Source organism: Patella vulgata, chromosome 1 (genome assembly GCF_932274485.2).
Source record: "Patella vulgata chromosome 1, xgPatVulg1.2, whole genome shotgun sequence".
NCBI classification, from domain to species: domain Eukaryota; kingdom Metazoa; phylum Mollusca; class Gastropoda; family Patellidae; genus Patella; species Patella vulgata.
In genome coordinates this window covers 5,433,024-5,552,500 of record NC_065879.2, presented here as the reverse complement: position 1 = coordinate 5,552,500, position 119,477 = coordinate 5,433,024, and the positions used below count along the sequence as shown (strand labels likewise).

At 37.4% G+C, this 119,477-nt stretch overlaps 6 protein-coding genes across 10 annotated transcripts in view; 3 read left to right on the top strand and 3 right to left on the bottom strand.

The window, feature by feature from the left end:
- LOC126815022 (uncharacterized) overlaps positions 1-1,010 on the bottom strand; it is a 35,481-nt gene extending 34,471 nt beyond the window's left edge. Inside the window, exon 1 of the mRNA XM_050540544.2 lies at positions 730-1,010. The gene's annotated coding sequence lies outside the window, so the exon portion shown is untranslated. The remainder of the gene's footprint in view (positions 1-729) is intronic.
- A 23,960-nt stretch (positions 1,011-24,970) lies between these two features.
- LOC126808458 (uncharacterized) lies at positions 24,971-32,647 on the top strand. The gene is made up of 3 exons (XM_050533170.2): positions 24,971-26,515; positions 27,176-30,147; positions 30,829-32,647. Exons 1-2 carry the CDS (start codon positions 25,145-25,147, stop codon positions 30,143-30,145), a joined length of 4,341 nt encoding a protein of 1,446 aa, XP_050389127.1. The 5' UTR covers positions 24,971-25,144; the 3' UTR covers positions 30,146-30,147; positions 30,829-32,647.
- A 2,031-nt stretch (positions 32,648-34,678) lies between these two features.
- LOC126815045 (conserved oligomeric Golgi complex subunit 3) lies at positions 34,679-57,245 on the bottom strand. 2 transcript variants are annotated; one of them, XM_050540576.2, is made up of 22 exons: positions 57,081-57,245; positions 56,194-56,328; positions 55,557-55,618; positions 54,623-54,788; positions 54,135-54,209; positions 53,197-53,289; positions 52,366-52,494; positions 51,405-51,523; positions 50,908-51,034; positions 49,340-49,431; positions 48,476-48,615; positions 47,103-47,263; positions 46,401-46,557; positions 45,717-45,832; positions 44,348-44,437; positions 43,509-43,629; positions 42,263-42,307; positions 38,133-38,215; positions 37,532-37,666; positions 36,501-36,707; positions 36,128-36,226; positions 34,679-35,644 (listed from the first exon to the last, which is right to left on the bottom strand). In XM_050540576.2, the coding sequence occupies exons 1-22, from the start codon at positions 57,243-57,245 to the stop codon at positions 35,615-35,617; spliced, it is 2,547 nt and encodes an 848-aa protein (XP_050396533.1). In that variant the 3' UTR covers positions 34,679-35,614. The 2 variants fall into 2 exon arrangements, with proteins under 2 accessions (XP_050396533.1, XP_050396542.1); XM_050540585.2 differs by lacking the exon at positions 42,263-42,307.
- A 218-nt stretch (positions 57,246-57,463) lies between these two features.
- LOC126815501 (presenilins-associated rhomboid-like protein, mitochondrial) lies at positions 57,464-68,862 on the top strand. 3 transcript variants are annotated; one of them, XM_056098291.1, is made up of 9 exons: positions 57,464-57,549; positions 59,857-60,103; positions 62,011-62,151; positions 63,411-63,549; positions 63,989-64,138; positions 64,275-64,345; positions 64,969-65,079; positions 66,165-66,262; positions 67,558-68,862. In XM_056098291.1, exons 1-9 carry the CDS (start codon positions 57,476-57,478, stop codon positions 67,643-67,645), a joined length of 1,119 nt encoding a protein of 372 aa, XP_055954266.1. In that variant the 5' UTR covers positions 57,464-57,475; the 3' UTR covers positions 67,646-68,862. The 3 variants fall into 3 exon arrangements, with proteins under 3 accessions (XP_055954266.1, XP_055954267.1, XP_055954268.1); XM_056098292.1 differs by having other exon boundaries at positions 59,857-60,116; XM_056098293.1 differs by lacking the exon at positions 59,857-60,103.
- Positions 68,863-72,334: 3,472 nt separating this feature from the next.
- LOC126815095 (sodium-dependent multivitamin transporter) lies at positions 72,335-94,775 on the bottom strand. The gene is made up of 17 exons (XM_050540636.2): positions 94,684-94,775; positions 93,731-94,098; positions 91,947-92,015; positions 91,305-91,356; positions 90,758-90,825; positions 89,396-89,476; positions 89,049-89,122; positions 85,924-86,061; positions 84,802-84,937; positions 83,912-84,000; positions 82,594-82,712; positions 81,718-81,788; positions 79,671-79,757; positions 78,238-78,470; positions 76,348-76,448; positions 73,924-74,048; positions 72,335-72,570 (listed from the first exon to the last, which is right to left on the bottom strand). Exons 2-17 carry the CDS (start codon positions 94,070-94,072, stop codon positions 72,454-72,456), a joined length of 1,902 nt encoding a protein of 633 aa, XP_050396593.1. The 5' UTR covers positions 94,073-94,098; positions 94,684-94,775; the 3' UTR covers positions 72,335-72,453.
- A 7,204-nt stretch (positions 94,776-101,979) lies between these two features.
- LOC126815486 (GATA zinc finger domain-containing protein 14) lies at positions 101,980-117,233 on the top strand. Of its 2 annotated transcripts, XM_050541161.1 has the most exons (8): positions 101,986-102,062; positions 104,284-104,342; positions 106,730-106,972; positions 108,003-108,322; positions 109,722-109,790; positions 110,976-111,015; positions 112,135-112,203; positions 114,172-117,233. In XM_050541161.1, exons 1-8 carry the CDS (start codon positions 102,026-102,028, stop codon positions 114,253-114,255), a joined length of 921 nt encoding a protein of 306 aa, XP_050397118.1. In that variant the 5' UTR covers positions 101,986-102,025; the 3' UTR covers positions 114,256-117,233. The 2 variants fall into 2 exon arrangements, 1 of the variants encoding a protein (XP_050397118.1); XR_007677937.1 differs by lacking the exon at positions 112,135-112,203 and having other exon boundaries at positions 101,980-102,062.
- The last annotated feature ends 2,244 nt before the right edge of the window (positions 117,234-119,477 follow it).

Here is a 119,477-nt window from a genome sequence, read left to right as displayed (position 1 = left end):
ATGAAATGAAATGGGGTTTAACGTCCTACTGTTCTGCTCCTAACTGGGCTACTGAGGACGGGCATACGCCATACAGTGTGCTATGAGGGAAATTTTGCCCGGACAGCGGCACTACGGCCTACTCTTATATCGAATTCCAACTGTCAAGGAATCTTTTACGTGCACGCCAATGTGTACACGGGACCTCGGTTTTTCGTACGATCCGAACGACTAGACAGCTGTCCTTGTCAGGTCCTCTATCCTCTAACCGAGGCCCCGTGTACACATTGGCGTGAACGTAAAAGATCCCTTGACAGTTGGAATTCGATATAAGAGTAGGCCGTAGTGCCGCTGTCCGGTCAAAGTTTCCCTCATAGCACACTGTATGGCGTATGCCCATCTTCAGTAGCCCAGTTCGGAGCAGAACAGTAGGACGTTAAAGCCCATTTCATTTCTTAGTCTCGATTGTCATTGCTACCGTTGTTATGATAGTAAACAAAGTCTCCATTATCCATTTTTAAAATTAAATCATTAACAGTCAATTGTGTTTAAATCCGTTGAAAAGCTCGAGCACCCGAGGTCATCGAGGGTTGATTTGGGTCTTAGCATGTTAATATGTGTCTAATTAATAACTTATATAACATATAAGGCCTAAAGAAAGACCTGCAATAGGCAGATTTACCTCTTGCATTAATACATCTTGAACATTATTGATGAATATGAGAATGAAATAAAATGTAAATAACAAACCTTTATATGTTGATATATTATGCAATGAGTATCCACCAATTTTTCCCGGTCACTGATTAATATTATAATAATTCAATGTTTGTTTAATCTGCACTGCAGTCACTCTAACCTAGTGTTACATACTACAAACACGGCAGGATTATTTTACGTATCCTGAACATATAAGTATATGTGTATTATAAAACTCATTATCAAAACTACCTTTATGAAAATGTCCATGTAACCTCCAAAATGGCTACGCGCTTTGGCGGATTATTGGTGGAATGCAAGCCATACAAATAACATAGCCTGAAATTTGAACCATACCTTAGAGTAATTTATCCTGACCTTGAGATGTCCTTAATGCTTTTAATGTGGGGGGTTTGTTTATTTGTAACGTTGCTAAGGGAAATAAAATAGCATAACGAAAAGCGGCCCCTAAACCTTAAGTTAAATGAAACGGAATGGATATGCAAGTTGCAAGGTAGGATCATTTACCCTATGTTTCTTTATGGCTATCATATAGAGATGGTCTGACTAATGGTCAGATTGGACAGTCGTGGGACACGTTGAAGACCAGGAGACACTTGTTCTATGTTGGTTAATCAAGCGTTAAACAATGACGCATGCTAAATATCATTGTTGTATTACTGTCTTATGCTGATCTCTTCTGTAGCTATATAAACACAAATTGTTATGGTATAAAATTAAATAATTTAATTAAATCAACCTGTCCATAATATCATATTTATTGCATTGGAGGTAAAATCTGTAATAAAAGAGAGAGAGAGAGAAATGGTGTTTAACGCCCACTCGACACAAACTAGGCCATTTCGGGACTAACATATAGTTCAATTTTATTTCAATATTTCGCTTGCGCGTAGGGGTCTTTAACAGTGGGAGGAAACCGGAGGATCCAGAGAAAACCCACGAGATTGGAAGGCGATGCTACTCCTTGTCAAGTACAACCGGGGATTCGAAACCACGCCAATCGACTCATTGACAGACCTTATGATACAGCGCGCACGTGCTAACCATTCGCCCCCCCCCCCCTTCGTCACGTTATTCGGGATTCTGCGTTATAACGAATAACGTGCTGGCTCACCTGTGGTTTTGTCGAATCGCTAATGGTGAGTGCGAGAGAGGACTGCACCGTGCACACCAACAGATATTTAAACAGGCTTCGGTAATATAAAGAGAGGGAGAGAGATTGAGAGGGGGGGAAGAAAGAGAAAGAAGGGGGGGGGGGTGTTAACGTCCAGTCGACACAAACTAGGACAATTCGGGACTAAGATATGTTTCAATTTTATTTCCATAATTCGCTTGCGCGTAGGGCTCTTTAGCAGTGGGAGGAAACCGGAGGACCGGGAGAAAACCCACGAGGTTGGACAGGCGAACCTACTCCTTGTCACGTACAACCGGGGAATCATAACCCCGCCAGTTGACTCAATGCCAGACCGTATGATACAGCGCGCACATGCTAATCATTCAGCCATCCACCCCCACCCCATCTGTAATAAACAACAACATGGCAGGAATATTAATAGCTACAGGTCGTTATTGACTTTTTATCTTGGCAAACAGATCACAGTCAGGACCGTAACTAGCTCAGAGCAACGAGAAGGGGGTGGGGTGGAGGGGGGGGGGGTGTTCTCATGGGGGCTGTAAATTTGACGGGCAATGTATGTCTATTTTTTTATGGTCGAAAATTAAATGTTTTCTCGGAGGGGACCGAAACTTTTTGCCCCTGTACAAAGTTACGGGCCTGATCACAGGGGCAATACCTAATAATTCAAAAAATAAATTATCACTTACTATTATTCTAGATTAGTTTACAGTAGTATAGATTATGCATTGATGGGGCAGACTATGACTACAAAGCATTCTGAAAACAGAGCAGAACAGTATTACATTAAAAACTCCAGAATAAAACTTCTAAATCTTAGATTTGTCGTGGAAAAGGCTTCGTTTACCCCACTTGGTTTCATACGTCCCCATGTATTATGCCGTCACGCCTGTGTGTGTGTGTGTGTCCGTGGGTCTTCTACAGGGCGCAATGCTTAATGGATTGTCTTGAAATTTTATATACTTATTCCTTATACCCTAAGGATGATCAATATTGTTTTTGGTGCATGCGCGACCCCCCTGGGACATAGCGCCGCCCATTTTTTGTATTTGTTTGTTTGTCATATTATACAGGACGCATTTCTTAACGGATCATCTTGAAACTTTGGATACTTATTCCTCATACCCTATGGATCACCCCTATTGTTTTTGGCGCCTGCCCAACCCCCAGGGACAGAGCCACGCCCATTTTCTCTTTGTGTTTCTGTGTATCGCCTACATGCCGCAATTCTTAATGAATCGTCTTGAAAACTGTTCATACTTATTCCTTATACCCTAAGGATGACCTCTATTATTTTTGGTGCATGCCCGACCCCCTGGGACAGAGCCACGCCCAAGTTTTTTGTGTGTCTTTGTGTCGCCTACAGGCCGCAATTGTTTACAGATCCTTTTGAAACTTTGCTTACCTATTCCTTATACCGTAAGGATGATCCTAATGTTTTTGGCGAATGCCCGATCCCCAGCGTCTGAGCCACGCCCATTTTTGCTTTGTGTGTTTGTGTGTTGCCTACAGCCCACAATTTTTAATGGATCGTCTTTGAACTTGATATAATTATTCCTTATAGCCTAAGGACAGCAACTATTGATTTTGGTGCATGTCCGGACTCTTAGGAGCAGAGCCACGCCCAATTTTTGTGTTTATCGTATACTGGCCTTAATTCTGAATGGATCATCTTCAAACTTGGCATATGTATTTCTTATAAACTAGGTGTGGCAACTATTGATTTTGGTACATGTCCAGAAGGCCACAATTCTGAAATTATTATCTTGGAAATTAATATACTTATTCCGTATACCCCAAGCGCGACTACTATTGATATTGGTACATGGTCCTCCCCCTTGGGTGTTTCCACATCCACTGTTCGTTTAATATTTTGTCTGTAAATAATCTACAAGTTGCAATTATTAACAGATTGGGATCCAATTCATCATAATTCATCATAGGGTTGTGCCTATTTATATTGGTCTATGTCCAAACCCCAGGGGCAGAGTCACGACCAATTTTTGCGTTGTTTGTGAATCAGAATGGATAATCTTAGAACTTGGCATATTTATTTCATTATACCGTAAGAATAGCAACTATGTATTTTGGTGCAGGTCCCGGCCACCAGGGGCAGTGTCACACCAACGTTTTGTTAAATTTAGCCTGTAAATTTGGCAAAAAAAAAACAAAGCCAATGTCAGGCCTTCTTTATTTTAAAAGGTACTACGTGTGTCAGAGCAGGAATGTGGACGTATATTGCAGCGATAGCGATGCTCTCGTTAAAAGTTAAATTTGTTAAAAATAAAATCGTGGCTAGGTAACAACTTATGTTATCATACGAAAATTTTATCATACGAAAATTTTATCATACGCAAAGAGAGAGAGAGAGAGAGAGAGAGAGGTTTAACGTCCACTCGACACAAACCAGGTCATTTCGGGACTAACATAAGGTTCAATTGAATTTCAATAATTCGCTTGCGCGTAGTGGTCTTTGGCAGTGGGAGGCAACCGGAGGACCCGACGAAAACCCAAGAGGTTCGACAGGCGACCTTACTCCTTGTCACGTACGACCGGGGAATCGTAACCACGCCAGTTGACTCACTGACAAACCTTATGATAAAACGCAAACGCTAGCCATTCGGCCATCCACCCACCCTCTTCTCTTTTAAGGTTCCAAAGCATAGAGTCATACACCCTTTAATAGAAACATATATTTCCTTTCTCAATTTAACAATAATGTTTCTTTCAGGAACAAGAAGACGCTATAGTAATGTGACAAAGTACATCACAAAATGGAGCGGTAAGTTATTTTCTATTAAGCCTTTTAAAGTATTATATATAGCTAACATATGGGATAGTAAAATGATATATGAATTGCAAATTGGTATTTGTTATTTTCTACACTCATTAGACTCAAGGTATAACACAGATCCATTTCTGCTGTCTAAGTTGGTAAGACGCTAACTCGCTAGCCTGGAGGTCGGGTGTTCGACCCCTTCATTGGCCGAGAAAGTTCACCCAGATTTTCCGGCGTGGTTCCCCCTTATCAGTGATGCAGGAAAGAGGGCCTGTCAAGGACAGCTGTCTAGTCGTTCGGATGGGAAGAAAAACCGAGGTCCCGTGTACACGTTGACGTGCACATAAAAGATCCATTGACAGTTGGAATTCGATATAAGAGTAGGCCGTAATGCCGCTGTCCGGGCAAAATTTCCCCCATAGTACACTGTATGACGTAAGCCCGTCTTCATTAGAACAGTTCGGAGCAGAACAGTAGGACGTTAAACCCCATTTCATTTCATTTCCTTGGATTTTTGGGACACAGACAAAATATGTCACAGTGTATAAATTGCACTTTTTAACCGACCCGCCAAGCTGTAAGTCGCCGACTCGCCAAGCTGTAAGCCGCCGACCCGCCAAGCTGTTAGCCGGTAAGACATTTTTGTGTAATCGTATATCGGCGTCGGCCGTGTGCATGGGCTCGATCATATTTTTCGGAGAAAAACTATCGCGTGGTTTAATAATATCACCATAAGGATCGACATAGAGTTGTTGCATTTGGCTCGAACCTGCGTAAAGGTGACAGAGAAAATAATACTACGGTATCGATGATTTGTTTTGGTTTGTACCATTAAGGAGGTGGTAGGCCTAGGGGGGTTCCCCCTGAATTACCGTTTCGAACACTTTGTGACTGTATTTATGTCTGTTGCTGACAAAGGTTATCGTTTGACGTGTTTGCACAATGTTTAAGATATATTTTTTGAGTTATATAGCCCACATAACATGTTGATGTTAAGTATTTACTTCTATGTTCATTTATAATCAACTTTATTTAAAGGAGGGGATCACGTGGCTAAGTGGGTAAGACGCTGGCTCGCTAGCTTGGAGGTCGGGTGTTCAATCCCTGCATTGGCCGAGTAAGTTCATTCAGATTTTCAGGCGTGGTTTCCCCTTGTCAGTGATGCAGGATGGAGGGCCTGACAAGGACAGCTGTCTAGTCGTTCGGATGGGACGAAAAACCGAGGTCCCGTGTACACATTGGCGTGCACGTAAAAGATCCCTTGGCAGTTGGAATTCGGTATAAGAGTAGGCCGTAGCGCCGCTGCCCGGGCAAAATTTCCCTCATAGCACACTGTATGGCGTATGCCCGTCTTCATTAGCCCAGTTAGGAGCAGAACAGTAGGACGTTAAACCACATTTCATTTCATTTCATTTTATCTAAAGGAGCTATATCGCTAATATTTGGGACCTACAAATTGACACAAATGTGTCGCAACGTATATAATAATGTAATATGAATGTAAATAAACTGATTTACATTCAATCGTTTCCGTTTTTACTCTAATTTCAAAGCAGTTATGTTCGGCGAAATACGCCAGAAGTCTCAATCGAATGGAAATCTCTAGTGTCTGGTTATTCCAGTCTACACCGATAGTATTTATTGCGCATGCTCTCCAGATAAGAATATGGGGTTACCGTTTGACATGACTTATGGAATATGTCTAACCTCGTTCTTCCGAGTCGCTTATTACAAATTGCGCTGAAACCCACTATGCCCAGGGGTGTTTTACGTACACGTCAATGTGTATATAACCAGTTTGGTTACGGATACAGATGAAGTTGATTTCACTGTTTGTAGGGTGCCCCGAGCAGCGAAAGGTTTCCCTACAGAAAGTTGAACTCGACACGGCGAATATGCAGGCTTCAGTGGCTTGTCTCGAAGTGATTTTTGGCTAATCACGCAGTGCGATAACACTCAGCACAAGAGTCTATGATTCTATAAATAGCCATCGCACATGAAATTCTCTACACATCTATCAACTATTACAGCCGTAAAAAATCTATTGTTGACGATTCTGAATAGCAGTAATATTTAGCTCTTTGGTTATTACAGCAGCTTTAGAAATTACTTTCCTTTTATTTTTTAAATTGCTTTATCATTAACTATACCGTTAGGAGCGGCATCTTTTGGTTTATTACAAATAATATCTCTAAATCACTCGGATTAGGCAAGAACATGATACTAGCAGTAGTTTCATTTTACTTTTACACGGTTCTTAAAACAATTATTGAGTTGCCTAACGTGAGTGTTTCTAAATTCAATCTCTTGTTCCAGCTTTCTGTTATGTTTCGTAAACAAAAGTCCTGATTATCCCGGCCTGGCAACCAGACGTAAAATGGTCGTAGACCGGTTAAGCGAGACTAATTTCAAAACAAGGGCATGTAACCTATTTTTTACTCAAAAGTGCCCGCATGTTATGGCCGACTCTCGTAACCATTTTTCAGTCTATTATTTATGGATGGTTAAATGGTCATTGCTTATTAAGTACAACATGACCGTTTATTTAGTGACTATAAATGTTTGAAACTGATTTAAGGCTTGGTATATATATAAATATTGTGGTGTTATTGTCGAGATATTTGGATGTACTGATCCCTTGTACAGGGTTTTTTTTGTTTTTTTTTTAACAACTGGTTTATTGACTATAATTCGTAATATAATACAGTAATGTATATTAAGTTACAAGTACATAAAAAGAAAGCGATTATAGGCACATTCAACATTACAATCAGATCATGGTGTTTGTAAACTTTACAATCTCAACAGTACGAGGGGGATTAGTGACTCAAAAAGAATTTCCACTTTTCTAATTTGCCCTTATCCACTTGTGAGTCTATCTTTGCGTTTGAATGTAGAAAAGCAATGTAGGTTGATTAGATGCATTTTTTGTCTTATAAATATAATAATTTGTTAATATTGGGTTAATATTATTGCATGGTTCACAAAGGAAAGCTTAGACTGGTTTCTGAAATTGCCGATGTCTTCGTGCACATTATAGTATCCAGAATGAATGATAGGAGACGTCAGGTTACAATAGATAGCGTTTTTATACGCCAACATTTCACAATTTTTTTATCAGATTTCAATGAAACTTGAATCAATGAAACTTGAAATATAGGTTTATCACCCTAAGATATCAGTTCCTTTCGATATTGGCATGTATTGGACTGTAACCTCATGGATTATGGCTCCTGATTGTACGAAAAATCACGTTTTAAGCTTGTGAACACTGTAGAGGTCACAATTCTTTTTTATCCGATTTGGTTTAAACTTGAAATTCATGTTTATAACCCACAGATCTCGGTTCCTTTCGATATTCGCGCATATCGGACCATAACTTCCTGAATTATGGCCCCTGATTTTACGAAAAATCGCGTTTTTAGCTTGTGGACCCCAAAGAGGTCACAATTTTTATCCGGTTCACATAACCGTGTGAATATATCACCGTTACACCCTAAGAATGGTTGAGTTCGAATTTCGTAAAAGTCTGACCAAAACTGACGGACAAAATGGCCGTCCCTCGTTCGCAAATAGTGTCAAAATATTGAGTATCAGGGTTGTGGACCCTCCGGGGGTCACAATTTTCATCTGATTTTGATCAAACTTGAAATGCTTGTTTATAACCCACAGATCTCAGTTCCTTTCAATATTCGCGCATATCGGAACATAACTTCCTGAATTATGGCCCCTGATTGTACGAAAATTCGCATTTTTAGCTTGTGGACCCCATAGAGGTCACAATTTTTATCCGTTTTACAAAACCGTTTGAATGTATCACCGTTACACCCTAAGGATGGTTGAGTTCGAATTTCGTAAAAATAGGACCGACACTGACGGACAAAATGGCCGCCCCTTGTGTATCAGGGTTGTGGATCCTCTGGAGGTTACAATTTTTTATCTGATTTTGATGAAATTTGAAATGCATGTTTATAACCCAAATATCTTAGTTCCTTTCTATTTTCGTGCATATCGAATCGTAACTTCCTGAATTATGGCCCCTGATTGTACGAAAAATCACGTTTCTAGATTGTGGTCCCTCTAGAGGTCACAATTATTATCCGATTTAAAAAACGTTCGAATATATCACCGTTACACCGTAATTTTGTCTGAGGTTGAGTTTCATGAAATTCGGACCAAAATTGCCAGACAAAATGGCCGCCCCTCGTACCCAAATAGTGTAAACATCTGGTATATCAAAGTTGTGGACCTTCTAGAGGCCACAATTTTGATCCGATTTTGATGAAACTTGAAATGCAAGTTTATAACTCAAAGATCTTAGTTCCTTTCAATATGGCCTCTGGTTGTACGAAAAATCACATAAGGTTGTGAAGACCTTAACTATTTTAAAAAGTTTAAAGTTGGTGTAGATTATTTTGTGAATATATTTGAATTGAAATATTCTGCTATTAAAGATTGTTTTACCAAGTTCCTCTTCCCATTTAGTAATGGCACTTGGAATAATTGTATCGAAGTGAATTCATGTTTTGTAAATGTTTTTTGGTGTTACGTTTTGTGTTTTTATGCCATAATATGACATTATATTTGTCACAATATTATCATTTAGTAAGTACAGTTTTCTTTGCACGTAGGGTATAGGAACCTGAAACTTATTTGATGAACTTTTAGACTGCTCCGACTTTCCCCTCCTTCTCTTTGTTACTTTCAAACGTGGCATATCGACGGACCGTGGAATACTGAACAGCAGAAAAGAGTTTTTTCGGATTTGTTTGGTTATTTTTGGTTATTTTTCGATTTGTTCGGTATATAAAAATAGTACAGTCAGTCGAAACAGTGGTTTTTATTTTCGGGTTTGAGGGATTTTATGTTCGGTTCTGGCGTGGACCGATCATTTTGAAAATTAAAATTAAACTGTTTTGCATCGCTGGGCTAGTCGTTTTTACATATACATACCCCAAATTCTAATCTATACCATCCGATACATTGATGACAAAACACCTATCAGTGATAACGGAACTGTCAATGTACAAATGAAATTTATCGCACTGAATTAATATTAAATAAAGAAAATTCCAATTGCTTCTTTGTATTCATTTTTTTTTCCTGTTTTATATAAATAAGGTCTTGAATTTTTTAGCACGCCTATAATGTTTTGACCCTTATTTTTGATTACTACATAAGCCGTTTAATTTTTACTTGGCTTTCTAAGAAACTAAATTTCACGTAAGTGGTTACTCATAAAGGTATTATCTTTCAATGTGCCTACATTTATATTTCATGTAGCACATAGCCGATCATGACTCACGCTAGTATTTGTATTATATAACGTTTGTTAGTTCGTTTTTCATTATGAGTGCAGCCGGAGCAGAACAGTAGGAAGTTAAACCCCATTTCATTTCATTTCGATTGAAGTCTGTGTCACTACACGTTCGGGACTGTACAGCGCTGTGGATGCTTACGGCTAGCCCCCAGATCCATTCACTTGATCTTATATGAAATGAATTGAAATGGGTTTTAACGTCCTACTGTTCTGCTCCTAACCTAGGCTAATGAAGACGGGCATACGTCATACAGTGTGCTATGAGGGGAATTTTGCCCGGGCAGCGGCGCTACGGCCTACTCTTATATCGAATTCCAACTGACAAGGGATCTTTTACGTGCACGCCAATGTGTACACGAGACCTCGATTTTTTGTCCCATCCGAACGACTAGACAGCTGTCCTTGTCAGGCCCTCCGTCCTGCATCACTGACAAGGGGAAACCACGTTGGAAAATCTGGATGAACTTTCTCGGCCAATGCAGGGATCGAACACCCGACCTCCAGGCTAACGAGCCAGCGTCTTACCCACTGATATACGTTTGTTGTGATGTCTGTTTATTATGTCGTGTCCGTAGGTTTGCCTTGTGTAATTGTTTGTGTGTGGTACAGTCCCCTTGCACTTACTATCAACATAAATATGCCATTTACTGCCAATCTCACGACACTTTCTTTTTTTAAATTTTTTTTTAAATAATGTTATTTTCAAATGGAACATATTTCAGTATAATCATGAAATAAGCTGATTCTATTTATAAACTGATTTCTAATAATGATTAATATGTACAATATATTTACATCAATTTGATGTCACGTCACTATAAATTTGGTCTTCAACTCAACAGCAGAACAGTAGGACGTTAAACCCCATTTCATTTCATTTCATTTCTCCCTTGCTTGGGATGGGGGAGTATACATATTTAGGAGGTTACTGCAAAGGTATCCAGGACAAAATAGAGAGAGAGAGAGAGAGAGAGAGAGAGAGAGAGAGAGAGATGGACTTAACGTCCACTCGACACAAACTAGGTCATTTCGGGACTAACATATGGTTTAATTTTATTTCAATAATTAGCTTGCGCGTAGGGGTCTTTAGCAGTGGGAGGAAACCGAAGGACCCGGAGAAAACGCACGAGGTTGGACAGGCTATCCTACTCATTTTCACGCACAACCGGGGATTCGAAACCACGCCAGTTGACTCAATGACAGGCCTCATGATACAGCGCGCACGTGCTAAGCATTCGGCCACCCAACCCCCCAACACAAAAATGATACAGGTGGCTATACTCCTTTCTATGAAAACCGACAGTTTTACAACTGTATTATTACAGGTCCCAGGATGTTGATGAAAACGGATTATATACTTACCGATCAAGACCGACAACTCCAAGAAGTTCCACACCAGACATTGCAGTAAGGATTCGCGCGGTAAGCGAGACCTCACCGTGCATTAAAGATGGCAAGTTTCATTTTAATTCCCAGTGCAAGGTCTTCACAGTGCGAAGAATTATCGAGAGCTACTTCCATGAATGTTTCGAGAATGGATTTGTTTTCTTGAGTAATAAAAACGAAGTTCTGAAATCACAAGAGAAGGATCTGAAACTTGTTGACATTTTACCCAAATTACCAAGATTTGCCGTGACTAGACACTTAAATAAGCATTTTTATTTTGAAGATGCTACCTATAAAGAGGTTAGTATGTATATAGAGAATGTCCTACAAGTCTTTTTTGATATAAAAAAAAGACGAGTAGAAGATTTTATTTATCACCCAATCCCTTCTTACATGCACAAATAAATAAATATAATTATTTTCTATTCTTTGGTAACATTATGGAATTATTAGTGAGCAGAAATTCGCCCATGTCACCCGACACTTCAGTCAGTTATATAGAGGGGTAACTCGTATTTTCCTTTTGCGTTCGTCACTTCCAATTGTTGAAGCATTGATTACGGATCTATCGAAGCAATAATCTGTGTGATAAAAAAATATTTGGAACGTGTTTAACCAGTTCTATATGTGATAATGACTGGCACCAATACTCTCCTTTAAAAGAAAAACACTAGTTAAATTGAGTACGTGATTTAAAACGAGGTTATGCTTTTTCTTATAATTAGAATCTAAAAGCAAATTCAGAAATAATCATTAGAATGAGTTAATGTTTTCAGAAATAATCATTAGAATGAGTTAATGTTTTCAGAAATAATCATTAGAATGAGTTAATGTTTTCAGAAATAATCATTAGAATGAATTAATGTTTTATGATTTCAACTAAATAACCTCGGCAACTAATGGTTAGAAGTAACAATCTATTCTAGCTATAGCGAGGTTACTACGCTGGCTATCATTGGTCTAAAGACGATCTAGTTAATGTTATATATTTCCTTCAGCCCCAGAGGGCCTGACACGCACAACTGTCTAGTCGTTCGGATGGGACGAAAACCCGAGATCCCGTGTAGTCATTGGCGTGCACGCAAAGTATCCCTTGACAGTTGAAATTCGATATAAGAGTAGGCCGTAGTGCAGCTGTCCAGGCAAAATTTCCCTCATAGCACACTGTATGGTGTATGCCCGTCTTCATTAGCCCAGGCGGCGCAGAATAGTAGGACGTTAAACGCCATTTCATTTCATTTTCAAATCTTCAGCTCAACACCAGCAATGATGGTGGACGTAAAATGACGGTATGTGTGTGTTTGCTGTTTCTGTATGCTGATAGTGGCCTAAGTCACTGGAATCGCAATGATTTGTGGAAGCGTCTAGGAGCTCATTCTCTTAAAACCTTCACCTTTGTTCCGTCCAGTATATTATCAGCGAAACCTTCGGTAACAGGTAAATGCAATTAAACATTGATAAGTCCAAACTTAAACAAGAGTCATAAATGTTTAGGTTCGTGGTAGTCCACCAGCACTTAGGACAGTGGAGTAGGGTGTCTGGTACTGGAATATATGGGCTGATATTCCAAGCACGGTTCCTTGTGTGTCTGAGCAAGAAGTAAATGCAATTAAACATTGATAAGTCCAAACTTAAACAAGAGTCATATATGTTTAGGTTCGTGGTAGTCCACCAGCACTTAGGACAATGGGGTAGGGTGTTTGGTATTCGTATTGGAATATATGGGCGACAGGTACTTCCGTGGTATTCCAAGCACGGTTCCCCGAGGGTCTGAACAAGAAGATATGTTGTTCGCATGAGACGGCACAATATGAAAGTCCACTCTTGTACGCATTACCCTTTTCGTAACCAAATCCTAGGCCGTAAGCATGAGACGATAAATGAACGTCCACTCTTGTACGCATCAGCCTATTCGAAACCAAATCAGGGGGGGGGGGGGGCTACTGTGGCTTAGTGGGTAAGACGCTGGCTCCTTCGTCTGGAGGTCGGGTGTTCGGTCATTTGCCGAGAAAGTTCATCCAGATTTTCCGGCATGGTTCCCCCTTGTCAGTGATGTAGGACGGAGAGCCTGAAAAGGATGGATAGCTGTCTAGTCGCTCGGATGGAAGAAAAACCGAGGTTCCGTGTACACATTGGCGTACACCTAAAAGATCCCTTGACAGTTGAAATTCGATATAGGAGTAGGCCAAATTTCCCTCAAAGCACACTGTATGGCGTATGTCCGTCTTCATTAGTCCAATTGCTGCAGAACAGTCTGACGTTAAACCCCATTCCATTTCATTTCACAAATCATGAATATTGCCCCATTTCGTCTTCATAGATTTCGTAATTTAGAAGACAGCTTGTTTGCGACTATATAGTTATCAAGTTGAATTTACTACGTTTTAGTATGTGTTTCATTTTAGAACTTCTGAACAATTCACCCTAATGTGACAAAACACTCTAGGAATTTGAGGGCGAAAGTCTGTTCTAATGTAATTATTATTTATTTGTTTTCAAGTTAGCCGTGCTGAAGAAATTAATAAATATGCTGCTTATGGCAAAATAGAAAAAATTGGAGCTTTTCCGAAACGACCATTGACATCTACTCATAAATTTGCTGATTACAGAGGAGCAACTCCATTACATTATGCTGCTAAAAATGGGGATGTAAAGCTATGCGAATATCTCATGATCAATTTTGAGAATGAAATCGTACGTTTGAGAGATACAAAGGATTCCAATGACCGAAACGCCCTGAACTATTTATTGACCTTTCTTGGTATAAGCTTAAAAAATGCCGAATACGGTTCGCGTTCTAGCACGCCGGACACTTCGGGAATAATAGAATCGCCATTAAAGAAAGCAAATCTTACAAACGTAGCAAATAGAAAGTCTTCTCCAAAAACTAAAATTGAAACACAAAATAATTCTAAAAAGTCCAAATCTGAGGTTAAATTGACGAAACAGGAAAAGGAGATCCCAGAACATACCAGGAATCAGCTTCATGTGATTATCTATCTTCTCACCCAAAAATTCAATCTTGATGATCCAGATGTTCTTGGTATTAGCTGTTCTGACAGATTGCAGAACCTTCCAAGCAGATATCTTCTATACTTACTCAAACGTCTTGATCCGAACTATATTCCAGAAAAGGTTGTTTTACATTTGGCGGAAGTAGGATTACAGCTGATGCACAGAGATAAAAGCTTCTGTGACGATTATTTGACAAAATACTTTAATGTTTTGCCATTCGATGACAGTATTATTCTGCCACCTCTTCATTTAGCAACTCACCATGGAAAAGAACACTTTGTCCGAAACTTACTGGAAAGAAATCACGACCATAAGAAAAAAGATGCAACGGGAATGCTGGCTTTTCACCATGCATGTAAGATAGGTCACCAGGAACTCGTCAAACTTCTGTATTTTGAGGAAATGGAGAACAGTGACTTCTTACAGGGGCTGAAAATGACGTTCGAGGTCTGTTGCAGGAAAAAGAGGTCATTTGAAGTCTTTGGAGACATGTATTCTATGAGGAAGACCTACAAATTGAACATGGCTTCTGAATTTGCTGAGTTAATTGTCAAGTGTATGGAAAACAATATCGATGTCACACAGTGGATCCACATCTTGCCATTTCTCGGGGAAACTATTCGACATCGGTTTTTATCCCAAGCTGCTTATCTGGGATGTTATGAAATTGTAAACCATCTCGTCAAATTACAGGTGAATGTAAATGTGAAAGATTTTATGGGACGAACTGCGCTTCACGAGGCCATGTACACTGGTCGATATGAGATTGTGAAATATCTACTCTCGGTCAAGGCGAATCCGAATGTCCAAGATGATCGTCGAGCAACTCCACTGCACTACGCCTGTCAGTGTGTCGAAACCAATGAATTGTATACCTTGAATGGCAAAAGACTGTTTGATGGACGAGTGTGCTCTAAAAAGACACAGGAACGGGTTATACAGTGTATGAACCATCTGATAACCCAAGGCGATGTCGATCTAAATATTTCGGACATAAATGGAAGGACGCCCATTTTGTTAGCTTTACACCACAAAAGATACACAATATTTAAATGGCTCCTAGATAAGCATTTAGATAAAATCAAACCTTTCTCATTTGACCATTTTGGGTTTCATATATTGCATTATTTGGCGGAGTTCACTGACAACGACTTGAATTTCATACTCGAGAAGGTTTCAAGTGCTTTCAAGAACGAAATAAGAAAAGCTGCAGATGCCACTGAGGGGACCTGGTTAACGGATATTGATAGTATGGATACAACTGGGAGTTATTGGTGTTTGCCAGATGGCGAGGTCGATCCTCAACGTAAGATACACGACAGGTAGGCTAAACAAATTATTAGTTTATGTTTGGGTCATTAACGCGATAACGAAGCGCGTGGAGTCATAGCCAAACCTACAGGATTCATATACAAGTCCAAATTTGAATGCATATTTTATATTTCAAATTAAACATACATTATGCAAGCGCTAAATCTGCCTATTGCAGGTCGTTCTTTATGGCTTGAAATGTTTTCTAAATTATTAATTAGACATTAATTAACTTATCCAGCCCATAATCAACTCTCGATAGCATCGGATTTCTCCGATATTAAATAGATTAAAACAATTCAGCAATATTTTGATTTAAGCTGAAAATGGATATTAAAATCCACTATCTATATAATAATAATGTTGATCTCCTTTAAGTAGCATTAAGTAATTGAACAGTAACAAACTAACACTATTTATGATATAAAAATAACAATAACAATTATCATTTGCTTGATAAAGATGAGAGTATCATCGTCGAAACGTTGCATGTTAATAAACCAGTAATTGTTATTCCATAAATAGTGTCAGTGTGTCATAATTTATAATTTTGATAATTAAAAAGCAATTTCATTTAAATGTCAGCCAATCTGATTAAAATACAGATCTATATTTCGTTCCGTTTTTTTTATACTTTCGATGGCCTACACTACATGAAGATCTGACCGGTTGTAGCGATAGGTCGCATCAGAGGTCATGCGATGGCTTTTGACCCTATGACGTCAGACATTTGATTAAACAATCGGAATTTATGTTACTAGTGGATTACCCACGGTTCCTTGCAAAACACGCTTAAAGCTCGCCGTAACAGACCGTTTCATTGGCTAATTCCTCACACCATTCAGAACACGTCAATGATAACAACTCTTCCAGATCCTAGTGTAGTAAAGACAAGTAAAACGAAATTTTGAACTATAAAAACGAAACGAAATATGATCTGTATTTTAACCAGATTGAATGTCAGCTACACTTCCTAATTGCACTAAACGTCGGTTTGTTTCCTTTCTTGTGTAGAATCAAGTTATGTAGATTACGAGAAGCGTTTGTTCGCAAATACGAAATCAAGCCGAACATCCACCAGTCACAGCATCTACTAAAGCACCTGATGTCACACACTAAAACAAAAATAGATTCTCTGCTGAAAACAGTCATAGAAGCTTTACCCACAGTGAGAAATAACAGAATCGAGATGTTCCTTGCTGGTATGACTGCTTCAAGAAACTGGGATATGGAATCTCTGAGGATTATTTTATTATATGGCGAATTTAGTGAAAGCGATCTTTCCAAAATGCTATTTGTAGCTGTTACGTCTACACCGATGAATGTCCAAGAATGGTACTATAACCCTAAAGATGGTTGCTGTGTGACTACCATTTCAAACGCACAACTACTAAAACAAAATAAATTGGTACAATACTTACTAAGCAAGGGTGCGACGCCAAATATCTTCTTCAGCGGAAGCGAAATTCTGGAAACCGACCATGTACACGTACTAACACCGCATGGCAAATTTGTGCAGTTACATGGATCAATGACAGTTCTTGAGGTAGCAGTTGTGCAAGAAAATCTGGCTTTAGTTGAAAGCCTGCTCGAATACGCTACGGTCCATGGATGCTTTGCGGCACATATTGCGGCATTAAATGGAAATTTGTCCTTGTTAAAGCTTCTACTCAAAACTGCCGAAAGAGAAATGAACGGTGTGAGAAGTCATATGAATTTATGCAAGGAAAACGAAGAATTGAGATCATTAGACATACTAAGAGCTGGAATTTTAAAGGCAGCCTGTTGTTCTACAAAACCAACAGTAGACCTCTTTAAGTGTATTTTCAAACATTTTCCTGAAATAAAAAAATATAGCAAGTACGTAAATTACCGAATGATATCAAACATTGTTAACCCGGGTTGTCTTTTTCTATTTGAATTTGACTTCAAATCTGCTTCTCCTATTACGGCGTTGCTGCGAAAGAGCGGTTCTTATGAGCGACGTACAACTGCAACGCAAATTATGTCCTATCTGATGGAGAATGGAGTTTACATGAAGGAAATACGAGTGCGGAAAAAGAAGAATATGCACATGCACGGGGCCTGTGAATCCTTTATGGCAGCGATGTCAATGAAGTTATGGGAGTGTGTGAACATCATCCTGGAAAGAACCGGCAACACCATCTGGAAATGTTTAATGTCAAATTCGGAATCATGTCACAGACATTGTTATTCGTCCGCGCATTTAGTTTTGGATAATTGGTTTGCCAAGTATGTAAATAAATTCCCGACCAAAACACTTCAAATCGTTTTAAAGGGTGTCAGACAATCTTTGAAAACCAATGGCGGATTAGATTTGAAGCTGATGCTGGAATCTGAAATGGAAGTTGAGAAGGGTTACCAGCGGGAGTTAGATATTCTATACTTAGAGTACCTTGTACATATAGTTAGCCCGTCCAAGGCTTTCGAAATCACAATAATCTTTCCTGAACTGGTAGAGAAAACAAATGTGTTTCAGGATATTTTTATTAGGAGGTATAGGCTTAAAGAAGAGGATATTTGTTCTGTAACAGTTAACGAGAAGCAACCACGAAAGCTGCCCATTCCTAGGTCTAATCTTAACCCAATCACGGGAGATTGTGTAACAGGCAGAGATATGTTACAGGTGACTGGAGGATCTTCGCATCTTGAAGGACAGGTTGTCTACCAAGGAAAATTCAGGAATGTACAAACCATATCGGCTGGTACTAAATCGGCACTTTTTTATTATCCCGAAATTACCAACAACCCCCTGACGAAAAAACCCGGGAAGATAGAAGAAGAGCACCAGAAAGACCGGGTCAGTCGAACTTACCACAGTAAAACAGATGAAGACGCGTATGAATTTATTGATCGGAGTCATGTCACAGCATCTATTGCAAATCCTCAAAAGATTGCTCGTCTGGTAGAGAAATTAAACAGTTATCCTCCACCATTTATTTCTTCTCGTTCTAAACAGATGGCACGGACCCATCTTGCGCATAGAAAACGAAAACACTGTATCATACCACAGACTAAAGATATTGGTAAACGAAGGGCCAAAAAACGATGCTTCCCTAAACAAAAGTACTCCTCCGTTGTGAAGGATTTTATGATTCTAAAAATCCCCCAACAGTCACTGAAAAATGAAAAAAAGATGAAAACCTTTATTGGTGAAAGACGAAAACGTTTCAATGTCAAGCCCGTTGTCAAGCCCGTTTCATCGTTGTCATTTGTTGAGAAACTGTGTTCATTGACGTCACTCCAAAAACGAACAATTTGGCGGAAGAAAATGAATGACGAGACGCTCGGGTGCCGGCGGATGAAAATTCTGAACTTTGAAGTAACTAATTTGGGAAGATTTCTAAAAGGTATCCCTGCTAACTGTTTTGGTGGACTTTCAAGGCTTCCACTTCTCCATTATATTGCTCTCTGTGGTGACTTACACTTGATGAATTATGTCTTAGTAACATCCGGGACCTCAGATCTTAATAAAGATGTAAATGGAATATATCCAATAAATATGGCAGCCTCAGTTTTGGATTTGAAGATGGTTGAATTCTTACTGGACAAAGGAGCCAAAATACAGGACTTTACGATGCTGGCTGCTTGTATGGGAGATTCCTACTTCAGACCAGGTATCCAATTATATGTATTTGTTTTATAAACAGATCTTCAGCAAGTACAAACTATTAACATATGTGATTACACAGATTGTTTGGTGTCTTGTTTAACCTCTCTATCATATATACCTTTACAGTATCTATGTTTTAACTATGATAGTGAGAACTGCCAGCTTTTTATCTAATTTTCCAGAATGGCCCTTAAAACCCTCTATAAGAAAATATGTTATATAATATTCGATTTTAATTTTTTTAGTAAGTTCAAAGTTTAAAAAGTTTAAAGTTCAAAAGCAACCAATAAAGAGATTAGAAATAGTGAAATTTTTATTGAAAAAGTAAGTATAAAACATGTTTGAATGTAAAATATTTTGTTTCCTAGTGCGCTCACTTATATCTTGGGCGAGTCATTAACGTTGGTTACTTGGGGAACTATATCAGTGTGTAAGGGGAGTTTCTTTCTGTGAGATTTTCATTCATAAAGGTGGTCAAAGATGAGCTTCTCTTGCCCAGTGAAATCGGCATTCGAGTCAGTCAGCTGGTTGGTTGGGGTGGGGGGCGAATGGTTAGTGCGTACGCGTTGTATCACAAGGCCTGTCAATGAGTCACTTGGCGTGGTTCCGATTCCCCGGGGTCGCCTGTTGAACCTTGTGGGTTTTCTCCGGGTCCTCCGGTTTCCTCCTACGCCGAGTGGACGTTAAACCCCATCTCTCCCTCTCTCAGCAGGTAATTCTACAACGCGAGCACAGGTAGACGACAAAGGAACAATAATTTGCACCCATTTGTTATATCTATAGTTTCCATGTCAATATAATTTATATTTAAAGGGGCTGCTCACCATTATTTCAAGACCCAGACTATGGTAATTGTTTGGACTGGTCTATATTCTATGAAGACTGGGAATTAACCGACATTTTGCTACGGAACAATATACCCATCAATCTCACCAAGTATCCTACCGGACGGTAAGATCCTTTATAATGTGAGGCACAAACTTGCTTTGGGTTGATGATCAAGATGTCTTTTCTGGGGGCTCGGTAATTCAGGGATAAATTTTATGACTCACCATCTATTAGATCTCGGGTTCTAGAGCTTTCACGACGTGGTTTGTCCTTCTCACTAGTGTGTGGAAGAAACATCGGTGCAGAAATGTTGGACAATAAACTCCGTTTCATTAAATAAAGTGAAATTATTATCGACGACAGTTTGATTTTGTATCAGCAAAACAATATATCGAGGTTAAACGTATACTATGTACATGTATGTATTAGGCTGTGTTTACTGGGGATAGACACTTGTAGATGAATTAATCAGACAATCATTGCGTGGTAATCTGTGTCATTAGCTAGCATTAACATGTGGGGAATATATTTCAGTATATGAAGCAGCTGTATTCTGACACAACCTGTACATGTAGCATTCTCTTTAGAATAATAAAGAGTTGGCTAGGGACATATAATCCCCCCGCCCACGACCCCAGATTGGTCTATGCCGACAGAAATATTTTGAAAATCTTTCTGACTACCCACCCCCGGCTGGTCAGCTATTGTGGATCATAGTAAAACAGGCTTATGTTTTTATATTTTGTTGTATGCTTTTGTAACTTGTCCATTCAACACTCTGGACCATGAGCACCAACATTCGACAACTAAGTGAGCTTACCAAATTCTTGCTTTGCTCGATTACACTCATGACTCATCTTTTGCATCTGGTCTGGTATTCAGTCAAACCTAAACACTTCGTTTCCAAATTGAGTGCGAAAAATAAAAGGTTTTTTTTTTCCAATCGAAAATCGATTTTTCATCAAAGCCAACGAACAAACACTTTCAATTCTAATTTTGTGGTTATTTCACTGTTCAATTTATAACTGCCAATTGTGTGATCTCCCCTTTGAAATAATTTTACTTCTATATGAATAGTTTTTACATGTGTTTATATTTTTTCATTTTTCAAACGACCCCCCCCCCTCGCCGGTGCACATTTCATTCCTTGGCGCTTGCGTCAGGTCGGATTCGCTTCCCGAAAAAGGCGTTGCTTGACCACCACCAGCCCCCACCCCCTCCAAGTCCAGATTCTGGCTACGGGTGTGGCTACATCCAGGTGTATTCGTAAGTGTACTTTTAGAATTTTACTTTTATTTGTAGAGTGGACCCCATATCCAAACAGTATCATACAGACCGCGAAAAGACTGACCCGGTACAATCATCGATGAAGAGTACAGAAAACAAGAAACTATCTTCAGACGATGAAAGAGTAACCGAAGATGACGACCAACCGACCACTGATACAGATATTAAAAACAGCACATCTCGGTAAAGTACTTTTATAATTCTTATATGTATTTAGGACAAAGTTATTCGAAACCACCGTTTCTACGTATAAAGATAACCTAATAAATACAGTATTTATGAATAAACAGAGAGAGAAATGGGGTTTAACGTCCACTCGACACATACTAGGTCATTTCGAGACTAAAACATGTGGGCCATCCAACACCCCTATTTATGAATAATGATTAATTAATTATTTATGATATATCATTACCCTAACCAACCCCATATTTAAAACCTCCTCCAAATTCTTAATCCGAACCCAAACTAAGCGCTAATTTGTATTATCATTACCTTTACCCCAATCCAACTCTCCCAATCCTACTGTAGTTACCTATAAATGAAATAAAATGGGGTTTAACGTCCTACTGTTCTGCTTCGAACTGGGCTAATGAAGACGGACATACGCCATACAGTGTGCCATGAGAGAAATTTTGCCCGGACAGTGGCACTACGGCCTTCTCTTATATCGAATTCCAACTGTCAAGGGATCTTTTACGTGCACGCCAATGTGTACACGGGACCTAGGTTTTTCGTCCCATCCAAACGGCTAGACAGGTGTCCGTGCCAGGCCCTTCGTCCTGCATCACTAACAAGGGAAAACCGCGCCGAGAAAGCAAGCGGGATGAACTTTCTTGCCCAATGCAGGGATCGAACACCCAACCTCCAGGCTAGCGAGCCAGTGTCTTACCCACTTAGCCACCGTGATCCCCCAGTTACCTATAACCTTTCTCATATATTTTGAAACGACTGTTTTATTACATAGCAAAAATAGATTTTATCGTTTAATAGCAATATAATTAAGATACAGATCTATATTTCGTTTTGTTCGTTTTGAACTATAAAAAGCGAAACGTGGCAGGACCTGTGTTTTTAAAATCTGATTGGGACAGGGTCCAAGTAAATCAATTTGTATAAAATGAACATGGATTGAATTAACCCCACCATGCCATTCAATATTAACCAGGGCAACTTAACGCTTTTTCTTAAATTTCTTCCAGTTCATATAGGGTTATGACCCTTATACAGAAAGCGAGCGATACAATATGTTCGAAAGCAGTAGTGCAGTTGACGAAACAGACAGATGAGCTAACCCAGTCGATAACTCTTGAGTTGATGGATGTAGCTGCAAGGAGGAAAACCCCCAACGTACTTCGAGACATCTTTTCTAGACTTGTTCCGCCTTTAGTTAAGGACAAAAAACACCGCATGGAAAACCTCCTGCGTCCCTCTAATTGTCATTTCGTAATAAAAATGGTGACACAGTGGGGGTTGGGTGATGCAATGAAAGAAATTCTGTCCAGAATGACACATCTAGATGATTTCAAACAATTAGAGTCAATATGTCCAAACCTTGTGGTCTTATCCTTGAAATACCAACGTTGGAATGTCTTAGAAATGTTACTTCTAAATGGCCTAACAACCCGAAAAGGATTAACGATTGATAGCAAACTCCCCAGGAGAGATTCCTCTACCAGATGGCGACTACAAAATCTCTTACGCCTGTCAGCAAATGCTGCTAACGATGGCACTACTTTGTTAGAAGCCGCTGCTGCACGGGGTGATCGTCAAGTTATGCTGGATGCACTGAATCAACCTTTGGGTCATTTGCACGCGCATACATTAGAGCACGACCCCAGTGTCACTGCCGCCTTGCATCACCAAAACGAAACATATGCTCTATGCTTGGAGAAAGGGCTGTTTCACTCCAAAGTTTCAGAAAAGAATCGACATACATATATCATATCATTTCTAACATCTTTCATCGACATTCCCAGATTTTTAAGAAAATGTAAATTGAGTCTGAAAACCAAAAATGATAGCAATGGATTGCACACGCGCGTTTTGGAATTATTGACGTCTGTCAAGTGGATTAACCCTTCGTCTTTTCTTTCTATTGAAAACAGCGAAGATTTCTTGCAAAGAACGCTTCAAAAAAAAGATCTCACAGAAGATACATTTTTGGTATTGGCAATGCTTGGTAACTGCCGAGTTTTAAAAGTTCTGGAAAGAAAGTTCCATCGTAATTTGATACGGAAAGGCTTGGACATGACATTTTTGGAAACGTATTCGTTTATTGATTTAGTGTTAATATTCTCTTTTTCAAGAAACGTTAGTAAGGATGAAGATAGATCGGAGATACTTAATTATTTAATATCTTTATCTCAACGGAAATTTGTTATCGCGCCATTGACACTTCAATTAGCAGCACACCATGATATGAGTCATCTTTTGCTTGTTATCTTAAAAAGTCAAAAACTTTCTGTTTCATCCAAGTCTGATTTATTACAATACTGGCTTCCGGTCCTCTATAGAGCCATCAGTAACGGGGATGAAGAGTTTACAAAAGCATTCTGGCAGGCTATTTTGAAAGATGAAAGCGATAAGGAGGTCATAATCCATACTTGTATTGGTATCGCTATACGTAAGGGAAAAGACGCACTTGCTTCTTTCTTAGTCAAATCGTGTTCCATTGACATTGACATTATGAAGCAATTTACGCTTCCCTGGAACCCGTGGAGATCTACTTGCATTCTTGGATGCTTTGGATTGTGCTCAGATGTGTCCAGATTCACAACACTCTTTGAATCATTGATCAAAAATAGAACTTTTGATAGGGAACATTGCAAGTGCATTTGCAAAACGGGTTCCATAGATATGTGGAAATTGATTTCCGATGGCTCTGAAACTTTCAGTACTATATTTGAATATCTAACGATTGCTGCCACGAATGGACACGAGAAATTGTGTATAGAGTTATTTGGTACTGGAGAATATCTTACCCAGACCATGATTGAGACAGAGATATCTAAAAAGGAAATCCTGCACCTCGCTTGTAGACACAACATGACTGACTTTATTGAAAGGGTTTTGAACAAAATGGACAACCCCAAGACAAGAGAAATCTTATTGTCACTCGATGCTCATGGGTTTACACCCGTAGACTATGCCAAACTTTTCGGACACATTAAGCTGTATTTGGATCTCCAGTCCAAATGGGAGGTGTCGTTGACTGCAGACAATCATCATAATTACCGGAATAATGTCGGGTTTTTCAGTTATTTAATGGAATCAAACAAATCTACCGAGTCCAATCTTCCGGATGTAATAACAAATTCGAAGCCGTATTATCTATTAAAATTTCTGAAAGGTGGAGAAATGGAAAAAATTACATTAGACAGATATATCATAAAAGGTGACCAAGCGGCAGTATGGGTGTTTATCAATACGGAAATGAAGATTCTTGTCGACGATATGAAAAGAAGCTACGAAGACTTCCCATATTTTCATGTATTAGCTACATATTCATTTCCAAGAGCTCTCCAGTCGTTGATAAGATATTGTGAAAAGTATGTACCGGGAGAACTAAAAACATGGCTGAATACATCGTTAGATATACGTAAGAAACCCTCCACGACACAGTATACTCCATTGACTGCCTCACTTGAGTTCAGAGCTTTTGCGTGTTTTTCAATTCTCTGGGAGACGGGCGAAGGGCGGGAAGTAACGACCCCCAATAACGATACGATACTTCATCATGCTGTTGCCATGGGAGACAACCATATAATAAACATGGTAAACAAACAAGACGATAGTATTCGTCTACGTCAAACCAAAAACGCACAAGGTTACATTCCAGCTATGATTGCAGTTCTTTTAGGGAAACACGATATCGTTCCTGTGTTAATAGATGGTCTAGATTTTGAATCCCTGATTGGAGGTCACTCTGAACACGACATCACGGACCACGTCTGCCTACTGTGTACTCTTGACTTATGCATCGGATGGTCAAATATATATCAAAAATACTTAAACTCTTCTGACTCAGAACTCTCGGAAAGCAATAAACCCATTCGAAATGTATGGAATCCAAATGAACGTGTCTGTAATCATCCGACTAACCTAAAAACCATTTTTGGATGGGTAAAAAACATCCACCCTTCACTAAAAGACGAAAGTACCAAAGAAGAAGGTGGCAAAATATTAAAGGCTGCACTCGCTGCCATGGGATTTAAAGGTGGACGTCAACATGTTGGATTGATATTAATGCAAAGTAGACAAGCGCTGCCAATTCTGGAAGTACTGTCACATCCTGGAATGGACGATATCGCATCTGAGATGATAAAGGAACACGATGTTATATCGGCAGAAGTCGCATCGGGTGTCATCGGACGTGCGATCCAGTACAATCGTATCCAAACTATCAAACTTATCGGAGAAAACTACAAAGATATCCTTATAAATCCTGCAAACGAGTCACTAATGCATGCTATTAATTTGGGTAATATGGAACTCGTTGCTTATATCATGAACCTTATACAAGAATCAGGTACTAAAATCGACGAACATTTGACCAAACTGGCTGAGATTAAAGAAGCTATTCCTTTGCCGATCAGTTTAGTCTGTGGATACCGCAAACCCGGCGATGAGAAATGGGATTCGGAAACCAATCGAATCAGCGATTCCGATTGCTATGAAATAAGTACTTTCATAAAGTCTGATGTACTAAATATTATTGATTCATATGCGATAATGGAGTCTATAATACCAAGCATGATGTACGGGAAGAAAATAAATGTTGATACAGCTACGTTTGAGAAGCAGTGTCCAACCATATCGGGTATTGCACTACGAAGGCAAATAGTAGTCCACATACTACAGAGATACCCATGCCTGATATCTTTCGACACTGATGCCTGGAAACAAATAGAATCCATACGTGTTATTTGCACGAACAGTTCCGAACCCACGTTGATACGCCAGGATACTGCTCTCTTGGATGCTGTGCAGATGAAGTCAGGAGAATCTGGTTCTTCTCCAAGGTTTAATTGTTCCAGTGCACCTCCTGAAGAAGTTTCCTTTGCTGGCCTCCTAAAGATGAAGATTATCAGAGATGTTATTCCAGACCTTGAGGAAAGGGTAAGCCTAGCTCTCTATAGTGATGTATATTATGAAACGCATACCACTTGAAAATATTCTGACCAATAATATTTTGTTTCTTGTTTTTTTACATCTCGGTGAACATAAATTATAGTATGAGAGATTATATTATATTAGTTGATGTTACTTAAAGATACATTATGGGAGATTCGATTACTTGTTGGCAGTCCTCGTTATAATAGTTAAAAACTACATAACGTAAAGGCAATTTGCTGAAAATGTCATTCAAATTGATCCACTATGAACCCAGAACTAAGCGAATGAAATTTCCGCCGATCCTCGTTCATCATTACTAATGTCAGTACGATAAACAGCATAGTCTCGATTATCCATTTAATCATTAAATCGTGAAGGAAAGTTATGCAGTAAATCGGCTCATTATCCACTACAGATTGCAAGCTAGCCATGCCATCTAGAGTTGATTATGGTCTGGATAGGTTAATTAATGTCTAATTAATAATTTAGATAACATTTCAGGCCTAAAGAAAGACCTGCAATAGACGGATTTAGCTCTTGCATAATGTATGTTTAATGTATTCATTAATTTTTGCAATTTGAAATAATTCCCAAAAAGGATTAAATTTTTAAACAGTTTAAATTTTTATCTTTACGTGAAAAGTTTAACATCTGTATTTTCAGGTTAAGGACGATCTAGACATTGATGTTAATATAAGAGTCAACTGGTCTGCCATCCAGAATCAGGCACTGACCACCTCTGCTGTTCTTACTATTATGGAAGAAAGTGTTTGGTCTCGACTTGGTGGGCTTGAAAGTGTACTTCATTCGTGTTCCCTTTACATGGAATTCATCAAAGATCATTACCCAAAAGATATGTTAGAGAGTGTTAAAACATTACTTAAACCCGTAAAAGAAATTGAGGTCCGATACGTGAAGACGTTCTCATCTTCTGGAAGGCAAGGCTATGGGAAACTGGGGTCTGTAATATCGTGGGAATTCACAATCAGTGACGGTCATTTACAATACGACTCCGAGGCATTTCCACTTTACGAAATCTTAAGAACATGTTATATCGCTTACATCTGCATCTATGGCGATGGACTCCTCCTCGACCAAACCGAAGATGAATACAATATTTTTGATTTCCAAAAGATCACAACGGGAAATGAATTCATCTTAGAGCTGGACATGATGAGCTTCGACATTCTTGGCAGATCTGCAAGAAAGTATTTTGCGCACAATCTGCACCCAGAGATATCTTCAATAGTTATGGCCAGGAGTCTCCTTTCTCACATCCCATTACCTATAGAGAAACTGGTAATTAAAAATTCTCCAGTCAGCAGCAACTGTAGTTTCACATATTCCAGAACGGATCGAAATCTTCTCATCAATGTTCACGCCACAAAAACATTTAACCAGTGGGGTTTGGCCACCATTGATTATGATCGTGAATTTTCCAAACTTGAAAGAGATCAAGTTCTTCAAGGGATCAACATATCAATATGGTACGCTGTTATAGAATCTGAGATAGGCAAATTATTTGTCAAAGCTGACCTGCCCATAAAACTTGTTTTGACAGAATCCGACGTCAAAGACTTAATTGTTGTATCCAGAGTAGCTGGGTTACCACAACGGATTTCCTCGGCAGAAACAATTGCTGATTGGATACATTCGGCGTGTTTACGTTTCATGAAAGACATAGCAGGCATTGTCGATTTTATTTTTCAAAACTACTGCAACTGTTGGCCACTAGGGAACTTTAAAATTCCATCAGGACTATGGCAACTGATCACAGAACAAAATACAAGTAATGACGAATCGGACTCAGTATTGTTGAAGTTAGAAAAACACCCTTCTTTGAACTTCAAATTGGAGAGTAATACATCACATATTCAGAGAAATTGCATTTGCTGGAGATTCGTATCGTTTGATAAGCAGGGCGAGATGATTGGAGAAGGCCCTCTGTGCATGGTTAGTTTTAATGGTGTGCTGTATTTCGCACCAGACAAGTCAGCCGTTCTCGCAATTCTGAAGATTTTGCCCAAGGAGGCATATCCCCACATTCTGTCAGCTAAAGATCCATTAACATTTACTACTAAAGGTTATTATTCCAAGGATGTGATTCATGAATCATCTTTTCTTCAAAGATGCAGAAAGGACACAGAAACATTCTGTCACTTCGATAACCAGCTACTTATACCATGGCAACGGGCATTAGAAAATAATGTGAACATTTTCATGGATGTAGATGCTATGCGAACGATATGGAAAGCACAAGCTAGTTTTAAAGTAATCACCATTTCAAATTATCTACGTCATACATTAGATTCTTTTGCAACAACAAAAGAACTGAGAGATATTTATTTAGAACTGATAGACTTCGTCAGTATCGGAGTTGAATATGGCGCGAAATCAATTCATACCATTAAAGGTGAACAGTTCAAGGAAAATGTCAACATTGCAATAACCTCTTCATCTAGCATCCATATTGAATTCTTTTCCGATGATGTATCAGACATCGAATTTACTTTTAAGATGGCCCTTGCGCATCTGAGAAGTATGAAGCTAACCCAAGAAATAAATGAGACACTCCGGAAGTACAGTTTCAACATAGACGTGGAAGTAATCCAATTAAGGTCCCCGGGAAAGTTTGAGTATTATATGGAAAGCTGTTCGAGCTTGAAGGAAGTACTTTGTGCAGCTATTTCCTATATCAATGACATCTATGATAAACCACAGGCCATCATCTTTGGAGAATCTACAAAACTTTGTATTGATCCGAACATTTCTAATAAATTCCAGCCATTTATTCAATATAAAGATCACACACTATTCGTGTATTCTCCTCGCTATGTTATGTTCCAGGGTTCCGAGTTCGTGTCATCAGTCCTAGCTAATAATACGGAAACAGCTCTACAGCGCAAGAATAATCTTGTATTGTTTGAACCTTTTGTTATAGAGAATGAACTGTGTGTTGAGGAAGGGCACCGTCTAATATTCAAGTGTCTCTATTACAATAATGAACATAGTCCCGAATATTTAACAAAACTTGCAAAACAAGAATTTCACGTTTACACCATAGAACAGAATCATGGCGATCAAGTTGAGATTAAGGGGAAGTTGGAGTACGCCATGCTGAATAAAAACACGATTGAAATTAAATTAAGAGAATTAAATAATGATTTAAGATACCGATGTGAATTAAAATACTGGAAGCAAAGCAGCTTCAGAAGAATGCGCTTCCTAAAGAAGTATTGGGATTGTGTGACTGAACATGCGCTTTACAGCAATGGTTTGTTTCGACTTGCTGTTTACCCAACATGTCAATGTGATGACCATGCTCCAAAATGTCCGACCACAGTTCAGAAGAAGCAGCACGATGAAGATGTACCAAATGTCTTTTGCTTCAAGAGGTATGCCGGAGGAGTGATTTTTGAGTTCCGAGGCAAGTCTGTTATTCGGTGTAATGTATTATCTATTGATCCCAAAAGTTCACCATACTTTGTAATCTCATTGAAGTCTTGTGCGGACAAGAAGAAAGTCTTTGTGAGAGCTGCGTGTGCCCATTGTGGGCAAAAATGTGAAATCCCGTACCCAAATGGAACATCAGTTGATGGTCAGTGGTTGGTAATATGCGAGCAGGATAAATAATGGTAATATTAATAATTTTATTGCTGAGAGACAGGGAGAGAGGGAGAGGGAGAGAGAGAGAGAGAGAGTTTAACGTCCACTCGGCACAAACTAGGCCGTTCCGGGACAAACATATGACTCAATGTTATTTCAAACATTCGCTTGCGTGTAGGGGTTTTTAGCTGTGGGAGGAAACCGGGGACCCGGCGAACACCCACGCGGTTGGACACTCACGCCTTTTGACTCCCAGACAGACCATATGATGCAACTCTTCGGGCTCCCAACCCCGATTCCTTAAAGAAGCTAATGAAATTGTTTGCTTATTACATACGAAGATTTTATACAAGCTAATTCGTGTTAAATTGTATTGTTCCGTGTGAATCTGAGAAGATGTATGAAGGAACTGTGCAAGAGTACAACCAGCAGTCATTGGGCTCTCTGTATCAAAAGGTTTTGATGACCCAAGTGACGCACCACACCTGTCGGTGTTTAAAGGAGACCATCTCCCGGTGCAAGTTACAGCATAGGTCCGTGTTTTTAAATCGATTTTGGAGGTTTGTTAGAGTTTAATTCGGATTAATTTTATTTATCAAAACGCAAACTGTTATAGCTAATTGGAATATGTTTCTTTATAACATTATAGCAGATTTCGTTTTCTGGTATACGGTTGGTAAATTTAAAACTTTTATTTGATATCATTTCAGATTTACAAACGAAGACATTTTACTCGTACATCTGGGTGGGATGGTGCAACATTTCCTAACAGACAACAGCAACACTTAGGTTTAACTTGAACGCTTCTCGAACAATTCGTCCGTATCTTTTATATTCGTGTGGTCGTATGTTGTCCTCACATCTGTCCGTCCATCTACCTTAGCCTCTTGAGACTACTCTACCCGGTTATTTTTCTCATTAGTGAGATTCAGAATTCCTGTCGATTTCAACAATTTCTTATAATTACTTATAGAATTATTGTCTTTGCGAAGGTTATCGAATTTTGAAAGCCACTCTAATTTTCGCCCCATTTGGTACTATCTAAGGAGAAAAAATCACTATCAGAGATACTCGAAATGTACAATCGGTTATTTTTTTGGACTGGGAACTGGTCCCCAAACCTACTCGCCATGTTGTTCTTCGAAAACAACCCACCGCGCCTATTCAAGTATGATCGATTTGAAACTGTGTATCAGCTTTTATATGACGTCACAATTCCAAGATGACGTCATGCTCAGTTCCTGGTCCATGCAGTACTATTGTACGTATCAATAACGACCAATATACCTGAATTTCCGATATTTGCTTGCCTTGGGATATGTTCTAGCTTCCTATTGGCGAATGTTTCGTTGAATTTATTCTTCTAATTTGATAAATTTGTTATGGCAATCAACCGGGGGATAAAACCTAACGAGAGAAGTATTACCTGTTTGATTTAGGCAAAAGAAATCAGCGGTTGCCTAGCAAGATACGTCCACATTTTGCAAGAGATTGACAGAGAACAAGCTAAATAAAATTCTATTTTTTGTAAAAGTTTACCTTTTATAAGAGAGTCTTATTTTATCTTCTGATCAACATAATATTTTATAAGAGTGTTATCTTCCGGTTGATGCATTTTATAGATTATTTCTTTTTTGTTTTAAATCTGAACTGCTTTATTAGTGTTAAGTGACTGTTTTGGTGGGGTTTTTTGGTTTTTATTTCGATAATGAAGTTTTTTGAGAGTTTTCACACGGATTCCGTCATTAAGATACCTTATATTATTCCGAATCTCAACCATTAACCTAAGCTGATTAAAATACAGATCTATATTTCGTTTCGTTTTTTTATACTTTGAACGGCCTCTACTATATGAAGATCTGAACAGTTGTAGTGGGAGGTCATGTCACTGTCAGGGGTCATACGACCGGCTTTTGACCTTATGACGTCAGACATTTGATTAACCAATCAGGGATGGAATATCGACAGTCCCGTTGCAACAGGCCGTTTCATTGTCTAATCCCCCACATCAACCAGAACGCGGGTTATATAACAACTCTTCCAGATCCTAGTGTAGTAAAGACAAGTAAAACGAAATTTTGAACTATAACAAAAACGAAACGAAATAGGATCTGTGTTTTAATCAGATAGCCATTAACCTATCCAAAAAAGGGCATCTCTGAACTTTAAAGTATCTACACCATATATTATTGAAACTTGTGTGCAATGCGAAAGAATACATTTACTGATTACAAATTCTAACATACTCGTACACGTCGTAAAATGGCTTGAAATATATCTGTGAAAACAGTATTGTTGGTCGTTTGGAAGGGAATCTGTGTGACAATTCTTCAAGACCTTCGAAGATTCGGAAGCTGATAATTTTAAATAAAGTGGCCTTACCGGTCTGACTAACCTCTCACCCTCTAAATAACTATATAAGAAAAGCCTTGAAAAGAGTCCGGCTTGTAGTTGCCATTAATACATAATGTTATATAATATTTGTTATACGTGTGATATTTTATTATTCAATGATTAAAACTGATTTTTCTGTAGAGTCAATGTTGGTTTTATAATATGAAAACTATGTTATTGTTTCAAGTCTGCAGACTATGAAACTGAAGGCAAGGCAGATATTAATTCGTCACATATTCATTCTATTCTAAGCAACATTGTTAGAATAACCAATTAGTTCATTATCAATCTGGTTAAAATACAGATCTATATTTCGTTTCCTTCTTTTATACTATCGATGGCCTACACTACATGAAGATCTGACCAGTTGTACTGGAAAGTCGTGTCAGGGGTCGTACGAGCGGCTTTTGACCTTTGACGTCAGACATTGATTAATCAATCAGCGTTGACGTTTCTTGGGGTTTACACACAGTTCCGTGCAGAGCACGCCAAGAACTCGCCGTAACAGACCGTTTCATTGGCTAATTTCTCAGATCAACTAGAACGCGTGTTATATAACAACTTCTCCAGTTCCTAGTGTTGTGAAGACAAGTAAAACGAAATTTTGAACTATAAAAAACGAAACGAAATAGGATCTGTGTTTTAATGAGATAATTTTTCAGCAATATATATATGCCAGCCATATAAGTATTACAAAGAAAAACATTCTCATCATTACCTCATATTGAGTAACATATGCGATTGTGCTTTGAAAATAGCCTTTAAATTTCAAGAAATAGCCAGATATCTTGCCGAGACAATTAAAGTTACATTATGGGAGATTAGATAAAGAGCTGGCAGTTCTGACTATAATAGTTAAAACTTGATAATGTAAAGGGAATTTGCTTAAAATTTCAGTCAAATTGATCCACTCATCATTACTAATGTCCGTACATAAAAAACGTAGTCTCGATTATCCATTTGTTTTTATTGAGCAGCAGATGGGATTCCAATCCAGTAAATATCGCAGGCTAGCGATGACATCGAGAGTTGATTATGGTCTGCATAAGTTAATCAATGTCTAATTAATGATTTAGATAATATTTTGGGCCTAAGGAAAACCGGCAAGAGAGAGAGAGAGACAGGGAGGGTTTAACGTCCACTCGACACACACTAGGTCATTTCGGGACTAACACATGGTTCAATTTTATTTCAATAATTCGCTTGCCTGTAGGGGTCTTTAGCAGTGGGAGGAAACCGGAGGACCCAGAGAAAACCCACGAGGTTGGACAGGCGACCCCACTCCTTGTCACGTACAACCGGGGAATCGAACCAACCACGCCAGTTGACTGTAAAATTAGAACAGTTCTGTAAATTCTACAAAAGCAGAAGTATTATACAAATATTCTTCTCTATCAGTTACAAAATATGGGAGCCGTGGTGGCTGAGAAAGTAAGACGGGGATCGCTAACCAGTAGGTCTTGGGTTCGCTCTCGGTGTTGGCAGAGAAATTTTTGGGGCAGGGTTTCCACTTGTCAGTGTTGATGGATCGAAGACATGTTAAAGACAGTGTCTAGTCAATCGGATCGGACAAAAAAAAAACGCGGTCCTGTGTACATATCAACATACACATAATACACATAAAAGAACTCTTGATAGCTGGAGAAATTGAAATAAGAGCACAATGTATCGGGTAAGTTGGTCAGTTCATATAGTAGGACATTAAACCCCATTTTAAATCATTTCATAACACAATGCATGGTGGATACCTGTCTTCATTAGCCCGGTTGGTGCAGAGAGGGAGAGAGAAAGGTTTAAGTCCACTCAACACAAACTAGATCATTTCGGGACTAACGCGTAGGGGTCTTTAGCAGTGGGAGGAAACCCGGAAAATACCCATGCAGTTGTACAGGTGATCTTACTCCTTGTCACGTACAATCAGGAAATCAAAACCAAGCCAGTTGACTAAATGACAGACCTTATGATACAACCTACGCTAACCATTCGGCAATCCAACACCGAAAAGTAGGACGCTAACCCTATTGTTACTATACAATATATAGGATACAAGAAAGTTACCTCAAGCAACAATTAAAGTCCATGGATAGGTTGAAATATGTAACAAAGCATTTCTCATATAAAAAATATTAGTTATTATTTTATCTGTAATATACACAACAAGCTGTATATATATCTACAATTATTTCTCCACAGTATATACAAATTACTTACATTAATAAATAGATGCTAAGGTTTTAACTATAGCCAATCAGATTAAAATACAGATCTATATTCCGTTTCATTTTTTTTATACTCTCGATGACCTACACTACATGAAGATCCGACCGGTTGTACTGGAAGGTCGCATCAGAGGTCATGCGAGTGACTTTTGACCCTATGATGTCAGACATTGATTAATCAATCTGCATTGATGTTTTTAGTGGTTTAGCCACAGTTCTGTGCATCGCACGCCAAGAACTCCCCGTAACAGACCGTTTCATTGGCTAATCCCTAACTTCAACCAGAACGGCAGTAAAATAACAACTCTTCCAGATCCTAGTGTAGAAAAGACAAGTATAATGTGTCAGGGTATGTCGTAAATGTAGTGTTAGTAATGTTTGTGTGATAACCGAAGCTATTTAAAGTATCAAGACCTGTTGATGGTAGTTGCACGAGGTTTGAATAAAATGTCTTGACTGAGAGAATCTGTTTGTTATACAAGACTAATATGAGACCAATAGTCCTAACAATATAACATAATGAAATTTTGAACTATAAAAAAACGAAACGAAATAGGATCTGTGTTTTAATCAGTTTGAACAATAACAATCAATAACAAAATTTTCCCGATCTGTATTTAATAAAAGAGTTATTCCCCGTCAAATCACCCAATGAATTAGACCCACCCCTTTCTATTGTCCTCATTATATGCTTACTTTTTGTTCAAAAAGCTGATATTCTGATGCAATTTACCTTTATTGTCCAACTGTCGGTTCGATCAAGCCAAAATTTGAAATTTTTGACATGGAATAACCCAAAATATGTTATAATTGAGAATCCCTCAGATTACAAATATATTTTATTATATACAGTGTAGCCCTCTCTATAAATTGTATTAATGGTTCACTTGGAAGTTGACAACAGCAAGTTAACCTGAAATATATAATAATAATATTATTGGATCAATTAAACCTCTTGGGTCATGGAATGCAAACGTCGTTGTTGTATTGGCTTCAAATAAAACAAGCCAACATAGTGAGAATGATGTGATCGCTCACGTTAACCCATGAACTTCAATTATTTAACCACCTATATGTGGTCCTAAAATACAGATGTGACCTCATCCTTTGATGTTGGACGGGGTACCATTATTTCAAAAAACTATTTAATACTAGATGAAATATTAGACTCAAGTGACGTATTTCATTGCAAAGCACTGGGCGCGTGTCTGTATTTTAAGCTGTTTAATGGTCTTGAGCTGAAGACATTAAGTACGTTCCTCGTATTGTTTCAATATATTACTTAATGTCTTGTTCTTGACCATTAAACCACACAAAACTACATCTGGTGTCAAGAAATATATTTATAAACATAAAAATTAGTATATGACCAGGTGAAAAAGGTGTAAACCAATACCTGTTCTGAACTGGGACAAGCCACGATCTGCCTATCTTCTTCATTATATTCATCTTGTAAAATCTGTTCTAATTGTTGAAAACATTGTTGAACATTCACCTTTTAAAAGAAAACATGTCAAAATAGGGTTTTTAATAAATGTATAACCGACAAAACAAAATTCAACAGACAGACAGAGAAATAGGGTTTAACATCCACTCAACACAAACTAGGTCATTTTGGAACTAACATATGGTTCAATTTTTTTTCAATAATTTGCTTGCATGTAGGGGTCTTTAGCAGTGGGAGGAAACTGGAGGACCCGGAAAAAACACACGAGGTTGGATAGACTCACCCTTTAATTTTATTTGATAGAATGTATAATTGTAATTACCTTGATAGGTTTAAATAAAATAGATTCAGTATCTTTATTGGCCAAATACAAAGCCATACTTCGTAATACACCTGGGGTTTTAGTTTTAACCATTTTATAAGTCTCTGCTACAACATCGTGAACTTTTTCCGGTGTTGCAAAAGGCTGTTGACGTAATGTAACACTTGCAGTTGCTTCTTCCTTTTTCATATTTATCACAACTGATGCCTAAAAAATAAAAAAAATTAAAAATATCTGTGAATTAGGACATCTGTCTTTATCTCCAATTAGAACACAAATTTTTAAAAATCAACTATACCCTTTAACACCTTTGGGCACTGACGCCCTGAAAGACATTAGGCCTATATACTAGCCTCTCAGGCTAAAAATGGACCAAAAATTTTCTTTTTGTACTATTATGAACCCTTAAGACCTGAGCAGCCAAAAAATTCAGCTAAAATACTGGCTGCCACTGTTCGTTACTTATTGGCCGAATGGGTACCAGTGGCGGTCGGTGCCCAGTACTCCAGTCAAGGGGCATCCACGGCTGGTCTTTTAGACGCTAGAGCCCTAAGGGTTAACAGTATCATCTTAAATTCAATCAGATTAAAAAGAGGCCCATCAAAGGGGAGGGAGAGAGAGAGAGGGAGAGATGGGTTTAACGTCCACTCAACACACACTAGGTCATTTCGGGACTAACATATGGTTTAATTTTATTTCTATAATTCGCTTGCGCGTCGGGGTCTTTAGCAGTGAGAGGAAACCGGAGAAATCAGAGAAAACCCACGAGGTTGGACAGGCGACCCTACTCCTTGTCATGTACAACCGGGGAATCGAAACCATGCCAGTTGACTCAATGACAGGCCTTATGATACAGCGTGCACGTGCTAACAATTCGGCCATCCACCTCCCCCCCCCTCCTTTACATGACGATAAGTGGCTGTTACAAATGACAATAAATGGTTGTTACAAGTGACTGTTACAAATAAAGTGAAAGGAAAGAAAGAAATGGGGTTTAACGTCCACTCGACACAAATAAAGTGAACACTTACCCTGGAAAGAAAAGCTTTCAGTGGACCAGTTAAACTATCTGAAACATGGTGTATGAAATCTTCACATGTTTTCTTTAATTGTTGATCCACATCATGTTTAGAATCAACAAAAAACTCGGTCACTTGTGGTGTTCCCTGTAAATACAAAGATTTTTCACTGGTCACTGATTTATATGTTGGAACATCATGATCATATTTTATCAAAAGCTCATCATAGAACAGGTGTGCGAGCTGAAATACAGGTGTTTTAAAAATTGCCATTGAAGTCTGGGCAAAGAGAAAGTGAAATGGAGTTTAAGTCAACTCAATGCAAACTAGGTCATTTTGGGACTAACATATTTTTCAATTTTATTTCAATAATTCGCTAGCAGGTAGGAGTCTTTAGCAATGGGTAGAAACCCATAAGGCTGGACAGGCAACCCTACTACTTGTGATGTACAACCAGGGAATCGAAACCCTGCCAGTTGACTCAATGACAGACCTTATGATACAACACACAGGCGCTAACCATTCGGTCATCCACCCCCCCTAAAAAAAAAAAAGAAGAACGTCATGATCATAAGAATTAAATAAAAATAAAAATAATTTGTAATGTGCTCACCTCAAGTATAAAATGAAGAAGAGCATTGGTACTGTTTAATGCAAATAGTTGGGATTTCTTCTGTAATAAAGCATAAGCTGCATCTGTAATAGATAAACACACATCTTATCAAATCTGTTCATTTTAGACCTTTTTTTTATATTGATATAAGTTTTAGAAAATCAATATTTTCTATATTATCAAAGTCATCACAAACCTATTGTAATCTAAAGATAGGTGGCGCGCATGTAAAAGATCCCTGCTTGGTAGTTGAAATTAGATATAACATTAGGCCGTAGTTCCGCTGCCCAGGCAAAACTTTCCTCATAGAACATTGTATGGCGTATGCCTGTCTTCATTAGCCCAGTATAGGAGCAGAACAGTAGGAGGTTAAACTCCATTTCATTTCATTTCATTATTTTCTTATATTGATATAAGTTTTAGAAGATCAACATTTTTTACATGATCAAAGCTATGACAAACCTATAGTAATATTAAGATAGGGTATTCTCAATACAAAAACAAAGGCTTCATCTAAATCTGGTGTATACATGGGAACCTTTTATAAAATAAATCTGATTAAAATTTCATTTTACTTGTCTTTACTACACTAGGATCTGGAAGAATTGTTATATAACCCGCGTTCTATTTGATGTGAGCAATTAGCCAATGAAATGGTCTGTTATGGCGAGTTCTTGACGTGGTCTGCACAGAACCGTTGGTAAGCAATTAGAAACGTCAACGCAGATTGATTAATCAATGTCTGACGTCAACGGGTCAAAACAAGCTCGTATGAGCCCTGATGCGACCTCCCAGTAAAACTGGTCAGATCTTCATGTAGTAGAGGCCATCGAAAGTATATAATAACAAAACAAAATATAGATCTGTATTTGAATCAGATTGTTATAAAACATACTGGTATATAAATGTATTGAGATAATAATCTGGTATATACATGGGAACCTTTTATAAAACATACTGGTATATAAATATATTGAGATAATAATCTGGTATATACATGGGAACCTTTTATAAAACATACTTGTATATAAATGTTGAGATATACATTATAATCTGGTTTATACATGGGAACCTTTTATAAAACATATTGCTCGTGGAATACTTGCGCAGGGATACACTCTCTTGAACCACTGAATAACTGAACGGTATTCAATGGTCATTGAGTTCTGTTTTTATTCTATAACTACATGTAAATCTCAAAATACACTGTACTATCCAGATTATCAAAAATAATCATCACCAATAACGTTAAAATTCATCATACGTTCTGCCCTTTTTTCTTTCCTTTTTACAAAAAGTGTGGTTGCCTAGTGGTGACGTCATTACAGTTTGACGTAATTCTGAAAGTGACGTCATTCAGGATAAAAGTAGTGTGTTTCCAAGCCATTGAATACAACCATAGGTTATTCAATGGCATAGGTTATTCAATGGCTGTATTCAATGGCTGTATTCAATATTTGCTTCTATTTGCATCTAGTTATAGAATAATATGGGGTTATGTTAAATAAAGATATAGAGCATGACATTCACCAGAACAGCCCAGACTTTTGTTTTAAAATATTGATTCAAAGAGTCTCTAGATTCCCAAATACTAAAATATCTTCGGATTAACTGCAGCTGAAAATCAGGATGTTAAAAATGGCGTTTACCTTAACCAGTGATAATTATATAAGTACGGAGCTACAACCAACTTACACGGACAGTGCCAGATATAAGAAACAAACGATACCATAACCCTAATGAACATTTATTACAAACAAACAACATAAAAATATTTACAAACAATAGGTTCACAATGGAGATTATTTTATACTTTCGTGTGATATTTTCTGTTTCCGGAAAGCATCAATTTCATTTCAGATATAATTTAAAAAAGACCATAATTCAATTTAATGAAAGGTCATCCTTATGCGGCATAAAATCAAATTTGGGGCGTATTTTCTGTCTGCTTTTCAAATATAAATTAATAAATATCCTCCTTAATGACTCAGTTTAATTCATTTTAATTAAAATTTTAATAAAAAGGTTGATAAAAACCAAATATATATATGTAGAGGAAATATATTGTGTAAGTTAGTAGGTCAACTTCTTGAAAATTGCCCTTTATGTCAAATTCTTTTATAAACCAAGAATTCAATTGGTGTGAGCTATTTCTGTATCTGTTCATTTCTAAATGAAAATCTACATCCTAACCCATGTTATTGTATAAAGAGTGAAATATTGTTTTTAAGACAAATGATTTCTAGTGCAAAATGTATTATGTGTTAAGATTTTTAAGCATAAATAAATATTTTGTGCATTATGTGGTAAAATTAATCGTCTAATATTAGTATAAAAAAAATAAGGGTTTTTTCCGGGTCCTCCCACTGCTAAAGACCTCTATGTGCAAGTGAATTATTGAAATAAAATGGAACCATATGTTAGTCCTGAAATGACCTAGTTTGTGTCAGTGGACTCTCTCTCTCTCTCCCTCTATCTCTCTCCCTCTCTCTCTCTCCCTCTCTCTCTCTCTCTCAATAATTCGCTTGCACTTAAGGGTCTTTAGCAGTGGGAGGAAACCGGAGGACAGGCGACCCTACTCCTTATCACGTACAAAATGGGAATCAAAACCACGCCAGTTGACTCAATGACAGACCTTACAATATTGCACGCACATGCTAGCCATTAGGCCCCCCCCCCCCCATCCCCAGGTGTTTAAAGCAGTAGTCAAATATGTATGGAAGACAGTGAATTTTTTTGCAGCCAATAGATTTACTCAACATGTACAGTAATATGATAAATCTTAAAGCGAGAATTTCATATTTTTAAGTTATATTTGTAAAATGTATTAAAATAAAGCCTTAAAATAGATGGTATCTATAAACAGTCCTACCTTGTTAAAGAATAATCCTATTAATCCTATAATTCACTATTGCCAGTTGAGAAATTGGCAAAAATATCATTTTCAACTTCAAATTAAAACGTTTGAAGATAGCTATTCCATGGGGGGAATAGAAAAACAAGGCAGGTAATTGTGTTTTTATTTCCAGTGTGAATGATCTTATAAGTGTGATAATGATAACCTATGATCGTATAATAGTGACTTGACAACCTATTGAGCAAAAGACATAGAAATAATTATGTTTTGACTTTCTTATAAACTATGAAATTCTCGCTTTAAATATACGAATCTGTACATCTCATGCTCAAGTAAAAACAAACAGGTGTTTTATTAAAGAGATTAGAGGGGCATTAGGTAAGATTAGATAAAGAGCTGACAGTTCTCGCTATCATAGTGAAAAAATAGATAATGACAAAAGAATATGCTGAAAATTTCAGTCAAATGGCTTCACTCTGGACTATCTCTTTAAATCATCCATCACAAAACGTTTTCAAATGCACTAAGTATCACAGGCTAACGATGGCATCGAGAGTTGATTATGGTCTTGATAAGTTAATTAATGTCTAATTTAGATAACATTTAAGGCCTAAAGAAAGACCTGCAATAGGTAGATTTAGCTCTTGCATAATGTATGTTTATTGGAAATTCTACTGAATTAGACATGTAGCTGTCACTGTAACCCAGGTATCATTTAATCTTGTGTATCTAGCACGAATTTCTTTCATATTCTATCAATATTAAATCTTTGTTTAAAAATTCATTTAAAATCACCAAAAATCATCTAATTTGTACTTGTGTTCAGTTTAAAGCTGACCGTTCAATTTAGAAAATGAGTGTCCAATTTACAAGCGTTTAATTTCTCGATCACTGTTAAATCATAAACACCACAATTGATTATTGATGTATAATGATTAATTTTTGAACAGTGGTCAGGAAATTAAATGCTTGTAAATTGGACACTCATTATCAGAATTAACTAAACACAAGTACAAGTTAGATGATTTTTGGTGATTTTAAATGACTTTTACAAATTATTAAACAAAGATTTGATATTAAACGAATGTAAAAGAAATTAGAGCTAAATGCACAAGATTAAATGATACCTCGGTTACAGTGTTTTCTTACAGATAACTCTCTTATTAGTGCGAAATACTAAATGATACCTGGATTACAGTGTGTCAATCAAAATGACTGATATGTTGATGCAGACTACATGAAACAACACTTAAAAACATAGATATGAACATACCCCTTATACTTCTGAAACCCAGGCCGTGTTCGGTGAATGTCATCTCTGTTATAGTGAAAACAATATTCAAAGTAAACAATATGCAAAATAAAGCGGCGGAGGTATTGAATGAATGAAATGGAGTTATATGGCTCGTCAGCTCCAACCGGGCTATATTGCGCCAAACATATGGTGAATTTAACAAGAAGTGGCGGAGGTGGTGATTAAACGTGTAGTATTATCCACATACAAACTACTAGTAAACTTGAATTGTGAGGATATTACTAAATCAACAAAGAATTCTTTAAGTTAGACTCTTTCGAAAATTTTATTTTACTGAGGGTTCCATCAGAGGCATAAAAAGCAACATACGTGCGTTAATATCACGATAGTGCATTAAATTATATTTCATTTTTAAAATGAGATTTGAGATATATTTCTGGTATATTTAACTTGATTTCATTAATTATTTTTATGGATCCATTCTTACAAGATAATAGAGAAATCTACAAATCAAAATGTTATACCATAACTCTTTCAGTGCCCAACGTGTACGATCTCTTTCTCCGAATAAAATGTAGTCCATTAATCTGATTAAGATATATCCACAGATCCTATTCCGTTTCGTTTTTTATAGTTCAAAATTTTGTTTAACTTGTCTTTACTACACTAGGATCAGAAGAGTTGTTATATAACCCGCGTTCTGGATGATGTAAAGGATTAGCCAATAAAACAGTCTGTTATGACGAGCTTTTGGCGTGAGGTGCACTGAACTGTAGGTAATCCACTAGAAACATCAATGCTGATTGGTTAATCAAATGTCTGATGTCATAGGGTGAAAAGCTACTCATATGACCTCTGACGTGACCTATCGCTATAACTTGTCAGATCTTCATGTAGTGTAGGCCATCGAAAGTATAAAAAACGAAACGAAATATAGATCTGTATTTTAATCGGATTGATGTCCATATGCACCAATTCAACATCACACAATGTACAATCTATTTTGTTTTAATTCTGATAAATAAGAGTTACTCTGGTTGAATCAATCCAAGTCATATTTTAGATATATCCAATGCTTAGAAAATGTTAGCATGTATTTTAGCATTAATCATCTGAAAAAGCACTGTGTACTGAAAGAGTTATGACGCTAAAGGTATAAATGGGATCGGATGTGCATAAAGCAACAAATAATACATCAACTAATAAATTCAAACACTAACATAAAACTATGTACGGCTAATATGACGCTTGAATGAGCACTGACCTTTAAATTTGGTAAAATCTAGATGAGTTTCTCGAATAGAGAAATCGGCGTGAAACGGTGCAATCTGTTCTCGTAGTATCAATAAATGTTTGACAAGGAAAAGCTGTCCATCTAATGCAACCTGCAACAAGAAAACTCAAGTCATCAGCATGCCGCACTACTGAATGCCAAAAAGTAGTCAAATTTGTTTCCCTGGTATGCTGTGTCTGTTCAACTAAAATCGTCAATTTAGGACTTAAAATGTTGGTCAACTAGCTTAGTGTCTGTTCTCAAGGGGAGCTAACTGTAGACAGACAGCCTAAGTTTAGTATGGGGTTGAATGCGAAATGAAATGAAATGAAATGAAATGGGGTTTAACGTCCTACTGTTCTGCTCTTAACCTGGGCTAATGAAGACGGGCATACGCCATACAGTGTGCTATGAGGGAAATTTTGCCCGGGCAGCGGCACTACGGTCTACTCTTATATCGAATTCCAACTGCCAAGGGATCTTTTACGTGCACGCCAATGTGTACACGGGACCTCGGTTTTTCGTCCCATCCGAACGACTAGACAGCTTTCCTCGTCAGCCCCTCCATCCTGCATCACTGACAAGGGAGGGGTTTAATGTAGCCTTGATTGTTATGAATATGAGTGTCTGGATAGCCTGAGTTCTATCCTCTTCAATAGAAGGCTTGATCTCGCTTTAACTATGTCACAACCTCTGATTGGACGCTACTGTTCACGTGTCTGTAGATAACGTAGCTATGAGATCGGGAATTGTGAAGTAATCTAGCAATGTTCAGATGTTGTAAAACTCGCAGTCGTAGCTTCAGGAACATGGGGTACTATTTTACATACCTTTCTTTTACTTATTCCATCTTCAGCTTTCTTCAATGAATCTATACAAGCTTGTAGTGCTTCTTGTGATAAACCTTGAAATGTTGTTCTCTGTAAGACAAAAGATATTAATGTAAGGCTGAATTTACACTTTACAGTACTGAGCTCAGCTTTTAGGCAATACAAAAAAACATTCTGGTTCTCAGAGAGATTAGAGAGAGAAATGGGGTTTAACGTCCACTTGACACAAACTTTCGGGACTAACATATGGTTTAATTTTATTTCAATAATTTGCGTAGGGGTCTTTAGCAGTGGGAGGAAACCAGAGGACCCAGAGAAAACTCCGCAAGGTTGGACAGGCGACCCTACTCCTTGTCATGTACAACTGGGGAATCGAAACCATGCCAGTTGACTCAATGACAGACCGTATGATAGAGCGTGCACATGCTAACCATTCGGCCATCCAATCCCCCCTCCGGTTCTCAGACAATCCAGACCCAGAGTATTGTTTTTGCATGGCTTTACATTACTCAATTTTCTTCTTTTCAAAATTGGTTGGGTGTTTTTTCTTTAAATATGTGTAACTTATTTTTTTTTACCGGGGGTCACTGTGTCTTAGACGCTGGCTCGCTAGTCTGGAGGTTGAGTGTTCACTCCCTGCATTGGCCGAGAAAGTTCATCCAGATTTTCCGGCATGGTTCCCCCTGGTCAGTGATGCAGGACGGAGGGCCTGACAAAGACAGCTGTCTAGTCATTTGGATGGGACGAAAAACCGAGGTCCCGTGTACACATTGGCGTGCATGCAGCAAATCCATTGACAGTTGGAATTCGATATAAGAGTAGGCTGTAGTACTGCTGCCTGGGCAAAATTTCCCTCATAGAACACTGTATGGCGTATGTCCGTCTTCATTAGCCCAGTACGGTGCATAATAGTAGGACGTTAAACCCCATTTCATTTCGTTTCATTTCATTTCAAAACTACAAGGTACTTCCAGTAAGTAACATAGTACATCTAATTCTGATATTAAACTTCAAGTTACATTTATATTTTTTTTGAAAGACAAGAAACAATTACATACAATGCAGTCTCTTAATTAGATAAACAATAAATGATTATTAAGAGAGAGAAATGGGGTTTAACGTCCACTCGACACAAACTAGGTCATTTCGGGACTAACATATTGTTTAATTTTATTTCAATAATTTGCTTGCGCATAGGGGGTCTTTAGCAATGGGAGGAAACCGGACGACCCAGAGAAAACCCATGAGGTTGGACAGCGACCCTACTCCTTGTCATGTACAACCGGGATATCAAAACCCCACCAGTTGGCTCAATGACAGATCTAACCATTCGGCCATCCACCCCCGCCCTAAGATAAAAGTAACTTACATCAATACATCTATATAGTTTGGACAGAGTTACTAGTGTTCTACGTACTGTAGGATACCACATACCATGTAAATCTGCTGGTGACATGGGCATATTAGTTGGTGTTATTTCTAAACCTGCCAATATCAATAACAATAAAGAAATAACATTATAGAGTTTATATATTATAATTGTATGATCAACTATTGTTTAAACTGTGTATGCTGTCCTTGGTGGATGCAATGATACAATAAAATCTTATCTTATCTATATCAATTTAGTTAAATTAATTTTCTAAAACCAAATAAATTAACTTTAATGAAGGAGAGGATGGCTAGTTTTTGTAAAATATTCAACTAGATTTAGTATTATCCCTTTCAATCTCCCATCTGTCAATTCGTTAGGGTTATTCCGGTACATGTTGGTGGCGGCAGGGTGAGGGGGGGCTGACATTTTTGATTATTTGAACGATTCTGTATAAGTTGCGGGTGCGATCCCAGTGTTGGCAGAGAAAGTTGATCAAGATTTTCTGGGATGCAGGATGGAGGGCCTGACAAGGACAGCTGTCTAGTTGTTTGGATGGTACGAAAAACTGAGGTCCCGTGTACACATCCCTTGGCAGTTGGAATTCGATATAAGAGTAGGCCATCTTTATTAGCCCAGTTGGAGCAGAACAGTAGGACGTTAAACCCCATTTCATTTCACCTGGTATTTTTGTTGTTGGTATCTGTCCTGCCTCTGTTCCTAATTGATCCTCCTGACTTATAGTAAGCTGTGCTACTTCTTGACTTGTACTAGAAGCATTTGATGGAGTTCTAGAATGGCTGCTACTGACTGGTTTCTTCAGACTTTCTGCAATACTCTGTAAATAGCAAAAATAACAGAATATTGTACTTATTTACCAAATCTTAAATTGAGATTGGTTGGTCGATTGATCTTATGCATGCACTTTAGATCATAAGTACTGTCATTGATATAAGTGGCAAGGTTTCACTTCTCAGCTTGTATGTGACCATTTTGTGGGTAGTTTTGTGTTGTTAGTCCCATAATGACCTAGTTTGTGTCGAGCTGGAAACAGTTTTAACTAGAGAGAGAGAGCGAGAAATGGGGTTTAACATCCACTTGACACTAAATAGGTCATTTCGGGACTAACATATGGTGCAATTTTATTTCAATAATTCACTTGCGCGTAGGGGACCGGGAGAAAACCTACGAAGTTGGACAGGCGACCCTACTACTTGTCATGTACAATCAATCGTGCCACTTGATTCAATGACAGATCTTTTGATACAACATGCACATGCTAACCATTCGGCCATCCACCTACATTAAGTTAACATGAAAATAATATCTGATTAGGAAGAAGAATGGAATTGTCAAACTGATGTAATTAAAAGTAATCTATACCTCCATCATTTCAAGTTTTTCAGGATAAGCCAGATCCCCTGAAGCTGGTGAATAATTTAATATATCAGATTTGATATAGATATATGTTCTATATACTAAACGTTCTTGTACGTCCATCAACATCTGTTTACAGATCACTTCAAACGCTGCCAATTCTTGACCTGTAAATAATAATATATGTAAGTTTAGACATACATTATACAAGAGCTAAATCTGCCAATTGCAGGTCATTCTTTAAGCCTGAAATGTTATCTAAATTATTAATTAGACATTAATTAACTTATCCAGGCCATAATCAACTCTCGATGGCATCGCTAGCCTGCGATGTTTATTGGATTAGGTTCCGATTTGCTGTTCGACTTCCATTCATAATTAAATCATGAAATGGAAAATCAAGACTATGTTTTTCATCCTACCGACTTTAGTAATGATGATTCAGGTTAGGCCGACAATTCAATCGCTAAAATCTCGGTTCAGCAAATTGCCTTTACCTTATCTAGTTTTTAACTATTATAGTGAGAATTACCAGCTCTTTATCTAATCTCCCATAATGTATCTTTAATAATCTTATGTAAATTGTTCGCTGATAATAGGGACCTTTCGCTTGGTACGAAAATGAATACGAAAACATCATCTATTCGAGTGTGAGGTCAACCCGTACATGAGTGTTTGACCAGTGAAAAACGTTACACCCGTGGAGCTGGATTCACGGAGGTATGTAAACGAAAATGTTTCTTGCCTCATATATTGAATTTTACACAATTTTTCGACGCCATGTGTATATTGTCGATTGTGTAGTAGAATATGTTCAAATGCAATATTCTGCTTGATTCATTGCATATCTGCCTAAAAATTGATTAAAACTTTGCCTGGACCAAGAGGTTCGTGGAGTGAAATTAATTCCATCTAGCTATTATCGTATGTCAGATTGTGAAACCGTGTGTTAGAGGATACGAAAACGAATATGTAAACGAACATATGTACTGATGCAAAAGGTCCCTATTATTAATAGCAAGATGGCATTAATTTCATTCCAGGCACCTCTTGGTCCAGGCAAAGTCTTCAATTGATTTTTTGGCAGATATACTTAAATGTATTCATATGTATCACAAAGGTTTTACAACTTTAATGTAAAGATACACAGCACTTTTGGGGTAATGCATTGAAAGAAATAGAAATTGGGTTTAACGTCCACTCAACACAAACTAGGTCATTTCGGAACTAAAACATGATTCAATTTTATTTCAATAATTCGCTTGCACGTAGGGGTCTTTAGCCGTAGGAGGACACTGGACGACCCAGAGAAAACCCACAGGGTTGGACAGGTGACCCTACCAGACAAAATACAAACAATGATCAAACAATGTACTTACTATTATTACTGATATGCTCTTCCATCATTTCTATTTTTAGAATACTACACAGTTCTGATAGGGTTTCAAGATGATTAACGTGTATAATCAGTGGTCTGAATACGTCATATAAATTATTGCACATTTTTTCTAACATCTGACTGTAAATAAAAATAATAGTTTATCAATAAACAATTTCAGATTATATTCAGGTCAAAAATGTGTAATGTAAACTCGACAAAGACTAGGTCATTTTGGGACTAACACATGATTTAATTTTATTTCAACAATTCGCATGCGCGTAGGGTTCTTTAGCAGTGGGAGGAAACCAGAGGGCCCAGAGAAAACCCACGAGGTTGAACAGGCGATCCTACTCCTTGTCACGTACAACCGGGGATTCGAAACCACGTCAGTTGACTCAATGACAGGCCTTAACCATTCAGCCATCCAACCCCCGTTCCTGAAGCAATGACCGCGAGTTTTACAACATCTAGACCTTACTACACTGCTTTGCAATTCCCGAACTTTACAGCAGACACATGAACAGTAGCGTCCAATCAGAGGTTGTGACACAAACACACTCAAAACAAATATAGCGACCTCTACAAAAACCTCGACATTGAACGAACCTTGAACTTTGCAACTCAATTATCAGAGATAGACATATTAGCTGGACAGCGCGAGACTTGATATTCACGATGATCGAGGAATCTGATAGGCTCTAAAGCTAGGTCAGTGCCCAATCGAAATAAGTGCCAAAATATGCTGGGTATTACGTGAAGGGTGAAGGGTTTGATAAGATGTACGGAGTTAAAGCGAGATCAAGCCTTCTATTGAAGATGGCTGAGTACTGGCAACTGGTCAATAAAAATTAATTGTACTAACTCTAACAAGGGTGTTGGTTTAGAAAAGAAATTAAAGAATAACTGATATTCATCTTCACAAACATGAACCATAAAAGCACAACCACTTCTTACCTGAAATAAAGAAACGTAGGTGAGTATTCAAAATAAGTTGTGAGAAAAAAATCCTAATAATGCCATCAGCACAATAACCAGTAACAGGGTGTGTACAACTCAGAACAGTTAAACTTCCAGGAGTTTTCCAGGAGTTATTTACCAGATTCCAGGAGTCCCTGTATAGAATTCTACATCATAATGTATTTTTTTTCTACGCGTGAAGAACAATCTTTGACTTATGGCGACAAGCTCGTGATCTTTTTTAAGAAACATTCGATGACTACCTTCAGATTTATATCTTAAAATATATAGCGAAACCACAAATGTTAATTTTCCTGGAGTTTCAAGGGGTAATCTTGTTTTTCCAGGATTTTCCAGTACTGGAAATCACATTTTCATGTTTCCAATATTTTCAAGGAGTTTCAAGGAGTGCTCGAACATTGAGTAACAACATAGTGCTATATTTTAATTTCAAGCTCGCTAATCATTTCTTGATCCATGTGATAGAATAAGATTATATTTGGGTCTGATGCTGTAGGGTAAAAAAAGTTAGCGTGTCTGTGAAAAGTATGTGAAAAATATGCATGATTGCTGTGGCTATTTGTAGTAGCGCACATGTGGCTAAGAGTTGTCACACATTGCCAATCAGGCTTCCTTCGAAAGTCACAACCAATGAAATGAAATGGGGTATAACGTCCTAATAAATGAAATGAAATGAAATATGGTTTTATGGCACGTCAGCTCCAACCGGGCTATATTGCGCCAAACATTTGGTGAATCTAATGAGACAAATTAAAATGATATCACATTAATGAATTTATTTATGTAAATAAAACAAATATCACAGAAAATATATTAATTAAGAATAAATATAACAAATCTTTTACATATATAAATATTTAAAAAGATATACATGATTAAATATATACAATTAAAATTGGGAATAAAAGTTTGTCTCTTTTAAAAATATTAGCACTTCATCATATTTTCTGGCTCTCACAATGAAATGGGGTTTAACGTCCTACTGTTCTGCTCCAACTGGGCTAACGAAGATGGGCATACACCATACAGTGTGCTATGAGGGAAATTTTGCCTGGGCAGCGGCACTATGGCTTACTCTTATATCGAATATTACAACTGCCAAGGGGTCTTTTACGTGCACTCTAATGTATACACAACTCTTCGGTTTTTGTTCCATCCAAACAACTAGACAGCTGTCCTTGTCAGGCCTTCCTTTCTCCACCTCCTACACCACGATTTCCTCCAACTGCCAAAGACCCATAGCGCAAGCGAATTATTAAAATAAAATTGAACCATGTATTAGTCCCGAAATGACATATTTTGTGTCGAGTGGACTTAAACCCTCTGTCTGTCTGTCTGTCTGTCTCTCTCTCCTCAAGGTATTAGATGTTTGTTTTAATACAATAAGATCGGGACGCGACTGATCGAACGAATACTTGTGTAAATATGATATAAACTATGTTAAATATTTACCAGAGCACAATGATCTCTATAATGTTTAGCAGCAAGATCTGTAACAGTAGAGGCGATACTAGGACCCAATAACTTCTCTCTTTGTAGAAAATAACACTGATGACATTCTGTTAATACTTCTGCATATCTAAAAAATTAAATGCCTTTAATTTCTCTGTTAAAAAATAAACAACCCAATTCATTATTTATGTATAATGATTAATTTTTGAACAGTGGTCAGGAAATTATATAATTGTAAATTGAACACACAGTATCAAAATTAATCAGTCAGCTTTAAACTGGACATAAGTACAAATTATATGATTTTGGGTGATTCTAAATGATTTTTACATTTTTTTAAACAAAGATTTGATATTAAATGAATGTAAAAGAAATTAGTCCTAAATAGACAAGATTAAATAATACCTGGGTAACGGTGTGGCATTCAATAGAAAATTGGTGAATAAAAATTATAAATTGATATTGAGTGATCTAACAAGTTTAAACAATGATCTTACTCTGGTGATTTGTCAACTCGAATCTCCAACTGTTCTGTTAACGATTTTACACGAGGTGCATTAGCTCGGAATTTACCATAAAATAATGTAAAGGCATTGTCTGCTAAATTAGGAGTGTCCTGAAATATACAAATAATCTTAATCATTATGTTACATAATTATATTTGAATAAATGACCAGCTCTGAGTTTCTGATAGTCAGCAGCTCTTTTACGTTCTTTTTCACCCCTATCCATTCGAGAGAGAGAGAGAGAGAGAGGGAGAAATGGGGTTTAACTTCCATCTGAAACAAACTAGGTCATTTCACGACTAACATATGATTCAATTTCATTTCAATAATTCGCTTGTCATGTACAACCGGGGGATCGAAACCACTCCAGTTGACTGAATGACAGACCTTATGATACAACGCGCATGCACTAACCATTCGGTCATCTAACCCGCCCTCTCCCCCATCCGATCGACTACATGCTGTTTCTTGCCAGGCCAGTCAGCCATCTATCAACACTGACAAGAGGAAACCACTCTGAGAAATCAGATGGAACTTTCTCCACCAGTACCAGGATCGAAAAAAGGAACATCCTGGTTAGTAAGCAAGCACCTTAATCACTGAGCCACTGTGGCTCCAATCAAAGAAAGAAGTATAATAATGAATGCTTTACTATATCTCACTAGGCCCTCCAACCTACACCACTGATATAGGAACTTTCTCAGCAAACACCAGGGTCCTTATTCACGAAAACTTAAACTAAGATACAATCGAAATTTTAAGAAAAACTGCAATTCGATTGGCTGACCAGTAAAATCAATTTGCATATATCCAATGAAGTTGCAGTATTTCTTAAAATTTTGGTTGTAACTTAGTTTAAGTTTTCGTGAATAAGGGCCCTGCAGCATAACCTGGGACCTATTAGTTAGTGAGTAAGCCATCAAAGAAAGAAATATAATAATGAATGGTTTACCTTTTTAGGTTGAACTTGTTGTGTAGCATTTTGTAATATAGTTGTAACGTGTGTTTTGATTAGACCAAGAGCGCGAGACAAACACTGCTTAAATCGGGCCAAATACGTCTGGGATTCTTTATATCGTGCCTGAAAATAATAATAATAATATGAACATTTATGATTGTGCTTACTCCATTCATATTGCATGCTCTAGAAGATAATAAATAAGTAGCTGTTTTTTTTCCATAAGTATGTGTTTTTGTGTATTGCTCTAAGAAATTAGTGCTAGATACACAAGTTTAAATGATAACCGGGTTATAGTGCAAGCCATTGGTCATTATATATGTATACAATAAATTATTTCAATCCATGCAACAAAATAACCTTAAATAAATGCAAAATTTAAAGATACATTATGGGAAATAAGTTAAAGAGCTGACAGTTCTCACTATAATAGTTAAAAACTAGATAACGTAATGGCAATTTGCTGAAAATTTCAGTCAAATTGATCTACTATGAACGAAGAATTAAGCAATTGAAATTTCGAGCTAGCCTTGATCATCATTATTAAATCTGTACGATAAAAAACATAGTCTTGATTATCCATTTCATGATTTAATTATGAATGGAATGTCGAACTGCAAATCGGAACCTAATCAAATAAACATCGCAGACTAGCGATGCCATCGAGAGTTGATTATGTTCTGGATAAGTTAATTAATGTCTAATTAATAATTTAGATAACATTTCAGGCCTAAAGAAAGACCTGCAATAGACAGATTTAGCTCTTGTATAATGTATGTTTAAATAAATGCAAAATTTAATAATGGTAAACGAAAGCATACTTACATTATTTCTAAAATAATGAATACATTCATCCATTCTGGATAACATTGGTATAAATGATTCATTTGTAACAGATAGAGTAGGAGAACCAAGCTTCTGTAAAAATAATATTTTATACAATGAGTGTTATTATAAATAATGAGACCAAAAGAATCCACATTTTAAAAGATGAAAAGGTTTTCAGGTCCTTAAACAATCTTAAACCAAGATTTATTAATCAGTGATTCTTTCTAGTCGTTAACTAGCAATGAAATATAAGGGTTTAACTTTAATGCAGCAAGGAGAGAGAGAGAGAGAGAAATGGGGTTTAACGTCCACTCGACACAAACTAGGTCATTTCGGGTCTAACATATTATGGTTTAATTTTATTTACATAATTCACTTGCGTGTAGGGGTCTTTAGCAGTTGGAGGAAACTGGAGGACCCGGAGAAAACCCACGAGGTTGGAATGCAGCAAGGAAGACAGACTTATGTCTTGCAGTGTGCTATATGATCTCACAGTATACCTTTGTGTCAATTCTCAGCTGTGCTACCAGTCGTATACACAGCAGCTTGATTTTTTTTATCCCATGCAAATGACAAGACTCTTTTTCCTCATCTGGTATATCATCTTGCAAGGGCAAACAAAGGCTGGAAAATCCTGGTGTATTTTTGTTGCCAATGCAGTGATTGAAACCAGGGGTGTCCTGTCTTATGATCCAGACCCACATTTGTCAAGCCATCATGTATCCCTGTTGTTAACAGCTTTATTCACTTTAATGGAATCTTGTGTTAGCTCTGTGCCATAAAGTATTTTTGCGCTATACAAATTGAGACTTATTATTATTATTATTATCATGATGTTTTGTTATGTTTAAACTGGCACACAGAACATTTTTATCAGATACATCCAAATCCTTGCGGCAGGATTCTTGCTGCAATTTAAATTAAAATATACTTACACTGGAAATACTATCGAATTCATTAAAGTATGACAACTTGTTGCTTATACCTTCGGCAAAGTTCATTAATTTTGTCTGAAAAACATTTTATGTCAAATTATATAATTAATTTCATATTACTTTCATAAAACCAAATTTGCTTCACTGCATATTCAGACACAATCAGAATGTGAGAGAGAGAGAAATGGGGTTTAACATCCACTCGACACAAACTAGGTCATTTCGGGACTTATATATGGTTCAATCTTATTGCAATAATTTGCTTGTCCATAGGGGTCTTTAGCAGTGGGAGGAAACTAATTATTTTCACATTCATTCAATAATACCTGGGTTACAGTGTAAATATCTATCAAAATTCAAACTTTAGCTTATTACACTACATTATCGTTCTACAAAAACACCTTCTAACACAGCACAACTAAATGGCCAGGAATTTGGTATTGCTAAGATTTCTAGTAATAGTAATTTTTAAAGTTTAAACAACTGACCTGTTCAGCTAGCAGATGTTCACAAGCTTCATGTAATGTGTTAGTTTTAGTAGAAACATTAATATATTGATTCTGTAATGTCTTTAAATAATCTAAAGCTTGTGTGACTTCATCCAATACCATATTACATTGTTGTCTATATCCATTCAACTCATCCGTATAATTTCTGAAATAATCATACCAATAATTGGAAAACATTCACAAATAGCTTAAAATTTAAAAATATGTACATATTTATTTGTTCTTAAAAACACTATTGATTTATTTTGACGGAAAAAAATGTTTTCACTCCAGACCATGGGTTCCACGTCGGCCGTATATGCCGGTCAAGACCTTGGGCTATGGGAAATGACCGTAACTTGATCTGACCCATCGGTCATTTTGAAAGCCAGAAAATAGCCTTTTTTTCAAAACCCAATTTTGAAACATGGCTACATCGACCTCCACTATGTAACTATACAATTGTACGGCCAGTACAGAATAATGCACACGTATATAGAGTTGGTGTTATAGAGTTGTATACATAGTCGTAAACAGATTTTACTGAGTGTAAATTAATGACGAGTGTCTGGTAGTAGAACTCGACACAAACTAGGTCATTTCGGGACATCCATATGGTTCAATTTTATTTCAATAATTCGCATGCGACTAAGGGTCTTTAACAGTGGGAGGAAACTGGAGGACCCGGAGAAAACCTACAAGGTTTGACAGGCGACCCTACTCCTTGTCACGTACAACCGGGGAATCAAAACCACGCCAGTTGACTCAATGACAGACCTTATGATACCACACCCACATGCTAACCATTCGGCCATCCAACCCCCCTATAATAGAAACAAATGAATGTCAATAGTAACACTAGGTTTATGGTTCCGTCGAGTCAACAGATCTGTTTCACTGGTAACTTTAAAGGGAAATTTCTTAAATGTCAAACCTGTATTGAGATTCTTCATCTTGATCTATATTTTCTTCTAACTCAGAAAACCAGGAGAAAAACTAAATGAAAAAAAAAAGTAACAAAGGGTGAAAACAGATCAATTGTATCTACATGGGTCCATTGATGTCAAATAATAATATTACAAACATCAATTTCATTTAGATAAAAGAAATCATTGTTTTGGCCCATAAGTAGAAATATTACAGCACGTAATATCTTAGAAAAGTGGTTTCACATATCATATTACCTGTACATACATCTTGGTACAGATGCAATATATACATGTAATAATGAGCAATTATAAAAATAGTTATGACTTTCACCAGTGAGTACGGGTGTAATTGATCTCAGAGAGAGAGAGTGAAATAGGGTTTAACGTACACAAACCAGGTCACTTCGGGACCAACATATGGTTCTATTTTATGGGGTCTTTAGCAGTCGGAGGACCTAGAGAAAACCCACAAGGTTGGACAGGCAACCCTACTCCTTGTCACGTACAACTGGTGAATCGGAAACCAAGCCAGTTGACTAAATGACAGACCTTATGATGCAATGCACTAACCAATCAGCCATCCAACCCCACTTTTGGCCTCAGAAAATATACTATGAATATTTGATGATTGATCATTAGTACCTGTTGAGCATTTTCAATTTTCCCTCCTTCTGGAGGTCCAGATTCTTGAAAAAGTTTAAAGAAGACATCTTGTCCTCTAGGGGAAAGTGGTTCTGTTGAGGTTGTAGTGACAACTGGAGCATCATCCACAGGAAGCTAAAAATAAAGAAAATATTAAATGTGTAAAATGACATTCAGTGGAAATGAAATGCGGTTTAACATCCTGCGGTTCTGCTGCGACTGGGCTAATGAAGACAGACATGCAGTGTGCTATAAGGGAAATTTTGCCCAGGCAGCAGCACTATGGCCTACTCTTATATCGAATTCCAACTGCCAAGGGATCTTTTACATGCAAGCCAATGTGTACACGGGCCTCGGTTTTTCGCCCCATCCGAATGACTAGACAGCTGTCCTTGTCAGGCCCTCCTTCTTGCACCACTGACATCGGGAAACCACGTCTGAAAATTCTGATGAACTTTCTCGGCCAATGTGGGATTGAACACGCTACCTCCAGGATAGCGAGCCAGCGTCTTACCCACCGTGGCTCCCACATTCAGTGGATGGTACAACAATGAACAATTCATGTTTTTCATAATAGTCTGGGATAGTTACTTATGTTTTATTACAATGTAATTGAGTCAGTGAGAATTGTGGATGACTTGAAATCGGTAGGGCTAAGGTATGACGTTCAGTCAAACAATACTCTCAAAAACTGAAAAAGCTACAAGAAAGCAAGAAAGCAAATGAAATAGTTAAGTTTCACGCTTAATCACAAAATATTTAGACCTGTCATCTTTTATTGGACTGGTGACCGTACTTTTGACAGGACAAGTTTGAAGTTAGTCAAGCCCTTAGTTGTTGACAGGAGTTGGTGACCAGTGATACCTGCAATTGAAATACTGACTTACGTCTTCAGGGATGGGTCTATAATTTGAATGCTCTGTCAACTCTATCAACGAATCCTTTTGTTTCCTTGACAAAGAAGCCTTAGGATCTGACTTTGATTCCCACAGAGACAATTTTTCACGAATTATTTTTTGATTAACAGATTTTTGTTGCAACGTGTCAGCCATCTTTACAAATATTGGATTATATTTATAAATATCTTTTTTTCCGAAACGAATATTTTGGTATGTTATGCAAATTTATTTCTTGCGTCATGACTTACCCTTTCTTCTGTCTTGGTGACTGAAATAAAATCTCTAACGAACCACTAACAAAATTATTTGTAAAAATATGTTCTATAATCTATTTTCGTTTCGTTCTAAATTGTAAACCAAAATATGTTTAGCCAGAAAACAACATGGCAGCTTCAGTTTCAAGAAGTTGTCTGCTCTGTTATAGATTTAACAAATTTGAGAATATTATTGTTTCTAGGTAAACAACATGCCCACGGTGTCGAATAATTGCTGACATTAGGTTTATATTCTGTAATGTTTCCTGGAATGAGCACGTGCATAGCTACAAATTAATTAATATACCGGTACATTGCATCAGAATCGGTCTTTTTTTGTACATTGACATTCCACTGTGACTGTGAAATGAAATGAAATGAAATGGGGTTTAACGTTCTGCTTCTATACTGGGCTAATGAAGACGGGCATACGCCATACAGTGTGCTATGAGGAAAACTCTTATATCGAATTCCAACTGTCAAGGGATCTTTTACGTGCATTCCAATGTATACACGGGACCTCGGTTTTTCGTCTCATCCAAAGGACTAGACAGCTGTCCTTGTCAGGCACATATAGCCATAGGCCTACTGGTGTCTCGGTTTACTTGGTAGACCTACAAAGTTTGGTTCAATTAACAGCAGGAAACAATTGTTCTCCTCAAAATACAATGTTGGGCAAGTGACAGAAGGTAACAGTGCCCCTATAAACTTATAATAAAGCCACTTTATGAGCCAACACAGCAAATTAAATTTAAAGTTAATATAGGGGTTTCAGGTCAAAGTTTCAAATGACAGAAAAAAAAAATTAAAAATATTTTGTGAATAATTTGTTTATTTCATCAAAATATTCTAATTAGATCCAAAGTTATGGAATTTTAAAATCCGAGATCGACGTCAAAAATGTAATCAAAATGCTCTATACCAGTCAATGCGTGGCATGGCACCAAAGTGAGTGCTTTTCAGTCATATTTGAGTGACGTCATAAGCGGTATTTTCCCTTCAGAATCGCTAGTACCAATTTTAAAACTGAAATCCGCACGTTATTGTCAGCTAAAATTTATTAAAATCGTAATAATTTGATTGATAATATGTCAAATATTTATAATCTGGATGATACCTCAAGAAAGTTTTTTTATATTTAGTCGAAATTTAGTAATTTTCAGTCATCAAAACAGATAAATCCCATTTTTTCCGGGTCTAATTGTCCGACCACGTGGTATCAACATGCATAATAATCACAAAAATGTTATCTATCGTTTGATTGGTTCTATATCAAAATCCCCCGGTAACTAAGGTGCGGATTCACCAATGAAGTGAGTCGTAGCAATGGAAAATCTCAGGCCGCGAGCGTCTCATGTAATCAAACGGTAATTTCGCTTACATTTCGATAATTTTTTAGCCCGAATCTTTGCAGATATTGAGATTGATATTAAACTATTGCAATACAATTGCTAGTAATGCATTTACATAAAATAGTAATTCAGAATCGTAGATTGAAGTGGGGTATATTTCAGCCTCTGGCTGTCAGATTTCACGCTTAAGTCACGTGACCTGAAACCCCTATTAATAGTTATGTTAAATTTTGTCATTTGAAGCTAGAGAAATCTCAAAAGAGATTCCTACAATCTAATCGTTATATGAGAAAATACTGTTCAAAATAACCCCATACATGTATATAGTTCTTCAAATCTTCATAATAAATAGCTAACTACATACATTAATTAGCATCTCATGGTGCCTCAGTTTGCAGAATGCCTAAAATGATGTTGCATTAGTCATGAATTGGCCAACCAGCTACGAAAATTTGAGTACAATAGATATATTTTCAATAAAAAAAAAATATGGCAAAGAGCACAAGTGATTAATGTTAAAGGAGCTAAATCGCTAATATTTGGAATCTAGAAATTGACACAAATGGGTCGCAACGCATATAATAATGTAATATGAATGTATTAAACTGATTTACATTCAATCGTTTCTGTTTTTACTGTAATTTCTAATCAGTTATGTTCGGCGAAATACGCCAGAAGTCTCAATTGAAGACAATCTTTAGCGTCTGGTTATTCCAGTGTAAACCGATGGCATTTATTGCGCATGCTCTCCAGATAAGAATATAGCGTCACCATTTGACATGACTTGTGGAATATGTCTAGCCTCGTTCTTTGAGTCCCTTGTTCCAAATGGCACTGAAACGCATTATGGTACATGATTCGTGTACCAAAGACAAAATGTTTATTTTGTCTTGAATATTGGATATCAGAAGCCCATCCTTTCCCTGTAAGATCACAAGATGTTGATTTGAATTGACAAATAATTCGTGTTTTCAATGTCGAAGATTTTTGATGATATTGAGTTAGAGACTTAGCTACTTTAAATGTATTTTGCACAATTTTTATCTATATCGTGGTGGCAAATGTGTTACAAAGAACTCTATTTGGAGATTTAGGCCTATATTAGAGACTAGAGTTCAGGGTAATTATTTATAAAATAATTTGTGTATTTTCTTTTAGGCTCAGAATAAATCAAAGTGTAAAAACAGGATGTCAATTCAGCACCTCAAGACAGATAGCCAAGCAGATCCCCAAATCCAACCGTTTAAATTTAAAAGACAATCTTTCCATGCAGTACAGAAGTTTTATAAGTCGAAAAAACAGAGAAGAAACGATAAAAATATCTCGTCTAAAACAAAACAACTTAGAGTCAAATGAACCATCAAGATTTTCTCAACTTATCAGGCCATTTGGCTTTACAGTTCTAGTGAGTTTAGAAGGTTGGAGTACTAATGTTAAATTGTGGGTGCATGTGCTTCTCTAAAGTAGCAATATGTATGTTATCAATCGATATATGTAAATTTCTGTCCCTTCTTTGCATATTGTAAAAACATTATATACAGCTAAGTGCTTACTCTTACTGTATCATTCACCCAGATTTTCCGATGTAGGTCCCCCTTGTCAGTGATGCAGAACGGAGGGCCTGACAAGGACAACTGTCTAGTCATTCGGATGAGATGAAAAACCGAGGTCCTGTGTACACATTGGCATGCACGTAAAAGATCCCTTTGCAGTTGGAATGCGATATAAGAGTAGGCCGTAGTCCGCTGTCCGGGCAAAATTTCCCTCATAGTACAATGTATGGCGTATGCCCGTCTTCATTAGCTCAGTATAGGAGCAGAACAGTAGGACGTTAAACCCCATTTGATCTCATTTCATTTCTTACTGTGTCCGAAACCTCACACATGTTCTCCAAAAAACGTTTGAAAACAATTCATTTTAAGCAGCAATTAGTCTATGCAAGCCAGAGTACATTAATTTTTTATCATTAATCAGCCTTTAAAAATACTGTTGAGTATGCAGAAATAAAATGGGATTTAACGTCCCACTCTTGTGCTCTGACAAATACTAAAAAATGTACATGTCCATAACATTATTTTATTAATCATTATTTTAGTAATCAGCTAATTTATTTAAGAATGAGAGCTTTCTTATCCTGGGGGCTTGGATGGCCGAATGGTTAGCACATGCGCGTTGTATCATAAGGTCTGTCATTGAGTCAACTGGCGTGGTTTTGATTCCCCGGATGTATGTGACAAGGAGTAGGGTTGCCTGTCCAACCTCATGGGTTTTCTTTCGGTCCTCCGATTTCCTCCCACTGGTAAAGACCCTGATGCGCAAACTAATTATTGAAATAAAATTGAACCAAATGTTAGTCCCGAAATACTGACCTAGTCTGTGATCGAGTGGACGTTAAACTCTCTCTGTCTCTGTCTCTCTCTCTCATGTCTAATATTGTATTTGTAAAACGGGAAAATTTATAAGATTCAGATGACCATGTATAGTATGTTTTAACTCCATGCAAAAAACTTGACATTGTTGTTTTTTTTATAAAAGGAAAACAATATTGTTACTTTGAGATACTTGGCTACCAAAATAGTGTCTGAACAGATCTTCTTCAAAGGCACATTTGATAAATATATATATCTCTCTTCATCAAGATCCAGATATTAATCCCGTCTAAACCACTAGACATTGTCCTTGCCAGGTCCTCTGTCCTGCACCTACTGACAAGAGGAAACCATGCTGGGAAATTTCTCGATCAACACTTCTGGGAGACTTTCTCGACCAACACCAAGATTGAACCCCTGATGTAGCCACGGTGGCTAAGAGGGTAAGACGCTGGTTCATTAGCATGGAAGTCGCGTGTTCAATCAATGGATTGGCTGAGAAAGTTCATCAAGATTTTCCAACATGGTTTCCCCATGTCAGTGGTGCAGGATGGAGGGCCTGACAAGGACAGCTGTCTAGTCATTCGGATAAGACGAACTATTGAGGCCCGGTGTATACATTGGCGTGCACATAAAAGATCCATTGGCAGTTGGAATTCTATATAAGAGTAGGTCATAGTGCCTCATTTCCCTCATAGCACACTGTATGGCGTATGTCTGTCTTCATTAGCCCAGTCGGAGCAGAACAGTAGGAAGTTAGACCCCATTTCATTTCATGTATTAAATGAACCCCTGACTTGCTGATTAGTGAGCACATTGTTTATAATTATATCTTGCTAATGTAGTGTTAACATATCAGCATTTGATCGTCAGTCAAAGTTTTAATGGGGCAGACCTGTTATACATCTTGTCTCTTTTTAAAAAGCAAAAATTTAAATTACAGGCTTGTGGTAGCAGTTTTGTTGGTGCTATGATATGGAATTATGAAAATATAAGATACCATGCCAAAAAAATGATGAACCATGCGGAAGAGCGAAAAATACATTTTCAGAAAACTTTTAAGAATTATGGTTTTAGAGAGCATGTAAGTCAGAGCCTCTGATCGCCAATTACAGCAAAATACCATTATTATTCAATCTGATTAAAACACAGATCCTATTTCGTTTCGTTTCTTTATAGTTCAAAATTTTGTTTTACTTGTCTTTACTACACTAGGATCTGGAAGAGTTGTTATCATAGACGTGTTCTGGATGATGTGAGGGATTAGCCAATGAAATGATCTATTACAGCGAAATTTTAGTGTGAGGTGCATGGAACTGTGGGTAATCTACTAGAAACATCAATGCTGTTTGGTTAATCTAATGTCTGAGGTCAGAGGTCAAAAGCCGCTCGTATGACCTCTGACGCGGCCCCAAAACAATTGGTCAGATCTTCATAGTGTAGGCCATGGAAAGTATTAAGAAACGAAACGCAATATAGATCTGTATTTTAGTCAGATTGCATTATTATTATTATTATTATAATTTCATTTTTAATGTGCTATATAACAATAGTTGTTGCTAAGTTCGTTCGTTCGTTCCTAGAGTTTTACGTCCCCTTCCACCATGGGTGATATCGTAGACAAGTGTTTCCTAAGAAACTTACTAGAGGAAGTCATTGGAGATAGGCCTGATCCAGTTTGATTTGGGTAAGACACAATGTCGTCGTAGGGAAATGCCCAAGGTAAATCTCATTGAAAGGAGAAAGTCTGAGTAAATCATATTCGTTCGTTTCTAGAGTTTTACATCCACTTCCACCTTAGGTGATATAGTAGATAATGTTGCTAAGTGCTGTATAAGCTTATATATACCATGATACACACATTGTATAATTATCTAAACAGATGAGGGGGGTACGTGGATGTATGGTTAACGTATGCATGTTGTATCAGAAGGCCTGCCATTGAGTCAAGTGGTGTGGTTTCGATTTCCTGCTTGTACATGACAAGGAGTAGGGTCGCTTGTCCAACCTCATGGATTTTCTCTGGGTCCTCCAGTTTCCTCCCACTGCTAAACACACCTACGTGCAAGCACATTATTGAAATAAAATTGAAACATGTTAGTCCCAAAATGACCTAGTTTGTGTCGAGTGGACATTTAATGCCATTTCTCTCTCTCTATCTAAACAAATGAGACTTTAGTTTAGATTCAAATTGAGATAATTCCGTACACAGAAGACTGTTAGGAGAACAAAAAATCACCCACTCGGCATTTGCCTCCTAGCAAAGTATTGGTGGGGGGATATAAAATCACCCACTAAATTTAACTGAAGCTTAGCTTTATAGTAATGATGTATTATTTACAGGTTAATTCAATATGGAATCAGATTTCACCTGGTCAGAAGTTAACTTATGGTATAGTTTGTTGTAATTTAGCTGTATTTTTATTATGGCGGGCTCCTAATTTACATTCATTTCTTCTTAGATATTTTGCTTGTTCAACAGGTTTGTAAAACTTACTCAAAATTATTATTTTAAGGTAAATAAAGAGAGTTATTTGTGAGAAAAGTTATAGAATTAGACATTTGACGCTGTAATCTGGGTATCATTTAATCTTGTGAATCTAGCACTAATTTCTTTCATATTTGTTTAATGTCAAAGCTTTGTTTAAAAATTCATAAAAACTCAATCATCATTACTAAAGTCAGTTGGTACCATAAAAAACATAGTCTCGATTATCAATTTTTTGATTTAATCATTATCAATGAGCATTGAGCAGCAAATCGGATTCAAATACAGTGAAAATCTATCATCGAGAGTTGATTATGGTTTGGATAAGTTTTTTAATGTCTAACTAATAGTTTATATAAGATTTCAGGCCTAAAGAAAGACCTGCAATAGGCAGATTTGGCTCTTGCATGATGTATGAATATTTTTGTTTTAGGTAAACCAGCTATGTCGATGATTCTCTCGTCATTTAGTCAGCATAGTTTCATGCATTTTGCAGTAAATATGTATGTACTATGTTCTTTCGCTGGTGTAGCTATACAATTATTAGGAAAGGAACAGTTCTTAGCAGTTTACTTAAGTGGGGGTAAGTTTATACTTTTGCTGTCTTTGAATTACAGTTGTCAAGGGTTATTTTACATGCTCACCCATGTAGGGATGGACTAGATGCGATATACTCATGGGAACACATTTAATAGGCCAATTTTTATTTTGTTTTTCAGCAACTGTATCATCTATGACTAGTATTTTGAATAAATTTATGAGAAAACGTTTTTTTCCATCAGTTGGGGCTGTAAGTATTTATTTATAGATATTGGATCATATGAATAATCAGTGGACGACGTTATAGATATACAATTTATAATATTGATTCCTTCCTTCATAATAAAAAACTGAAAATGATCTGTCAATTAAATTTTATGAAAATGATCTGTTAATTAAATTTTATGAAAATGATTTGTTAATTAAATTTATGAAAATTAAATTTATGAAAATGATCTGTTAATTAAATTTATGAAAATGATCTGTTAATTAAATTTATGAAAATGATCTGTTAATTCAATTTATGAAAATGAATTGTTAATTCAATTTATGAAAATGATCTGTTAATTCAATTTATGAAAATTCAATTTATGAAAATGATCTGTTAATTCAATTTATGAAAATTCAATTTATGAAAATTCAATTTATGAAAATGATCTGTTAATTCAATTTATGAAAATGATCTGTTAATTCAATTTATGAAAATTAAATTTATGAAAATGATCTGTTAATTCAATTTATGAAAATGATCTGTTAATTAAATTTATGAAAATGATCTGTTAATTAAATTTATGAAAATGATCTGTTAATTAATTTTGTGAAAATGATCTGTTAATTAAATTCTATTCTATTATTATTATTATTATTTTGTAGTCGGGAGCCTTGATGGCTATATTAGGAGCAATATGTTATAGTTACCCTGATTCCAGACTTAGTATAGCTTTTGTTGGTGATATTATACCTCATTCTTTCTCCGCTGATAGTGTAAGTATATCTAACTGTTCATTCTTTACAGAGGGGGGAAGGTTGGATGGTTGAATGGTTAGCGCATGCACATTGTATCATAAGGTCTGTCATTGAGTTAAATGCCATTGTTTTGATTCCCCGCGATTCAGACTGCCTGTCCAACATCGAGGGGGGGTGGGGTGGATGGCCGAATGGTTAGCGTGTGCACGTTGTATCATAAGGACTGTCATTGAGTCAACTGGCGTGGTTTTGATTCCCTGGTTGTACGTGACAAGGAGTAGGGTCACCTGTCCTACCTCGTGGGTTTTGTCCAGGTCCTCTGGTTTCCTCCCACTGCTAAAGATCCCCTGGGGGGGGTGGATGGTCGAATGGTTAGCACATGTGTGCTGTATCATAAGGCCTGTCATTGAGTCAGCTGGCGTGGTTTCGAATCATAAGGCCTGTCATTGAGTCAACTGACGTGGTTTCGAATCCCCGGTTGTAGGGTCACTTGTCCAACCTCGTGGGTTTTCTCCGGGGTCTTCGGTTTCCTCCCACTGCTAAAGACTCCTATGCACAAGCAAATTATTGAAATAAAATTAAACCATATGTTAGTCCTGAAATGACCTAGTTTGAGTCGGTTAAACTCTATCTCTCTCTCTCTCTCTCTCTCTCTCTCTCGCTAAAGACCCCTAGGGTCAAGCGAATTATTGAAATAATAAAATTGAACCCTATTTTAATCCCAAAATGACCCAGTATGTATCGAATGGACTAGACGTTAAAACCCCATCCCTCTCTTTCTCCTACCAGTATGTAGAGAAAGGTAGGATGTTAAACCCAATTTCATTTCAGTATAAATGAATTAGTACATTTTATGGAAGACAAAACAGCTCTTTATTCAGTGTTCTTAGTCCCTATTTATTTATTCATAGTCCTTAAATCTTATTTCTTCATTTGTTGTTGTATTTCGACATTTGTACTCTTAAATTAACATCTGCATCTTAAAATCATTATTTGTTTTACAAATTAGACATTTGTCATAAGAGATTTAAGAAGACTGAATAAAGAGCAGTTTGGTCATCCATACATTTTACCAAAAATATTTAAATTTTGTATATTTTTAGGGGATGAAAGGAATTATCTTATTAGATTTAGTAGGACTTGTTATGGGATGGAAAATGTTTGATCATGCAGCACATTTAGGAGGCATATTCTTTGGAATGTAAGTACATGTAGATCATCTAGCTATGGTCAGATAGGAAGTCGTTGTGGTTCAGTGAGTAAGAAATGAAATGAAATGGTGTTTAACGTCCTACTGTTCTGTTCCTAACCTGGGCTAATGAAGACGGGCATACGCCATACATTGTGCTATGAGGGAAATTTTGCCTGGGCAGCGGCGCTACGGCCTACTCTTATATCGAATTCTAGCTGCCAATGGATCTTTTACGTGCACGCCAATGTGTACACGGGACCTCGGTTTTTCGTCCCATCCGAACGACTAGACAGCTGTCCTTGTCAGGCCCTGCATCACTGACAAGGGTAAACCACCATTGAGTAAGACTTTGGCTCGCTAACCTGAAGGTCCTGTCTTCGATACCAGTGTTAGCCGAGGAAGTTCATTGGGATTTTCCGCCGTGGTTCCCCCTTGTCAATGGTGTAGGCCTGGAAAGGGACAGTGTAAAGTCATTTTGGATGGGACGAGAAATGCGAGGTCCTGTGTACACATTGCCGTGCACGTAAAATAATCGTTGACGGTAACGTAAATGTCCAGACATAATTTCCCTGTTAGCACACTGCATGGCGTATGTTTGTCTTCATTAGCCCAGTTGGTGCAGAAAAGTAGGACGTTAAACCCCATTTCATTTCATTTTGATTTCCTATTGTTATATTGGTGTTCTGTTTCATAAATTTACCGTCTGTTGGCCACCTGTCAATATCTAGTGACCATCTATCTAATCAGAAAATTAGAAAAAGTTACATGAAACCTAATGTGGGGTTGGGTGAACCTTAAAATCATCGAATCTGTCATGAGTCATGTGGCCTTGTTTCGATTCCCAGGTTGTATGTGACAAGGAGTAAGGTTCGCCTGTCCAACCTCATGGGTTTTCTCCAGGTACACCAGTTTCCTCCCACTGCTAAAGACCCCTACTGAACCATATGTTAGCCCAAAATCACCTAGTTTGTGTCGAGTGGACTTAAACCCCATCTCTCTCTCTCTCTCTCTCTCTCTCTCTGTGTCCAACCTCGTGGGTTTTCTCTGGGTCCTCCGTTTTCCTCCCACTGCTAAAGACCCATACACGCAAGCGAATTATTGAAATAAAATTAACCATATGTTAGTCCCAGAATGACCTAGTTTGTGTCGAGTAGATGTTAAACCCCATTTCTCTCTCTCTCTCTCTCTCTCTCTCTCTCTCTCTTCCCTGCTCCTCTCCCCTCCCTCTCTTTCATTAATGGTGAATATCGCTCACTCACAGTGACATATAGATTTATTTGTATAAATTTTTTTCCATCTTTCAGCTGGTACATGCGTTATGGACGAGAATTAATATGGGGTAAAAGGCAAGAGGTGATGAAATTCTGGCATGATCTTAGAGGAAATCCATGATTAAAACCAAACTTAGACACTAATTATCTTTAAATCAATTTTAGATTCAACAACAAGTGCTAAACCCTCAACCTGGAATACATTACTCTAGCGAAAAACATTGACGTGAAACATTATGGGTTATCTTCTCTTCTAATTGTAGTACTATTTGATCTTTAAGCTTCACATTGCCATGACTTCGTTGACTAAAACTATAACTACAGTCCAGATTCTTTTATTGTATAAAAACTTATAGCGTTAGTCACTAATCTTCCTCGTTCTCAAATAAGTATATGGCTGATATGACAGGCGGTGTGAGTTCTGTCGAATGTTATCCCCCCACTACCTAATGGTTTGCCCATAGACTGACCACAGTCCTAGATTCCAAATATGGAGTAGACATGCCCCATACCTTGCACTCTGGTAGGGACTAACACTTATTACTAAATTTGGTCAACAGACATGAAGATGACATATGACAAATTAACCTTTAGTTCAATTCATGTAGATTTCTCTTGTTTCAGGTGTTATTTTGCTTGTCTATAAATCTATAAACAATTATTAATTAAGGCCATAATATTACCACATAATATTACTACATAATTCTAACTTTTATGATATAAGGACATTTGAAATTACCTTAATTCTAATATAATATGAATACTGGTATAGTGCTAATTCCACACTTAAAGTATGCTACAATGTTTATATTAAACATACATTATGGGAGATTAGATAAAGAGCTGGCAGTTCTCACTATAATAGTTAAAAACTACATAATGTAAAGGGAATTTCAATCAAATTGATCCACTCTGAACCAAGATTTTAGCAATTGAATTTTCGACAAAGCCTTGATCATCATTACTAAAGTCGGTACGATAAAAAAGACATAGTCTTGATTATCCATTTCATGATTAAATCATGAATGAAAGTTGAGCAGCAAATGGGATCCAAATCCAGTAAATATCGCAGGCTAGTGTTGACATCGAGAGATGATGATGGTCTGGATAAGTTACTTAATGTCCAATTAATAATTTAGATAACATTTCAGGCCTAAAGAAAGACCTGCAATAGGCAGATTCAGCTCTTGTATAATGTATGTTTAAATATAACGTTTAAATAGCTATGTTTTGTATTGTCTGGATTTAAAGAAACTCAATAGAAGGAGCAATTTTGATGAATTCTTGAAAATTGTTCCATTTTGATGCAGCATGAAAAATAAAAGCTCTTGTGCCAAATATTTTCAACTTTGGTTCCTTTTGATTCTTGGGGGGTTGGATGGCCGAATGGTTAGTGTGTACGTGCTGTATCATAAGGTCTGTCAGTGAGTCAACTGGCGTGGTTTCGATTCACAGGTTGTACGTGACAACGAGTATGGTTGCCTGTCCAACCTCGGGGGTTTTCTCCGGGCACTCCAGTTTCCTCCCACTACTAAAGACCCATACACGCAAGTGAATCAATGAAATAAAAATTGGACCATATGTTGGTCCCGAAATGACATAGTTTGTGTCAAGTGGATGTTAAACCTCATTCTGTCTCTCCTATTGATTCTCATAACCATCTCCCTGCCTAATACGGTGTGTGAAGGTATATGTGACAAGGAGTGGAGTGTTTCTTCTACAGGATTTCTATTTAAATTACCTACTGATAAACCATATAAAACCTAAAAAAAAGTGTGAATATGTAGGTCCTATGCAAGATGTTAACCCACTATATGATATTAAACCTTAATTCCTCTTTCATAATTTTATAATTGGGTTTAAATTCGCAAGACTATTGTGAAAGTTATGAATTTCATAAAGTGATTTAAAATAATGGTTTCACATTTGATAGTCATTTGATGAGCTAAATAAATAAAAAAAAATGATTTAAGATGCTTCCAAATGTATTGATTTTCTTTTGTGTAAAAAGATAATTGATTATTTGTTTAGGGTTAGCGTTCATTGTTTGTAAACAATCATGTATCATATGTAATATCTTTTTTTTAGGTTGAATAAAATATTTATTTATAATTGTTCCTTTATTATTTTGTAATAAATAGATTTGATGTGATATGTCACATGACAACTTTATAATAAAGAGGGGTGGGGTGGGGGGTGGATGGACGAATTGTTAGCATGTGCGTGTTGTATCATATGGTCTGTCATTTAGTCAACTGGTGTGGTTTCGATTCCCGGTTGTATGCGACAAGAAGTAGGATCGCCTGTCCAACCTCGTGGGTTTTCCGTAGGTCCTGCAGTTTTCTCCCACTGCTAAAGCGAATTATTGAAATAAAATTGAACCAGTTGTTAGTCCCAAAATGACCTAGTTTGTGCCGAGTAGAAGTTAAACCCCATTTCTCTCTCTCTATAATTTTATATTTCTGAATCAGAGACATGGGCTTTGAATTAAGTTTCATGGCAACCAAAGCTATAAAACCCCATATAATATAGACCTCAGAATGTATCTGCCGATTTATACGAAATAAAATGAAATGAAATGGGGTTTAACGTCCTACTGTTCTCCTCCTATACTGGGCTAATGAAGACGGGCATACGCCATACAGTGTGCTATTAGGGACATTTGCCCTGGCAGCGGCACTATCGCCTACTCTTATATCGAATTCCAACTGCCAGGGGATCTTTTATGTGCATTCCAATATATACACGGGACCCTGGTTTCTTCTCATCCGAAGGACTAGACAGCTGTCCTTGTCTGGCCCTCCATAATTTATACGAAGGTGCTATAAAGGGCATATTTACACAGAAGATAAAGTGACAAATTCAACCCAAAGGACTATGTTATAAATATACCTGTTCTTAGTGTTTAACGTCCGCTTCCACCACACCTGATATCCCAGATAACTTGTCTTATTTTCATTTTTATAATCTTAGCCCAGCCGTAGGGGTCTTTCCAGTGGGAAGAAACTGGAGTACCCGGAGTAAACCCACGAGGTTGAGAAAGCGCCCCTATCTCCAAACAACGTAGGCTCACACCAAGGATCGAAACTACAAACGCAAGCCAGAGGTGACCGGCCATCTAGAGGTTGAAGCGCAACACTCTAGACCACTGGGCCATCCCGACCCCCAAGATTTATTATAAATCAGACGTGATGTGCAACAGACTTCATTTTAGCCGTTCTACTGCCTATTGTGTGATTAGTCCATAAAGATTTGTAAACTCTACGTTCCTACTGTCGTGCGATGTGATACGTACGATGTGTTACGGTAGGATTGTCCCTATTGAGTTCACTATCTGATATTGATCCTAATCCAGTAAATATTGCAGGCTAGCAATGGCACCGAGAGTTGATCGTGGTCTGGATTAGTTTATAATGTCTAATTAATAATTTAGATAACATTTCAGGTCTAAAGAAAGACCTGCAATAGGCAGATTTAGCTCTTGCATAATGTATGTTAAGCCCTTTGCAAAATTATCTATTAGGCTACCCTGAATAAGGATCAGTCATTATGTCGAAGCCGTGACTAAATCAACGAAAATAATATTTAGTTTTTTAAATATAAACATAGATATGAATTGTGATATTATATTAATATCAAATTACTTGTACATGAGTGAACATAACATTGACAGATAACATTATATAGCAACCAACCAACATTTTGAATGGTGGCTTTCAAGTTTTCATTGACTAAGTGGGTAAAACGCTGGATCGCTAGCCTGAAGGTCGGGTGTTCGATCCCTGCATTGGTCGAGAAAGTTCATCCCGATTTTCCTGCGTGGTTTTCCCTTGTCAGTAATGCAAGACGGAGGGCCAGCTGTCTAGTCGATCGGATGGGTCGAAAAACCGAGGTCCCTTGTACACATAGGCGTGCACGTAAAAGATCCCTTGGCAGTTGGAATTCGATATAAGAGTAGGCCATAGCGCCGCTGCCCGGGCAAAATTTCCCTCATAGCACACTGTATTGCGTATGCCCGTCTTCATTAGCCCAGTTTAGGAGCAGAACAGTAGGACGTTAAACTCCAATTCATTTCAAGTTTTCAGGGTCAATAACTCAGAATACAATTGATTGGCAAGACTGAACTTTGACCCGACTACGCCTTATGATTAGCCAAATAATCCCGGTAAGTTTGAAAATAAAAACCCATCTAAATACATGTTTTCGGTGTCAGGGTCAGTGACTCTACAAATAATCATTCCTGCGATTTTTTTTTAAACTCGCATATACTGTGCCTTATGATTAGCCTAATAATCCCGGTAAGTTTGAAAACAAAACCCCATCTAAATACAGGTTTTCGGTGTCAGGGGCAGTAACTCTGCAAATAATCTTTCCTCCGATAGTTTTTTTTTAAAAATTGCATATTCTGTGGATCGTAGAGTGTTTCGGTGACAGGGGCATTAACTTAATTTGAACAGAAAAATCGCAAGTAATGTGGATGGACCCACGGACGGAAGGGGTGGCGACAATATACTTCCATAAGAAATGTAGGCGTATAAAAAATATATTTCTAAAAATATAATCCTATAAATGTTAATGGTCCTATATAAAATAGAAAATTATCTTATATTCTGTTAAAATGTACACATGACCTAGTTTGTGTTTCGAGTGGACGGAGCCCTCACCCCCCCCCCTCTCTCTCTCTCTCTCTCTCTCTCTCTCTCTCTCCCTCTTATTTTATTTTCTTGAAAACGTTGAAATTGTTGTTCCATAAGTATGTATTATAGTTTATAGGCCTATAACAGTGTTGCTGGAATCGAAAGTAGAAATATACACTAGAAACTATTTTAATAGCTAATCACTGACAGTACAATATCATTTCCTGCACATTATACCAAGAAACGATTTGATCTAGGTCCACTGTATAAAAAATAATATAACCAAAAATATCTATGCATGGTGATTTCTAGCTTCATCGTCGCCATTCAACAGCACCATTTCTTCCGGTTTCAGTGGTTTCTCAATATTAAGTTCCAGTCCAACCACAGATTTCTCTGACTTTTCAACCTGAATAATAAAACATAAAACGTTAAAGAGGGAGAGAAAGAGGGAAGTGGGGTTTAACGTCCACTCGACACAAACTAGGTCATTTCGGGACCATCACATGGTTCGATTTTATTTCAATAATTCGCTTGCGCGTAGGAGTCTATAGCAGTGGGAGGAAACCGATCGAAGGACCCGAAGAAACCCCACGAGGTTGGACAGGCGACCCTACTCCTTGTCACGTACAAACGAGAATCGAAACCACGCCAGTTGATTCAGTGACAGACCTGCGTGATACAACGCGCACACGATAACCCTCCGGTCATCCAATAGTGCACATACATATAATATTGTGTTTTGGTGACCCGGTCGGGTTCTTTTTCCTCATGCAAAATTATGTGTAATACTATTTGATAATTTATGCGAAATAGTATTGGACGAGTATAGTTGCATCAGAATGCACGACTTATTATTTGATAGATACATATGTTTTATTAATTATTCTCCATTTCAAAAAATATTAGCTATGGTATTCTGAAACGCATATTAAATGAAATGAAATGGGGTTTAACGTCCTACTGTTCTGCTCCTAACCTGGGCTAATGAAGACGGGCATACGCCACAGTGTTCTATGAGGGAAATCAACCCCGGTCAGCGGCGCTACGGCCTACTCTTATATCGAATTCCAAGTGCCAAGTGATATTTTACGTGCACGCCAATGTGTACACGGGACCTCGGTTTTTCGTCCCATCCGAACGACTAGACACGCAAATTAAAATTGTTTTTGAAATATTGTGACAATAACAGAACATGGGGTCTAACTAAAGACAAAGAATGGAGAAATATGATGGCTGGAATAATATTATCTTTCATATTATTGATTCTAACTTCATAAAAATATATATAGGACGTATGTGCTGGTTATTGTGATACGCTAACTAAGCTATAGATTAATGAACATGTTGGTCATTTACATTTTTCTTTGTTATAAAACATATATATATTTGTTGACCAAATCAGGTAACAACCCCTGTCGATCGATATTCAGTTTGGGGTGCATGTCCTTTCCATATTGAGAACTTAGCTGTTATCGGTCTTTAGATTAAGACCTCAAACAAAGGAATAGGCACCTATAAAATAAAGTGGGGAAATAACATTCGAGAGAGCCCACCCCGCCGGTCCTACCAGCCATTTAGTTATTTGAGACTAGGAAGAATTGTGTATAACGCTTCCAGTTTATAGAAATAGACTATTTAAGAAAAGAACCTGAACTGTAGTTGTAATTTCGTCACGGAAAACAACACAACGTGAAGATTAAAGATCTGATAGTACTACACATGGGCCTGAGTGCAGTTTGATATTAGATTAATGTCATACCTTTGTTTTAGTAAAATCTAAATCACAACGAAGGTAATGTCTGATGACATCAGGTAAGCAACCCGTTAGTTTGGGTACAAAAGGTAGTATATAACGTGTATCTAAATCTTTATGTGCCATAGGACCTGTAAAAAACATATTTATTAACATATAAAATAAAACTCGGGAGTATGAAGAGGCCAATCTGATTAAAACACAGAACCTATTTCGTTTCTTTTTTTTTTTTTTTATAGTTCCAATGCTGTAATGCTGTAAGTAAAACTAATTCTTCAAATATATCTATCCAAAAGTATCAAAACACAGATCCTATTTCGTTTCGTTTTTTATAGTTCAAAATTTCGTTTTTCTTTTTTTTTTTTTACTACACTAGGATCTGGAAGAGTTGTTATATTACCGGCGTTTTGGTTGAAGTGAGGGATAAGCCAATGAAACGGTCTGTTACGGCGACTTCTTGGCTTGCCATGCACGGCACTGTGGCTAAACCACTAGAAACGTCAAACGCCGATTGATTAATCAATGTCTGGCGTCTTAAGGTCAAAAGCCGCCCCTACGACCCCTGACACGACCTTCGAGTACACCTTGTCAGATCTTCATGTAGTGTAGCTCAACGAAAGTATAAAAAAAAACGAAACGAAATATAGATCTGTATTTTAATCAAATTGTTGAAGAGGCCTACTTTCCCTTTTATTGAAATGAAATGAAATGGGAGTTTAATATCCTACTGTTCTGCTCCGACTGGGCTAATGAAGACGGGTATATGCTATACAGTGTGCTATGAGGGAAATTTTGCCCGGGCAGCGGCGCTACGGCCTACTCGTATTTCGATTTCAACTGTCATGGGTTCTTTTACATGCACACCAATGTGTACTCGGTACCTCGTTTTTTGTCCCGGGCTGCCCGGGCAGCGGCGCTACGGCCTACTCGTATTTCGATTTCAACTGTCATGGGTTCTTTTACATGCACACCAATGTGTACTCGGTACCTCGTTTTTTGTCCCATCCGAACAACCCTTTTCCTATATAGTAGGTACCAATGTTGCCCCTGTTTAAAAACTGAAATGAATATCACAGACACAGTAAGCACTCCGAAATAGGGTTTTATGACGGCGTCGTTTGGTCATGCCTTTATGGACAACTTGATTTCCAGATTGGGGTTCGTCGACGCCGGAAATGCGTTTGTCGGACACATTTATCTACCAATCACAATTGAGAAATAATGTTAACCCATACTTTTGTTACAACAACTATTCCTATATGGCTGGGTGGTTAAGACGCTGGCTCGCTAGCCTAGAGGTCGGGTGTTCGATCCCTGCATTGGCCGAGAAAGTTCCTCCAGATTTTCCGACGTGGTTTCCCCCTTGTCAGTGATGCAGGACGGAGGGCCTGTCAAGGACAGTTGTCTAGTCATTCGGATGAGACGAAAAACCGAGGTCCCGTGTATACATTGGAATGCACGTAAAAGATCCCTTGGCAGTTGGAATTCGATATAAGAGTAGGCGATAGTGCCGCTGCCCGGGCAAAATTTCCCTCATGGCACACTGCATGGCGTATGACCGTCTCCATTAGCCCAGGTTAGGAGCAGAACAGTAGAACTTTAAACCCCATTTCATTTACTATTCCTATAACGAAATGAAATGAAATGGGGTTTAACGTCCTACTGTTCTGCTCCGATTATGCTACAGAAGAAAGACATTGCCCATACATTGTGTTTTGAGGGAAATTTTGTCCGAGAGCGACAATTATAACTGCCAAGGGATCTTTTACGTGCACATCAATGTGTACATGGGATCTCGGTGAACTCATCCGAACGACTATACGTTGTCCCTTGCCAGGCCCGCTGAAAAGGGGAATCATGCCGGGATGGAACACAGGACATACAGTTTAGAGAGTCAACAACTTACTCATTGAGTCACCGCGGTTCATTAGTGTTAAAAATAGCCGCTCATTTGTTAAAAAAGCCAGAGAGAGAGAGAGAGAGAGAGAGAGAGAGAGAGAGAGAGAGATGGGGTTTAACGTCCACTCGACACAAACTAGGTCATTTCGGGACTAGCATATGGTTTTTAATTTTATTTCAATAATTCCCTTGCGCGTAGGGGTCTTTAGCAGTGGGAGGAAACCGGAGGACCCGGAGAAAACCCACGAGGTTGGACAGGCGACCCTACTCCTTGCCACGTACAACCGGGGATTCGAAACCACGCCAGTCGACTCAATGACAGACTTTATGATACAGCGCGCGCAGGCTAACCATTCAGCCATCCTCCCGACCCCTACAGTTAAGAGAGTCAACAACTTACTCATTGAGTCACCGCGGTTCTTTAGTGTTAAAAATAGCCGTTCATTTGTTAAAAAAAGCTACAGTAGTATTATAGAATGATGTGCCATTGCATAATAAGACAATGGTATCTGAAGAGTATATAATACAGACCAGTTAAAAGACTTAATGTTGAACCGACCACCATGGCCGTTATAACACCAATAGCACCAAACCATGTATAGGACAAGGAATACATTTTATCTAAACCCTGTCTGAAACAGAAAGAAATGTTGATTTAATAAATCTAGGAAACGAAAAAAAGTTTTAATTTCTATGTATGCGAACACTTCAATAACTGTAGCAGGGTATTAATTTACACAACTGGGGCCTGAGTCCACAAAGTATTCTCAGATTTAAAGGAGCTAAATCGCTAATATTTGGGACCTAGAAATTGACCCAAATGGGTAGCAACGCATATAATAATGTAATCTGATTGTATATAAACTGATTTACATTCAATTGTTTCCGTTTTGACTTTTAATTTCAAATCAGTTATGTCCAGCGAAATACGGCCAGTGTCTCAAGTTCTCAACCCTATAGCAATTTCTAGCGTCTGGTTATTCCAGTCTATTGAGCAGGTTGTCCAGTTGAATATGTCTAGCCTCGTTCTTTCTGGTCGCTTGTTGCAAATGACGCTAAAACGCACTATGGTACACGATCCAAATGCATACACTTTGAAAATACGAATTATTTGTCAATTCAAATCAACATTGATGTTGTGATCTTACCAGGAAAAGGCAAGCTTTTGATATCCAATATTTAAGACAAAATAAACATTTTACCATTTTCAGTTTCAGCGCCATTTGTAACAAGGGACTCGAAGAACGAGGCTCGACATTTTCCACAAGTCATGTCAAACGGTGACGCCATATTCTTAACTGGAAGGCATGTGTAATAAATACTTTCGATGTAGACTGGAATAACCAGACGCTAGGGATTGCCATTCGATTGAGACTTTGGCGTATTTCACCGAACATAGCTGATTTGAAATTAGAGTAAAAAAGGGAAACGATTGAATGTAAATCAGTTTATATTCATTCATATTACATTATATGCGTTGCGACTCATTTATGTCAATATCTAGGTCCAAATTATTAGGTCCTTTAAGTCTGAGAATGCTTTATGAACTCAGGATTGGTTCTTGAAGTTTTCTGTTCAGAAAATCAATAATAACATCTATGACATATCAATAATAACATCTATGACATATCTTTCATTGTCGGTCAGGTGTTCTGGGCTCTACTGACAACCAATATTCTTGTCGGTTCTTGCCCATGATTGATAAGACTCGAATGTTAGACTTCGAGAGAGAGAGAGAGAGGGGGGACAGGCGATCCTACTGCTTGTCACATACAACCGGGGAATCGAAACCACGCCAGTTGACTCAATGACACACCTTTTGATACAATGCGCACACACTAACCATTCGGTTATCCAGCCCCCAAGGAGATTTAGAAATGGGTGTCATAAGACATTTTGTAATTAAGAATATTATAGGTAAAGGCTATGGTCCTTAAGACCATATCGTATGTTTAACTAATTATTTGGTTCACACTTTCTATAGAGTCAAATCACACGTACTTAATGAATGTGAGTGATATATTTATATATATAAAAACAGAGGTATTTTGGTAAAATTCTTACCATTGTCAAAATATCCATAAAATACTATCTTGGTTATGACATGTGCTTGGTAGACCAAATAAGGTAATGTTCTCCCCCCTCCCCCCCCACACCCCCGGTCTTTGGAGAATGGGGATGTTTATTCCATATTTGGGAAGGAAATTAACGCCAAGATCAGGCTATTAGGGGTTTATAAAAGAGGGTGTTGAGCGAAATGCATTAGAGCTCACCCAGATATTCGGAGCAGCTATCATCTATGCTTTATTAAGATCGAAGCCAACCAGTTTAACAATAAAATTGGAGAAGCGAACTGACCTGTAGTTTTATTTATGATCACAAAGGAAACACAACAAGGAAGTCTGTTATTACTACACTTACGGTTCAATGCTTTGAGTGACATCTTCAATGGTAGTTGTAGTGTACATGTCTTCACCACGTGATGTGAGGTTACTGATAGTCATGTTGATAGCCCATGTCGAGTTATCTATTAAACATTGGTCAGTTGGTGCCGCAGGTAACCATGGTTCCTTTCGAAGTGTCTTGGAGAAGCTGGAACCGATTCCCAGCCATGTACATAATATGACACTCAACAGTGTCCCCACCATAGCACCCTTTTAATAGAGAGAAAAAATAGGGTTTAACGTCCAGCCGACACAAACCAGGTAGTTTAGGACTAACATATGGTTCAATTTTATATCAAAAATTCGCTTTCGCGTAGGGTCTTTAGCAGTGGAAAGAAACCAAAGGACTCGGAGAAAACCCACGAGGTTAGTCAGGCGACCCTACTTCTTGTCACGTACAACCGGGGATTCGAGCACATTAAACAATAGAGAAAAGAAATGGGGTTTTACGTCCTACTTTTCTGCACCGTCTGGGCATACATCATGCAGTGTGTTTGAGCGGAGGGGCTCCGGCCTACACTTATTTACTTATTTAGAATTCCAGCTCTCAACGGTTCTGTAACGTGCACGGCGTTTCCTCCTATCCGAACGATCAGGGGAAACCACGCCGGAAAACACCAAGGAACTTTCTCGACCAACACCGGAAGCGAACAAGGATCCAGACCTCGTCCTTAGCGGCTCAGCAGCTTACTCACTGAGCCACCGCGGCTCCAAATAGAGATACAATTATTGCTGTCGATTATTAGGCCACCGGCAAAACAAATGTATCATTTGTAATACAATGGTGTACCTATGGGTGTTGCTGGATATTGGGTACGCCTAATAACTGCCTTATTCCGGAAAAATATGACGCCAGTGTTATAGTATGATAGCAGAATTCGCAATAGATGGCAATTAATTTGTTTCTTATGAATAATCCTTCTCTTGAGTATTCGGAAAAAATATTTTTGTGGTTCGACCAATCTGATTAAAATACAGATCTATATTTCATTTCGGTTTTTTTATACTTTTGATGGCTCACGCTTCACGAAGATTTGTCCGGTTGTAGTAAAAGGACGTGTCAGGGGTCATACGAGCGACTTTTGACCCTATGACGTCAGACATTGATTAATCAATCAGCGTTGACGTTTCTAGGGGTTTACCCACAGTTCCGTCCACAGAACGCTAATAACTCACCGTAACAGACCGTTTCTTTGGCTAATTCCTCACATGAACTAGGACGCCTGTTATATAACAACTCTTCCAGTTCCTTATAGTGTTGTGAAGACAAGTAAAACGAAATTTTGAACTATAAAAAACGAAACGAAATAGGATCTGTGTTTTAATCAGATTGTGGTTCGACATACTGATGGACAACATAAACAAGTTAGTCACGCCAGATCAAGAGTAATGGCCATAGTTATTATTTACCTTGACGTTACCCCAAGGGAACAGAGCCCCCAGTAAAAACAAGCCAGTAAGAGGTCCAGAAAACGCTGATATAAGTGTACCGGCTATCTGAAAATATATTTAAAAAGAAATTTAAAGGGGAATTGTGGGGGATTAGATAAAGAGTTGGCAGTTCTCGCTATTATATTTAAAACTAGAACATGCTGAAAATTTCAGTCAAATTGCTCCACTCTGAACCGAGATATTAGGTTTTGAAATTTAGGCTAGCCTGGCTAGCCTCGATCATCATTATGAAGGCGGTACGATACAAGACAAAGTCTCGATCATTGATTTTTACGTTTAATTATTTTTCAAAAAACGTATTCCAATCCGCTAAATATCACAGGCTAGCGAGGACAACGTGAGTTGGTTATGGTCTGGATAAGTTAATTAATGTCTAATTAATAATTTAGATAACATTTCAGGCCTAAAGAAAGATCTGCAATGGGCAATGCGCTTGCATAATGTATGTTTGATAATTTATATAACATTTCAGGCCTAAAGAAAGACCTGCAATAGGCAAATTTAGCGCTTGCATAATGTATGTTTAAGATAAGTAAAAACTGGTGTTTATTTCCAGTATTATACCAATCTAGATGTTGTACTTATCAATTGGCTATGCTATAGAAATACATTTGAATATTTCTACATGATGTAGCCTAGTTTACCATTCTACTCACGGAGAACTGTGTACTCTAAGAATAGATCCCAATTTGTTTCACAGAGATATTGCGAAGACTAACAGCTCTGTAAAAGATGACTGCTTTATCATGTGACGTTTCATCACGCGGCGTCAATCATTGGCTTTATGGCGCGTGCTGTGTTTACATAAGACGCTACTAGTACGGGCAGAATGGAGCCTTTTACTCATTTTACATACACATTTACACTAATTAGGGCATATTTTTACCTACATATACTTGAAACACCTTTATTTATTTTTCTAAGGCTTAAAAAAATGTTTTAATTTAATTTGCAGAAGGAAAAAAGTTAATATTTGGGTCTCATTAAGTCGCACCGATGTCACCCCTATCAGTGATTGTAGCGGACTAGCGAATATTCACCTCTGATCAGTGTGAATAGATCTCTGTCCTAAATGCAGAGATACAGCGTAGGTTTCGTTCGGTAGTTTACCCTGCCCTTGTAGCACCATGGGCCTTTCAGTCAGACGTGGAGAGCGGACGTTTAACAAACCCGTCGCCACATCCTACGTACGACCCATGCATCTTTTCTTACTACATATCTTAATAGCCTTGTGATCGTCTAGAATTTGTCTCTAGCTGTCTTTGCTCCTGCTTCACGTTGTGTATTTACTTCTTACTGTTTTCCGACGTTTGTCTTCTCTGTAGTTATAACAATGCAACAGTTCATTTTTACGTTTGTATATCATAGCTCCTTACATATGGATACAAGCATAGTATAGATTACAATAATAAAGTCATTCTCAAACACTAGCAGACTTGGCGAATCTACTGACAGAAACTGTTACATCTTTCCCCTTCTGGAATCAAGCTGTTGTCTGACAATCGCCCACCAATATGATAGTTTTGTAGCTTTGGGTTTTGGACCTTCAATTATCTAATTGGTCAAATATGATGTAAATAATTACAGAGATTGGTCAAACTAAACCAAATGATGCAATAGGTAAATTTCCAGTCACATGTTTTTTGACACAATCTATCCTTGAACTTAGACCCTTTTTCCTGTTATTCTCACACTATTTCATAAACAATTAATTTGCGTTTTAAATCAACTCATACCATAGCTAATATACTGACAATAGAGAATAATTTGTAAAGATACAAATATTGATTAAACCATCTTATATCTCTATTCCTTGTCTATAAATTTAAAAACAATGTCGCAACGACGATATTACTACACCCTTTGTAGTCTTCAATTTTATTTTTATCTCCGGGAAATCTAAAGCTAGCATGTTTATTTCCAAAAGATGATCTTTGATAACTTGATTTAAAAAAAACAGATTTACAATGACTACAAAGATTATGATGTATATCGTGATATTTACCTGTGTCATTGTCCCACCAACCTGTGCTATCATATAGGCCACACCACAAGCAACTACGGCTGATACAATAACTATAAAAATAAACGTGCATTGTGTCAATCTGTTTCACAGAGTATTACGAGAGTCTTCTAATATCTCTGTAAAAGATGACTGTGTTCAACACGTGACGTCTCATCACGCGGCGTCAATCATTGGCTCTGTAGGAGGGAAAGATATAATTGTGGCTCATCAAGTCGCTTCGATGTCATCCTCATCTGTGATTGTAGCGGCCTAGCGAATATTCACTGCTGATCAGTTTGGCATAGTGTATGTAAAGATAATTTGTCAATTCTGATAGGCTCACAAGGAACAGACATCGAATGCACCATTTAAATATATTTTATCACTGAAAAGCTAATCAACGAAAATTCCTGACAGGATTTCCCCGAGTGAGAGTGAGAGAGAGAGTTTAACGTCCACTCGACACAAACTGGGTCATTTCGGGACTAACATATGGTTCAATTTTATTTCAATAATTCGCTTGCACGTAGGGTCTTTAGCAGTGGAAGGAAACCGCGGGGCAAACATATGGTTCAATTTTATTTCAGGGGTCTTTAGCATTGGGAAGCAACCGGAGGACCCGGAGAAAATCCACGCAGTTTGTTATTAGTTGAATACTCTCTCTCTCTCTCTCTCTCTCTCTCTCACTCGGGGAAATCCTGTCTTTTTCAAAAACAAATTGGGGTGTCGTGTTCGAAACCGTGTGCGCTTACTTTTTCTAGAACACTTATCACCACTTAATACTTTTTGTTTTATCACAAAGTCACACTACCAGACAGGCTACGTCTAGTCGAGTAGAAACAAGATATTTTAGAATCATAAGTTATTGTGGATTACCTGAAATTTTTGCGATAACAGTATATTTGATTTCAGACAAGGCACTAAATTTTGGTATCTCTTTTACTATATCTTCCAGAATGATAGCCGACAAACTGCTTAATCCTGTTGATAGAGTGCTGAAAAGAGAAATGCGACGGAATGTATGTTGCTGAATCTACTGAAGGCAACAGGTAAGCAGGAAATGAAATGAAATGGGGTTTAACGGCCTACTGTTATGCTCCGACTGGGCCAGTGAAGTCGTGCATACACCATACAGTGTAATTTTGCCCGGGCAGCGGCACAATGGCCTACGCTTATATCGAATTCCAACTGTCAAGGGATCTTTTACGTGCATGCCAATGTATACACGGGACCTCGGTTTTCCGTCCCACCCGAACGACTAGAGAGTTGTCCTTGTCAGGCCGTCCTTCCTCCACCACTGACAAGGATGAACCACGTTGGAAAATGCCGATGAACTTTCTTGGAATCGAACACGAGACCTCCAGAATAGCGAGCCAGCACCTTACTGGCTTAGCCACCGTGGATCCCCATGTAAGACGGATGTTAAACCACATTCCAATCATTCAATATCATCCCACTTTAAGTGAATTAGAACATTAGAGCTCAATTTGTTTTTATATTTTTAAGCGATGAGAGGATTATCTTATGAAATTTAGTAGGCTGATTGAGATTGTATTGGAACCCTTTCAGAAAAATAAAGCGCTTTTGGCAAAAGAGTTATTCTCAATACATTTTTCATTTCTTATTTAAAGTAACTTTTATTTTATTAAAAATGAACTATTGTTATTCAATTGACCTTGATGGAAACACTGGGTCAATATAAAGGACTTTGCAATGGTTGAATTGCTGTCAAAAAATGATGTATCACTACGCCATAATGTTCAGTAAAAGTTAAATCTACAGCGAAGAATTATATTTATCTATTTGTGCATGTAAGAAGGGATTGGGTGAAAAATAAAATCTCCTACTCGTCTTTTTTGATATCAAAAAAGACTGGTAGGAGATTCTCTATATATAACATTTCAAGCCTAACGAAAATGCGACAAAACGGGTAACAGTATGAAAAGACAAAAACAATGAAAAAACTAATCGTCTGTTCTTATTTGAATTTGAAATCAAATATTTTAAATTTGGCATCAAACAAAGCAGACCTTCTGTGGTGCCTCCATTATCAGGATGCCCTAAGTACGTTCTTATTTCGCATAATGGTTAATACATCACTTGACGCAAAAGTAAGGCCCACGTAAAATGGTTCAATTTGAGTCAGACATTAAACCCCATTTCATTTTCTTGTAGGTATAAGAATGAAACTTGCCTTAGAGAAGCACTAAACAGGGATGCTAAAAAGAGTCCCGGCATGCCTGGTAACTCTCGGAACATGTCCATTACCATAAATGGAATGATCTAAAAACAAAATATATAATCTGAACTTCTAGCACGTGGAATATATAAACAGGTTCTATATATAAATAGATATTACAAAGATACAGATCGATATTACAAAGATACAAACAAAACAGGAATAACCAACATGGCTACCTGGGATTGGAGGGAAACACTAAGTTCGTTCCTGTAACTAATCCTCGCACATACATCCAAGAATGAAGACGTAGATAATGGCGATTCTCGTAGTCAGAGTAAGCGAATTGAGCGGTTCTTTGTATATCACAATGAAATGAAGTGAAATTGGGTTTAACGTCCAAGTGTTCTGCTCCGACTGGGCCAATGAAGACGGGCATACGCCGTACAGTGTGATATGATGGAAAATTTGCCTGGGCAGCAGCACTATGGCCTACTCTTATATCGAATTCCAACTGTCAGGGGATCTTTTACATTCATGCCAATGTGTACACGGTACCTCGTTTTTTTGTCCCATTGGCTTTCTGAATAACCGACTTTTCAGTCAATATGTGTAGCTACTATTTCTGATGTAAAATTCATTTCCAATCTAAATGTCAACATAAAATCTCAAATTTGATATAAATAAATGTGTTTCTGTATCATAATGCATACTTTTCAACTGACACACCCACCTTTTTTTCTTTTTTTTTTTCAATGCTATAACGGAAATCGACAAAATGTTAAAATTTTCCCACTTGAACAAAAGGAAGTTAAACCCTATTTCATTACATTTCCAAATGTTAAAAATTGTGAATTTTTATCTATGCAAGAATTGAAAAGTGGTAGTCACCAACCCTATCTTACCTGGTTAGGGTCGGATATCTGGTCGGATTCTAATGGATCGCATCTCAGCGTTGTATAATAGGAATAAGCCACAACACCTTCATATGCCGCCAGAGACAGAGCAATGAAATGACTGGGCGTCGTAATTAATAACATTCTGCATTATAAAAATAAATGTTAAGTCAATCTGATTAAAACACAGATCCTATTTCGTTTCGTTTTTTATAGTTCTAAATTTCGTTTTACTTGTCTTTACTACACTAGGATCTGGAAGAGTTCTAGTTGATGTGAGAAGCTAGCCAATGAAACGGTCTGTTACGGTGAGTTCTTGGCGTTCTCTGCACGGAACGGTGGGTAAACTCCTATAAACGTCAACGCTGATTGATCAATCAATGTCTGAGGTCAAAAGCCGCTCGTACGACCCCTGACGCGATCTTCCAGTACAACTGATCAGATCTTCATGTAGTGTAGGTCATCGAAAGTATACAAAAAACGAAACGAAATATAGATCTGTATTTTAATCAGATTGTTAATAATCAGACAGTTGTCATTAGGTTGGTGTAATCAATAGTGATAATTTATGAGTATTATATTTAGTCAGGTTTTTACACTGGCAGTGGCATCTATCTTTACAACTATTTACATAAATACATACCAATTAAAGATACATTATGGGAGATTAGATAAAGAGCTGGCAGTTCGCACAAAAATAGTTAAAAACTAGATAATGTAAAGGGAATTTGCTGAAAATATCAGTCAAATTGATCCACTCTGAACCGAGATTTTAGCGATTAAATTTTCAGCCTAGCCTCGATCATCATTACTCAATTCGATACTATAAAATATATAGTCTCGATTATCCATTTCTTGATTTAATCATGAATGAGCGTAGAGCGGAAGATCGGATCCTAATCCAGTAAAAATCGCAGGCTAGCGATGACATCGATAGTTGGTTATGGTCTGGATAAGTTAATTAATGTCTAATTAATAATTTTTATAATATTTCAGGTCTAAAGAAAGGCCTGTAGTAGGCAGATCAAGCTCTTGCATAATGTATGTTTAATGATCGTACTTATATTTGTGAAATTGTAGGTTCTTCAAAGGGGGGGGGGGGAATAAGATTGGCTGAAATGTCTTTCTTACTTGTAGGCGTCTTTAAGGGTTGGTGTTGAAGATATTCTCTGGCAGGTGGATTGGTTAAATGCGAATCCGAGTCCACGGACAAGACTTCCAAAATATAAACCCCAGAATGTATGTCTAATTGTGGGATCTAGATCAAATCTATAAAGAAGGTTAAATACAGTGTAAGAAATGGTGTTAATATCATAGTCTACTTACCGTTACCTGCATTGGCAGAGAAAGTTCATCGGGATTTTCCGACGTGGTTTCCCCTTGTCAGTGGTGCAGAACGGAATGCACGTAAAAGATCCCTTGGCAGTTGGAATTCGATGTAAGAGTAGGCGATAGTGCCGCTGCCCGGGCAAAATTTCCCTCATGGCACAATGTATGGCGTATGCCCGTCTTCATTAGCCCAGTTCGGTGCAGAAGAGTAGGACGTTAAACCCCATTTCATTTCATTTCATTACTTAGCGTTACTTGGTAAATTTAATACTTTTTAAAAATATCACAATATCTCCAAATTCGTATAACCCACTATCATTTAAATACAGAAATGGAATAAAATGAAATGGGGTTTAACGTCCTACTGTTCTGCTCCGAACTGGGCTAATGAAGACGGGCATACGCCATCAGTGTGCTATGAGGGGCATTTTGCCCGGACAGCTATAAGAATATCCTTGTAATATTCTTTTTAAATTTATAGACAAGGAATAGAGATATAAGATGGTTTAAACAATATTTGTATCTTTACAAATTATTCTCTATTGTCAGTATATTAGCCATGGTATGAGTTTATTTAAAACGCCCATTAGTTGTTTATGAAATAGTGTGAAAATAACAGGAAAGAGGGTCTAAGTTCAAGGATAGATTGTGTCATAAAACATGTGACTGGAAATTTACCTATTGCATCATTTGGTTTAGTTTGACCAATCTCTGTAATTATTTACATCATATTTGACCAATTAGATAACTGAAGGTCCAAAACCCAAAGCTACAAAACTATCATATTGGTGGGCGATTGTCAGACAACAGCTTGATTCCAGAAGGGGAAAGATGTAACAGTTTCTATCAGCAGACTCGCCCAATCTGCCTGGCTAGTGTTTGAGAATGACTTTATTATTGTAATCTATGCTATGCTTGTATCCGGTTATAATATGATATATAAAATGTTAAAATGAACTGTTGCATTGTTATAACTACCGAGAAGACAAACGTCTTAAGAAAACAGTAAGAAGTAAATACACAACGTGAAGCAGAAGTAAAGACAGCTAGAGACAAATTCACAAGGCTAGTAAGATATGTAGTAAGGAAAGATGCATGGGTCATGCGTAGGATGTGGCGACCGGTTTCCATCTCCCGCTCTCCATGTCTGACAGAAGACCCACGATGCTACACAGCGGCACTAGGCCTACTCTTATATGAAATTCCAATGAAAATCAAATGAAATGGGACTAATGAAGACGGGCATACGCCATAAAGTGTACTATGAGAAAAAGTTTGCACGGGCAGCGGCGCTACGGCCTCCTCTTATATCGGATTCCAACTGCCAAGGGATCTTTTACGTGCACGCCAATGGGTACATGGACCTCGGTTTTTCGTCCCATCCGAACAACTAAATAGCTGTCCTTGCCAAGCCCTGTGTCTTGCATCACGCCGGAAAATCTGGATGAACTTTCTCAGTCAATGCAAGGGTTGAACACCCGGCCTCCAGGCAGGGCCGTAACAAGCTCAGAGCAACAAGGGGGGGGGGGCGGTAAGTGTTCTCAGGGGTTCTGTAAAATTGACGGACAATGTATATATATTTTTTTTATGGTCGAAATTTTTTCCACGGGCCTGCCTCCAGGCTAGCGAACAAGCTTCGACTTACCCACTTAGCCACCATAACCCCCACTTTAAAATACAGTACAAATCACTTTCTCGTGTATTAATCTGTTAATGCCGAGTTACTAGATTTCGCCAAATTCTTCCATACGGTTCTGCACAGGCTGGACTAATGAAGACGGGCATACAGTGTACTATGAGGGAAATTTCGACTAAACAGCGGCTCTACGGGCTACTCTTATACTGAATTCCAACTGCCAAGGGTTCTTTTACGTGTACTCTAATGTGTACATGGGACCTCGGCTTTTCGTCCCACCCGAACGTCTATGCGTTTTCCTGAACCACTGACAATGGGGAACCACGTCGGAAAATCTCGATGAACTTTCTCCACCAACATCAGGATGGAGCACGAGTCCTCCAGGTTAGCGAGCTAACGTCTTACTCGCTGAGTTAGTGCGACTGCCTCGTCCAAAAGACATGGACAAAAGCAACCTTTATACATGTACATGTTTTCCGACGTGGTTTCCCCTTGTTAAGGGTGCAGGAAGGAGGACCTGAAAAGGACAGTTGTCTAGTCTCTCGGATGGGACGAAACACCGAGGTCTCGTGTACACATTGGCGTTCATGTAAAAGATCTCTTGGCAGTTGGAATTCGATGTAAGAGTAGGCCGTAGTGCCGCTGTCCGTGCAAACTTTCTCTCATGGTACACTTTATGGCGTAGGCCCGTCTTCATTAGTCCCATTTCATTTCATTTTCATTTCATGCATGTACATACGTTCGGCAAGGATAAAACAATTAGAGATACATTAGTTAATAGTTTAATAAAGAGTTAGCCATTCTTGCTATAATAATTCAAAAATAGAAGATAAAAAGAGAAAATGTTGAAAATTTCAGTCAAATTACTTTATTCTGAACGGAGTTGTCACTGTTGGAAGTTTTGACTAGAAATAGGCATCAACTGTGTCTACGAGGATTGTCGATCGTCTGATTGACAGACGATAACTCCAACCACATATTCTCGATTGTCAAGTAACATTCTCAATGGCTATGGTAGCCTCGCTCGGTAGGCTTTTCATCACTAGTTTCCGGTAGTAACGTCAGTGACTAACGGTAAACGTTAGCTTGGTCGGCCATTTCTTGATTTAATTTTAAATGGACGACTGTTTAAATCCAAGTCATCCGAGGGTCAACAGGGTTGATTTTGAGCTTGTCAGGTAAATAAAGGTCTAATTAATAATTTTTATAACATGTGCAGCCTATAGAAAGACTTGCGCTAGACAGATTTAGCTCTTGCATAATGTATGTTTAAATTAAAAACAACACTTACACAAAGAAATTCATTCTCGCTCCTTCTTCGGCTGTATCCCAAACAGCTTTTGGTCCACCAGAGTACATCGTTCCCTGCAGGAATAAAAATAAATATACGTGTATTAGGCTTTTCGCACATTTGAATTAGATGTATATATATTCATCTTAATTTGAGAAAATAATTGAATTATTGACCAAACAGTACTTAATAATAATAATAATAATAACCGTTTTCTATAGCGCTGAACATTCAGTCAGTCTGACTGCTCTGTGGCGCTTTACGATGTAGATATGATTATAAAAAAACCATACATGTATATACAAATAAACAACAAAATACAAAGGAATAGTCAAGTTACAATATACCTTTATCAAAATAGCAAAGCAGCCACTAAACATAACTATAGCTTGAAAAACATCCGTCCAAACAACAGCTTTTAAACCGCCCTTTAATTCAAAGATATTGGTTATTAGTTGAATATTCCTCTCTCTCTCTCTCTCTCTCTTTCTCTCTCTCTCACACACACACACACACAAACCAGGTCATGTCGGAAATGACATATGGTTCAATATTATTTCAATAATTTGCTTGCGCGTAGGGCTCTTTGGGAATAGGAGGAAACAGGAGGTCCGGGAGAAAAACCCACGAGGTTGGATAGGCAGCCCTACTCCTTGTCACGTACTAGCGTGGAATCGAAACCACGCCAGTTAACTCAAAGACAGACCGCGTGATCTAACGCGCTCGCATTAACCCCCAACATCTCGCCCCTCTCACAAACACAATAGCTTTGACCGATATTGCCTTAAATGAGCTAAATCGCTAATATTTGGGATCTAGACATTGACACAAATGGGTCGAAACGCATATAATAATGTAATATGATTGTATATAAACTGATTTATATTCAATCGTTTCCGTTTTTACTCTAATTTCAAATCAGTTATGTTCGGCGAAATACTCCAGAAGTCTCAACCGAATGGCAACCTCTAGCGTCTGGTTATTCCAGTCTAGTATTTATTGCGCATGCTCTCCAGATAAGAATATGACGTCATCGTTTGACATGGCTTGTGGAATATGTCTAGTCGCGGTCTGCGAGTCTATTGTTACAAATGGCGCTGAAACGCATTATGGTACACGATTCGTGTACCAATGGTAAAATGTTTATTTTGTCTTAAATATTGGATATCAGAAGCCCATCTTTTCCTGGTAAGATCACAACATCAATGTTGATTTAAATTGACAAATAATTCGTGATTTCAATATCGAAGATTTTGGATGATATTGAGTTAGAGACTTAGCTACTTTAAGGCTGTTCTTATTGCAGGACCCCAAGATATGTTAACAGTTGGTTAATCTCGATTAATAACTGCTTTTCTTTTAGTACATGTTAAGTTGTGTCAAGATAAACGATCAGACCCGATTTTAAGGTGGTCTAAGTGACTCGGAAAATATAAGTTGTCATGAAAAAAGGCAATGGAAATAAGATGGGAATCCTTTTTTTAAAATTTGCAACCCTTGAAATATCCAGAGCGTTTGCTAATCCAAAAGGTATCATATTTAACTCAAAAATGTAAATGTTGGTTTTTCGTTTCATTTATCGCATTACGATTTGCCATATCAAATACATACGCTAAACTATCAAAGAATCACAACGTCAAACATCTCTACTCACTAAATTAAACAGGGTTTAAGCCTGAATTTTACACATAAAATCTAAAAATACTTACGATTGATGTATAAATTGCCGCCGCAAAAGCTATCAGGGCAATAGAGGCACCTTTGGGAAACCCGGTTACTGAAAGCAAACCGTAAGAGGAAATATAATATGAGTTGATGGCTTACGTCCGCTTTCACCTATGTTTCATTTTAAATACTTGGGTCAAGCTAATAACATTTTTTTTTATGCCTGTATGATTTTAAAGGGCAGTGATTTTCAGCCAGTATGCAGCGAGATCTTCCTAAGTGTGCCGCGAAATTTAAAGGCACACTAAGAAAATGCCAAAAAAACACATGATCCCAATTGACTATTGGCTGATAAGTTCATAGCTGTGTTTTTCTTTATTTAGAATAAGACATTCTATGTTTCTATGACTAGTATCTGTCTACGGTTGTATGCCGTATGACTATTCATATTTAGTCAGGTGTGCCGCTATTTTTTCTTGCGTTCCAAGGTGGGCCGTTGGCAAAAAAAGGTTGAGAATCACTGTTATAGGTAGAGTGAAAATTCATAATATTTATATAATATTCATAATAATCGACACATTTAATATTTACCTGCTTCTAAAGCTATCCCGGGACCAAATAATACAATACCCATATACCATAGCTGAATAATAAAAACATCCATTATAATTAAAGAAAGGGACACATTTACAAATTTCTGAAAACTTACAATGATCTAAGACAAGTGCGTAATTTAATTGCATTCTCCAGTGTGAATCATTTGGAAGTTGAATTTAGCATAAAGAATATATTGTTTGCTTCTGAGTAAAATACAGATCTATATTTCGTTTCGTTTTATACTTTGGGTGGCCTATAATCTGACAAGTTGTACTTGAAGGTCGTGTCAGGGGGTCATACGAGCGGCTTTTGACCCTATGACGTCAGACATTGATTAATCAATCAGCTTTGACGCTTTTAGTGGCTTACCCACAGTTCCGTGCATGGCTCGCCAAGAAGTCGTCGTAACAGACCGTTTCATTGGCTGATCCCTCACTTCAACCCAAAACACCGGTAATATAATAACTTTTCCAGATCCTAGTGTAGTAAAGACAAGTCAAACAAAATTTTGAACTAAAAAACGAAACGAAATAGGATCTATGCTTATAAGTGTCTTAAACGTGTTACCAAGCAATAATATGAAATTTAATAAAGTCCACTATTCCATTAGCAACCATAGATGTTCCAATTGCTTACCGTTGTCAGCACGCCTAAAATGGTACCAAACATTCGTACAATTTTACTTTTAAAACGGAGTTCTAGATACTGTAATGATACAAAAATACTAGTGGAAGTAAATACATTCAGTGATCTAGAAATATAATATCTTGTTTGGTACACAACACAAACTTACGGACAGGGCACAATATATGAACACCACAAACAACAAATGCAAATATCAAATAATATCTTGTTTGATATGTAATAGAAAGTACATGGGGGGGGGCGTACTACTTATAAACAATTATTCAAGACAAACCCACGGACAGGACACAATATATAGACAACAAACACACATATTGGATCCAGTAAGAAACTGTAAAATGTGTCTTGTTGGACTGGTTGGAAAAGCGACCCTACTCCTTATCACGTACAACCGGGGAATAGAAACCGCGCCAGTTGACTCAATGACAGACCTTATGATACAGCGTGCACTAACCACCCCCTCCCCGATGTTATAAAGGTTCTTAATAATTCTGTGAAACAAAATGAAATGTAGTAAATTGCATAGACGACGTCTATCTTAGTCCAGTATTCTGAAAATCTTTTTCGAAAAATATAAAAACTTAGCGCCAAACTTCCAAAAGTCACCATTGTAGTAGTGTGGGGATAATAACTTTTATATGAGAGAGGGAGAGGGAGAGAGGGGGGCGGGGTAACGTCCAATCGACATAAACTAGATCATTTCGAGACTAACATATGTTTGAATTTTATTTCCATAATTCGCTTGCGCGTATAGGGGTCTTTAGCAGTGGGAGGAAACCGAAAGACCCGGAGAAAACCCACGAGGAACTTTTATATATAAGATGGAGGTCGTGTCGGTGTCAGGAAACTCACAGCTTGTATACATGTAAATAACCTAACACTTGTATATGCCATGCAGACGATCTGTGTAGTTAATAAAGTTCTGTTCTGTTCTAAACAATTATTTTCCGGCGTGGTCCCCCCCCCCCTTGTCAGTGATGCAGAACGGAGTGCCTGACAAGGACAGCTGTCTAGTCGTTCGGATGGCGTTACACGTAAAAGATCCCTTGACAGTTGGATTTCGATATAAGAGTAGGCCGTAGTGCCGCTGTCCGGGCAAAATTTCCCTAATAGCACACTGTATGGCGTATGCCCGTCTTCATTAGCCCAGTTCGAGCAGAACAGTAGGTTGTTAAACCCCATTTCATTTCATTTCTAAACAATACGCCAAAGTTCGGTGACTGAGTTAAATGATTTTGTTGAGCATTTTCGAACAGTTCAATATAATGAGCTTAAACTTACAGAAAATAACAACGGGTTATTATTTTTACATTTTGACGTGTGTTTTTGATTGCTTGACTTTCATAGTAAAATGTAGTTTGACTTTTACCTTTTACAGATAGAGGTTGTTGCAGTTTTTTACACATGGCTCTGAATTAAATAGGGTTCCTGGCTTTGAATTAAATAGGGTTCCTGACTCTGAATTAAATAGGGTTCCTATGTAAAACTGTTACATGAAGATTACGTTGACAGAATTTCAAAGGCTGTGACATTATGACTGGTCACACAATCTCAAAAACTCAAAGGCTGGGGCATTATGACTGTTCACACAATCTCAAAGGCTGGGGTTATGCTGGGGAAGAAAGACTTCACGGAAAAAACCCTCGACAGAAAAATCTCGGCCTGCCGGGCTCGGTTTTTCTTTTTCTCGGGTTTTTTCCGTGAGTCTTTTTTTCCCCCAGCATAACCCCAGTCTTGTGCTTTATCCTACACATATAAACTTGTAAATTGCTAACCTCATAAATGCTTGTGATTTTTAAGGGGTGAATTAATGGTACTATCAGACACATGCTAATCCAATTAGCAGTAAAAAATCCAAGGTTTGCCATAATCCATTGCACTCCATAAACGTAAACCTCGGCAGGAACTCCTAACATCATTATCGAGGACTCGAAAGACACCAGTAGCGAAATGGCTACCGGCATAAAACTCATCTTACGCCCTCCGACCAGGTACTCCGACGTCGTTCTTTGTCTGTCACCGCTAAGCGCATAGTATATACCAATACCGATGGATATAAGAATTGTAACACTGAATATTACGAAGTCCGCAACATGAAATCTGTGGGTATCACTCATGGTGCAAAACAGGCGTCGAACTCAAACTAGAAAACATCAGATTATGATTATTAGAATTCTTTATTTTAATTACAAATATTATTATTTTTATTAGAATTTTTTATTTTAATTACAAATATCATTTTATGATTATTTAGAATTCTTTATCTTAATTACAGATATTATTTTATGAATATTAGAATTCTTTATTTTAATTACAAATACTATAGTGTTTATTAGAATTCTTTATTTTAATTACAGATAATATTTTATGATTATTACAATTCTTTATTTTAATTACAGATATCATTTTATGAATATTAGAATTCTTTATTTTAATTACAAATATCATTACGATTATTAGAATTCTTTATCTTAATCAAAGATGAAATGCAAAATAATGGCAGTATAAAACTATACTGATTTAATTTAAAATAATCATTTCCATCTGGCCACTTTCTGGGAGATAACATTCTCTCTTTTTTTCAGATTAAAGAAATAATGCAATATTTTTTTCTTCCTGAACAAATTTAATTATCACTTGTTTAAAAAAAAGTTATTTTTTAAACGTTTAAAATTCAGAATACTTGAGAATATCTTTGTAGCATTAATACAGCTAAAATATTACTCACCCAAAATTTCCAACGTTTTAACAGGAGAACAAGTGGAGCAACTATGGCTCAGCTTAAAATTTGCTTAAGCTGATTGTATGCACACATTACGCCCCTTAATATCCATGACGTATGATAAATCATGGTGATAACGCATATATTATTAAAACTGACTAACATATTCTATGCTTCCTATGCACGAGGTTCACTGTGGGGACAGGGTATAGTGACAATCTGAACGACAGACTCACCCTACCTGCAGAGAAGTGACTCTGACACAGTGAATAACCATGATATCCATATGACGTTATCTAAACGTCACAGGTCATGAGGTCACATCAACAAACAAATGTAAACACCATCATTATGATCATTATCAACATTACAAGACACAATGTTACATTGTAAACAATAGCCTTCTTGCAGCCTTTAAGGACTGTATAATCCGTCTTATCGCTTCTTCCAATGTTTTTGCACCAAAATAACATCATCTACAACTCTAGATTTGACGTCGGCATATTGGCACTATTTCGTGCTTCGGACGTGTCTATTTCAGATATACACAATCAATTCTGTTAACGTTTTTAGCGCGGGGATTGACTAAAAGTTTATTTATTTCAGTTCTAAACAAAAATTTAAAACTTTAACGCAATTTTAAAAAAATAGCCAAATTCTGGCTGGGATTACTGAGCAAAATGGCCATTCACTGTATACGTGCGAAAAAAAAGCCAGCTACCATTTAATTTTCGTACGTTAGTTACGTACGGGCATAGTGAAAGACAAAAGTGGTTGGGGAGTTGTAGAGACTGGCCTGGTTTATCATTTGATTAATTCCATCTGCCTATAAGATGAAAACGTAGCGTCGGGTGGATCTAAGAAGATATAGGAGGTAATTATTATAATATAACCACAATGTATCGGACCTGGGCCTGGGTTAGGGAAGAAAGTGGTAGGAGGGAAGTGGTGGGGGGGCAGCAAATGTTTGGGTGACCATAAAATTCGAGTATGGTCATCATAGCCTAAGTCAGTTACTAGGGTCTGTAATAAATTAACAGTTGACAAACCAGAAGTGACTCGACTTTCCAATCAGAATTTGGAACGCTTAGTAAAAAAAAAAGTTATACTCAGCATACTGAAGTCAAATTTAAAGTTGCAATTTCATATTTTTAAGTTATATTTTTAAAATTTATTAAAATAAAGCCTTAAAATAGATGGTATCTATAAACAGGCTTACCTTGTTAAAGAATAATCCTATTAATCCTATAATTCACTATTGCCAGTTGAGAAATTGGCAAAAATATCATTTTCAACTTCAAATCCAAACGTTTGAAGATAGCTATTCCATGGGGGAACAGAAAAACAAGGGAGGTAATTGTGTTATTATTTCCGGGATCAAAGGGTTTTTAAGTGAGAGAATAATACCTATGATCGTATAATAGTGAGTTGACAACCTATTGAGCAAAAGACATAGAAATAATTATGTTTTGACTTTCTTAGAAAATATGAAATTATCGCTTTAATAAAGATCAACTCGTATAATCTGCTATATTAATGCAGTTTTGGGAGAATAACGTTATATCTGATGCAAATGATGGTAAAGGACTAGGCCTTTGAGTAAAGAGATTCTTTCCCAAAATGTGATTATGTGTACTGCTGCATCATAATGTGTAATGTTTAATCATAATAGGACTATGTGTATAATAATAATAATAATGATAATAATAATAATAATGACTTTATTTTCTGAGGGAACATATTTAGTACATATCATAATGGGACTATGTTTACTGCTGTATCATAATGTGTAATGTTTAATCATAATAGGACTATGTGTATCATAGGACTATGTGTATCATAATAGGACTCTGAGTATCATAATAGGACTACGTGCACTGCTGTATCATAATAGGACTATGTGTATCATAATAGGGCTCTGGGTATCATAATAGGACTACGTGCACTGCTGTATCATAATAGGACTATGTGTATCATAATAGGACTATGTGTATCATAATATGACTCTGAGTATCATAATAGGACTACGTGCACTGCTGTATCATAATAGGACTATGTTTATCATAATAGGACTATGTGTATCATAATAGGATTCTGAGTATCATAATAGGACTACGTGTACTGCTGTATCATAATAGGACTATGTGTATCATAATAGGACTATATGTGTATCATAATAGGACTATGAGTATCATAATAGGACTATGTGTATCATAACAGGACTATGTGTATCATAATAGGACTATGTGTATCATAATAAGACTATGTGTATCATAATAGGACTATGTGTATCATAATGTGTAATGTTCAGTCATAATACGACTATATCTAATATTTAATCCCAATGAGGCGGGGGGTGGAGGGTTAACGTACGCTCGACACGAACAAACTTATTTCGGAACGAACATATGGTTCAAATTTATTTCAATAATTAGCTTGTCGTAAAGGGTATTTAACAGTCTGGGGAAACCGGTGTATCCGGAAAACCCCACGAGAATGGACAGGCGACCATACTCCTTGTCAATTACAAGCTGGAAATTGAATCCATGAAAGACCTTATGACGTAAAGAGCACGCGTTAGATCGTTAGTTTCGTTTGTCCAGTACCGTTGATGAGATAACAATCTATGCTACATCTTCCAAATTGTTTTTACTATTATAACATGGACTCTCAGCTCTTTATCTAAATCTTACATAATGCGTCTTTAATGTTTGAGTAAGTGATTATTATACTTATAAACCGCTTGAAATCCTCTTCGTCCCTTTCCATTCAGAATAATTTATTGAAAGTTTAAACAAAACCTAGACTTGAACTCATCGTCATATTTGGAGTTCCCTTCTAAATATTGACTCAACCAGAAACTTATAGTATAAGAGAGAGAGAGAGAGGGGGGGGGGGCGTCCACTCGACACAAACCAGGTCATTTCGGAACGAACATGGTTCAATTTTATTAAAATTATTCGCTTGGACGTAGGGGGTCTCTAGCAGTGGGAGGAACCCGATGGACCCTGAGAAAACCCACGAGATTGGACAGGCAACCCCATACTCCTTGTCGCGTACAACCGGGGAATCGAAACCACGCCACCTTGACTCAATGACAGACCTTATGATACAGCACGCACGCGTTAACCATCCGACCCCACCCCTCCCCATTATAGTATAGAAATACTAGCAGGATACCCGGCTTTGTTCGGGGGTCATAACTCCGAAACCGGAAGTGGTAGACTAACGCCACCTGGCCTATGTTACTCCCCGGTCCGAGCTACCCCGATACCCCAAATTTCAGACTCGGGGCAGACCTAGTGTAGCCGCCAACCCCGAACAGACCGGCTTCGCTCGGGGGCCATAACTCCGAAACCGGAAGTGGTAGACTAACGCCACCTGGCCTATGTTACTCCCCGGTCCGAGCTACCCCTATACCCCAAATTTCAGACTCGGGGCACATGTAGCCGCCAACCCCGAACAGACAGACTTCGCTCGGAGGTCATAACTCCGAAACCGGAAGTGGTAGACTAACGCCACCTGGCCTATGTTACTCCCCGGTCCAAGCTACCCCTATACCCAAAATTTCAGACACGGGGCAGACCTAGTGTAGCCGCCAATCCCGAACAGACCGGCTTCGCTCGGGGGTCATAACTCCGAAACCAGAAGTGGTAGACTAACGCCACCTGGCCTATGTTACTCCCCGGTCCGAGCTACCCCTATACCCCAAATTTCAGACACGGGGCAGACCTAGTGTAGCCGCCAATCCCGAACAGACCGGCTTCGCTCGGGGGTCATAACTCCGAAACCAGAAGTGGTAGACTAACGCCACCTGGCCTATGTTACTCCCCGGTCCGAGTTACCCCTATACCCCAAATTTCAGACTCGGGGCAGACCTAGTGTAGCCGCCAACCCCGAACAGACAGATTTCGCTCGGGGGTCATAACTCCGAAACCGGAAATGGTACACTAACGCCACCTGGCCTAGTTACTCACCGGTCCGAGCTACCCCTATACCCAATTTTCAGACTCGGGGCAGACCTAGTGTAGCCGCCAACCCCGAACAGACCGGCTTCGCTCGGGGGTCATAACGCCGAAACCGGAAGTGGTAGACTAACGCCACCTGGTCTATGTTACTCCCCGGTCCGAGCTACCCCTATACCCAAAATTTCAGACTCGGGACAGTTTTCAGCAGCCAACCCCGAACAGACTGACTTCGCTCGGGGGTCATAACTCCGAAGCCGGAAGTGGTAGACTAACGCCACCTGGCCTATGTGACTCACCCGTCTGAGCTACCCATATACCCCAAATTTCAGACTCGGGGCAGACCTAGTGTAGCCGCCTACCCCGAACAGACCGGCATCGCTCGGGGGTCATTACTCCGAAACCGGAAGTGGTAGACTAACGCCACCTGGCCTATGTTACTCCCCGGTCCGAGTTACCCCTATACCCCAAATTTCAGACTCGGGGCAGACCTAGTGTAGCCGCCAACCCCGAACAGACAGACAGACAGACAGACAAACGACAGTCACAAATATATATATAGATAAGACATAGAGGATATTTGTCGTTTTGTCGTGAATAACATATTTTATTTCATCTCTAAGCAAGAAAACTTATATTTTCACGAGTGAAAATATAAACGTTTTCTTGCTTAGAGATGAAATAAAATATGTTATTCACGACAAAACGACAAATGTTCTATTTATTTTATGATTTTACAATCATTTTAGGTAAAAACAACATGGACTACTTTAGCCAGTGGAATAACACTTTTATTTCACTGATAAAACGCGGTATTCCACTACTGATCATAAAATAAATATTATAATTAATATGAATTAAATTTTCTTTTCTAAATTGCATACTTGAAATAACCAGTGGCCGGTTGCCCACAATGAGTTAACGGGTCGCGTTATATGTAACTAAGGGAAAAGGTCTTTTGCTGGAAGCCCCGTTAACTTTAACATTGTTAACATGCCGTAAGGCTCCGTTATCGGTTTAACAATGACATTAGTAGACTGTCAGTCGAAGTTTGTCCTATACAATACCAATGTAGTTTTCTATAGAATTCTATAGAACATTTTAGAGAGTTGGGTGGGTGGGGTGGGTCTATCTCATTTTCTATAGAATGAAATTCTATACTACAGAATTTTGGGGAGCCCAAAATATTGTACAGTTTATGTAGTACAAATCCTATAATTTTTCCTACAGATTTATGGTAAAATTTCTATAGGAAAATATTATAGAATTCTGTAGATTTTGTTATAATGTTCTCTGTAGGATATATTACAGTAATCATTTTGTCTTTAACAGACTGCACAGTTGCCCTACTTTCTTCAGTTTATTCTATACTAACTTCTATTGTTAATACTGAGAACGTGCCCTTATCTTGTTTTTGCCGATTTGACGCAACCCTTGGGTTAATTGTCACTAGTTCTCATAATGTTACCTAATAATAAGAAGAGGTTGTTAACACATGATGTCTTTAACGTCTTCAAGATATAATACTGATGATACAAATGAAAATGAAATGGAATGGGGTTTTTAACGTCCTACTGTTCTGCTCCTATACTGGGCTAATGAAAATATGTAGATGAGCAGAGGGGGAGGGGGTCGACCCCCCAACCCCCCCCCCTCTGGATCCGCCCCTGGAACCATCATTAATACTTCGTACAACAGTATCATTATTGATGATAATTAGCACGCGGCTATTGTATCAATTATACTGTTATTTACGAGTATGTACTTTATGCATTACTATTTAAAACAAAATACATTTAAAATGTCTAAAACCTTAAATCAGCATAATATTTAGCTGGACATAAGCTAACAATATAAATTTTCATGAAAGATATAATCAGCGTACTACAGCTGACGATTATAATGAAAATGAGATATATTGAACATACGAATTAATAATGTTATATATCGAGGTTACAGAGTAATTATTGATTCGTATAATAAATAGGGGGTTGGGTGGCCGAATGGTTAGCACGTGCGTGCTGTATCATAAAGCCTGTCATTGAGTCAACTGGTGTGGTTTCGAATCCCCGGTTGTACGTGACAAGGAGTAGGGTCGCCTGTCCAACCTCGTGGGTTTTCTCCGGGTCCTCCGGTTTCCTCCCACTGCTAAAGGCCCCTACTCGCAAGCGAATTATTGAAATAAAAAAATAAACCGTATGTTAGTCCCGAAATGACCTAGTTTGTGTCGAGTGGACGTTAAACTCCATTTCTCTCTCTCTCTCTCGTATAATAAATAATATGCAATATACTCCCCACTTGGAAGGGGGTAAATATAATGGGAAATATTAAGTGGTGGTGGTGGCCATAGGATGGATTGTGTGCGGAGGGGGGGGGGGTATCCGCTCCATTACTGCAGCTTTGGATGAGTTGTAAAAACGAACAAATGAATATATTTATTATTTATTCTGCAAGTTTATCATTAAATATCTCGAGCGCTCGGTTCAGTATCTCAAGCGCTAGACATAATTATCTCGAGCGCTCGACTTAACTATCTCGAGCGCTTGACTTAGTATATCAAGCGTTCGACTTAGTATCTCGAGCGCTAAATCAGGGTCCTAAATCAGCCACCGTAGGGGACCATTAATGCGTTATGCTAGAGCCAAAAGTCGCATATTACTATTAGCATACATGTGCGCTGAGATTTTGAATGGAAAGATAGATCGACCGCGCCATATCATCGGTTAACGATAAAATGGACGTCCCTCAATAAAAGGACTGACAATTCAGTAATAAAACAGATGGACATATGGTTGTCGGGACAATTTTAGTCCCATTCGCTACGAATTGGGTGAATTAGGAGGCCCATAGCAACTCCTTAAAAAAAATGTAAAATTCTGGCGTCTCCAATATAAACGAATTGGGGGGCCCCTAGCAACTCCTTTAAAAAAATGTAAAATTCTGGCGTCTCCAATATAAATATAAAGAGCTGATTAAAACATGAATCAAAGAAATTAATGATGAGTTGTGTAGCACTTAATGTGTTTAAACAATAGCCTACACGTACGGGACTGTAATTAATTAACGGCAAAGAAAACACCCATGAATTAATAGCCTTCAAGATTAGCGAATTAGGATATAATAAGACAATACAATGTCGGTTAAATTAAAAGATAATCTGTGTAGTCTAAGCCCGCATTAAATAGTCATTGTTTTAGTTGTCTTGTTTAGACAGCATCTATTACCTCTACATTGTAACTAATCAGTGATTATCGTCAAGCAAAATATTGCGCCGAAATAAATTCGTTTCGTTTCTGAAAGCCAAACGTTCTATTTTTTTAATTTACCTTTAGTCGATCGTTGCGCCACCTTTCAGTCAATGCCGATTGTTGAAAGTCGTAAACATGAGTGGAACTGTTAGCAAAGTTGATATGTCTCTAGGTAAAGTATATTGGTGAAATTTAATTTCTTAATTTGACGAACAGAAATGTTTGAAAGCTTCTATTATATAGCTATTTGGTGGTATAAAAATAATGAATTTCGACGGAAGATTTCTTGAGTTTTTACTACGTTTTAGTTAAACTTTTACTGCAGATTTACATACATACGTGAATGTAAAAAGTTATTGACTAATTTGGTGACGGTGTGGCAGATAAGAAGAAAGTAATATGAGTACTAAGAACGTGGCAACACCTGTTACACACCTTCTTTCTCATGTGGACATGAAGTGATATAAAGGGGCACTGGCATATAGTAAATACTTCCCCAAAAAGTAACAAATAGGCTACAAATTCTCTTTCCTATTTCTAATTTAGTAATACTAGCCTAATAGTAATAATAATAAATATAGGCCCTGTGTAATGAAGTTATTGATCCCAGTCAGATATAAATTTTGGGCTTTAATAGTGGCAAATAAAGTATTTTTTTTAATATTTACTTCCTTATTCAATGTACGTAGAAGATGGATCCATAGATTTACCCAAAACAACCCAAAACACCTTTAATTACCGTACCGGTACCCAAAACACACTGTATTTGAATAAAACAACACATTTTTATTGTATAGATGATTAATATTCCCAAAACTAAACACAATTTATTTAATAGTTCAGAATAAAAAAAAAGCAAATAAATGAAGATAAAATTACCCAAGAAAGCCAACTCCTATTTTAGTATTGTTATCGACATAGAAATATTTCTATGGTTACCGGTTGCGTAGTACTGTAGGTTCAAGATTTGGTTTTCGCTGTATGTTTCTGATGAAATGTGATGTTTTGATTTCTAAAAGAAATTTTATCATTATATGAAACAGCCTCGTTTGAAACGGTTTGTGAATGAAACAATCCGAACCTAATAACATTAACAATAAGAGTTGTCCTCCTTGCTTTGATCTTCCATTTACTTCGGTTTGATTTTATCAGAACAGTTAAAAGAGAGTTAAGTTTAGGGATATAACGTCCTACTGTTCTGCTCCTAATGAAGACGGGCATACGCCATACAGTGTGCTATGAGGGAAATTTTGCCCGGGCAGCGGCGCTACGGCCTACTCTTATATCGAATTCCAACTGCCAAGGGATCTTTTACGTGCACGCCAATGTGTACACAGGACCTCGGTTTTTCATCCCATCCGAACGACTATTTTGGGGAACATGTAATTAAAGATGTTCTGGTTTATTATGGGTAAATTTATGGACCACGTAGAAAATCCGTGTAGAAAATACAACCAGTTCCCAATTAAACGTATGCCAAAATTAAACCTTATTAACTCACATTGCATTTGATATTCATCCTTATATATTTACTGTGCAGTGATCCATACTTCCTCATGCATGACATAACACACTGTATGGTATATATATATATACACCTGTCACGCATGCTACAGTATGAAGGAAATAATTCCATGCGTGATAAAATAGGCTATTTTTGCCTGTCGTGTACATGTAATATAAATTAAAAGTAAATGTAGGGCCTACGATTGAAATTTGAAATTGTAGCAAACATTGCACATGTACATGAGCCATACACGACAACTTGATTGGGTCAATTTGACTCAATCAATGAGACACTACTTACCATTATGCTATTTGTCTCCCTTGGAAAAGTTGTGTTTCTTTAGAACCCCTGGTTATTGCGGATTGACAGAGGATTACAGAAAACATGACAGTTACATGTACATGTAGTACAAATTCAAGTTGCTGTGTGCAAGGTAAAAATGTTGTGCCATAAAGAACATGCAAATCTAAAAGAAATTTGTGTGCACCGATCTCTCAAAAAATTTGCTCATGGGAGCACCTGCCATACTCTGCGGACTCTGACGTCAGGTGTTCAATCCTTGCATAGTGCCGCTGTCTGGGCAAAATTTCCCTCATAGCCCACTATATGGCGTATGTTTGTCTTCATTAACCCAGTTCGGAGCAGAACAGTAGGAAGTTAAACCCTGTTTCATTTCATTTATACATGTAGTATAAATTATACATGCATGTAAGTCATTCAAAGCATCTGGCTCTTTCTCAATTTAATGTTTGCACAGATTCCATCTTTGTTACATGGTGCATGCTAGAGTCTTGTAGAAGTAGAGAATTGTAAAGTTGGATAGATTTAACCATTCATTCAGTGTATTTGAAAGTCCAAATTGATAATCTTTTTCAATTTTTTTCAGATGACATCATCAAACTTAATAAACGAACAAAATTGGGTAAAAGCCCGCTGAACAGACAGGTACAAATATTTCCAAAACTATAATTTACTAATTATTATAGGCCCATGGCTAGCGGAGCAAGGGGGTTCAGCCCAACCAATGTCACTGGGCGTTATGGGGTGCCCATACTGATATGGGCATGTTGGTTGTTGGCTTTGTATCGCGTCCAATGGAAAGGGTGCTGTTCGGCGGTGGGGAGCCAGCTGCCAGTGTTTAAAATTTACGTCAGTCCATCGGCTCGGCGCGTTAAATAACCCCCTTTGTCCCCCTGCTGGCTACGGGCCTGGTTTATAAAATATCAATAATTTATAGAACATTGGGAGAGTTCCCGCGACAAAAAGAGCTGCATATACATGTGGATCTTTGGCAACATATTGTAACTTCTACTCGATTAGTGGTATTGGATGGCCGAATGGTTAGCATGTGCACGCTACATCATACAGGTCTGCCACTGAGTCAACTGCCCAACCTCGTGAGTTTTCTTTGTCCTCTGGGTTCCTCCCACTGCTAAAGACCCATACATGTACGTGCATGCAAATTATTGAAATAAAATTGAACCATATCTTAGTCCCGAAATGACCTATTTTGTGGGGGGGGGGGGGTTGGATGGCTGAATGGTTAGCGCGCGCTGTACCATAAAGTCTGTCATTGAGTCAACTGGCGTGGTTTCGAATCCCCGGGCGTACGTGGCAAGGAGTAGGGTCGCCTGTCCAACCTCGTGGGTTTTCTCCGGGTCCTCCTGTTTCCTCCCACTGCTAAAGACCCCTACGCGCAAGCAAATTATTAAAATAAAATTTAAAAAAAAAACCATATGTTAGTCCCGAAATGACCTAGTTTGTGTCGAGTGGACGTTAAACCCCATTTTTTTTCTCTCTCTCTCTCTCTCTCTCTCTCTCTCTCTCTCTCTCTCTCTCACCTATTTTGTGTTCTCACTTTCTCTCTCAGTCTACTCGATTAAAATATGTAGTATGTAGTTCTGAACGGCATACATTGTACATTGTACATTGAAAAAATAGCCAACTGAAAACTCAACTCAACTGAATTTTCTAAAGTTATTGTCACAGAAAGTAAATTTTACTGTAATTCAGAATCGAGTTAAACATTAGATTATTTTTTAGGGCTTTAAATTGATGTATCGTCAATCTCACATGCATTGTTATCTGTATGAGAATATAAACGACTGTTAACAATGCATGTGCATCCGACCTATTTTATGATAACTTTAGAAATTGTTAATAAATATTCACTGAAAAGATGTTTTAAAGGCTCAATACCACTCTTGTTGTAACTGAATAATATGTCCTAATCTTTATTCTGGTCAACAAATTGTACATGTACTATTTTACAATATTCCAATTAATTGATGATAAAAATTTCATCTTAACAAACCTAATTTAAAAAATTGGAAAAATTCAACTAAATGAATTGAAAAGTCTAACGTAATCCTTTTCAAATGTGACTTGGATTTAAAAATATTTTCGAACCCTTTGGACAAGTAAAATAGGATTTAATGGATAATTTACACAACAGGTGGGACACTAACACATCTAGTACTTAGAATAAGGCTATTTTTTTTGATTTTCTGGAGCTGTCAAGCCAGCAAGAGAGTTATTGTCCCTTTAACAGTGATTAGAGTCAATTTCAACATTGTAACATTGGTCTACATGATAAATACGGTATTTTAGAAATGTACATTTAGCAGTTTCTTATTATAAATTAAATTGTTTGTTGCTGATTGGGGGGGTTGGACGGTCGAATGGATAGCATGTGTGCGTTGTATCATAAGGTCTGTCATTGAGTCAACTGGCGTAGTTTCGATTCCCTGGTTGTATGTGGCAAGGAGTAGGGTCGTCTGTCCTACCTCATGGGGTACTCCGGTTTCCCCTACGTTCAAGCGAATTACAATGTACTGAAATAAAATTGAACCATGTGTTAGTCCTGAAATGACCTAGTTTGTGTTGAGTAGAGTTAAACCTCTCTCTCTCTTTCTCTCTCTCTTGTTGGTGATGTTGGTGTAAATATTATAGTAGGCCTATTTATTAGATGAAGCGTGGCTGATTAATTTTGATAATGAGTGTCCAATTTACAAGTACAATGTATTTAATTTCCTGACCACTTTTCAAAAATTAATCATTATACATCATTAATCAATTGTTTATTTTTTAACAGTGGTCGAGAAATTAAACGCTTTTAAATTGGACACTCATTATCAAAATTGAATGGTCAGCTTTAAACTGGACACAAGTACAAATAATATGATTTTTCGTGATTTTAAATGATTTTTAAGAATTTTTAAACAAAGATTTGATATTGAATGAATGTGAAAGAAATTAGTGCTAGATACACAAGATTAAATGATACCTGGGTTACAGTGCATAGAGTGTAACATATATATTATATTTTGTAGGGTAAAGGGGGTGCGTCCAGATCAGATGGGACAAAGAGAAACCAGAGAACTGGTGGATTTAATCGCGTGGGTGGATACCAAGGCAAAGGAAACGTAAATAAAAATAGAACAAATAATTCTTTCACGAAAAATCGACTACAAAAGAAACGACAAGATGCATTGAAGAAACTACGGGAAGCTAAGCAAGCACTTGCATTAATTGATAGCAAGAAAAACTTCACGAATAAAAGACAAGGATTACAGGTAATTGTGTGACCTTAAGCTTACTTTATGCAAGAGGTAAATCTGCCTATTGCAGGTCTTTCTTTAGGCCTCTAATATTATATAAACTATTAATTAGACATTTATTAACATGAAAAGACTTTAATCAACTCTCGATGCCATCTTATGTGTCAGATTTTCACTGGATTTGAATCCAATCTGCAGCTCAGTGCTCATTGATGATTATATCCAAAAATAGATAATCGAGACTTTAGTAATGATGAGCAAGGCTGGGCTTAAAATTCAATCACTAATTATCTCGGTTCAGAATGGATCAATTTGACTGAAATTTTCAGCATATTCTCTTTACATTATCAAGTTTTCAACTATTATAGTGAGAACTGCTAGCTCTTTATCTTATCGTCCATAATGTATCTTTATATAAAATGATCGTTGTCATCTCAATCTGTTTGTTGATTTACAATTCATTGTGACATCTCTCAGGGCTTGTTCATTGGGTAATGAATAACATATATAATTCATAAGTTATCTCTCTGTTTGCAATTTAAAAAATGAGAAAAAAGCTCCTGTATAAAACTTTTCTTAATTATAATGCAAGAGTAATTCTACATTTTCTTGAATTAAGGAGCGCCAAATTGTATTTATGCTATTAATAAAATGGGTGACATGCCTTGTCCATAGTATACAACTCTATAAAACCAATCAATCCCCGGTTAAATGTGACAAAGAGCAGGGTCGCCTGTCCAACCTCGAGGTTTTCTCCGGGTGTTCCGGTTTCCTCCCACTGCTAAAGACCCCTATGTGCAAGCGAATTATTGAAATAAAATTAAACCATATGTTAGTCCCGAAATGACCTAGTTGTGCCGAGAGGAAGTTAAACGTCATTTCTCTCTCTCTCTCTCTCTCTCTCTCTCTCTCTTTCCGGTATGCAAAATAACCGTTGGGTCAGATTTAGTTACGGTCATTTTCCATAGCCCTAGGTCCTGTCGGCATATACGGCCGATGTGGAACCCATGGTCCATACTTTATAGCTGAGTCTTGTTATTTTCAGAATCAACAACAGAAACGTCCCAGAATAAACAGGAATTATGGCAGTACTCTATCGCTAACTCAACTTTCTCCACAACAGAATGTTAGACAAGGAATGAAACGTAACTTCACAAGTTCTCAATCATTAAACCAGACTCAACAACAAAACAAAAGAAACAGAATGAAACGTAACTTCTCTAGTTCTTTATCTCTTAACCAGGGTCGACAACAAAATTCACAGGGAAATACTAATAGACCTCGAATAAACAGGAATTACGGAAGTAATTTATCGTTAACACAGTTAGGCAATACAGGAAAGAAACTGAATAACAGACGGAATCAGTAAGTAAATGCTTTTAATTGTAACGCCAGATTTTGCAGAATGTGACTTTAAAATTTTGAAGCTTTAAAATTTGTTTAAGAGTTTCTTTATATTCTTACATATCCTGGAAATATAAGGCATCTATATCTTGCCAAAAATTCGCTAATGAAGGCGAGACTTATAATAAAAGAAACCGTAATGAACGCGAGACTTATAATAAAAGATACACTAATGAACGCGAGACTTATAATAAAAGATACACTAATGAACGCGAGACTTATAATAAAAGATACACTAATGAAGGCGAGACTTATAATAAAAGATACACTAATGAACGTGAGACTTATAATAAAAGAAACCCTAATGAACGCGAGATTTATAATAAAAGAAACCCTAATGAACGTGAGATTTATAATAAAAGATACACTAATGAACGCGAGACTTATAATAAAAGATACACTAATGAAGGCGAGACTTACAATAAAAGATACACTAATGAACGCGAGACTTATAATAAAAGATACACTAATGAACGCGAGACCTTCTAATAAAAGATACACTAATGAAGGCGAGACTTACAATAAAAGATACACTAATGAACGCAAGACTTATAATAAAAGATACACTAATGAACGCGAGACTTATAATAAAAGATACACTAATGAAGGTGAGACTTACAATAAAAGATACACTAATGAAGGCGAGACTTATAATAAAAGATACACTAATGAAGGTGAGACTTATAATAAACGATACACTAATGAACGCGAGACTTACAATAAACGATACACTAATGAACGCGAGACTTATAATAAAAGATACGCTAATGAACGCGAGATTTATAATAAAAGATATGCTAATGAAGACGGGACTTGTAATAAAAGATAAGTACTATTTTACCTGAAGAATCAAACAAGAACGTGATGTTTTTTTAAGGAAAAAATAATTGGGTCATGCTTCCTACGTAGTCAAATATACACACCGTCTATCGTGAACTAAAATGATTTGTTGTATTATTAATTAATAAAATCGAGATTATCAGTTATTAAATGTGGAATACGATATAATTCCCTAGAGTGATTCCCTAGCGTGATCGGCACCTATATGTCAATAATAGATGTCAGAATGGTTTGTGTGGTAATGATACAACATCAAAGCGATAGCGTCACGCCTGTCAACAGTTGCAATCACGTGACATTCTCCCACCATATCTATAACTAGAATTGAAACTAAAACTATCTATTGTGAATTTATGTGTTTGTAATGCATTAGGTATTTACCGAGTCCTTTTGAACAGATATAAGCAACTCCTCCGATTTCTACTGATAGGCCACTTATCGGCCGATTACAGGTGTAGAAACCAATTATTGGTCCATCACTATAGAGACGATATAATCAGTAACTATTAAATTATTTCAGGTGGAATAATAGAAATAATCAATCATATGATGACAGTCTAACAGTTAGTGTATCTAATGCTAGTCCACGGTAAGAATACATGTACATCAAAAAACATAAAGGGGGGGGGGGGATGGTCGAATGGTTAGGATTAGAGTTGTCTGTCCATCTTCGTGGGTTTTCTCCAGGTCCTCCGGTTTCCTCCCACTGCTAAAGAGCCCTACGTGCAAGCGAATTATTGAAGTAAGATTAAACTATATGTTAGTCCCAAAATGACCTAGTTTGTGTCGAGTGGACGTTAAACACCATTTCTCCCTCTCGCTCTCAAAAAAGATAAAATAAAATCCCATTCTCCATATCGTGAAGGGGGGTTGGATGGCTGAATCATACAGTCTGTCATTGAGTCGACTGGTGTGGTTTCGAATCCCCGGTTGTACGTGGCAAGGAGTAGGGTCGCCTGTCCAACCTCGTGGCTTTTCTCCGGGTCCTCCGGTTTCCTCCCACTGCTAAAGACCCCTACGTGCAAGCGAATTATATAAATAAAATTAAACCATATGTTAGTCCCGAAATGACCTAGTTTATGTCGAGTGGACGTTAAACCCCATTTCTCTCTCTCTCTCCATATCGTGAATAAACAAATACAGAACATGATGGTAGCTGAACGCTGTTTTTAATCTCTGAGTCATTGAGGATACTTGATTGAATGTTCTGGAATTATATTCTCTCAATTCCAAAAATAGTAACAATGGAGTGAAAAGGGGTATTTCAGACCACAATGCATGTGTCGACCGAAAAATATCTCAACCAACCATGCAGCCGAAACATATTTTTTGTGAATATTTACGTCACGATTCTACTCATACCACCTCCAGTGTCGGGACTGACAGAACTGTAACACGACTGAATTCTGCGCCACTCGATTGCGATTCTGTCAATTCAGGACGTTCTGGACTGAAATCGATCATCCCTATTATGTTCGTGTAGGTACCGGTACATTAAAGTGTTAACCTGTCCTTTCAGTCACTTATATGGAGTTATCTCTCTTGGTTATTTCAATTTTCAGCTTAGCAGTTTATTTTCTATATAAATAAAATCAAAGTGGGTGTGTGTATGTTAGTCGCCACACTCCACCACACATTAACCGGTATGACCCCGTGAATGTTTTAGGCCATTGAAATTGGTCCAGAGGCGAATTTGTCTCCTGACAAATTTGGGCCCCGGGCAAAACCGAGTATCCTGCTAAAAATAGATTATGATATGTCTTTTATTTTACAGAAAAAGACAAAACAGAAATAGAAAACAGAAACAGTCTTTTGTAAGTATATAAATAATTAAGTAATTGTTTCTTTTTTGATAAAATGAAGGTGCTTTTAATTTCCTGTGGTTCACAAGATATAATCATTTGGTACAAAGACCTGGTAATAAAATAACTAGTAAAAGTGGCACAGTCTAAATAATGAACTTGGTGTTGGTGTGTAATTGACTTGGTGTTGGTGTGTAATTAACTAGGTGTTGGTGTGTAATTAACTTGGTTTGTAATTGACTTAGTGTTTGTGTGTAATTGTAATTAACTTGGTGTGTGTTGCTTGATGAAGTACTTTGATTTTATATTTATCTGTAGTCTTCTCTGCATTTGGCTGTTCTAAACAAAATAATGATAACCGTAAGCCATCATTTGAAGGAAATATCTCCTTTTTTTATAAAAAAAAAAACCCAACCTGGAGTGCCTATTTGCTGGAATAAGTTTGAATTATAGCTGTATTCTTCCCCTCTTGTTAATTAATTATGAAAATGTTGTTCTGTTCTTGATTAGTTTATGAGATAAGTTAATTTCAATACGGAAGAACAAAAATGAATAGATTATCTTAAATACAGGGTTGATAAACAAACATGAGTAAATTGTCTTTAAATGTACTGATTGTTATTTTGAATCGTTTGAAAACTTATTAACCTCTACATCGTATGTCACTGCAAAAGTGGTTTAATTCGATCGTCTGCAGATGATATGATTAGGCCAGCTCCACCTGTAATAGTTTGATAAAATCTTTCGATGGGCTTCCTTTTAATTCGGGGGGGGGGGGGGGGCAAATAGTTAGCGTGTACGCGTTGTATCTTAAGATTTGTCATTGAGTCAGCTGACGTTTCAATACCCTGTTCCCTGGTTGGGCGTGACAAGGAGTAGGTTCGCCTGTCCATCCTCATGGTTTTTCTCTGGGTCCTCTGGTTTCCTTTCGCAGTTAAAAACCCCTATGCCAGGCAAATTATTGACATAAAACTGAACCATGTGTTAGTCCCAAAATGATCTAGTTTGTGTCGAGTGGATGTTAAACCCCATTACTATCTCTCTCTCTCTAAATCTCTAAATATTATGCCCAACAGAACAGAGAAAGTTAACAATTATCTTTTAAAGATGTTTACTGATTCTGTTTTGCAGAATATCACTGTTAAACCTGAGAAACATCAAAACTATGAATTTGATATTAATACTTTCGCCAGTTTAGGGGTATGTAGATATAGTCTACATGATTCTCGGAAACCCATCATCTTTAAAAGTACCGTACATAAATTGTTTAAGTGAGAATAACATTTCGCTGAAATAAATCATTCAAGTAACTTGTAATCTAAAGAACATGTTAGTTGTATTAATACCAGGTACAATTTTTATACACCCACATTGACATTTACAATGTAGCTGCTGTGTGCGTATGTTTAGTTGCCTGGCAACCTATCTTTATTGGATGTATAATTACTACATTTATTACTGTTTAACGTTTTGACAAGGATACAAATATGTACTGCTACCACATGGGGCAAATGACCTAGATTGTGTCAGTGGAGTTAAACCCCACTTTTCTCTCTCTCTCTTTCTGTTTTTGTCAACTGGCGGGGTTTCGATTCCCCGGTTGTACGTGACAAGGACTAGGTTCGTCTGTCCAACCTCGTGGGTTTCCTCCGGTTTTCTCCCACTGCTAAAGACCCCTACAGGCAAGTGAATTATTGAACCCCTTTTCTCTCTCTCTTTCTCTCTTTCTGTTTTTATCAAACAAAGGATACAAATATTCGCTGCTACAGGGTGAGGCAAATGATGATAAAGTTTAGTTTATCCTTGTTGAAATATGACATAGTAATGAATTCATGGTGTATCAATAAAAGATTGTACCAGGTGCCATTATGTTTTCTCATTCTGATTTTCACCACACGTACATACATACAAGTATAGCTCTTTACAGTCAAGATTTTCGTTTTTTAAAAATAAGTCTTGATATATGTATTGGATACTATCACAGGAAAACCATGTAAATTTTTACCAGCAACATTTAATATATAGAATCCATGTGCGTGATGAACCTAGAAGTTTTAAGTGCTAGGGAGAAGTGATGGGTTTTCGGGAATGATTCTGATAATGTTAGTGTTGGTTCCTGATATTTCATATTGTACAGTTTGTGACATATTGAGTTTGTTTCTATTTCTTGCATGTTCTATTAATCCACAATTTTATTAAAATACAGATCTATATTTCGTTTTGTTTTTTATACTTTCGATGGCCTCTTCTACATGGAGATCTGACCAGTTGTACTGTAAGGTCGCGTCAGGGGTTGTACGAGTGACTTTTGACCCTATGATGTCAGACATTGATTAATCAATCATCGTTGACGTTTCTAGTGGTTTACCCACAGTTCCATGCATTGCACGCCAAGAAGTCGCCATAACAAATAGTTTCATTGGCTAATCCCTCATGCAGATCCTGGTTTTGTATAAACAAATAAAAATGAAATTTTGAATTATAAAATACAAAACGAAATAGAATCTGTGTTTTGATCAGATTGATTGATCCATATAACAGAATGGAACAGCATACATGTATGTTCACATTTTTTACATTTATTGATATTTATTCTTATCTGAATTTGACACATTTTACTTATAATACACTTGCACCCTTTTGTTTTGGCATGCTTTTTCCACAATGTTATTTTATTGATTACTAAAGGTCATTTTTAGCTAAGGGGACTTTTTGGCGTATGAGGGCCATTGATGGAAAGGAAGATGATTAATAAAATGTGCTTATTGAACAGCTGTCTTTACATCAGTGCTGTAACTTTATTATTACGATATGTTCCCGGCATTGCCTTATAATACATGTATGTACAGTTTGAAGGCGTTGCTTTTTGAAACCATGCAGTGTGACAAGGTGTAGGGCTTAGAATTCAATCGCTAAATTCTCAGTTCAGAGTGGATCAATTTGACTGGAATTATCAGCAAATTCCCTTTACATTATCTAGTTTTAAAACTATTACAGTGAGAATTGCAAGCTCTTTATCTAATCTCCCATAATGTATCCTTAAATTTGATTTGGATACTAGAGAAATATAAACAATATTGATGAGCAAGAAATTCTCACATTTGTTTCATGAAATGGAGTTCACCGTCTTCTGCTCAGTATGTGACTCAATGTTTTCTCTATTTTCAGACAGAGGTTTCTCTGAACGAACGATTTGGTGGAACAAGAAATAATAACAAAAATAAATTTACTGGAAGACAAGTTTTCTTTTGAGATTTTCCTCACTTAAAAGTTTTAAGTGAAGGAATGGACTTAATATATTAAATACAGTGTAAACAGGCAGCAGTCCAGTTTTAAATTTATGTTAACAGAACTTGTTAGCAAAGTAATGCGATCATTAACTTTATTGTGCCTTGGAGCAAATCAAGCATTTAAAACAAATATATTTAAAAGATCTGAAAAGACTAAAAATCATGTCTTCTAGAGAGGTTTTCATATGCTCATATTGAAATGTGTTTGTATATATATATAGTTGTAACTCCTGTCTGAGACTGGACAACCAGCTATGGCACTGCATTACATTGATCATCCAGTCTTTTATTAGAAATTTACATAGTTATTTTATATAGAAGATTATTGAAATGAAAGAAGAATGTTTTGGAACTAAAAATTAAATTGTGTGCTCTGGAGATTTTTTATACATCCATTTTGTATGCTTATATTGTCGTCGACCATGTTCATCGTCCAAAATTTCTTGTGTTCAACGCTCTTAATGACACTCTTATCACCCGATGTTTTAAAAATTTCTTGTCGTTTGTAAAAACATGTGAACACTCTAAAAAACAAAAGTTATTATTAGATTTGCTTGTAATGTGTTCAGTGAAAGGAAGAATCCTATTGAATTTTAATGATATCTCTATCTAAAGTTCATATTCATGATATTAATTTAATCGATTATGAACAATGTATGTTCATGTATATATGTTATGTTATGTTAGATAAACATTTTAAATATTTTTTACTGCTCACACTGTAATCTGTGTATTATTTAATCTTGTGTATCTAGCATTAATTTCTTTTTCATTCATTCAATATCAAATCTTTGTTTAAAAATCATTTAAAATCAACCAAAATCAACTAATTTGTACTTGTGTCCAGTTTAAAACTGACCATTCAATTTTGATAATAAGTGTTTAATTTCTCAAATTGATTAATAATGTATAATGATTAATTTTTGAACAGTGGTCAAGAAATTAAATACTTGTAAATTGAACACTCTTTATCAAAATTGAATGCTCAGCTTTAAACTGGACACAAGTACAAATTAGATGATTTTATATTGTTTTTTCGAGTTTTTAAACAAATATTTGATACATGTATTAAAGGAATGTGAAAGACATTAGTGCTAGATACACAAGATTAAATGATACCCAGATTACAGTGTTAAAGACTCAATACCACTCTTGTTGTAACTGAATAATATGTCCCAGTCTTTATTCTGGTCAACAAATTGTACTATTTTACAATATTCCAATTAATTGACGATACAAATTTCATCTTAACACACCTAATTTAAAAAATTTGAAAAATTCAACATAATGGTTTGAAACGTCTAACGTAAACCTTTTCAAATGTGACTTGGATTTAAAAATATTTTCGAACCCTCTGGACAAGTAAAATAGGATGTAATGGATAATTTACACAACAGGTAGGACACTTAAACATCTAATACTTAGAATAAGGCTATTATTTATTTTCTGGAGCTGTCAAGCCAGCAAGAGTGTTATTGTCCCTATCTCATATTTCTATTATGTGTATATTTTATATCATAATATTTTTCATCCGAAAGGTGGAGTCTTAGAATGAAAATTGAGTTTTAATGGGGCTTTTATTTTTTTATTCAAACCTTCATTTTAATCTCAATTTCCTAATTAGGAATAATTATCTTCCGTTTCATACAGATGGATGCATACTGTCGTCACTCCGTCCTTAAGTTTCATACAGGTGGATGCATACTGTCGTCACTCTATCTGTCCGTCCTTACGTTTATTTACAATTCTTTTAAACGCTTTACGGATTGTTTCTTTATAAATTGTCGAATATGGTGGGACTGTTTGCCATTGCATTTACTTTAGGATAAGTTATTGGCCTTGTCATCAAACCTTTGTAAACACATTGTTTCTGAAATTAAGTTAAAATCTCACTGCATGATTTTATCGCAATAAGAATCTGTCGCAAACTACAATATTTTTAAATATGAATCTCTAATAGGAATATTAGTCTAAAAATGGTTCAGTTCCACTCAGTATTTACAGATATGATGATATGAAATTTCTTCTATCTATGCTGCTTGCTATATAATAAGTCCTCGACCATTTTGTAGTGGGTGAACAGATTGATAGGCCTATTTTAAATCCAATTGAATCTGAGCCAGGATGATATTTAAGGTTTTCTTAATAATATATTAAAGATACATTATGTAAGATTTAGATAAAGAGCTGGCCATTCTTACTATAATAGTTCGAAAATAGATATTGCAAAATTAATTTAATGAAAATTTCATTCAAATGGCTTCATTGCGGGCAAATATATTAGCTTTTGAAAGTTTGGCATGATGTATGCATTAATTGCAACCATGGCACTGGTTGTTCGAAGCTTAGCCTCGCTTCACTATTTTTAGATTAAATCAAAATATGGCTGAACCGCTCTAATCTACTTAATATCGGAGATATCTGATGCCATCTAGAGTTGGTTATGGTTTGGATAGGTTAATTAATGTCTAATTAATAATTTAGATAACATTTCAGGCCTAAAGAAAGACCTGCAATAGTCAGATTTAGCTCTTGTATAATGTATGTTTAAACAACCAGAGTACATACGTGTATTAGCGAAAAATGGAAATGAGCCATTTTAATGCTCGTCAGAAATTGTATCCTGACGTTCTTGCTGCTGGGTGTATATTATATATTATTCCTTGTTAATACTTCACATGAAATTAAGAGTGCTGTGTTTACATAATTAATAGATTCTCAGATAATGTCTACTTTTTTTTTTTTGATACAAGGTATGATTTTGTTTAAAAAGTTATACATATGTTGAAAGTACATGTATTTATATCATTTTTTTTTATTTGTGTTAGAGTTATGTCATGTAGGAAATATCAGACAGATCTTATATTCATTTTATGTTTTTCTAGGGTCTAGGGCAAAACCCTACTTTCATTTTATCATTAAATAAATTATCTAAATTTTGTTTTATTTTATTTGGTGGGTCTTATCCACAGGGTGATCACGGTGGGTAAGGCGCTGGCTCACTAGCCTGTAGGTCGGGTGTTCGATCCCTGCATTGGCCGAGAAAGTCTATCCAGATTTTCCGGCGTGGTTTCCCCATGTCAGTGATGCAGGACGGAGGGCCTGACAAGGACAGCTGTCTAGTCGTTCGGATGGAACGAAAACCCGAGGTCCCGTGTACACATTGGCGTGCACGTAAAAGATCCCTCGGCAGTTGGAATTTGATATAAGAGTAGGCCGTAGCGCCGCTCTCCGGGCAAAATTTCACTCATAGCACACTGTATGGCGTATGCCCGTCTTCATTAGCCCAGTTTAGGAGCAGAACAGTAGGATGTTAAACCCCATTTCATTTCATTTTCATTTCTTATCCACAGATAAACGTATTATCTTCAGACTGACAAGAATGTTGAATAATCAGTTTACATAAACGATAAATAAAACCTATTCACAGTGGCATTGATTTCTTAGGCATTGCCCTGTTGTTATCAAATACAGAGTAGTATGCCCATAAAATGGATTCAGGATTCAGACCACCATACACAAGAATAAGGGAAGGGTGTCCATCAATCCGATTAAAATACAGATCTATATTTCGTTTCGTTTTTTATACTTTCGATGGCCTACACTACATGAAGATCTGACAAGTTATAGCGATAGGTCACATCAGGGGTCAAAAGACTGACTTATGACCCTATGATGTCAGACATTTGATTAACCAATCAGCATTGATGTTACTAGTGGATTACCCACAGTTCCGTGAAAAGCTCGCCGTAACAGACCGTTTCATTGGCTTATCCCGACACCATTCAGAACACGAGTTAAATAACAACTCTTCCAGATCCAAGTGTAGTAAAGACAAGTAAAACGAAATTTTGAACTATAAAAACGAAACGAAATAGGATCTGTGTTTTAACCAGATTGGGTGTCCATATGGTCTTAACTAATTCACTTTAGATTGTCAGGTTTGTTATTGAATCGACTGACATGGATTCGAACCACACTTCTACCTTCTTAACCATGTGGGTTATCTCCCCCGCCCCCAACCCCGGTTTTCTTACTACCACTGATAAAGACCCAATGTGCAAGCGAATGTTTGAAATAAAGACGCAATAGTCCCAAATGTCCAAGTATCTATTGAGTGGATGTTAGACCCCATTTCAGGGGGGGTGGATGGCTGAATGGTTAGCGTGCGCACGCTGTACCATAAAGTCTGTCATTGAGTCAACTGGCGTGGTTTCGAATCCCCGGTTGTATGTGGCAAGGAGTAGGGTCGCCTGTCCAACCTCGTGGGTTTTCTCCGGTTTCCTCCCACTGCTAAAGAACCCTACGCGCAAGCGAATTATTGAAATAAAATTAAACTATATGTTAGTCCCGAAATGACCTAGTTTGTGTCGAGTGGACGTTAAACCCCATTTCTCTCTCTCTCTCTAGACCCCATTTCTTCTTAAAACAATAAATTGATCATTGAAATTAATTGAGTGGTAATTTGGCGTTATTCCATGTAGTTACCAAATAGCGAGCCTTAATAAATGCCTTAAAATGATTCTTGATTAATTTATCATTTTGGTTTCACTAATAAAAATCCAGGTATACAACACCTACAATCTAAAAAAAATAAATATCAGCGAGGTTTTTTTCTTCAAATAATATACGGAGTTATTTCCCCTGTCACGAAAAATGATAATCGGGTTCTATTTAACAATGACTTATAAATGAGTTCCTTCCGTCACTAGTTTCAAATTGTAATTGTAGGCGATTTTGAAATAAACACATTGGCCCATGATTCGAGACTTTGACGTTCTGGTGTTAATCCGTCAACCACCCCCCCCCCCCCGCCTTTCCCGCCGCCGCCAACACGACATGAAACGCCATTTTTTTTTAGAACTTTGATTTAACAAAAAAAATAAATAAATCAAACAGTACTTTTTATGGTTTATTTTTAACAAATATTTACAAAACTATTTTGAGTCTTAATTTATAGACTTCATAAATATATTTATAAATATACAAATTATTAAACATATTATACTTAACATGCATTATGCAAGAGCAAAATCTGCTTATTACAAGTCTTTCTTTAGGCCTGAAATGTTATCTAAATTATCAATTAGGCATTAATTAACTTATCCAAACCATAATAAACTCTCGATATCAAGTCTAGCCTTCGATGTTGGCTGGATTAGATTCCTATATGCCGCTAACGGC

Excerpts from the sequence above, each read along its gene's own strand:
- LOC126808458 (XM_050533170.2), top strand. The coding sequence starts at position 25,145 with ATGGGAGACAACCATATAATAAACATGGTAAACAAACAAGACGATAGT. Across the intron at positions 26,516-27,175 it reads TTCCAGACCTTGAGGAAAGG|GTTAAGGACGATCTAGACAT; the intron begins GTAAGCCTAGCT and ends CTGTATTTTCAG.
- LOC126815501 (XM_056098291.1), top strand. The coding sequence starts at position 57,476 with ATGGCAGCTTCAGTTTCAAGAAGTTGTCTGCTCTGTTATAGATTTAAC. Across the intron at positions 57,550-59,856 it reads GAGAATATTATTGTTTCTAG|GCTCAGAATAAATCAAAGTG; the intron begins GTAAACAACATG and ends ATTTTCTTTTAG. Across the intron at positions 64,139-64,274 it reads AGCAGTTTACTTAAGTGGGG|CAACTGTATCATCTATGACT; the intron begins GTAAGTTTATAC and ends TTTGTTTTTCAG.
- LOC126815095 (XM_050540636.2), bottom strand. The coding sequence starts at position 94,072 with ATGAGTGATACCCACAGATTTCATGTTGCGGACTTCGTAATATTCAGT. Across the intron at positions 89,123-89,395 it reads GCTTTGCTATTTTGATAAAG|GGAACGATGTACTCTGGTGG; the intron begins GTATATTGTAAC and ends TTATTCCTGCAG. Across the intron at positions 81,789-82,593 it reads TGTTATCGCAAAAATTTCAG|TTATTGTATCAGCCGTAGTT; the intron begins GTAATCCACAAT and ends TTATTTTTATAG.
- LOC126815486 (XM_050541161.1), top strand. The coding sequence starts at position 102,026 with ATGAGTGGAACTGTTAGCAAAGTTGATATGTCTCTAG. Across the intron at positions 108,323-109,721 it reads CTGAATAACAGACGGAATCA|GTGGAATAATAGAAATAATC; the intron begins GTAAGTAAATGC and ends AAATTATTTCAG. Across the intron at positions 112,204-114,171 it reads ATACTTTCGCCAGTTTAGGG|ACAGAGGTTTCTCTGAACGA; the intron begins GTATGTAGATAT and ends CTCTATTTTCAG.
- LOC126815045 (XM_050540576.2), bottom strand. The coding sequence starts at position 57,245 with ATGGCTGACACGTTGCAACAAAAATCTGTTAATCAAAAAATAATTCGT. Across the intron at positions 56,329-57,080 it reads ATAGACCCATCCCTGAAGAC|CTTCCTGTGGATGATGCTCC; the intron begins GTAAGTCAGTAT and ends CTTTATTTTTAG. Across the intron at positions 42,308-43,508 it reads AGATTTTACCAAATTTAAAG|AGATGACATTCACCGAACAC; the intron begins GTCAGTGCTCAT and ends TCACTATAACAG.